This window comes from Danio rerio, chromosome 7 (genome assembly GCF_052040795.2).
Source record: "Danio rerio strain M-AB ecotype USA chromosome 7, GRCz13ab, whole genome shotgun sequence".
In the NCBI taxonomy this organism is placed as follows: Eukaryota; Metazoa; Chordata; class Actinopteri; order Cypriniformes; family Danionidae; genus Danio; species Danio rerio.
The window spans coordinates 46,072,723-46,215,000 of record NC_141027.1 but is presented as its reverse complement, the minus strand read 5'-3'; the positions used below and the strand labels follow the sequence as shown (position 1 = coordinate 46,215,000).

The window sequence follows — 142,278 nt, the reverse complement described above, 5'->3', positions numbered from 1 at the left end:
GACTGCTAGGTTGTGGTTAGCGTTAGTTGTTGTAAGTTGACATGTACTTGCAAAGTCAGTTAAATGTCTGTTGAAGGAGCAGTATCAATAGATATTAAGCAGACAGTCTACTCAAATGGACCATCAAAACAAAGTGTTATATATATAAATAAATATAAATGAATAAATAAATAATCATTCAATTAATAATACAATTCAGTGTATTAGTGATGTTTATGTGTGGTTGCTTTACATTGACACTCTTTAAGACATTATTGCTATCACGCATCAGAAGCCCTGCTCTTATCTACCTCGGTAGCTATCTACTGTATATCAATGAGGCCTATAATATCCTCAGAGAGCTGTCCATTAGCATTCACATCTCAAGAGCAGTGCCTTAACTGAACCATCAATGTAAGCAAATAATGAATGTTAAATACTAGGGGTGTGTTGAGGCGCTTACTCCACGAGACAAGATGAGACACAGGATTAGGTTTACGAGAACGAGATGAGTCAAGATTTTTACAGTATTTTTAAGAAATCTTCAATGATGAAATACATGAATGGAAAATGTTTTATTCAACAGAAAAAAAAAATCTAATTGCAAAACTATTTAGGTGCTTTTTTAAAATAAACTTGTAATGAATGTTATTTAACATTTATTTTAATGAATTGTGCCATATAGGACATGCAAAGAGTGCTAAATATTAAGCTATAAAAAATCTATAATCTACCAACTAGCTTCTTCCTTGTACAATTTCACATGGAAATCGGAATCCTTTACGTGTGTTCAGTCATAATGATAATGCAACAACAGGTGTACAGGTCTCCAGAAGTTCACTGTGTGTGCCCGCACACTCTCGGAGGAGATGTGTGTCAAACAGCTGAGTGTGTTTAGCTTATTTTGTTACAAAATGGAGCTAAAAGTCCTACACAAGGTAATAGTTTGATTACCGCAATTACATGTCTGTACTGCACTTCAATAATGTGAAATGGGAATACTCCACGACTTAATTCGATTAGTGTTTATGACTATTATGACTTAAAGCATACCTAAAGTGCTAATCCATCGTATGTTATGAGCCATGGTTAATGCATGTGGCTGCAGTTGTAGCAGCCTCGGCTTTTGGAAACTCCGGTGAAGAAAAACAATTGGTTATGTCACACTCCCCTGCCCCAAATGAGTGACAAGGAACTCCGAGGCCAGCCTGTCAGGTGTGTGCAAAGCACTTGATGTGCGGTTTTAATCCAATCATGTTTCCAATCTTCAGTGCTAAATTCACCCTCATGCATCATAACATCTCAACTCATGAGACAACTTTTCACCTCGACGAGAAATCTCATGGCAATTTAGTATCTTGAGGCCTTTGGCCCCGAGACCATGTCACATCGCTATTAAATACTAAGTGACTAAGCCATGAACTGAAAAGTCATGCTGCTTGTCTGAAGAATTTGTTTAACATACAGTATGCTTTACTAGAGCCCATGTCAATGGTAACAGATGGAAAAACAGTCCAATTAATGTTATCAAAAGCTTTCCAAAAATGTTATTCTTTGGTAAATCGTCTGCAATGAATATAAAGCAATATCACCATTACATTATCTGTCAGAGTGCAAACCTGTAAAACCTCAATTTTGTATTCAAGAAGACACATCTTGAAGCTAAAAAAAAAAATAAATAAAAATTATACAAAGTATTAAATGGATTTCAGCAGTTTCTCTTAGTGAAATCCCATTGTAATTACAGAACTAATGTTTTTTTTGTTATTTTCATTATTATTATTGTGTATGTTTTGATTGTTTGGGTTTTTACCAAAAATCTGTGTTAATTTCATGTCAGCAGCTCTTTTATAACTATTTTTACCAGGTGTTCAATGTTTTCTTCGCTGTGTATATGAAGAGTTCAGATGCAAATATCTCTAAGTGCCATGTAAATTCGGTCATCTAAAATAAGCATTTTTATCCTATGCACAATATGAATAATTTATTACATTTTTAATGTTTATGTTCAGTTATATTTATAAAAAAAATGAAAAATACAAATTTATCTGCATAAAAGCGAAATGAAAGAAAACAGGAAAGAAAAGCTAATTTTGTTTTAAAAATTCAGATGGCATGCACTATCATGCAGCAGACTTAAACGGTCTCATACAGCATGTCGTATGAAAATAAAGTGTGATAAATCAAACTGTTAAACATAATATTATAACAGAACATCCAACTTTTACATTATTTTCCACCACAGTAAAGTTTCTGTCAGCTCACCTTTTGCAATAAGTGCTATATTATTGTAGGCTATACTTCAGATGCATTTTCATTTCTCAGCTCCAAACATTAATTTGAGCTATCAGCTAGCTCACCCCTGCAATCCTGAAGCATTAATGGCTAAACAACGTCTGCTAATGGCAATATATGAAAGCTTTATGTGTGATAAAATCAGCAGAACAAGTCTGCTGATCCTTATAAAATTAGTATTGATTGAACAGGGAAAGTTGTTGAAGTTTATCTTCAGTAGAAAATGGAAGATTCCCAGCAAAAAAAAAAAAAAAAAAAAAAAATTTATATATATATATATATATATATATATATATATATATATATATATATATATATATATATATATATACATATATATATATATATATATATATATATATACATATATATATATATATATATATATATATATATATATATATATATATATATATATATATATACATATATACATATATATATATATATATATATATATATATATATATATATATATATATATATATATATATATATATATATATATATATATATATATATATATATATATATATATATATATATATATATAAATATATATATATATATATATATATATATATATATATATATATATATATATATATATATATATATATATATATATATATATATTTAATTGTGGGATGATAACAGCTATCTTTTCCATGTGTTTTTCCAAACCATCCATGATGGTAAAAGATTTATTTTTGTTTCATTTATATTCCTGCAATGTTGCTGCTGAATAAAATAAACTACAATGACAGATATCACCTCAGTTGCTGATTTTGTGCTTTCACTGTTAATTGTTTCCAGTGTGAGCTTGAATACCATTTTAATTGACATTTATAGTCATACTGAACATTTACCTCAGATCTTGCAAATACAATGACTAGCAACCATTGATCATGGATATTAGAAATGTGACTCAGCGGAAAACTCTCACTCTGCATGCACTTTAATGTTAATGAGGTTTAATTTTTACTAATTATATTAAACCTGCCTATTATTTAGGAGTGCTGTGTAGTATTCTGCATTTCTGAATGTCTGGTATTTAAATGTTTCTGCCGTGCCTGTCTGGTGCAGACAGACATATTTCTTATTGCTGGAATCTTGTTGCATCATGTGTTGTTAGGACACAGTGTCAGAATTGGCCAAAACTAAACTAGTCATTAAATACTATGTATATCATTGGGCTATCTCTTAGATTTTTCACAGACAGTTCAAATGTATACTTCTTTTAGCCAAGCCGACTATGTTTAAGACATCTATTAAACACAAAATTGTTTGTCATATACTCTTATACAGCAATTTCCAGGTTTTGCGTCAGTACAAAACGAAGCAAAGACACATGAAGAACATGGAGGCTGTGTAAAAGGCTGTCAAAAGGCTTTTACTCTAGTGCTCCAGTCGTTAAGGATGAACCAGACTAGGAATTTGACATGTCTTCAAACTGCGCTCAGACTGGACAATGTATCTTTCTTTGTGTCTGTGTAGTAGCTTGCCATGTGCTTTATAACACACCTTGATGAATCAGGTCTTGCCTCTCTTAAATCAGGGAGACATCTGCTGAAGCTTGGACAGGCCTGAGGCCAATGATGCCTAATCATAAATAATAAAACTCTGTGTACGTCTACAGCTTATTTACTGCACCATCTCGTAATGAATTCAATCTTCTCTGAACCAAAATGTTAGTGTGTTAGTGCTATATCATTAAATTGAATTGAATTTTATTTGACAGATTTTAGACAAACTGTACAAAAAGTATTCCATACACTTTGTTAAAAAAAACTGTTGAGGATAAAAACACAATAAAGCCCTGGGCTTATTTCCATTGTGGTCCTCTGTTAAATAAAAACAATGTATGGCTTCAAAATACTAATGAAGAATAAAACAAACAGTCGCCACAGCGGTACGAACAGTCAACTCATCCAGCACATGTTCTACACAGCTAATGGCCTTCCAGCCGCAAACCTATTCACACTCAAGTAACATACAAATTAAAACATCCTCGTCCACCATGCAAACTAATTATCCCCATCAAACAACCATCTTTTGATAGCTTTTTTGAACAACCTTAAATATTTTATTTCCTTGATTGATTTTGGTAGTTTGTTCCACATGATTGCACTTGTATATAAAAACACATTTTTCCCACTAAACTTCTAAATTTAAATAAACAAATATTAAAATCCCAACTCCTAGTACTGTATGAATGCTGTTGCCTCACCATTTGAAAATAGTTAATCAAATAGCTAGGAACCACATTATTAAACATTTTACGTACCATTCCCAGTTTTAAAAAACATACTCTATTACTAACAGTTAACATACCTAATTTATTAAAAGACTCTTTGTGCAAATGTGCTTTAGGATGCATTTTTAAAATTATTCGTACTAATTTATTTTGTGCCTTTTGCAATTTCTCCTTCAAATTCTGTGAGCAGCTACTGTACCAAAATGACGTAGCATAATCAAAATGGGGTTGAATTAAAGCTCCTGCCAACAATTGTAAAGAATGAACATCCAACAGATCAGATTGTCTTGCTAAAAACCTAATTTTTCCACAAATCTTCGTAAAAACTTGTTTTGCCATAGCATCTCCTGATAATTTATTATCTATTAAACAACCCAAATAATTTACCACATTTTTTGACTGAATTTTCCAATCATTAATCTTAACTACAAAATTATCATCTTTTTTAAATTTTATTCTTGAAGCAAATAAAATAGCCTCTGTTTTACCCATGTGTAAAGAAAGTTTGTTGTCTAAAAAAATCTTAAATAGTAGTGTGGCAGGACCTCTTGACATTTTTTTCATTGTCATTGTCGTGGAGTATTACAATGAAAATTTATCATTTTCATTGTAGACTTATTTTGGTCAACCAGTGGAAACGGTTTTATGTGATGCCACATTTCAATCAATTAATCAATCAATCAATCAATCAATCAATCAATCAATCAATCAATCAATCAATAGTTTTTATGGTAAATAAATTAGTGTTTCAATGAATCTGTTAATTGTTCAATTCCTGCATAAATCTGTATTTGCAATTCAATTTGTGGAATGATTGATTTAATGATTAATTTCATCAGTATAAAACATAATTATTTTTCACATATTAACATTATCACCTTTTCAAATAATTGCTGATTCAACGGAGTGAATATTCTTTTTAACACATTTTAAGTATGCTCACTTTTAATATCTAATTTCTAATAGCCAACTTATTTTGGACTTTTGCCACCTTTTGCCATGGTGCCAGAACATAATGTTTTACTGGTTATTTTGCAAGAGACTGGTATTTGACTTTAAGCACGATTTAAAGGCTTAACAAGGCAAGTTAAGTTCATTAAACAAGTCATTGAACAAGAGTGGTTTGTTCTTGAAAAAAAAAAATCTTAAGGACCTATGATACTGATCTTAAAAATGATATTTAATAACAGCAATAACAATTTAATTTCGTCATTCAAACCAAATAATTTACTCAAACTATTGATGCAATCCAAGACCTGTGAAGAAATGTTGCTAAGATTTCCATAATCCTGGACCAGGCCATATTCTGAGCAGATGTTGTGGTGGTGGTCATGGAAGAGTGAAGAGCATGAAACTAATTCCTGAAAGACCACAGTGACAGATGAGGTTTCTCATTGATGCCGTGGGCCAGCCTGAACACCCGTCAGTGACCTACTCACACCTGCAGTTCTCCATGATGGATGTCCAGCGTTCTCCAGTGTCCCGCGCCTAGACAGCAGCTCTGCACAGGAAGTTTTGCCAGAGGATAAATGGTCGTGCCCAACTGAGCCTGGCTTCTCTCAAGGTTTTTCCCCTTTGCTTTCATCAATTGGTAAAGTTTTGTTCCTTGCCTCTGTCGCCACTGGCTGGCTTAGTTTGGAACTTGTTAAGCGGCACATCGATGGATCGCTCTTCAGTGTTTGGACTTTCAACAGTTAAATTTAAACCACACTGAATTGAACTAAACTGAACTCTAAAAAACTGGATTGACACTGTTTCAATCCACTAGAACTTCTATGTTAAGTTGCTTTGACACAATTTATACTGTCATAGCGCTATATACATAAACATTAATTAATTTGAGTTGAACTGAGTCTAAAGAACAATTATATGATCTATTTTACACCTCTCAATGTGAACTGAAAATTGCTCCTGCAAGTAAGACATGCATGAGTCTCGCAGCAAAAGGGCATCAGTTAGATGAAGAACAAGCAATGCCACTAAACGCCAGAATCATGGCTCCCCCAAGAGACTGAATTGCCTCTGTCCTCTCTCTCTCTCTCTTTCTGTCCTGAGCCTCTGCTGGTGATTGGGGTGAGCGTCTGGTCATCATCAGCAAACATTCCAGCCATCTTAAAGAGCACATCACACGCTCAAAACACAGATCAAAATGACTCAATTCAAACTTTCTCTCAGATCAACAGAGAGAGCAAAGATTCAGTCTGATTCTTGTTGCATGTCAGAGCCCTCATATTTTCACATCTTTTAAGTCTGCGGAAAAGCATTTATATTTTATTCTGGTGATTTGTGATAAATCTCTCTGCATGAAAAAAATTGATGGGAATGAAAAGGAATTGAAACACAAAGGACAAAACCCTACTGGTATTGGTTTTGAAGTTGAGTGACAATCTCGTTTTTTTGTTTGTTTGCATGGTGTTAATGAAGAGGTCTAGCTTATTTCCTCTAGGTGAGATTGACAGACACCCTTTGCGCATGATGAAGCTATAGCATTTGCAGAAATGTTGGGTTTGTATGGCTTGTTATTTATCACTCACTGTCATTCTGAATGATGCTTTATTTTTTCCGATAATAACACTGTGATTTCAGCATTCTGGCGTGTGATTAATCTAACCTTTTTGGGTATTTGAATGACAATTGTGGTACTGAGGGTTGATCACACACTCAGAAGAGCATTGAAACCTGCCTTTTGTGGTTCAAGCTGACAATAGGCTGTAGCGTGGAAACTCAGTATTATAAACAGGATGACAAATATGCCATGTAATGAAGCTGCTGTATGAATGGTGGAGAGAGGGCTGCAGTTGTAGCATTGTTTGTCATCTGGATTAAATTATTACTGGATAGAAGTGAGAGCACTTATGAATATAGATGAGTGTTGTTCAAAATATCAGTGCTTAAAGGTGCAGTATAAGTTTGACACCCAGTGGTTAACATAGGTATTGCATTTCTGGATCAAAACAAACGCAAGGGCAGGTTGCCAGATTGAGGACCAACAGAAGATTTTCATGTTGATTTAAGTCATGTTCTAAATAAAAGCAACGGCAAGCGATAGAAGGAATATTTTCCATATCAAAAGGAGTTTTGTTCTAACCAACACCTCAGATTGATATATTTCAAATGGCCACAATTGCTTGCAGCTAAACAACAGAAAACTGACAATGATCACCTCAGGTACACCTCATGTGCTTTATTCAGTGTTAATTGTGAGTTTGAATGTGATTTTACATGACAGTTATTGTCATACTACTAAAAGCAGCAGCAGATAGTTCACCTCAGATCTTGAAAATAAAAAAAAAATTAAAAAATTCTTTGAAACTGAATTTTATAACTGATTTAAAACCACCACATACCAGTAATTTGACTTTGGTTGCCCCAAATTATGCAGACTTACAGTCCTATAGAGGATTTGGATTTCAAAAGCATTTGTGTTTTATGTGTATGCTATGCAAAGACATGCATTTTTAATCTAGTTTTAAACTGACAGAGTGTGTCTGCTTCCCGAACTGTGCTAGGAAGGCTGTTTAGGTGCAAAATATGAGAAAGATCTACTGCCTAGTTGATTTAAATTTTCTGGGAATAATCAACTGTCCAGAACTAATTGAGCGTGTAGAGGAAGTAAGGGGCTACAATACACCAGGAGCTCCCTTATATACTGGGGAGCTAAGCCATTCAGGGCTTTTTAGATAGTCAATATATAATTTTATAAGTTTATATATATTTTTTTTTTAATTTATATGATATTTATAGGGAGCCAATGCAATAGTGGGGTAATACGATCATATTTCTTTGTTCTAGAAAGCATTGTAGCAGCTGCATTTTGAACTAGCTGAAGTTTGTTAATTAAAAGCTAGGATTGTGTTTATTTTCTTCTATTCAAGTTGAAAAATAAGCAGATCTGGCAGACTTTAAAGCTTTTCTACAATTTAGGTATACTTTCTTTCCAGGCCAGATGAAAAACATTTAGTTGCATTTTGGTCAAGAGTACATGCTTGGAGAGTCTTTCTGACTGAATGAATGAAATATGCTGTTTTCCACCTAGGCCACCAACATTTTATTTTGGGACACATTTATTTTTTTAGTAGATCAAATAAAAGTCAAGGTGTTTGTTTTTTATAAGAATTTACTTTTGTATTATTTTATTAATTAATTAATTCATCTTATTTTTAGCTTATTTTTCTTTTATTAATCTGGGGTCGCCAATAGTGGAATGAACTGCAAAAACTTATCCAGCATATGTTTTACGCAACGGATGCCCTTCCAGCTACAACTCATCACTGGGAAACACCCATACACTCCCATTCACACACAGTTTAACATACCTAACTCAACTATAGCACGTGTCTTTGGACACCCGGATCAAGCCCACATGAACAAACAGAACATGCAAACTCCACACAGAAATGCCAACTGGCCCGACCGAGCAGCGACCTTTTTGCCGTGAGGCAACACAGCACTACCCACTGTGCCATCTTGTCGCCAGTATTATTTTAATGTATAGCAAATGAAGACCAACTCTTTTTTTTTTCTTTTTTAACTCATTCATTAATGAGTTCATAATCATACCAGTGAACACACACACGACTCAATCTGGGTTTGTAAGCAGAAAATCACTGATCACAGACTTTAAATACCTTATTTTTATTACACTGACAAAATGTATATACCTCAATCATTTCAGTTTTATTTTACAAGGTTACTATGAGCACCTTAGTGATTAGTTCTCTTTTGTTGTTGCTCGAACCATGTCATTCAGCAACACAACCCACCTTCTTCCCATGTAAGATGTCTAAAAGCAGACAAGAGGCAGTTCCAGATACAAGCAGCCGCAGCTATATAGTGGGCTAAATCAGCCACCTCTCCAAATGACCCTAAACAAGTGTCCTTCTATTGATTTTCTCCCTGAAAAGATTTAATCAGATAGTCGGTGAGATTGGAAGGGGACAAAAACCCCTGTTTAACCCCATTGTTGTATCCTTCAGTTATCATTCAATCTCCTTTATCTCCACAGAACTTTCACTTGCTCTAATCAAGAGGAAATGCAAGAGCTATATTAGGGATGTACAAGATGGCTATGTTTTCTGCATTACGCATTTATGATATTTAATGTATAGTTTATTATTTCTTTTTTTAGATTTATTTAGCTCTTCTTGTGGTATTTAATTTACAATAAGCAACTATTTATTCAGGACTGTTTTATTCCGAACAGAATATCTACTCAATAAAATAAACACTTTATTTATAATAATCAGAACAATTCTGCAATGGCCACAAGACAAATCTTTTTAAGTTAAATGTCAGGCTTTGATTAAATACAGAGATGGCAAAAGTACACACATCCTTTACTTAAGTAGAAGTACAGATACGTATGTTTAAAACGACTCTACTTATTTTATTCAATGATTAAACATTAATTATATTACAGTTTGTTGTAAAATATTTATTAAAATTGATTAATTGAAGACAACAGTTTAGGCCAACAGGTATATGTAAAGTCATAGCCAATAAAACATCAATTAAAAAAATCTGCATAGTCATCCTTGCCTTTTTCATAGTAATCTTCATAATGTAGCCCACATACAGTGTGCGATAGCCTTGAAAAGGCTGTGCAGTGCAGCATGTAATGAGGAAAAATAGATTGATTGATATGATTGAATCATATTGCGCAATGACAAGAAATAATATAGATCAGGCCACCAAACACATGAAAACGAAAGTAACGAGGATGGTTTAAAAAATGTAAGGAGTAAAAAGTACAGATAATTGTGTAAAAATGTAAAAAGTAAAAAGTTGTTAGAAAAATAAGTAGTGGAGTAAAGTACTGATACCAGTAAAATCAGTACAGTAACAAAGTATTTGTACTTAGTTACTTCTCATCTCTGATTAAATAACACAACATAAACAATACAGTGTAATATAAATCATTCACAATAATCAGATCATTTCTGTTTACATACGGAAACACCTCATTAGTGAAGTCATCCAGAGGAGCAAAGATACTCTTTTCTGTGCAATAACCATTATTATAATATAATACATGTGGAGCAGCAGGTCAGGATAGTAATCAGCATATAAAATCAGCCAATTATACCAAGCTGCTTTAATTTGTCACATTCATTTAACAGATATATAGAAAGAGAGAGTCGGAGAGAGAGTTTTTTTCATTCTCAAAGAGTTTTGATGAGCATGGCGTATGTGATATATTAATCATCAAAAGCAGTGCTCCTTTATTACATGACATATGGTTACATTTTACAATTTCAAGTATGAAAAACTGAACTGAGACCATCTCTTCTTTCTTCCACTCTTTTCTATGATGCTGTTTCAGAACACAATAAAAAAGGGAGAATTTTCAAGGACAAAACATGTGCTTGTTTTATATTGAAATAAATACACTTCTCCTTTTCCTTTTTTTTTTTTTTTTTTTTTAGTGCTAATGCTTAAGGGACCTTAATTGCTCTTTGATGTCAGCTTGAATTTCATTTAAATTTATGGTCATGTCTCAAAGAGCTGTAGATAAATTGTACAGATAAATGGTGTCTTATGCTGATGAAGCGTAGTTGTAATCAGGCTGAAATACAATCTCGTGGAATCACTACACCCTTTTCTCCTATATTTCAACTCTAATGCATACAAATATTTTCAGACCTGCACACCCTCATTGAGACACTAGAAAAGAGGAAATGAAGAAGCCTCTGGCAAGTTTTTATCATTATAGTGAAAATAGTTTTCTTCTTATCTGCAGGGATGAAGCAATTATCGTACAACAGTTTCTCCATTGGCCACATTATGTTTAAACTGTAACATTAAAAATACACTTCCCTAATCCGCCCCCGTGTTCACATCTTACAAACAACAACTAGCAGACATCATGTCGTACTCGAGTATCAAGGCGCAGCATGACCTCGTGGACTGTTTTCTGGGTGTCTCAGGCCACTTGTTTAATCTGGTATGCAAGAGACATGAGAGGCTGACAATGTGCCCTTGCTTACCCACTCAGGTCCAGAGTTTGCACAGGTGACTAATTGCTGTGGAAATATGGTAATTTAGAGACTGCTGATATCTCCACTGAGCACAGCTGTGTTTGCTGGAAACTTTCTTCATAGACGGGAAAGTGATTTTTTGTTAAATTTTTTATCCTTACATCATCAGAATCACATTCATCAAACAGTTTTTTTTTCTTGTGTTTTTTTATGATATATATTTTAAAGTTTTTTTTTAAATTTTTTTTTTTTTATGCAGAATACACTTTTGTTTTGATTTGAACATAATAGAGCACAGTGATAAGGGTTCCTTTTTGGAAACTAGGATTTATACTGATGGATTCGGATTTCTGTTTTCCAATCTGTCTCAAGCAAGGATCAACGTTTATCCTTTTTTCTTATTACTTTATTAGTAGGATTGCGTCAGTATTTTATCTTGAAATGATTTTGACTAATGAATAAAGTTACCACATTGCTTGAGAATGTTCAGTGCAATTTCACTTCTGACATTACGAACAATTTAAACTGACTCCAATTTTGATTGTTTCAGTTATACCATTGTATATATTTACAAAATTAATTCCTGGAACATGATCTTTATGTGATACTTTAATGTTTGTTGACAAAAGAAAAAAAATTATCCAATTTATTTAGGATTGTCCCACATATGCATGCAACATGCATGCAGTTTTGTGGTCCAGTGTCACATGTGCATAATGAGTTTAATTATACACTAATAATTATAAGGCACCTGGTTTAATTTATTACTAAACTTGTCGAAATAATAATTAACAAGTTAACCCTGCTTATAAATGAAAAGTGTGAAACATTACTTTACCCAGCATTAAACGTAGTGCTAAGAACTAAGATAAAAGGTTTAGAAAAGTGTGTTAAGCACTTCTGTGACTTCTGTCGTATGCAATTTTCAGTTATGCCTTCTCCTTCCACCTTTTTTTTTTAAACACTGTAAATTTAATGTGAATGCGGGAAAATTCCTATTTATTTGTTTTTATACTTATGTTAAATAATTTCTTGAGAAGCAGCATTACAAACTCTGAGTTCATAATCTTTACAGAGCTGAATGTAACAGTAAGTGGCTCAGTAAATGCTGCACATCCAAGATAAAAGAAATAAAAAATCACTTTCTAAGGTTAAAACATATGGAAGCAGTTATATGCACGCTAATATTTGACTGGTATCATCTGGAGTATGTGCATCAGGCATGAAATTCAGTCAAAGTCATTACTGTCATTTTACCACATGCTCCATTAAACTGTAAATCAGAACCTGGAGACTTAACATATCGATGGGAAAACCATAAAGGAAAAATATGGAGGAAATAAAGGGCCTTGAGCTTTTCTTAACTCCTTCATCTCACTCCTAAGCCCTTTACACAGACATACATATTGACAAAGTTGAAGTAAAAGCTCTTAGACCAATTGATAATTGATAAAAAACATTTTGAAAATGCTGTTCCTGCCTCTCATGTTGAAGCACTGTCTCCGTGTGGAAAGTGAAGTGCTGTCTAAAAGGGATTCCTTTCAGTTGAGAAGAGCAGCTTTTGAGACATCTGACATGATGCATCTAACATATTCTGTTGTCTTTTGCATCAGCTTTTTCTCTCTGAACAATGGATGTTTGTCCTTATTGCATTCTGAAGGCTGACGCCAGGTGAAAGAGAAACACAGAAGTGATGCCAACTTTGATAACACCATGGCAGATGGCTCTGAGGGACCACCATGCCAGATTTTTGTGGAACCCAGCATGCAGAAAAATCCTTTTTGTGTTCAAAATGACACAGCATGCTGAACATCTGTTGAGAGCACTACATTTGTAAATAAATTGTGAAAATAAATTGTGTTTGACATCTTAAATTACATTATATTTTCACATACACATACCTAGCGGCCACCTTGATGTAAAAAAATCAAAAATCATGATTTGATGTTTAAATCTTGATGTCCTTTTGACATTCATACATTGATGCCATTTATGATCACCACAATAATGACACAAAACCTCTTATAATATGGAAGAGTCCATTCTGTCAGCACAATGACGGAATCCGATGAATGGTCGAAGGTTAAATGTGTGTAAGCCTTTTTAGTGCTTCTGGAAAAATTGTGTTATTTATTAGAATTTAGTTTTGCTTGTTTTCAATCTGACTTCAATTTTTTATTTTATCATTTATGATTTTAGCTGATCACATGTTAAGTAGTGATGCCATTCAGATTTTGATATTTTCTTGGGTCCGATATTCTTAATTGTGCATTCATTAGGAACCAAACGCCGCTGAGAGTTCCACTCCCTGGGATTGCGTTTCTTTTCAGGGGCATTATCTCGACACTAAAGTTAGTCAGAGGATGTAGGGTTAACTAATAGTCAAGTAGTCTGGTTGCCTCCTGCTCACTCTTACTAAACGAGTAGTGAATTTAGTCATTTCATTACAACTTGCTAACATCAGTGAAAAAAATGTTTACAAGGTCTTCATGCTGCCGCGTCTCCTGCTTTGTACAGTCAAATGCACCTTGGTAATCGATAAAATCATGTCACGGCATAATGGTAGTGCAGACTCCACTTAATCTACTGGATACAATGAAGTCGGGAAACTCCAGAATTAATAAAAAAGGGCAACATTTATTTTTCAGATACAAGTGCATAATGCATAATACAAGTCAGAAGTAAATGCACAACATCAATTACTCAAAGATAAATCTAAGAGTATAGATGAAAATCCAAATTATACATAGTGTTAAGCTTGAGAGCTCTTCACTACGGGCCTATCCGGATACAGACCTGCGACCCAGAGACATTTTGTCCTTCTCTTTAAATACCCTATAAAAACGATGAATGGGTAATGGGTCAGTTATTGGTCAATTATTTTGTTAAAGTTAACCAGTGACTTAAAAATGTATTCTTCTATTGGGTTTTAATCAAAATTTATCAAAGATAGTGAACAAAACGTCATTATCAATCCCACCTGAGTATTTATCAATACCTGAGTGGAAGAAAAGTTCAGGAAAGAGGGCAAAAGGTGAGACTATCAAAGTCTATCCGGGACCTTCAGATTCCAGAGTTTTTGTTGCTTTATTACATGGCACATTTACGTCTGAGAAAAATCCATCCCTACTAATCTAAGAAAGATTTTATTCATCTGAAACTTTAGTTTCAAATTTACACTGGGTTTTGTATTCTTTCAATGCATGCAAACTCCCTTTATGACTAATTTTGACCAATTTACTATTATTTGAGTCAAAAATCAATGTCATTGTTTAATATTAGTGCCAAGAACATGAAAAAATTATTGCAGGACTGTCCTGTTGTTATTAATAAAAATAATAATAATAATAATAATAATAATAATAATAATAATAATAATAATAATAATAATAATAATTATTATTATTATTATTATTATTTAATGCCATTTTGACATCAATGCGCTTGCTGGTCAGTTTAACATTTTTTTTTTCATTTTAGCAAATTCCCTGTCAATACAAAAACCACAACAAAAGAAAACAAAGGGAAACTCAACAATCCATTAAAATCCTTCTGATACAGAAAGACTCTAGCAAAATTTGTTTAATGCCAACTTTAAGCAAACCAACTTCTCTTCGCCACCATTGCTTATGCATGTGCACCGTCTGCCAAGGAAAGGCTGGCTCACTGGTATAAAGGAAGGTCTTGCCGAACAGAAAGCACTTGCTGCCTTTGCTTTATCTTGAGAGCACAGAGGGTTTACTAATTAGAGTGTCTTTTGGAGAGAGACGGTGAGCCGAAACAGAGGATTGCGATATGGCCCTTGACGAACGGCCTCATTGGTATTTTGATGATTACCCAGCTGCCTATTGGTTGCATGTCAGGCAGTATGCGAAATCAAAATGACGTTTAATTTGCAGTTACATGACTGATATTTTAATTATCCTTCCACATCTGTCACGGCTCTCTGGCATCTTTATGCTTCCCTGATAAAACAATAATGCACAGCCATTCCAGAGATGATTGTAATTTGAAGAGGGGCACGCACATCCTTCTGAATTTAGAATAAAGAAAGAAAGAAAGAAAAAAAACTTCCCTTCTTTTATCACCCTTCATCCTCATTAAAATAACATCATAGGGAGTGTATATGCCCTTTGATGGCTTACCAATACAAATCGTTGCTTAAAGAGAAAATCTGCTTTGTTCTAATGCTTCTCTGAACCTAAGGACCATATTTCAGAGCTGGTGGCAGATGGCACAAATTGTGCTGACACTTTATTATGTAACATTTAGCAGTGGAGAGCACAGCAACTGCATCAGAAAACCCATCAAACCCAGTCCAGCCACCTCTATTATTTAAGATGAATTGACATGCATTATTCTTTGAAGATATTTCACATTTGAAATATTTATGTCATCATATTCAACAACAACCTTTTACAATGACCTGGAATGCCAGGAATGTGCTTTGATAAAACACAAGTAGGAGTAAAACAATCATCAAGTGGCTGCCTGTTCAAATGTCTAAAGTTCCCTGTCCTTCAATCATCAAAGATGGAGAACCGGACTTGCTCGTCCTCCATTATCTGCATTCAATTCTTAGGGATTGAAAACAAGTCTACTGACCATCAGAGGGACAAAGAAAAGTAGAGGGAAAGGAAATATATATATATATATATATATATATATATATATATATATATATATATATATATATATATATATATATATATATATATATATATATATATATATATATATAGCGGTGTGAAATAGACTCCACAACAAAGTCCAAAAGACTTCAGGCCTTACTACAAGTCAAGTCGAGCTTTGTTATTCTACTACATGTCTGGACATACAGAGGAACAAAATGTTGTATCTCGCAAGACAACGGTGCTCCATAAATGAATCATAAATACTGATGGGGGAAATTTGTCCCTCTCATCTTTGCAGAACTTCTTTAATTCAGACACATTGGAGGGTTTTCGAGCATGAACTGCCTTTTTAAGTTTACGCCACAGCATTTTAATCTGATTTAGGTTGGGACTATGACTAGACCACTCAAAAGTTTTGTTTTCCTAAACCATTTAGAAGAAGACTTGCTGATGTGCTTTATATCATTGTCCTGCCACAGACCCCAAGTTTGCTTCAGCTTGAGGGATATTTTGGTACATAGCAGAATTCATGGTTTCGTTTATCACAGCAAGTCATCCAGGTCCAGAGGCAACAAAACAGCCCCAAACCATCACGTCACGTTTACTGTTGGTATAATGTTCTCTTTCTGAAATGCAGTATTACTTTTATGCCACACACATTGGGACACACACCTTTCAAAAATTCACTTTTTTTGTGTCATCAGCCAACAGAGTACTTTGCCAAAAGGGTTGGGGATCATCAAGATGTTTTTTGCCTGAAACGCTGCCATGCAAACCTAATTTCCCCAGTCTCTTTTTTATGGTGGAGTCATGAACACTCATCTTAACTGAGGCAATTGAGGCCTGCAGTGTTTTATGTTTTTTGTCGCTGCACTCTTTGAATATGATTGGTCAGTTTTTCCTGGGGTAGGGTTCTCCACTGTTCCATGTCTGTGCCATTTGTGGATAATGGCCCTCACTGCAGTCCCAAAGCTTTAGAAATTGCTTAATAACAGTTTCTAGACTGGTAGATCTCAATTATTTACTGTGCCATTTGTTTTGATTTCTTTGGATCTCGGCATGATGTCTGGCTTTTGAGTAAGTTTCAGTCTACTTTGTCAGGCAGATGCTATTTAAGTGATTTCTTGATTTAGAACATGTGTGACAGAAATAGGCCTGGGCGTGACTAGAGAAATGGAGATAAACCAGAGTTAAGTTAAGATATGGGGGCAAATACCTTTTGTAAAGCAATTTGATGTTTTCTGCATGATGCCAGACACAGAAAGTTGTATTCTGGATTTTAAAAGGATGCATGAGGCTCCGTATTCCCACAAACCCCTGGGCTGAAACAATATACATTCTCCGAGGGCCAAGATGGCTTACTGTACATAATAACATGGCACAGATTTGAAACCTAAGAAGAGGAATTCTTGAAGAGAGAACTTTTTGATAGATGTATGTTGTGTTTAGAGACATCAGTTGTAAGATGGCCTCAAGGACAGCTTGAATTCTTGCCAGACAGAAGGCTATTTCGGGTTTGCTTTCCAAAGACTTATTCCAAGGTCCAGTTAGAGGCCAGGAATATTCTTAAAAAAATAAAATAAAATTGATCCTTGAATACCCGTGAATATAGTTTAATATAGTTATATAGTAAAAAGATGTCCTTGATGGTCCTATTCAATAAATATTTTGATATTTTTGTTACTAAACATACATTTAAAGTACAGCTACATTCATATTCATTGTTATATATAATCCATCTCTAAGCAGCCATTTGATCTTTTCTTTTTATTTATTTCAAGAGTTTACACTCAGCTGATGATTGTTTATAAAGCTTGTTTGGCATGCTGTCCCAGGAGAGAGCACTGAGCTTTTAGGATCCTCGAGCCCAGGGCTCTCTCCTGTTTGCAAGGCGAGAGGAGATTTTGAGCTCAGGTAGATCTCGAAAACTCCCCTGCTGTAGTAGCTACTGAGTAGATAGTGATTGCTCTTAAGAGATAATCATTTACTAGGAGCATGTCTATGATGCCGTTTTGGATTAGTCAATTAACTTAGGAAGCATGTTTTTTTGACAGTGTGAGGAAACCGTAGAACCCGGGGGAAACCTACGTTCCCACTGGGAGAACGTGTAAACTCTGCACAGAAACGTTGGCTGGCTTGGTAAGGACTAGAACCAGTGACGTTCTTGCTGTGAGGCAACAGTGCTAATCACTAGGCCACTGTGTCACCCATCTAGGAAAAGCGGAGAAGTAGGTGTGGAAGGGGAGATTCTTCAAAACGAAGATGGCTGTCATATGGAACTTAAGGCATTTATAGTGGCTTAGGAATGCGGGGCCGGCTGCAAGCACTCATAAGCATGTGATCCTCTCGAAATTAGTTTATAAATGAACTTCACTAAGTATAAAATAATTTATAGTATTGCAATTCCATTTAAACAATTACATTTACACAAACACATTTAAACAAACAAACAACAACAATAGCATAGCTAAGACATTGGACTTTGTCTGTTAAATTTAAATTCATAATTATGAGGCTACACTTTCTTTTTCAAAGACAAAGGTTTAAATAATTGTCAATTGAAAACGAAAAAGACAGACTTAGAAGGATTGTGAAATTTCATAAGACACCTGGGTTAATATAGTGTGACTTGAGTGGGCTCATTTAAACATGTTAGCGGTTGAGGTTGCTTGACTTTGCTGATGACAGAGACAAGCACTCAGATAATTTGCTGCTGTTCTTCAACAGCAGACTGATATGCAGAGACAGGATGCAGGGCGTCTCACTCTCGCACAGAATATGCACATGACAAATGAGGTTTAATAAAGGAGCATTCTTTTTCAAGTGGGTGACAAATGTACTAGAATAATAATCACAATTCAACCGAGAAAGGGGAAGCTTTTATTTACCACCTTTTGGTGGCCTGCTTTTCTTCTTTGGGATCATTAGATTCATCTCAGAAAGAATGAGTATTATTTTCTTGTCCTCCTGGTGCTGCTTCAATATGTTTTAATGGGCCTGGAATAAGGTTATATATATATATATATATATATATATATATATATATATAATTACGGATCAATAAACATGTTTGTTTGCTAAAATGCAAAAAAATAAGAAAAAAATATTTTAAAAAATTAACTGAAACTATTATTACCAAAAAATGAAAAAATGTAAACGATGCAATTAATAATTCTTCTATAGTCCTTCATCAGTTTTACATGTTTTATTTGTGTGGTTTTTGATTCGGTGTCTCTTATGACTATGATTTTACTGTATTACTTAGAGGTTCACATAAGAGTTAATAAAAAGTGTGGTAACTCTGTTAAACTGTATTTACTAAAACTAAAACACTATTTTTAAACCAAATATAAATTTGTTTACAAAATTGAAATTAAAATGAACTAAAACTAACCAAACTATTAATGAATCAACCTAAAACTACACTGAAATTTAAAGCAAATTTTAAAATAGTATCTAAATAAAAACTAATAACTGAAAACCAATCAGCAATCTTCACATGCATTTTTTTTATTTTATTTAAATGTCCAAATGATTCAACAATAACACTTCTACTACTACTACCACTAATAATACTACTAATCAAAATCATTTTATGGACATTTTTGTTAATATAACACAATGCAAAGACGCTCAAATTATTGGTAAAACAACTATCAAGAATTAATACATAGTATTAACTCTTTCAAAATAGTCAAAATAAAAATACTTTGCAAGTGTTGTTTAATAGAGAGAAGCATATTCATTCATTAATTTTCTTTTCAGCTTAGCACCTTTATTAATCTGGGGTAACCACAGTGGAATTAAACGCCAACTTATCCAACATATGTTTTACACAGCGTATGCCCTTCCAGCTGCACTGGGAAACATCCATACAGACTCATTCTCACACATACACGATTTAGCCTACCCACTTTACCTATACCACATATTTTTGGACGTGTGGGGGAAACTGGAGCACCCAGAGGAAACCCATGCAAACACAGAGAAAACATACAAACTCTACACAGAAATGCCAACAGACCCAGACGTGGCTCAAACCATCAATCTTCTTGCTGTGAGGTGATTGCGTCACACACTGCGCCACCATGCTGCCCAGACAGAAGATTATTTTTGACACATTTTTAAACATAATAGTTTTATAATTTAAAACCTAATTATTTACTAAGTTATTATATCTAATTTATAAGAACATTTTGTTTAGTCTTTGGCACTTTGACAGTGTGTAATATTTTCTATTTATTTTTCAAGATACTGTAGTAGAATTCAGCTTAAAGTGCAATGTTTAACTGGGCAAGCTAGGATAATTAGAGAAATCATTGGACCGCAGTGGTTTATTCTGTAGGCAATTGAAACAAACACAAAAAGAAATAAAGGGACCAATAATATTTACCTTGCTTATTTTATTTGTTTTATTTATAAATAACTGTTTTTATTCCAACAAAACTAAATTAAATTAGACTTTCTCCAGAAGAAAGATGTTAGAAGATAGAAAATACTGTGAAAATGTCCTTGCTCTTTAAAACCATCACTTGGGAAATAAACAAAATGAATAAACAATCAAACAAAGAAAACAAGTAAATAAATAAATAACTATAAAATGAGCAAGTAAATAACTAACTAACTAAATAACTAAATAAATAAATAAACATAATTCTCAGGGTGCTAATATAGTTGTCAACATTTAAAGTGGTCCAAAAAAAGTTTCTGAAAATTATCCAAGACTACTAAACAACACCCATTCTCGTTCATCAGTTTATACATTTTAATAAACTTGTTTTGATGCACTACAAATGTTGACTATATATATATATATATATATATATATATATATATATATATATATATATATATATATATATATATATATATATATATATATTCTTTTATTATTATTTACAAGTAATGTATAATTATTTTCTGTGTGCATTTTCCTCTTATCATCACTAGCTCCCAAATTTATTTCACATTTATGATATTGGCCCATAGTAATATAAAACAACCAATTACAAGATCCAAAGTTTGTGGATTTCTTTCTGCGGTTAAGTGAACTGAGCTTCCTGGCTTTATATAAACAAAAAGTTTCTTTCATGGGGAACTGGCAGAAAGAAAGAAATAAAGAAAAAAAAAACTTCTTTTGAGGAAGATGCTGAGAATAGCAGTTTTAAAACTCAGCCTACAAATCCCATATATCTTCTTTATTTTTCTATGTTCTGTGACAGCAAGTCTATAGCAGAGGCATTCTTTATGGAAATATGTAAGCAGAAAATGAGAAAAACTCAACAGATGGATAGATTAATATATGTTAGAGAGTGAAAACGAGGAAGGGTTTTTATTCCACAAATGCAGAATTTCTTGCTCAGTGTACCGTGCTGAGCTTTACAAAACAATGCAGTAAAGCGGAAGCACTGCGAAAGAAACATTTAATTTAGCTTGGACTCATCCTGGAAAGAAAAGCATGCATAGATATTTGTATCTTATTTTTAGTGGAGACAAAAACATAGAATGTTGAAGTTTGGTAAGAGAAGTATGGTGGAATATTGTTCTACAATTAATTCTGATAAAGAATGCTTGGATTCTTGCAAGTTACAACAGCAGATCTAAGCTTCAATAAAAACTTCAATGCAGAACTTTAACTTTCAGTATTGTACTTGTTTATGTAAAAGTCCATTCTATCAGCCCAATGAAGAAATCCAATAAATGGCCAACGGTTAAATGTGTGTAAGCCTTTTCTAGTGCTTCTATAAAGAATTCTGTTATTTATTAAAATTTAGACTGTGTTTCTAATTAGTAACAGACCACATTCGTCAAAAGTTAATACATTTGGATATTGAATATTTCAGATACAATATACTTGCAGTTATTCTTTCATTGGGGACCAATTGTCGTTCTGAGTCCATGTGTGGCCAATTTCACGTGTCTTCCCGATTTGGGCTTCTCTTAGTCAGAGGTTCGCAGACGATTGGTGCCTTCAAAGGCCCCGTTTACACTAATGCGTTTTAGTTTGAAAACGCATAAGATTTGCTACGGTTACGCCATACGTCCACACTACGCCGGAGTTCTCGAGCACCGAAAACGGAGCGTTTCGAAAACGCTGGAGAGGCCGTTTTCATTCTGAAACGCTGCTGCTCCGTCTCAGTGTGGATGATGGAAAACGGAGACATCTGAAAACGGAGGCGGGGCTGCAGACATTCGCCTCTCTGATTGGGACTTTTCCTCAATATTAAGTAGCCAACACACACAGTTCAGTCCTGCATCTTCTCCGTGTAAATTAAGACTTCGCAAGTTTGATCAAGGCTGCAGTCTCTTCTTCTCAGTTTGATATGGAAAACAGACTATACCGAGGACACGGGTAAATCTTCAAAGAAAACAGTGCACTTTGTAACTTCATTCAAATCACCCTGGCTACGTTGTTTCACTTTCTCAACAATAAAATGTAAACATGATATAAGGAACTGCCTATTTTCATTTTAATAATAACAACTAAACAGACAGCAGAAATGTTGAGGCGTCGTGCTGCATTTATGAGCGTCATCTTCACTGTGTGGATATTTATAACAAAACGGAGCCGATAACAACTGTCTCCTTTCAATTTCAGTGAAAATACGAAACATACCCTCTCTTTTGGTGAATATCAGTTTAATAATCGATAAGGGCTATTATAAAAGTATAACATACAATAAGTTTATACATTATAGGAAATAAAGGCAGGCGATCAGTCAATATACAGAATGTACGTGCTTACATTAATCATTAACTTATCTTTGCGCTCAGCCAAAACACGTTACCTAAGAACAAGTAAAAGATTCCAGTGACCAAAGTCAGGGAATATGTCGTTAGATACAGACAGAAAGATAAATGAAATATCTCATTTAATAAATATAGTGAGATTAGATCCAGCGGGAGATGCTTGATGAGAAGTCCGACTAGCACAGCTCTCATCTGGGTAGATTGGTTGCAGCGCTTGCCTGAGAGTGTGTGTGTGGTCACGTGATGTACGTTTTCAGCGTTTTGGTGTGGATGGAGAGCAGTTCAGAAACGCCGGGTAAAACGCGAGTGTGGACGCATATCGTTTTCATTCTAAAACACCGTTTAAAAACTAAAACGCACTAGTGTAAACGGGGCCTAAGTCGGCCAGCTACTGCTTGTTCTGTGACAGAAAAGGTAGTCTACCCAGTCTATTACCATGCAACTTGTCAGATCAAAAGTAGTATTAAGCTAAAGGCCTACAAATAAGTGCTATCTGCTTCTTCATTTGTGATCCTCTAGTTTAATCCACACTGGCCTCGAAACATCAACAGTCAATAAAAGTGTCCCTACAATGTTCGGGTAATAGTGATTTCAGTCGAAGTCAAAATAAATCAAATATAACATTTTATTTGTCAGGCTGAATTTTATTATGCCAATTACATAGTAAAACAACCTGAAAGCCAATTCAGAGATGGTATTGTACATACAGTATACAACATCCATTACTCAAAGATAAATCAAAGAGTTAGAGGTGCATACCTGACCAGAGAAGTATGTTGCAGCATATAAGTCTCAGAAATGCTGCAACAGGGTGTCTTGGCTACAAGATTCCAATGAAATGTTAGCACCTTTCCCTTAAATACTCAACTCAGAATAAAGAACCATAAATTAAAGATAACAAAAGCTTTACCAAGAACTCTGTCTGGTCATATACAGTATCAACCTAAAAACAAATAACCACCAGGGCTAAAAAGTTTATAATCGACAGACAATTTCACACTTCAGTTGACAATAAATAATTATCACAATACAAGTGACTACTGCAAAATTGAGACCATTTACTAATCACACAGAGACATTTAAAATGATACCAAACATGACAAGTTAACTGTGTTATTTGTAAGTTTGTCCTCTGGAATTAATAACAAAAGAATAAAAATAGAGTGGAAGAGTTCAGCTGACACGGTTAACGCAGTAGGGTCTGTACATCGCACTGTGAACAAATTTAAAAATGAATGGTCCGATGTAAAGGTGCAGGTTAAGAGGAGAACAGCGGCGCACGGTCAAAGTGTGGACCGAACAGATGGGGGAACAGAGAATGCTGAACTAACACCCTTTGAGGAGAGAGTTGCCTCAATTGTGGGTGACACTTTACTGTCTGGAGTAGTATCCGTGTCTGTGGGAGACACAGATGTATTAGAGGAACACTTTGTTAGGATGGTAAAGCAGCACCTCTCCATTCTTATCTATTTCAGGTGCCTAATTGCCCACTCTACAGCTGACCGAGTGTGAGAATGAATTCCATGCAGTCACGAGTCCTTTGAATTCCATGCAGTCACCATTATCCACCCCTTCTACATAAATGTGGTTGTCATCTACCGCCCACCAGGTAAATTAGGTCACTTCTTAGATGAACTGGATGTTCTTCTCTCATCTTTTTCTAATATTGACACTCCCTTGTTGGTGCTAGGTGACTTCAACATTTACGTTGACAAACCGCAAGCTGCAGACTTTCAGACTCTGCTTGCCTCTTTTGACCTCAAAAGAGCACCTACCTCTGCTACCCACAAATCAGGTAATCAGCTAGACCTTATTTACACACGACACTGCTTCACTGATCAAACAATAGTAACTCCACTACAAATATCCGATCATTTCCTTCTGTCTCTCAACATCCACATTACTCCTGAGCCGCCACACTCCAACACTGGTTACCTTTCGCAGAAACCTACGATCTCTCTCACCCAATAGACTATCCACCATTGTTTCAGACTCTCTTCCTCCATCTTGCAAACTCTCTGCACTTGATTCGAACGGTGCCACTGATACACTCTGCTCCACACTAGCATCATGTCTAGACCGATTATGTCCTCTTGCATCCAGGCCAGCCCTTGCCAGTCCTTCTGCACCCTGGCTCTCGGATGCTCTCCGTGAGCATCGCTCAAAACTTCGGGCTGCGGAGAGAATTTGGCGGAAAACTAAAAATCCTGCTCAGCTCTTAACATACCAAACTCTTCTGTCCTCTTTCTCAGCTGAGGTTACTTCTGCAAAGCAGACATATTACCGTCTGAAAATCAACAAAGCCACTAATCCTCGCCTACTTTTTAAAACATTTTCCTCCCTCTATCCTCCTCCTCCACCCGCATCCTCCACACTTACTACTGATGACTTTGCTACATTCTTTTGCACCAAAACTGCAAAAATCAGTGCTCAATTTGCTGCACCTACAACAAACACGCAAGGTACACCACCAACACCATACACACTCACCTCTTTTTCTCAGCTCTCTGAGTCTGAGGTGTCCAAACTCGTGCTATCTAGCCATGCAACCACCTGTCCACTCGATCCCATTCCCTCTCATCTCTTGCAAGCCATCTCTCCTGCAGTCATACCAACACTGACTCACATAATTAACACATCTCTTGACTCTGGTTTATTCCCCACTTCATTTAAGCAGGCTAGGGTAACCCCACTGCTAAAGAAACCCAACCTGGACCATACGCTACTTGAAAACTACAGACCAGTATCCCTGCTTCCATTCATGGCCAAGATTCTGGAGAAAGTAGTGTTCAATCAAGTCCTGGACTTTCTTACTCAAAACAATCTCATGGACAACAAGCAATCCGGCTTTAAGAAAGGCCACTCAACTGAGACTGCCCTGCTCTCGGTCGTGGAGGATCTCAGACTGGCTAAAGCAGACTCTAAATCATCAGTCCTCATTTTGCTGGACTTGTCAGCTGCTTTTGACACTGTCAACCACCAGATCCTGCTATCTACGCTTGAGTCACTGGGCGTTGCGGGCACTGTTATACATTGGTTCAGATCTTACCTCACTAACAGGTCATTCAGGGTGTCTTGGAGGGGTGTTGTGTCCAACCTACAGCATCTAAACACTGGGGTACCTCAAGGCTCTGTTCTTGGGCCACTTCTCTTCTCCATCTACACATCATCTCTAGGACCAGTCATCCAGAGACATGGATTCTCCTACCACTGCTATGCTGATGATACCCAGCTATACTGTATCTCTCTTTTCGTCCTGATGATCCCTCGGTTCCAGCTTGCATCTCAGCCTGCCTGTTGGACATTTCACACTGGATGAAAGATCATCATCTTCAGCTGAACCTCGCAAAAACGGAAATGCTTGTAGTTTCTGCCAACTCGACTCTACGCCATAACTTTTCAATCCAGATGGATGGGGCAACCATTACTGCATCCAAAATGGTGAAAAGCCTTGGAGTAACGATTGATGACCAACTAAACTTCTCTGACCACATTTCTAGAACTGCTCGATCGTGCAGATTCGCACTCTATAACATCAGAAAGATCCGACCCTTCTTATCTGAACATGCAGCTCAACTCCTTGTTCAAGCTCTTGTTCTCTCCAAACTGGATTACTGCAACTCTCTACTAGCTGGGCTTCCAGCTAACTCTATCAAGCCTCTTCAACTGCTCCAGAACACAGCAGCACGAGTGGTCTTCAATGAACCTAAACGAGCACATGTCACTCCGCTGCTAGTCCGTTTGCACTGGCTGCCAGTTGCTGCTCGCATCAAATTCAAAGCTCTGATGTTTGCCTACAAAGTGACTTCTGGCCTTGCTCCTTCTTATCTGCTCTCACTTCTGCAGATCTATGTGCCCTCCAGAAACTTGCGTTCTGTGAATGAATGAACGCTCACGCCCAATCTGCCCAGTTGGTGGAATGAACTCCCTAACTGCATCAGAACAGCAGAGTCACTCGCTACTTTCAAGAAACGACTAAAAACTCAACTATTTAGTCTCCACTACACTTCCTAATCTGCAATTGCCTCTCTGAACATCACACTAACTGTACCAAAAAAAAAAAACAAAAAAAAAAACTACTAATACTTCCCTTCTTAGACTTTACAGACCTGAAACTTGCCTATTGCACTTATTCATTGTTGCTCTTAGTTGTGTAAATTGCTTCCTTGTCCTCATTTGTAAGTCGCTTTGGATAAAAGCGTCTGCTAAATGACTAAATGTAAATGTAAAATGAGAATGGACATCATTGTATCTGTTCTCTTGGTCAGTTTGTGAGATGTTAACAGTCACATCCTTAATGAATAACCACAGTCTCCTGATATGCAGTTAAATAATTACGTTTTTAAAAAAAATAATAATAATTAAAAAAAAACTTAGCTTTAATAATATCTTAAAATACATCACTCACCCTGCCACCTTGAAGCCTCCTCGTTGCCTCTTTCCAAATTTGGACCCAACTCAGCACAGAGCTAGAGGATAGCTCTTGAAAATCTGAAACAGCTAATAAGCCAGTCATCATCGTGGGCCAGAAAATCCTTGTGACCCCTAAAAAATGCATTTCCTTCAGATTTGACCATTGACAATGTCAACACTGCCATTTCCATAGACTAAGGGTTGTATACATTTGCAAATGTTTTTATTTGTTCTAAATCACATTACTGGTATAAAAAAAATAAAAAAAAAAGTTGTGTTGAGCCTTTTAAAAAGCTGTCAATCAAAATGTACTTGTCGGGCTCTGGCTGAATTCTGTGGGGCTCGGGCACTAATGGGCCTTACTTTAATGACCCGATTACAGCTCTAACATGAGGCCCCTGAGCTCTGAGGGAAGAAGTGTAGGGGCCGACAGAGATGGGGCATATGATGGGTAACTGCGGCAGTTACTCTCTTGCAGGTCTGCTACTCGGACTAGAAAATTTATTGTTTTATTGCTTGGCAATTCATGTAGTCTTGCCCCATGGAATTCCATAACAGTTCTCCTGGTCTGATTTTATGGAGAGTTTTAGCCATACTTACACTTATTCTCACTGATCAGTGTTTATATGTGTGGAAAAAACAAATCTATTAGATAATTATATGTAATAATTGTTTATTTTCAGAAGAGTAATTTATTTTCTTGGATCAGAACAGAATTCAGAAAGGTTAATTTTATTTCAGTGGAGGGACAGAAATATGTCAGAATTAATTGAAAATACATTTACTGATTTTATGAAGATGAACACATATCTAATTGGTCTGCAAGGACGTAAGGTAAATAAGTAAATGAAGACAGAATCTCTCAGAAACCTACAACTTGTTACAATTTCTCAGAAACAAGTAGTTGAGGTGGCCTGTGGTTGCTAAGTTACTAATACAGTAGTCCACATTTAAAATGGGGGCCATTAAAGTATAGTGTTACAGTTGTGTCTGTGTTCATATTCCAGAGTGCAGATAAATGGCATCATTCTATCTTAGTACACAAAATGAATATCAGAACACCATAGCGTCTCAGAGCTGAACATCTTACTGACAAAACGGGATGGTTTGTTCAAGTGATCATACACACAGAGCAAAGAGCTCCATCTATGCACGGGTAAGGAGACGGCCCCTTTCTGTGATGAATCTGGCCGGTTCCTCAGTGAATCATAAGAAGCAGATTGGCCCTGCCAGCTTCCATGCAGGCAGTGATATTTCAGCCTCATATCATCACTGTAGCACCAGCAGATGTTTGAGCTCCTTCACCCCGTTCATCTGTTTGCCCACGGATACTGCCTTACATTTTTCTCATCTGCAGCCTTGGATGCTCCCTTTACCTCATCCTAAATGCTAAGAGATAAAAGTGTGTAGTGTGCCACATTCAAAAGATTTCAAGGGTATGGTAAAGGTCAGGGCCGTAACAACCTGGGGGGACGGGGGAAGCGTCCTCCTCACTTTTAAGGACAGATCATTTAGAAACAGGTGATTAATAATTTGGAGAATTTGGATCTCATTCAGCTGCCTCCCCCCACTTTTAAAATGTCTGCTACACTCTTGGTAATTTTTTTTTTCAAGATTATTATGAGGACATTTGAAATTGTCTATTCTATTTGTGACATAATGGTGAAAAAAGTGCACACTGACATATGTCAATTGAACTGATCAACTATGCAGTGTTTTTCATTATGTGCAGATGGGGAAATACAAAGCTGTAACTGCACATACATGAAAACTGTGTTTGGTGCAATTAGTCACAAAGTAACCACTGTAATTTAATTTAATGAATAAAATGTACATTGAAAAGTAAAGTAAGGGATTGCTGTTCATTTAAATAAATAATAAATTAATAAATTAAATATTTGTCTGTATTGGGTGACTTCTTTTTAAGGTACAATTTTTACTATTAACAAACAATTCACTATAGTTTTTACTCAATAAACTCCTAATTTGCTGCTTATTAGTTGTTAATAGTAGTTGGATTTAGATATTAGGATTATGTATGCAGAGTAAGATCATACAGAATATGTACTCATTCATTTTTAAACAGCCAATATCTTAATAAAAGGCAGACAATTAGTAACTAACAGTATTGGTTTTTATATGTGTTACCATGTGCTTTGATACAAATATATTTAGCAGAATAATCTAATTTTTTCAACTAAAGGAGGTCAAATGTATCAAGTTGACTGTGTATTTAAGAAACAATAAATTAATCTGTGACCGTAAATTGTATGTTTAAAACGTGTTGTTGCTTTTAAGATTTTGGATACGTTTAACTTTTTAATACTGTTTATTAACTAATAATTATGTTGATTTTTTTTTAATAAAGCCAAAAGGGCATGTTTGACTCAAACTTAAATAATTAAAAGGGTTTTTTTTTCTATAAAGACTTATAGTGATTTAAGTATTTAATCCTTTAATACCACTACTCATCCGACAGTTATAAAAGTAATTTAATCACAGTTACAATTATGTAATTAGTAATTATTTACTGTTTTGTAGTAACGTACCCAACACTGAGCAAATCATTTGAAATCTAAATGGTGTGTTTAGCATAATGTATTAACAACACTGCACAACAAATTCACTTTATTTTGTCTTTGATTGGTTAAACTATAGTAGGTGATGTATCATCACAAGATGTTTTCCGATTCATTCCGATTTACTTTAGATTTATCCCATCAAAAATGTCCTTGTAGTATTATTTTGTTAATATTAAAATTATTATTATTATTTTAAATATCACTTCCTTTAGGATAATTACAAGTGCAAGTAATTACTAACATTTGGCAAACTGTCTGTTGGCAGAATACCCCTCAGTGAATTATGTCACTGAAACAAGCATTTTCTATAAGGCTGCTTTGAAATTATATGTTTTTGAATAGCTCTATAGAAATATAGAATTAAATCTTCACAAGTGCTGATATACAGTTATGAGTTTGGTGTAGAGTAAAGGCGATGTTTGAAATATGTTCTTTTTGAACAGTGTTGAATAACAAAAACAGTATAGCTTTATTAAATGGATAGTTTCAGTCCTTGATCCGGATTGACTCAGCCACCTGAGCCAAGCTGTTGTAAATAATAGTACAAATATGCACCAGCAACCTTATTACTGCGCCACTGCATGTTTGTGTTGCTGCAGTTCCATGTACTGTATTATGTATTTCACCTCAATTAACTGTTTATTATTTATTTCCTGAAGTATGAGTGACCCCCACTGCTGTGTTATGTCTTTGTAATTTACCTTTAATTTTCAAGCCATGACCTCACACTTCAAATAAACTAATATAATAGGGAATAAAAGCTGATGTGTGGGTATGTGTTTGGAAAGTACTTTTTTTCAGGAACATTATTGTATGTTCATGGAACTACAATGTATAATGATGCTTTTTTACAGATAAACTTTGGTCAGGTTTAAACTCTGTAAAAAAATAAAAAATAAAATAAATAAATAAATCGGGCTAAAAAATAACGCCTGTTAAATTACAGACATTTACCATAAAATAAAAAAAATGTACCGTGATTCAATTCAGTCACCACAGTGGAATGAACTGCCATATTTCATATTGTGTTTAAAATATACTCTGTAAACTTTCACAGAGTCTACATTCCTACTGCACTGTACCTTATATATATATATACACAGATTAACTGTAATATGAATCTTTTAACTGTAATATAAATATTTTACTGTATGACTATTATACGATATGTTACTGTATTTTAAAATGGTATTATGAAAATGACTATATTTTACAGTGAAGGTATATAAACAATTATAAAGATATATAGTACAGTAAATGTAAATATTGTGCTTTTGCTGTAACCGCCACCAGTAAGTTACTGTAAATTCTACAGAAAATGTTTAACAGTGTGGTTTGATGCATTTTAATGATTTAAATGAGCTTATTTAAAAATATATGACATATTTTTTCCCTTTAAAATATGCATTGTTTAGAAACCATTTAATAACAACAATAAGTAGAGTTGGGTACCAAAACCTGGTGCCAATATGGCACAGGTATGTAACCGGTGTAACGTACAGTGTCAGGAAACAGAACGGACACAAGTGCAGGTCTCTTTCAGAATTTATTAGTGACAAAAAAATTACCCTATTGGGCTTAAGTACAGGGAGAAAAATTCTAATCAAAAATTTATAAAAATAAAAAGTTCAACAAAAACTGCTCCGAAGAGGATATAAATATTACTGGGATCTTTAAAGGGACTCAGGTAAATAAAATTAACAAAATGAAACGAAAACAAACTTCAAGGTTGCTCAGAAGAAAGAGCTAAAAAACTGTCAACAGAAACCGCTCCGTAGAAGGGACAAAATGTCTCTCAGGGTGTAATTTCAAGTTCACTCGGCAGGGGGCGATACAGCGGTATACTGGATCCGGCGGGCGGCAGAGCCGAGAGGGAGAAGAAGAGTGGAGCAGGTGACGGGAGGGAATATTGATGCCGGGGATCGGAGACAAACGGCCAACCACGGCGGATAAACAAAACAGAAACAGGTCCTGCAGATGACAGAGAGGGGTCAAAAAATGAAGAAATAAAATAAAAGGAATAACCAACCAGAAGACGGGCTCGAGACAACAGGAACTGACTGGACTGGACTAGTGAAACAGTGCACGCTGACCACAACCAAACGACAACGATCTGACAAATGACAACACGAGGAGAGCGCTTTAAATAGAGGGAAAATTACGGGAAGACAGGTGAGTGAAATTGGTTTAATTGAATAATAGGGATGAGTGGGAAGATGGGAGGAGATGTGTCAAAGCAAGTATGTAATGAGAGAGCGATTAAAACACCACACGTGCTGAAATACATGTAAACAAGTGCAAAACACAAACGAACCCAGGTGATCAGACAGAGGACCTGACAGTACCCCCCCCTCCATGGTCGCCACCGGGCGTACCCTGGGGGGGCTCACCTCGTCTCCGACGGAAGTCCGCAATCAGCGTCCGGTCCAGAATGTCCCGGGCTGGGACCCAACTCCTCTCCTCTGGTCCATAGCCCTCCCAGTCCACCAGGTATTGAACGCCCCTACCCCTTCGTCTGACCTCCAGTAACCTCCTGACAGTGTAAACCATCCACTAGACGGGGAGGGGGAGGGGTAGGAATAGAGGGAACAAGGGGGGAGGAAAACACAGGTTTAACCCTAGAGACATGAAAAACTGGGTGTACCCGACCAAGCGTATGAGGTAGCTTGAGCTGAACAGCCACAGGACTCAGCACTTTAGTGATCCGGTATGGCCCAATGAACCTGGGTGCCAGCTTGCGTGAGGCTACCCTGAGAGGCAGGTCCTTGGTGGAAAGCCATACCCGTTGACCACAAACATAGTGGGGAGCTGGAGTCCGATGACGATCAGCCGCTGCTTTGGTCCGTCTCCTAGCCTGGGCCAAGGCTTCCTTAGCTTTCCTCCAGGTGCGACGACACCGTTGAACAAAAGCCAAGGCAGACGGGACCGCAGCTTCGAGTTCCTGTGAGGGGAACAGAGGAGGTTGATAGCCAAGACAGCATTGAAATGGCGACATACCCGTAGCAGAAACTGGTAGAGTATTATGGGCATACTCGACCCAGGATAGTTGTTGGCACCAGGAGCTAGGATTATTGGATGTCAGACAGCGGAGAGTACGTTCCAAATCCTGGTTTGCCCGCTCAGACTGCCCGTTGGTCTGGGGATGGAATCCTGAAGACAGACTCGTAGAGGCCCCGATCTGTCGGCAAAATTCCTTCCAAAACCTGGAGACGAATTGGGGGCCCCTATCGGAGACCACATCTACCGGAAGACCATGAATCCGGAACACGTGATCAACCACCACCTGAGCAGTCTCCTTGGCAGAGGGGAGTTTTGGGAGAGGAATGAAATGAGCCGCTTTAGAGAAGCGGTCCACCACCGTGAGAATGACGGTGTTGCCCTTCGATTCAGGTAGGCCAGTGACAAAGTCAAGGGCTAAGTGTGACCAGGGACGGGAAGGGATGGGTAAGGGGCGGAGCAGACCAACAGGAGGGGAATTGGCACTCTTGTTTTGGGCACAAATAGGGCAGGCAAACACAAACCGCCTGACATCCTTGGCCATGGAGGGCCACCAAAATCTTTGACGGATAGTAGCCAGAGATCTCCTGACTCCTGGGTGACAGGCCAGCCTGGATGAGTGACCCCACTGGATAACTTTGGAGCGCAGTGACTGGGGAACAAATAGTTTGCCCGCTGGAGTCCCTCTAGGTATCTGACACTCTCGTACAGCACCCAGAACCTCTCTCTCGATGTCCCAAGAGAGGGAAGCCACCACCACGCCCCTGGGCAGGATGGTGTCAGTTGAAACCTCCCTCTCCGGGGCACTGAACATGCGAGAGAGAGAATCGGGCTTGGTGTTCTTTGACCCTGGCCTGTACGAGAGTGTAAAGTTGAATCGACTAAAATAAAGGGACCAGCGGGCCTGTCTAGAACTCAGCCTTTTGGCCGTGCTAATATATTCTAAATTCTTGTGGTCTGTCCAGACCACAAAAGGTTGCACTGCACCCTCTAACCAGTGACGCCACTCACCCAGGGCCAGTCTGACTGCCAACAACTCCCGATTACCAATGTCATAATTCCGTTCTGTGGGGCTCAGGCGGTGGGAGAAAAAGGCACAGGGATGCACCTTCTCATCCCGTTGAGATCGTTGTGACAGAACTGCGCCTACTCCGACATCAGAAGCATCCACCTCAACAATAAACTGTCGTTTCGGATCTGGAATAGACAAGACAGGAGCAGAGATAAAACGGGACTTTAAATTATCAAAGGCCTCCTGTGCCTTGCTACCCCAAATGAACGGTACCTTAGGAGAGGTGAGCACTGTTAAGGGTGCAGCAATCTGGCTGAAGTTCCGGATGAATCGCCGATAAAAGTTGGCAAATCCCAGGAACCGCTGCAGTGCCTTACGAGAGTCTGGAGTTGGCCACTCGGCAACAGCTCTTACCTTAGAGGGGTCAGCTTTGATCTCACCCGCCGAAATCACAAACCCCAAGAATGAAACTGACTTAGCATGGAAGACACACTTCTCCGCCTTAACAAACAATTGATTATCCAGTAATCGTTGCAGCACCTGACGAACATGCTGAGTGTGTACCTGCATGGAGGGAGAAAATATCAGGATATCATCAAGGTACACAAAGACAAATTGATTTACCATGTCTCTCAGCACGTCATTAACCAGGGCCTGGAAGACAGCCGGGGCATTTGTCAGACCAAACGGAAGGACCCGATATTCAAAGTGTCCCGTAGGGGTGTTAAAGGCAGTCTTCCACTCATCCCCCTCTCGAATACGGATAAGGTGGTAGGCATTCCGGAGGTCAAGCTTAGTGAAGACCTGGGCTACCTGCAAGAGTTCAAAGGCTGAAGACATGAGAGGTAAGGGATACCTATTCTTTATAGTGATGTCATTCAGCCCTCGATAATCAATACATGGACGAAGGGAGCCGTCCTTCTTCTTAACGAAGAAGAACCCAGCACCTGCAGGAGACGAGGAAGGGCGGATGAGGCCAGTTTTAAGGGATTCATCTATATATTTGTCCATGGCCTCTCTTTCAGGACTAGAAAGGGAATACAAGTGACCCTTAGGCGGAGAAGTGCCTGGGAGGAGTTCTATGGCACAGTCATAGGGTCGGTGAGGAGGCAAGGATGTGGCCCGGGACTTGCTGAACACCAGACCCAGATCGCGGTACTCCGCCGGAACCCCTGTCAGATCCGCTGCATTCACCTGAAAAACAGGACACACAGAAACAGGAAACGGGGCAGGACCAAGACAAGACTCAAGACAAGACTGACTCCAGGACAAAACTGAATTTCCAGACCAATCCACATGAGGACCATGCTGCACCAACCAGGGATGTCCCAAAACTATGGGAGCACTGGGAGAGTCAAGAAGGTACAGTGTGGTAACCTCACGGTGATTTCCAGATATAACAAGACTTACGGAGGGAGTAGCATGGGAGATAGTAGCAATCAGGGTACCATCAAGGGAACGGGCAGGGATAGGATCAGGGAGAGGAAAGGCTGGAATACCCCACTTGCTGGCCACAGAGCTGTCCATGAAGTTTCCTTCTGCTCCCGAGTCGAGGAGAGCAGAACAGGCATTGGTAGAACCTCTATACTGAATCAGTGCGGGTAGCAGAGTACGGGAGGAGGGGGAGTGAAGGGGAATAGCGCCCACCAGGATCCCCCGTTTCACTGGTGGGCTTTGGCTTGTGCTGGGCAGACTGCGGCAAAGTGTCCTGGTTTGCCACAATAAAGGCACAAACCCCGGGCCAGACGTAGTTGTTTCTCTTGGGGTGTTAATCGCAAACGACCCACTTGCATGGGTTCAGGGTCATGTGCAGCAGGAAATGTGGAAGATGAAAGGGTGCCCTCCACCCTGCCAGAAGAGCGGGTCAGCTTACGTTGGTGTCGCCGATTGAGGCGAACCTCGATGCGTAGAGCCAGATTAATAAGATCGTCAAAGTTGTGTGGCAGTTCGTGAGTGGCGAGCTCATCCTGGATGTCCTCCTCAAGGCCTGCACGGAAAATGGATCGACATGCCCCCTCATTCCAGTCACAGGATGCTGCTAGGGTTTTGAACAAGATGGCATACTCCGTGACCGATCGCCCACTCTGATGGAGGCGAGCGAGCTGATCCGCAGCCTCCTGTCCTCTGGCAGACCGGTCAAATAGTCTCATCATCTCAAGTCGGAGATCATTAAAAGAGGCGCAACAGGGGGCTCTTGTTTCCCAAACGGATGTTCCCCATTCACGGGCCTTACCAGTAAGGAGGGTCAACACAAAGGCCACCTTAGTCTCTTCAGCATCATACATGCGTGGTTGAAGGGCAAATACCACCGAACATTGTGCCAAGAAGGCCCGACATGAGTTAGGGTCCCCATCATATGGTGGTGGATTATTACAACGTGGTTCAGGCTCAAGGCGAAAACCTTGCCGTGTGGTTTCATACTGGAGTTCCTGCAAGCGATTGGTAAGTTCAGCCACCTGATTGGAAAGCACTTCCACCTCTCTGCTGGTGTTGCTGAGTCGGGTCTCATGTTGGCCCAAAAGCACCCCCTGCTGGGCAACTGCTGCTCTGACAGGATCTGGACCTGCTGTGTCCATAGTGGTCAGATCGTTCTGTCAGGAAACAGAACGGACACAAGTGCAGGTCTCTTTCAGAATTTATTAGTGACAAAAAAAATACCCTATTGGGCTTAAGTACAGGGAGAAAAATTCTAATCAAAAATTTATAAAAATAAAAAGTTCAACAAAAACTGCTCCGAAGAGGATATAAATATTACTGGGATCTTTAAAGGGACTCAGGTAAATAAAATTAACAAAATGAAACGAAAACAAACTTCAAGGTTGCTCAGAAGAAAGAGCTAAAAAACTGTCAACAGAAACCGCTCCGTAGAAGGGACAAAATGTCTCTCAGGGTGTAATTTCAAGTTCACTCGGCAGGGGGCGATACAGCGGTATACTGGATCCGGCGGGCGGCAGAGCCGAGAGGGAGAAGAAGAGTGGAGCAGGTGACGGGAGGGAATATTGATGCCGGGGATCGGAGACAAACGGCCAACCACGGCGGATAAACAAAACAGAAACAGGTCCTGCAGATGACAGAGAGGGGTCAAAAAATGAAGAAATAAAATAAAAGGAATAACCAACCAGAAGACGGGCTCGAGACAACAGGAACTGACTGGACTGGACTAGTGAAACAGTGCACGCTGACCACAACCAAACGACAACGATCTGACAAATGACAACACGAGGAGAGCGCTTTAAATAGAGGGAAAATTACGGGAAGACAGGTGAGTGAAATTGGTTTAATTGAATAATAGGGATGAGTGGGAAGATGGGAGGAGATGTGTCAAAGCAAGTATGTAATGAGAGAGCGATCAAAACACCACACGTGCTGAAATACATGTAAACAAGTGCAAAACACAAACGAACCCAGGTGATCAGACAGAGGACCTGACAGTACAGTCCAGAGATAAAATTACATATTGATTTTAAAAAGGGGTCTGAGTCTTCTTTTCTGCGTCGGTTTATGACCCGTGATGCCACAAAGTCTGTGCCTCTGTGACACCTCACTTATTTAGAGATGGTTTCCCTAAACTTCAATTGAATTTCGTTATCTGTTGCTTATACACAACCCCACAGTTCATGATCTAGGAGGCATGATCATAATCTATGCGCCTTACATTCTTTAATGCTCTGAGTTAATGTCTCTTCTTATGCTTTCGGGCAGACCCTTATTTTGCATTTTAGCGGTCCAGAGACAAAGAAAATCTCCTGCTCAAAATTTGCCAGGAAACCATTGATCAGTCAGTTGAAGATGGGTGTGACATGCCACCACAGTTAAAACCCAGCTGCGTGCACAGCACAGACAGTCCGAGAGAAACTCTCTAAGAGGTGCCCCTTTTTTGAGGGGGCAAACCGCAATTCTGTACCCGCGTGCCTCGCTTGAGTCCCTGATTTTCTTATTTTTCCGGCAAAGTAACTCACTTTAAAAGTATCGATTAAGCACCAGTATCGAAGTAACCCCAAACAATACCCAGCCCAGAGGCAGTGGCTTACTGTGAATTTAGAACAGCTACAGTAATAATGAATCTTATCTGTTTCAAATTTACTCTAAGCTATCACTTCGTGAGGCTTATCACTTTATTAACAAATAGCAAGAGGTATCTTTTCAATATAAGTGATGATGATTTTACATAAAAAAATAAACAATTAAGCAAAGAACTTACTTAATTTTCACAAAGAAATGCAAGCATTTTTCATTTGAAAATCCCTTCTAATGTAAATAATATTTGAGAAAAAATCATAATTTTACACACACCACAAACCCTCTGCATTTCTAAAAAGCAGCATACAAAAGATTTTTCTTTTTGCATCACACTACACGCTCAAGCAAGGCTTTTGCTGAACACATAAATTGGCCCAATACATCAGTGCTTCATCCTAAAATTATCGCGTGTAAATTCAAGTAGATTATGTCCAAAACTGAAATACATGTACTCGCCCCATTGTTTAAGAGCCTGCGAGTAGAATAAAAAGCACATTCTGTGTTTTTGGTGGAAAGGGAGAGGCAGCTAATTGGATATGCCAACTACCATGAGTTCAAAGAAGTGTTAATTACTCTGATATAAACAAGATTATGAAGTCCTGCTGAGAGCCCCATCCCTATCACTCAAAGCCCGGCTTCTTTCTTTCTCCGAGGACAGATATAAAGGACTAAGGAGCAGGGAGGAGAGATGGAATGAGGGCAGAGAGAGCGAGAGAAAGAGTAAAGTAGCCAATAAAGGAACTTTTTCACACAACGATGTGGATTGAGACTAGACTGCAGCTTGAGTCCAACTTTCTTCAACTTATGCATTCATGAGTTAGCGCTGCTATTGGAACAATCAGCAGTTCTACTGTCAAATTTCTCCTTTATGCAGACAACCTGGTGATTATAGGAAACCAGATATACTTCCATGCTAGGAAATTCAGCCCTATAACAGTCTACTCTGAGTCTCGTTTGTTTAAAAAAATCGTAGCATCTGGATGGGTTTGAATGCAAAGAGACATCCCAGATATGATTTTGTATTTCAATATATGTCGCAATGTTCATTCAAATTGTAGTCTCAGGCAGCCAGATCTTATATTCTCAAATATACTTCACAATTAAACAATCAAAACAGTGGAATTGCAATAGAACTCATAAATCAAAGTTCCCTTGATAAACTGACATATTAAGAGTCATTATACTATAAATAATAACAATTAAAAGGTTAATTGGTTCGATCCAGGCCCATTAAAATGTATTGAAACAGCACAAGGAGAACAAGAAAAGAATACACATTCTTGCAGAGATGCAACTAATGATCCCAAAGAAAGAAATCAGGCCAACTAAAAGGTGTTAAATAAAAGCTTTCCCCTTTCTCAGTTGAATTGTGATCATTTTTCTGGTACATTGTGCTTTTTTATTAAAAGTTTAAGAATTTAATACTTTTGGTATCTGAAAACAGCCAATCTTCCAAAACAACAAGTTGTGGAATGCCACTTTATTACATTATAGTGTGTTTAAACTTTGCCTCCATTGAAGATCATCAACTGCTGCTTATATGTCACTATCTGTTCAGCTCCACCCATGAATATGCTCTATGCAAATAAACAGTGAATCCAACACAGGTCTATATGCAGACACCAAACAATAAAGAAGACTCTGCAGACAAGCCACTGTGCGGTGTTATGTTGAGGAAAAACTCATTGCCTTATCGCCGAATAAAACATTGAGATAAAGATTGAACTTTATATATTAAACATGAAGTTTCAGACTGCATCAGTAAAAGTATTTTGCTCACTACATTTTACTGTAAATTTGTTCACAAACAAAGCACAATTTGACATTGGATTTTCAACACAATCTCACGGCAATTCGTAACTTTTTCATTTAGTGGCTAATTCGTACAAATTTGTACGATCTAATTCGTACATTTTAGTACGATTTGCGTATCCCCCAATGACGGTTGGGTTTAGGGGTGGGGTTAGGTGCCACGCCTCCTTTTTAAATTCGTACATTTTCTTACGACTGAACTCGTACGAATTTGTACGAATTAGCCACTAAACTGCCAAAACGTAAAATACTTACGTTTTCTCGGTAGATCAGGCTGGGATTTTCAATAAGACTACAAGATAGAAAGCAATGATGTGCCAAGTATATTGAATAAAACAGTAATGCTGAACATGTGCATGAGTGTGAGTAAAAGTTGAAATGTTTGATAACATCTGCAAATGTATTTCCAAGTTGTTGTTGTGCACGACCAATAATTTGCTGCTCACCATTTATTGAGTGAATCTCATTACAAGGGTTTGCGATTTGTGTGTGTATAGCTCCTTTAAATCCATAATCACGAACAAAATTGACAGAAAGGATGACCAGGATTTCTGTCTCTCTCTACACACAAAGGTATAAAGTAGAGAGGTGATTTAAACTCCAAGATCACAAAGATCAAAGTAGAAAAAGGCAGAAACAAACAAAATGGCTTTAGAAAAAAAAGCCTGTCCTCTTTGTGACACTGTTTAGGTTCAGACAGTTGCCTGATTTAACCTCCACTTTAAGAAGTTTAGGAATATAGGTTTAGGGAAAAAATACAATAAATAAATGAATACATAAAAAGGCTCAACCAACATTTCTCGAACTGTCAGAAAAGATCAAATGTAAGTGTAATTGGGGGAGGACATTCAAATATCAAGTGCAGAGTGGAATAACTAGTCACTGCTTTGATCATCACCTTCAAGAAATGTCTCTCTGTCTGTGTGTGTGTGTATATATGTGTGTGTGTGTGTGGTTCTTAAATCTGGTTGGCTGATAGCCATGCAATATTTTGCAATATCAGAATTCATACAGGCTTCTCACCCATTTGTATTACTCTGCCCATATAGAGTGGCAGCAGATCAATAATCTCACTACTGTTAAACAAATATCAAATATTGCTGCTGTTGGACAACATATTATACTTTTGGGCCGTTATAGTCAATAATATATTTTTTTTTTAGATTGCAACTATGCAGTTTATTTATAAGGATAGTGACTATTTTAATTTAAATATTTATAATTCCCGGGAGACAGCACATCGGCATACATCAGCCTGTCATTGAGCAGAACAAAGATGATCAACGGTGTGCCACAAGATGGAGTTTTTACAACTACTGTATTATATGGAATATGGAATGTCTGTGTAAATAGTAAGAATTTAAAATGTAAAATTTAAAGCGTTGTTTTGTAAACAATCTAAACCATTTAAGAGCACATAGTGTTGTTTAAAACAATTCAATCATCTATTACTAATTATGAAAGTCTCACATTAGCTTGAAGATCAACGTTTATTTAAAACATACATTTAACATTTAAGGTAACGCTTTCTTTTACAACCCGCAAAGTACCGCGTAAGTACAGTGAAATTACAGTGTACTTTTCTGTACGTACTGTGTAAGTATAATGAACGTATGTGTAGGTATGAGGGAACAAACCGTAATGCTTGGGTAAAAAGGGGGTAACAACCAGATGTTCATCACGAAAATGACCGCGTAAGTACAGTGAAATAACGGTGTACTTTTCTGTACCTATAGTGTAAGTATAAATAATGTTTACGTAAGTATAAGGGAACAAACTGTAATGCTCGGGTAATAAGGGGGTAGCATCCAGATATTTAGCATAAAAGGTACCGCGTAAGTACAGTGAAATAACGTTGTACTTTTCTTTAAATTGCAAAAGAACAAACCATAATGTTTGCGTAAAAGGGGAGTAACAATAAGATATCCATCACGCAAAGAAGTATATTAAGTTTACGATGTACATTTCTTCAAGTATTGTATACATATAAAGAATTATGCAAGGATGGTGACAACCTATTGCTATCTGCAAATGTACTGTATATGCACCTGCGTGAGTACATTAGTACTCTTATTCAGTGCTTGGGTTTTATATGGGGTGTTTAATGAATAAAAGGTTTACAACCTGTGAAATTATGAACCCTTATTGTATACTGTATGTATTTTAAATCTGCAATTCAATATAAAATATATTTCCATACACTACTTACCTTATGTTTACTCGTCGATCTCACCAAAGCCATCAATGTCTCCATAACTCACTATCAACAAATAACTTTGCATGACATAGGCCTACCGTCAGGGTTCAATGCAGATTAAAACAGGCTCGCATCTTTACTGCTGTTGCACAGGGGGGCTAACTGTTGCATTTCAGTAAATGTATAGCTGATGCTTTATAGAAAAATCTAGTAATTTGGTCTTCAATCAATAAAAACTGCTGCTGTAGTTTACTCTGTTCTTAGTGTTCAAGTATACACTAGTATGTTAAAGTTCAGCTTCTTCCCTCTTTGTTCCCTGTAGTTAAAGGGTAAATACAGTATTTGTTCCCTCCTTGTTCCCTGTACTTACAGGGTAAATACCACATTTGAGGGTTGTAAATTAAAGTGAAGCTTTGTTCCTCTCTTGTTACCTCCTTGTTACCTGTACTTACAGGGTAAATACCACATTTGAGGGTTGTAAATTAAAGTGAAGCTTTGTTCCTCTCTTGTTACCTCCTTGTTCCCTGTACTTACAGGGTAAATACCACATTTGAGGGTTGTAAATTAAAGTGAAGCTTTGTTCCTCTCTTGTTACCTGTAGTTAAATGGTAAATACAACATTTGTTTCCCCCTTGTTCCCTTTAGTTTACAATGTAAAATCTTGAAGGCAGTGAAATAAATATACAAACACACAATATATTTCTTCTTTACTTTGTAACCTTTATTTTAATAAATAAGCATTTTAAAAGACTTTATATTAATCAAACATTGTCTTGTCTATCATTGCCTATACTCATTCATTTTCTCTTCGGCTTTGTCCTTTTGTTAATCTGGGGTCGCCACAGTGGAATAAACCACCATCTTATCCAGCATATGTTTTACGCAGTGGATGCCCTTCCAGCTGCAACCCATCTCTGGGAAACATCCATACACACCCATTCACACGCATTCACTACGGACAATTTAGTCTACCCAATTCACCTGTACCGCATGTCTTTGGACTGTGAGGGAAACCGGAGCACCCGGAGGAAACCTACGCGAACGCAGGGAGAACTCCATGCAGAAACCTTCTTGATGTGAGGAAACAGCACTACCTACTGTGCCACCGTGTTGCCACCCAGCTGCAACCCATCACTGGGAAACATCCATACATACTCATTCACACACATACACTACGGACAATTTTACCCTACCCAATGTCACCACATATTTTTGGACTTGTGGGAGCACCCGGAGGAAACCCACGCTAACATGGGGAGAACATGCAAACTCCACACAGAAATGCCAACTGACCCAGCCGAGGCTCGAACCAGCGACCTTCTTGCTGTGAGGCGATTGTGCTACCCACTGCGCCTGCCTATACTCAAACAGCAAAATAACACATTATTTCCTTCCCCCTTTTTTTCTGGCATCTCTTGCTTGGCTTCCTCTTCTGCTCTTCTCAGCTTCCACTGAGGACTCTGATGGTGAGTGGCTGATGAAATCCCATGGGTCTTGCTGCTCTGCATTTATATAAAATATATAAACAGACAGAAAGGCTTTTAGTAAGCTATAGACATGTTTATTTTCCTGTTTAATGTGTGTGTAGTGGTTATCCAACAATTTCACACACTAAACATTTACAGATACCATACAGACACTATACATTACTATCAAACAAAAGTACTATCATCAGATCATATGGGAGATTGTGATCATTTATAGTGATAATAATTAAAGCGCAGAGGGGAAAAGGCTTAAATATATGTGCAGGCAGTATAGACTTTGAAGTAAAGATTATTTGCAGTTCAGTGTACATATTTAAATTCTGTGTCACTCATTAAATGGTAAGTAAATGTAACGTTTGGGTTAAGTACCCCTAAGGTTAGTTTTTGATTAAAGTACATGTCTTAACCCATCATTAGTCCTAAATAAAGTGAAAGATAACATAATATGGTTGATGTACTGTTATGGACCCTTTTTACATTTCAGCACAGTGAATGGGAAAGTACAACACATTTTTCTTACAATCTTCTTTGCTCAAATAAAATGAAAACTTTACGATGGTGTTGTCTCGACAATTAGAAAAATAAAAATATAGTGTGAAACTGATAACGCCAGCAAGAAGAGAGAATAACTTCTAATTTACTCATGACCATAGACACTGTTTGAAACACCTCGCACATGTAATCATATTATATAATGCATACGTAGATACAAATAAATGTTATTTTATTAAAAAAATCATATAAAAAACTCAAGGATTTTAGATCCTGATGATCGTTAAACGCGTCATAACAGTGTTGTGAAAAGGGTGTAATTGTTAAAAATAGGTACAAACATCAGATATAAACAAAAACCTAAACAAACACTTCTATGTACATAACGTCATAAAAATACTTGTTTTATTTACCTCGCGGTGCCGTCCTTGTACTGCCGTGAACAGGAAATTCTGGGAATGGAGGACGGAGAGTTGAATCGATTCTTTTTTTTTTTTTTTTTTTTTTTTTTTTTTTTTTTTTTCAAACAAACTTTTATTTAGAAAAGAAGAAATTTACAATATAACTCAGGAAGTAATTTGTACAAGACTGGAATACAAGAATATACAATTACAAAGTTATAAGAATAATAACTAAAAAGAAAGGAGTAATAGAAAGAGAATAAAAAAAAGAGAACGAAATGAGGAAGGGGCAGGTACAAAATTAAATAAAAAATAGATAAATAAAAAAAATAAAAAATAGAAATAATTACAGAAAGCATTAATTATTTACACACTGGAAGCATGACATTTTCCAACACGTTCTCACTCCCAACTCGTCATATACTGACGCTTGGTCAGGAACCCTCGGCGTCAGTTATTGACGCACAGGGTACCCCTTTAGCGTCATATTTAGACGTGCAGGGATTCCCTATAGAATCTGTGCCTGAGCCTGAGGCGTCATAGGGAGACGCTGGAGGCTCGTATAATTACCAATAGATGTCAACAAACTTTTTAAAACCTGATTTACGCCTATTATCACAGTTTTCTTATTTTAAAAATATGTAATTTTTATTTTGTTTATGAAAAGCGTCTGTAAACGGGGTCGAAACTACTGTATGAATAAACTTCGGCCCACGTGACATCCCTTCACGGTGAGTTTAACGCCGCTCTGCTATTGGTCAAACTGCATCAGCGGTGAGTTCTCAGATGAGTTCAACTGTCAACATTAAATATTACGTTAATGCTGCATAATATATTTTTTATTGGAGATTAGTTGGTGTTTATAAATATGTTATCATTTACTTTATATTTAATGAGTGAAAATATATTCGGTTGTCCAGTTTAGGGTAACTATGCCTAATAAAACTTTGATTCATTCATATTATTTATTATTTTTTTACTTTAAAAAAAATATTAAATTTCAAGTACTAAGTTTAAAAATGTTTTCGGCTGATATTTTTCATTTTAAATTATTTATTAAAGTTGGAGTCATTGTATGTGGCGATCTATTTTTTACAGTCTATGCTCGCTATCCCAAGGTTCATTGCGATCCCAAGGTTCACTGCGGTTTTCCACAAGGTAAGTAAAAAGTAAACAAATAAACACGATTTGTTGATAAAGCATGTACTGTGAACTAGCAACGTTATCTAATTACATCAAGTTCATTTATTAAAAACATATTTTTCTCACATATAACGTTGGTCATGCATTAGAACAATATAAGTTATACATTTTAAGATAAGGAACAGTGTAACCAGATTGTTGTTTTCCACAATAGAATTCGTGCAAAATCTATATATAATATGCAATATGCAACTCTAATAATACAAATGTATTCGTAATTGTTTCAATATTAAAGAACATCAAGTGTTTCCAAAGGTTTATTGTAAAAACAATTATTTTCCATGCCTTTAAAGGAAAAAGGCAGAAATTTTGCCCGTCTGAGCACATTTTATTCATTGTACAACACAAAACTATACAAAAAAATAGCTTAATCTACCACACACACACACACACACACACACACATATATATATACAGGTGTAAATTATAAGGTGTTCACTGTTCAGATATGAATATTTTTTCTTTGCTCTTTTCAGGTTCTTTAGATTTCTTTAAAAATCCAATTTTGTTTTCTAATAAGCAAAAAGTAAAATCACTTTACCCATGTTTATATGTTAAATTGCACTTGTCTCTCTCTCTATCTCTGTTAACACATTTATATTTGTTTGATTAATTCTTGTGTCTTTCAGCCTGTTTCTGCCTATCACCATGAGTGATTCCTCAATACTCAGATTTATCATCAAGATCTCAATTATAAGCTCAAGTTTTGATGACAACTTGGTGATCTGCAGAAAGCCCCACCATGTAAGGAAGGCCAAGACCACTCTGGAATCAGTCAAGGGTTAGTGAAGTTTTTCATTCCATGTATATTAAATATCTACATTGTTTAGGCATATGTGATTGTATGAGATAAAATGCATTTATTCTTTCACTACTATTGTAATAACAGAAAGAAACGCATTAGTTTTACTATTACTATTGTTTATGACAAACATTAAAAAACTACAGCATAAGCTCACAAAATATTGTGGCCTAACTGTTTAAAACTAATTGTTCTGGGTGTTGATAGTGGCCAACCATTTTTTTTCTTTTTCAGAAAGTATTTTGTTTTGTCTGATTTTATGACACCTTATAGGCCATCAACTGCCCACATTGGGGTTTAGGAAATTAGAACTGCTTATGCTGCTTGTCTACTAGTCTTAGGATAAGTTAGAAATGTTATAAATGTACATTTTTTTTGTTGTTTTTATCTGGTACAGCTCATAGGAACTCCAATCTTCCCAACTGTGAGAGGGCCTTGCTCCAGTGACTGTCAGTGTGTACTTCATTGTTTCCATTAGTTCCTGTATCTGTAGACCTAGGTGACAGTGGGCTAGAGTAAAATTTTGGTTTTATTTAAACTAAGGCATACTGATGGCCTTTTTATCTCAGATTTGGTCATGCAAGTATTAATATATCCTAAAGTATTTTTATATTCTTTCCATTGGTGGAAAATATGTTGGTATAATTATTTTTAATGGACTGCTAAGATCTCAGCAGACATTTTTCTGAGATATTCTTGAGTGGGAGTCTGTGCAATACAAGGTGGATAGTATTTGCAAGGAAGAGCCCTTCATCTGTTCTGCTTTCACACTAGATATACTGCCAATTTAAGTAGATATGAACCATAAGCATAACCATTTCAAGAATGCACGAGGTACTTTAAACTGTATGTGTTGAAACTAAATTAACAAGAAAACAGCTCTGTGATGTTCACCTAAGAAAATTAGATTAGAAGATATAAACTGTTATGCACTTGTTCTGTACTGTTTCATTCCTTTTTCAAACACTGGCATTTTTGAAGGTTTATTTACAGCTAAGGATTAAGAATTGACAGGAAGATTTGTGGACTACATCAACTAATGACACTACCTCCAAAGAGTTGCAAAAAGCTGTCCAAAGTTTCAGCACCATCTTTAAGCCCATGATTTTAGTGTGTTTCATGCCTAATCACATGAGTTTATATCTGAGATAGATGAACTATGTGATTGTCTTAAACTGATCTACAAGTAAATGCCAAAACTTATTGGTTTACTTATTTATTTATTTGTTTGTTTGTTTGTTTGTTTGTTTGTTTGTTTGTTTGTTTGTTTGTATATGTTAACCAGGTGAAATGGAGTGAGGCATACCAGGATATGCCTGGTTTTACTTTTGGGAAGGAGGTTGAACAGTGCAATATTTCTTCTATAGGATTGCAGTGACCAGACATGCTACTGTAACTCTCATGGTCATGTGCTGGAATTAGCAGATATTCAACAATTTGGCCATCTCGCTGACCTGTTGATATCAGAAGGTAACAATATCCAGTTGAATTTGTTTTAGTTGTTCAGTAACCTATTTGAATAGTATTGTGATTTTTTGATTGCTTATCACTGTAGACCGCAACAGCTCTACAAAGCAAGTTGCAAAACAGAATCCATGAAACTGGCAGTGACTGGAAACCAATTGGAAGACTTTGGTCTGTGATGTAGAGGAGTGGGCAGAGGGTGAGGAAATTCTTATTAATATTACATGTAGTCATGAAAAATTGTGTTACTATTACTGTCATTTTTTTTTCAGTAGCAGAAGCAAAGACAACAAAAAACAGAAGTGATATGGATGTCTTTGTCATATTGCATGGTATGGACACTAGACTTCTGTCAGTGTTGATTCTTTAAAAGTTGACGTATAATCCTTGTTATACAACTTTCTTTTCATAAATATATTTCAGACTCTGCTGACCCAGCAACAAAGAGGAGGGTGTTCAACATCATCCTGCTGGTCAGGATTCTTCAGGAGAAGCAGTGGATTCTTGTGGCAGAGATGTTCAACCACTATAAATACCTTTCAACTCATCCTGGTTCTTTCAAAGAACTTTCTTGCTTGTTTGCTACTGAAATGTACTGGTATGTATTTGTATTTTTTGGCACAGACATAAGCATAAGGTTACCCAGTCCAAAGAATATTAATATATTTTTATGTTGTTGTGTTCTTTTTTTAAGATTCGACATGTGCCCTTAACGAAGAGGGGTTAAAAGGTCTATGGATCATCATTCTCAAAAAGCAACAAAATAACTGAGAAATAAACAACAATACGATGGTGCAATCTAGAGACCTGCAAGGTACCTGCAAGTTTTGGCTGGAGCAGAGAACATAGATTTTTTTTTAAATAAAGCTCCAGCTGATGAGTATGACATTGACTGTGGATGTTCTTTTACTGTAATCCAGAAGAGGATGACCTCAACCCTGAATCTAAAGCATGTAATAAAATCTGTAAAAAATTAAATAAAATTGTCATCTATAACCAAATTGTCTTTTTTTTTAAATACATAGATATGTACAGTATGTAAGCATTCCTCTAAAATCAATCAGTGGTGTAAATTAAGAGCATTATTGTATGCCTAACTGCTTACAACATATAACGATTTAAGGAACTCTATATTAAAATAAAATTATTACATTAAGTGACATTAAGAGCTTTTAAAATATTAATTTTATGATACATTTTTATGATAAATTTAATTTTTGCATATACTTGGGCAAAAAATGTACATTATTATGGTCAACTGCTCAGATACCTCCAGTCAATATGTGGCTGAGTCAGGCAACCACACTTCTACCTCTGGAAAAATTAACCTATGATTTACATCAAAGATCTGATGGATCCATTTGGTCCTCATGGATTTTTCTAAAAAAAAAAAAAAAATTAATCTCCTTTTATTTTTGTCCTTACTTTGAAACATTTGTATTAATTTGTTAGAATGTCTAACAAAAAACTGCTGCACTTGTTGTGAGATAACAGTGCGACGGTTGTTATTCTGAAAATAAAAATTAACTTTGTATAATGTTTTATTGAATGCAAGATAAAAAATAAAATATTTTCCAAGAGATGGATTGCGGCTGGAAGAGCATCTGCTGCATAAAAACATGCTGGAAAAGTTGGCGGTTCATAGCACTGTGGCGACCCCTGGTTAATAAAGGTACTAAGCCAAAAAGAAAATGAATGAATGAAAATAAAATATGTATTGAAATATGTATTTTTGGTAGACATAGAACTACACAGTAACTTATAAATACAGCACAGAACTATTTTACTTCTAGTTTAGATAATTTAAATGTTTGCATTTTTATTTTGTTGGTTAATGGCTATGTATTTTTAATCATTTGGAGGTTTGAACTATTCGCAGCATTTGAAAGGATATCTTTTCATCATTGTTACCTCATTTCTCAATATTTTCATGATTCTTACAATGCAGCAAATCTTACAATCATTTGATCATAAAAAAAATAATTAACAAATTAACCCACATGCAGGACAAAGACATTATGTGGAATCATTATTAAACACAAGTTCATCCATTGTCATCAAATCATACTGTTACACAAACAGTTGAAGATTTAGTAAGTAAAAATAATCAGATAAAGAGTGGTTTTTAAACAAATACATGTCTTTAAAAAGGTTTTATTTATAAACATTTACATATTTTAAAAGAGCTTTTATCCATATTTCAAATAAAGTGAAAACAATTAAACATCACATGATGACCATTAATGAAACACACTTACAGAATTACATCCACACATATTATTCTGAACTCATAATATTTGTGATGAACATAGATCACTATTGCTAATAACTTGTGATTAAAGAGGATACTAATGTTTAGCTTATTTTTACAACTTTTTTTTTTTTTACCACAACTGTACATGTGACAATACAATTTCTTGTCCATGTTGAAGATAATACATCTACATAGGTTAACTGCCCTTTTACTCAAAGGGGATGAGTAGAGCCCCGTAGAAAAGGAAAAAGTATTCACATTCATTTCAAACGAGAAATGAGTGAGAGAATATCAGCAAGACTATTACCTATGCTATGTTCAATAAATAATGTTGGATATAATAGTCTGATATATACTGATCAAGTCAATAAAAGCTGTTTAAAAAATACTCATTGTAAAATAACAAATTTATGCCTGGCTTTCATATATGTCATAAATATATGCACAATTACCTTATTCAGATAGTCTTTAGTTCATTAAAATTTGTATCTGTTCCATTTTATTACAAAAAGGCTTTTAACTACATTACCCACAATCCTTTGTCGCTGTATAGATGGGAGGGGAAAGACATGGCGCTACAAATTGTAGTTCCTTGAAAGGTGTAGTTAGGGTTAAGTTTAGGGTTACGATCTTGGTTAATCGTTAACTATTTAAAACACAGCGATAACTCATTGATAAAGGACACTGTTAGTAAAGTGGCAAAGTTAGCAAAACATAGTTAGCAACACGAAGGATCTTTTAATTTGGCTTTGAAGTTATAGTCCAATCACAACGTCGCAATCTACGTCACACTTTGTCTCTATTTGGTAATCTTCCGGCTGAAGGTTGATTATAACCTTATAATATAACTTAAATATCAAAATGTGTATTAATATTACATGTTATTTATTGTCTTATTAAAAATACAAATGTATATTTACCGTGAGATTACTTTGTGGGGGTAACCTGATGTGCAAAATGATCATAGTAAAACCAGATCATAGGCAGTATACTTAATTTGAAACGAATAATAAAATAATAAAAAAGCTTAATGTTTGAAAACATTTCAAGCATTTGCTGTAACTAAACCCTGCATCATGTAGGTATACAAATATAAATATATGTCAAACTTAAATGACAAATATAGTGCCCATTAAATAGTATAAATAGTAGTTCATTGTAAATGAGTATGCAAATAAACACAATACATTTTTAATGAAACATTTATAATTTATTTATAATGCCACAAATAAAAATAAATAATAAAAATCACACAAAAATGCAAAAATATATATTTTAACCAAAAATATATATTTTATAAGTTTTTAATGCAATAATATATTACCATACATATATAAATGATTAAAAACAATTATAATTGAAGGAAATGTATATTTTGTATTATTATTATTATTATATTTATTTTGTGATATTTATTCATGTCATACATCTGGTATGTCAAGCTCAAGTAAAACTGCACTGCAAAAAATCTTTTCAAATGATGCCTTTGGAAATGCCATCATAATAAACAGCTTTCACAACAACAAGAAGTCAAGTTCATGACAAATGCAAATTATGTTTATAATAACAACTTTCTGAACTTAAACATCAAAAGTAGAATAAGTTCAAAACATATTCAAGTATTTACTGAAGAATAGCAAAAACTATTTTTACAAAACACTGAGAACCAAAGTGTGCTTGGTGAGTCCAGGTGTTTATGCTGACTAGACTGTCATATTGCAATCCGGTTAGCATGAGGAGACTTGGGCGTAAAGTGTCAGGAATTCCTGGAGGGCTCCCATGTGTTATTCCAGGTTTTGCCACTGTAAAGTATTAGAAGTGCACAACATCATTACTGAACAAAGAATGAGTGTTAGGTTTCATTTAGAAAGTTCAGTGATATTTATTTATATATGTAAAGTGTCATTAAACCTGGCACTCTTGAATTAACTGTATAATAGGTTAAACATTTCCAGCATGTTTCCATTTATTCCAAGCAGATCTGTCAGTTCTACAAACTCAGAGATCAGGATAGTGACTGCACTTCTCATTATGAACACCCTTATCCTTCTCATACATTTTTATCACCACTGATGTCCACTGTTGTAGTTTTCATTGAAGGGAATGCTGACACAAATTCCAGCATGATTTTTTAAATAGCAGAATATGGGTATTATTGGGCCAAAACCTTAAAAAATATAAGATGCAAGATTTGAATCTTGATGAACATATTGTTAATTCACGTCTTGCAATTTAAAACACATCTCATGTTTGACTCATCAATTATATGAAAACTACAACAGCATACTGTGCTCCACCCTAAAAATATTTCTAAATTATAACAAGCTTATTGCTTTACATGGCTAAACATTTATTTTATGCCTGCATGATTCACTGCTATTACTGTAACCCATTACACTCTTAACCCAAACTAGTTGACTTTATTAGAAAACTGCATCGAAACATGTTGCCTTAAATCCTTTATGTTTTTACACAAGGTGAAACTAAACAGCCCACTTTAAATTAACCTAGAACCTTTACAATCTTCTTGAACTTACAGTAATATTTTAATTCAAGTATGGCTGTTAAGTTGTACCTTGTATAAAATGTAAGGGGTTTAAGCCACTGGGTTTCTATACAATTTTCTAGTAAAGTCAACTAGATTGGGTTAAAGGAATAGTTCACTATTTACTCTCCTTTAAGTGGTTGTAAACCTTTTTTAAAAACTTCCAAGTTACTTTGTGTTGAACATGAAGGAAGTTTTTTGAAGAAAGCTGGAAAGCTGAAAACATTGACATACATAGTAGGAAAAAACAAATACTATGGAAGTTAATGTTTGCAGGTTTTCATCTTTCTTTAAAATATAATTTTTTTGTGTTTAACTGAAGTAAGCAAGTCAGACATATTTGGAACAAGTGAAGGATGAGTCAATAATGACAGAATCTTCATTTTTGGGTGAATCTCTTTAAGAGTATACTGAAAGAAATGTCCTACTCAATGAAGCTAACTTCAGCTGCATGTGTAGCCCCATGAGTACTTATCTAGAAATCAAAACAATGATCACATCAGTCCCATTTTAGGCCCTTTATATCATATTGGCCACAGAATGGACTACTTAGTGTTGCAATAAAATAAAAAAATTAATAAAACTATGACTTACCACACAATACAAGACAAACAGTGAATTTTCAGCTCTGCCTTTGCTGTACACAAGATGAGGTTCCAGCTTCAACACTGATCTGAGTGGGGCAGTTGTGCAGCTCTGTGAGGTTGTGACTGTTTAGCTGCAGTGCTGTGAAGAGTTCTTTATTAAAAGAAAGTACATTCTTTTAAAATCTGTACATAATAACAAAGAAAATACAATGATTTTAAATAATGATTAATTCTGAACAAAAACATTACCCTTAGTCAAGATGAATTCATATGTCAAAAGTTTCTGCATCTGAAATGAATAAAAACAGATGTGACATTAGTTAAACCCACTAAACTACTAGATACATCAGTACTGCATTAAGCAGTTGTAAAGTAATGTTAATGTAGTCCAAAATGAGCCTTAATCTGTTTAAGATAATGATTTAAAAAAACGTTGCTTGTGTTAAAAACAATCCAGCCACTTGTAATACATTTGATCAATGGTAAATTTCTGAGAAGGTGCAAGGTAATCCTTGAATTTTACCATTACCATCCTGACTGACATAATATTTGAAAAGAAGACAGCTTGTTGTGCCTCTTTACCACAATTTAGAGATGATAGATTCTTTCTTTTATTAAATAAATTGGTAAAGGCCAAATTGTACTGGTAATAGTGTATGATATTCATTGTGTGACACATCAGCTTAAGTTATACTTGAGCTTTTGTTATGCTATATAATAATAATATATAATAATATGCTATATATGTGTGTGTGTGTGTGTGTGTGTGTGTGTGTTTTAAGGCATGGAAAATAATTGTTTTTACAATAAGCCTTTGGAAACACTTGATGTTCTTTAATATTGAAACAATTACGAATACATTTGTATTATTAGAGTTGCATATTGCATATTATATATAGATTTTGCACGAATTCTATTGTGGAAAACAACAATCTGGTTACACTGTTCCTTATCTTAAAATGTATTGTTCTAATGCATGACCAACGTTATATGTGAGAAAAATATGTTTTTAATAAATGAACTTGATGTAATTAGACAACGTCGCTAGTTCACAGTACATGCTTTATCAACAAATCGTGTTTATTTGTTTACTTTTTACTTACCTTGTGGAAAACCGCAGTGAACCTTGGGATCGCAATGAACCTTGGGATAGCGAGCATAGACTGTAAAAAATAGATCGCCACATACAATGACTCCAACTTTAATAAATAATTTAAAATGAAAAATATCAGCCGAAAACATTTTTAAACTTAGTACTTGAAATTTAATATTTTTTTAAAGTAAAAAATTAAAAAATAATATGAATGAATCAAAGTTTTATTAGGCATAGTTACCCTAAACTGGACAACCGAATATATTTTCACTCATTAAATATAAAGTAAATGATAACATATTTATAAACACCAACTAATCTCCAATAAAAATATATTATGCAGCATTAACGTAATATTTAATGTTGACAGTTGAACTCATCTGAGAACTCACCGCTGATGCAGTTTGACCAATAGCAGAGCGGCGTTAAACTCACCGTGAAGGGATGTCACGTGGGCCGAAGTTTATTCATACAGTAGTTTCGACCCCGTTTACAGACGCTTTTCATGAACAAAATAAAAATTACATATTTTTAAAATAAGAAAACTAAGATAATAGGCGTAAATCAGGTTTTAAAAATTGCGTTGACATCTATTGGTAATTATACGAGCCTCCAGCGTCTCCATATGACGCCTCAGGCTCATGCACAGATTCTATAGGGAATCCCTGCACGTCTAAATATGACGCTAAAGGGGTACCCTGTGCGTCAATAACTGACGCCGAGGGTTCCTGACCAAGCGTCAGTATATGACGAGTTAGGAGTGAGAATGTGTTGCATTTTCATAAGTTTCTATTAACTTGCAGAATTTCTTGTTGTTAGATAGACGAATAGCTTTAAGTATGGAATCAATTTCAATTAAAAAATGGGCAAACGAGGGAGAGGATTTCAGAAATTTTTGTTTGTGGATGAAGAATTTAGCATATAATATGAAGAAGTTATATATATATTCTTCATTTTTGTTCTTGGGATTAGAGTAATAACATATAATTTCTTTCAGTTTAAAAGTTTGTTTTGTTGCTTGGGATTTATTCAAATAATTATATAAATCAGACCAAAACTTTTGTGAAGTTTTACAAGAAAAAAACATGTGAGTCAGAGTTTCCTCATTTTCCTGACAAAAGGAACAAGTATCTGCAATATCAGTAAATTTTGAGACTAATGCATTGACCGGGTATATTTTGTGTAGAATTTTAAAATGTATTTCCTTTGCTTTGTTTGGGATTACATATTTATATGGGAGAAGCCATGTTCTTTTCCAATTAATGTCCTCTATTAATGCTGACCAATATGATTTCCCTCTTGGAGCAATTTGATTTTTTTGTTGGAGAATTCGAAGGATAAGTTTGTTGTTGCACTTCTTATCATATACACTAATACCTTCTAATAATAAGGAGGGTTCTATGGTTTTTTTATTTATATACAAAATATGATTTTTTGTTAGATGTATTAATTCTTTTGGGATAGCATTTACAATTATGTTAAATTTCTTGAATGGTATTGGAAATTGATGAATTTTCATAAACTGCTCATAAGTTAACAAGTTCCCAAAGTCATCAAATAAGGAAAATACATGTAATATATCTCTGTCATACCAATTGGAATAAAATAAAGATTTACTCTTAACTGTAATATCAGTGTTGTTCCATAAAAATGTTTTATGCGGAGAAAAGTTATGAGAGTAGCATATTTTCCAAGCCAGTAATGCTTGCTGGTAAAAATTTGTTAATTTTATAGGAAGTTTATTTGGAGCAAAATTACATTTCAAAATAAATGGGAGACCGCCAATTTTATTAAACCAATAATTGGGAATAAAGAACCATATTGAATTTGAACTAGTTAAACATCTTTTAATCCAACTGACTCTGAAAGAATTTATAGAATTATTTATATCAATTGCTTCTAATCCTCCTTTGTCTTTGTTAAGTGAAATTAATGCCTTTTTTAATTTATGAGACTTATTTTTCCAAATAAAATCAAAAAATAATTTATTTATATCTTTTTTAATTTTATCATTAACAGTTAAGGATAATAAAGGATATACTAGGCGGGAGAGACCTTCAGCTTTTGATATAAGAACTCTACCGTAAATGGATAGATCCCTTTGTAGCCATAGATTGAGGATATTCTGAGTTTTTTTTATTCTAGAAGAAAAATTTAGTTTTTGTCTCTCTAAGTTATTTTTATTAATATATATACCTAAATATTTAACCGTTTTTTTTACTGGTATACCATTTAATATCAAGTCATTGCAATCATACAGAGTTAAGATTTCACATTTATCTAAGTTTAAATGAAGACCCGAAGCATCCGAAAATGTTTTTATTGATTTTATGGCATCGTTAATTTGATAACTGTCTTTTAAAAATAAAGTGGTGTTGTCCGCCAGTTGAGAAATTTTTATTTCTCTTTCAAAAATATTTATGCCTTTTAAGTCTTGGTTATTAATAAGAGATATAGAGAGTAATTCTGTAACTAAAATAAATAAAAAAGGGGAAATAGGACAGCCCTGGCGGACGCCTCTTTCTAATGTAAATCTTTGAGATGTAAACATGTTAATAATAATAGAACTGGATTTATCTTTATAAAACATCTCTATTACATTAATGAATGTTGAGCCAAAGCCAAATTTTTTGAGAGAGTGTAAAAGAAATTTATGTTCTATTGTATCAAACGCTTTGTAGAAATCAAGAAAAAAAATTATAGCTTTAGAATTAATAAAATCTGCATAATCAATTAGATCCAAGACCAATCTTATATTGTTACTAATATGTCTACCATTTAAGAAGCCTGATTGAGATTCTGTAATCATAAGATTTAATTTAGTTTTTAATCTGTTAGAAAATACCAATGCTAATATCTTATAATCTACTGTTAATAATGTAATGGGTCTCCAATTGTCGATTAAAAGTGAATCCTTTTCTGGTTTTGGTATTAACGATATGATTCCTTGTTTCATAGTAGTTGACATTTCTTTTTCAGCAATACATTCATTATACAGCATTAATAATATGTCTTGTATTAAGTACCAGAAGTGCGTATAAAATTCTACAGAGAACCCATCAATACCTGGGGATTTATTTTTTTTCATAGAGAATAGAGCAGTCTGTATTTCTTTTTTAGTTAAATCATCATCACAAAAGTTGGCAAAATCTTCATCAATCATGGGTATGTGTGTATCAATTGTGTGAAAAAATTCTTCACATTTATAAGCATCAAACTTCGATGAGTAAAGATTTTTATAAAACGCGGCCACGAAAGATGAGATTTTACAAGGATTTGTACAGGTTGAGCCCTCAATATTAAGAGCAGTAAGCGAATTTCTTTTATAATTTCTTTTCTCTAGTGCAAAAAAATAACTTGAGTTAGTTTCACCCTCTTCAAGCCATTTAGCTCTTGATCTGATATAGAAACCTTTAGCTAGGTCTAAAAAAGCATTGTCTAATTGAGCGTTTAAACTTTTTAAGAGCAAATCTTCATTAGGGGTCAACTTTTTTTGCAATAGTGAATTTATTTTGTCTAAAAGGTTTTGAATGTTTTTATTTTTGTTTTTTTTAAGTTCTTTACTTCTTTTAATTGCTATTTGTCTAGCTTTATATTTGAAATATTCCCATTTACTTTTACAATTAATAATAGGTAATTCAGAAAAATTATCTGCAAAAAGCTCTTTTATTTTGTCATTGAACAACTTATCTTTAAGTAATGAGTTATTAAATTTCCAATAACCTCTCAGTTTAGAGTTGTTACCTGTATTACATAGCAATTGTAATTTAACCAATTTATGATCAGTTAAAGGAGCAATTATATGTAATGACTCATTTACAATTGGTAGGGCAGAAGTAGAAATTAGAAAAAAATCTATCCTAGATTGCAATGACCTGTTTTTATTAGACCATGTAAATTCTGTTTTGTTTGGATTAAAGAAACGCCATGAATCGGTTAAATTAAATTTAGAACACAAAAAAGCAATATTACTATTAAGCAATTGGTATTCTGTTGCTTTAGAGGGAAATCTATCCACTGCATCGTTAACACACTCATTAAAGTCACCACCTAAAATTATTAAAGAATCTGGATATTTAGAGATTATTTTTTTAAGATCTATGGATAATTTATTAAACATTTTACTATTATCGGTTTTATTATTATGTCCATATATATTACAAAGAATAAATGTGGAATTGTCCTTTTTAACTACTAAAATAATCCATCTGCCCTCTTCTGCCATTTTAGATTCCAATATATTGCCATTGAATTTGTGTAATAATATCATAACTCCTGCTGAGTGGTTGGTGCCGTGGCTACAGAAGATAGAATTACCCCACTGAAATTTCCAGAACTTCACATCAGTTTCACAAGAGTGTGTTTCCTGCAAAAAAATAAATTCTGCTTCACTACTTTTACAAAATAAAAAAATTGCTTTCCTTTTTATAGTTTCTCTTAAACCCCTTGTATTTAAAGATGACACAGAAAATGAATTAAACTTGTATTCCATAACTAGAACGAACACTACAGCTAAACCTACTAAACAGAAATTAGAGTAAATAGGAATAGGAACAATGTGCAACTAGCAACGTATAATAACATTAAAACAAGAATTTACACCTTAAAATATCAAAGTATGTATGCATACAAATTTAAGGATGGGCTATGTATAGTTAAATTATTGGTCCATTGGAACATTATGGCTACATAAACTATTCAGCAACAGGGTTTTTTTTTTTTTTCCCACAAAATAGAGACATGTTATTTGCGAGCACCCGAAAACTGACATTCCTTGGTGCAAGAGAGTTATTCTACTTCAGAATAGTTGTATTTTTGGCCATCAATTAACACATAAGAGCTTCTGTAAGAAGCTTTCTTTCCCTTATCTCTAGCTTGTTTGATCAGAGGCCATAGTTTCTCTCTGGCGAGACGATCTTCTGGGGATAGCGCTTCTGTCAGGCGGAGTTGGTTGCTGTTTAAAAATTTGCATCCTTTGGCTGCTTGCCAGATGATGTCTCTGAAACGACGAAGTGCAAAGAGAATGATGATAGATCTGGGTTTCCCATCCATCCTTTTTGGACCAACTCGATGTGCGATGTCGATAACTCTTTCTAAATCATCACTCATTCCAGGAACAACATTGCTGAGAATATCAACTGTCACTCCTCGGGTGTTCTCTGCCTCTTTCTCCTTGACACCATGTAATTTCAGGGTCCATTTCCAGCTGTATCTTTTGCATTCCTCGAGTTCTAGTTTCATGGATTTGGTCGTCTTTTTGATTGCTTGAATCTCGGTGGATATAGCAGATAAGGATTCTTTATGTACAGCAACGTCCATTACAAGTTGCGTCACGGTCGAAGATAAAGTTTCCATCTGTTTCGCTGTTGCTCCGGTAGATAATTCAATGGCAGATATTTTTTGGAGCATTTTGTCATATTTCCCGGAGAGTTCGTGGATCGCTGACAGAATCTCTGACGAGCTGTCATGGTGGTCTAACAGATCTCTTTTCGTCTTTTTTGAAGCCGGCTGTTTTAACGGGGTGTCCGGTAAGGGTGTCATGAGTAGATCACTTACTTCTGGATTTGAATCAAACCAGTTGCTGTCATCCAACTTATCTGACGTCTCCGTGTCCTGGAGTTGTGTGTTGTTAGCATTGTCGTTAGCTTTATCTTCTGAAGCCATCGTATTAACACGTGCGGTTTTTCCACGGACCTGTTTCGTTTTCTTTTTGCCCATAAATAGACCAAGGCAGTTAAAAGTGCAAGTTAGGTTCTCATTTGCCACAAAAAAAAAATCGGAATTACAGTTACATTATTGTCCTATTCCAAAGTTCCTGAAGACACCACTAACACGCGACTACATCGTACGCAGCCATCTTGGCCCTCCCGAGTTGAATCGATTCGTCTTCAACAAACCGATCAGTGTGACATCAAAACATCGCGAGAACAACAGACAGCTCCGTGTGCATTTGAATCCATCTCGCGATATTGTATCACTTCAGGTACGCGCCTACTGATTCGTTGATTCAAACGAGTTGTGAATCAAGAAGCCTCTAAAGATCCGAATCAAACTGCAGCAGCACGCCACGAGGTTTTGCTCAGACTTTTGGGACGTTTGGAATTGCTCCGTCTTGTCACCATGTAACACATGTGAGTAAATCGTTGTCAGTAAATAAGGCTATTGTTACGATTAGAAATTGTGCATTAACCAGATTATATTTATTTTGTTTCATTTGTTTTTAGCGTAACATTAACGTTAGTTCATGGCCGAATCTAAACGGCCAGCAGCGAATATTTACCAATGTTTACTGTCGTTTACTTTGCACATCTTAGAAATGTTGCCAAAGTTCCTATGGATTTAGTTTCTTCATGTCATTCCAGAAAGACTGGATGATGAGCAGGTCAGATCTCTGTGGCTGTTGTCATACTGACTGTGCAGACGATTTTCTCCCTTTATAACGTTACGTTAATTACAGCAAAGTTAATGACAAAATTAATGTTTGGAAATAACGTTTGCCTAGGACTTTAGCACAGTAGCCTACTATTTAAGCCTTTTCCCCTCTGCGCTTTAATTATTATCACTATAAATGATCACAATCTCCCATATGATCTGATGATAGTACTTTTGTTTGATAGTAATGTATAGTGTCTGTATGGTATCTGTAAATGTTTAGTGTGTGAAATTGTTGGACAACCACTACACACACATTAAACAGGAAAATAAACATGTCTATAGCTTACTAAAAGCCTTTCTGTCTGTTTATATATTTTATATAAATGCAGAGCAGCAAGACCCATGGGATTTCATCAGCCACTCACCATCAGAGTCCTCAGTGGAAGCTGAGAAGAGCAGAAGAGGAAGCCAAGCAAGAGATGCCAGAAAAAAAGGGGGAAGGAAATAATGTGTTATTTTGCTGTTTGAGTATAGGCAGGCGCAGTGGGTAGCACAATCGCCTCACAGCAAGAAGGTCGCTGGTTCGAGCCTCGGCTGGGTCAGTTGGCATTTCTGTGTGGAGTTTGCATGTTCTCCCCATGTTAGCGTGGGTTTCCTCCGGGTGCTCCCACAAGTCCAAAAATATGTGGTGACATTGGGTAGGGTAAAATTGTCCGTAGTGTATGTGTGTGAATGAGTATGTATGGATGTTTCCCAGTGATGGGTTGCAGCTGGGTGGCAACACGGTGGCACAGTAGGTAGTGCTGTTTCCTCACATCAAGAAGGTTTCTGCATGGAGTTCTCCCTGCGTTCGCGTAGGTTTCCTCCGGGTGCTCCGGTTTCCCTCACAGTCCAAAGACATGCGGTACAGGTGAATTGGGTAGACTAAATTGTCCGTAGTGAATGCGTGTGAATGGGTGTGTATGGATGTTTCCCAGAGATGGGTTGCAGCTGGAAGGGCATCCACTGCGTAAAACATATGCTGGATAAGATGGTGGTTTATTCCACTGTGGCGACCCCAGATTAACAAAAGGACAAAGCCGAAGAGAAAATGAATGAGTATAGGCAATGATAGACAAGACAATGTTTGATTAATATAAAGTCTTTTAAAATGCTTATTTATTAAAATAAAGGTTACAAAGTAAAGAAGAAATATATTGTGTGTTTGTATATTTATTTCACTGCCTTCAAGATTTTACATTGTAAACTAAAGGGAACAAGGGGGAAACAAATGTTGTATTTACCCTTTAACTACAGGTAACAAGAGAGGAACAAAGCTTCACTTTAATTTACAACCCTCAAATGTGGTATTTACCCTGTAAGTACAGGGAACAAGGAGGTAACAAGAGAGGAACAAAGCTTCACTTTAATTTACAACCCTCAAATGTGGTATTTACCCTGTAAGTACAGGTAACAAGGAGGTAACAAGAGAGGAACAAAGCTTCACTTTAATTTACAACCCTCAAATGTGGTATTTACCCTGTAAGTACAGGTAACAAGGAGGTAACAAGAGAGGAACAAAGCTTCACTTTAATTTACAACCCTCAAATGTGGTATTTACCCTGTAAGTACAGGGAACAAGGAGGGAACAAATACTGTATTTACCCTTTAACTACAGGGAACAAAGAGGGAAGAAGCTGAACTTTAACATACTAGTGTATACTTGAACACTAAGAACAGAGTAAACTACAGCAGCAGTTTTTATTGATTGAAGACCAAATTACTAGATTTTTCTATAAAGCATCAGCTATACATTTACTGAAATGCAACAGTTAGCCCCCCTGTGCAACAGCAGTAAAGATGCGAGCCTGTTTTAATCTGCATTGAACCCTGACGGTAGGCCTATGTCATGCAAAGTTATTTGTTGATAGTGAGTTATGGAGACATTGATGGCTTTGGTGAGATCGACGAGTAAACATAAGGTAAGTAGTGTATGGAAATATATTTTATATTGAATTGCAGATTTAAAATACATACAGTATACAATAAGGGTTCATAATTTCACAGGTTGTAAACCTTTTATTCATTAAACACCCCATATAAAACCCAAGCACTGAATAAGAGTACTAATGTACTCACGCAGGTGCATATACAGTACATTTGCAGATAGCAATAGGTTGTCACCATCCTTGCATAATTCTTTATATGTATACAATACTTGAAGAAATGTACATCGTAAACTTAATATACTTCTTTGCGTGATGGATATCTTATTGTTACTCCCCTTTTACGCAAACATTATGGTTTGTTCTTTTGCAATTTAAAGAAAAGTACAACGTTATTTCACTGTACTTACGCGGTACCTTTTATGCTAAATATCTGGATGCTACCCCCTTATTACCCGAGCATTACAGTTTGTTCCCTTATACTTACGTAAACGTTATTTATACTTACACTATAGGTACAGAAAAGTACACCGTTATTTCACTGTACTTACGCGGTCATTTTCGTGATGAACATCTGGTTGTTACCCCCTTTTTACCCAAGCATTACGGTTTGTTCCCTTATACCCAGCTAACATAAGACCAGCGGGCCACTGGCGGCCCGCCGGCGGCAAAGTCGGCGGTCCACTGGCGGGCGCCGCCCGCGGTCCACCGTCAATTTGCTCATCGTTATTCCAGCGGCCCACCATCGGCTCCCGCCGCTTTTCCGACGGTGGTCCGCCATCGGACCGCTGGTTTTAAATAAGTGTCTGCTGGCGGCCCGCGGTCGGTCCACATGTCATTTTTAAATATTATATTAGCCTTTACAATTGTATTCAATATAAATATGTCCAATAATGAAGTCAAGTACAAAATACTTAATCATTATAACATTTATTTATAATACTGCATAACGAACATACATTAAACACTTAATGAAATGTTTCAAAAACACATACGTTAACAAATATAACAAAATAAATATAAAATACATATAAAATACATACAAATATAATATAACAACATACATACAACAGTTACATTTTACAGTAGTTTTATAAGTAATGTTCATGGTTTAAATATGAACTAATATGAACAATACCTGTACAGCATAATTTATGTACAGCATTTACTAATGCATTAATAAAATCAGTCATGCTTGTTAACATTAGTTAATACATTGCGAGTTAACATGAATAAACAATTAACAACTTTTTACCATTTACCAACATTAGCAAAGATGAATAAATACTGTAATAAATGTATTGTTTATTATGTTAGTAAATACATTAAATAATACATACAATCTTATTGTAAAGTGGTAGCCATTCAACAATGAGTTTTCTATAATAAAGACAAACTTTGAGACTTCTCATTATAAAAATAAACTATTAAAAAAATTGTATTATTTATATTTTAACATTATTATAATTATTTATTATAATATTATATTAAATTATAACATTCTTATGACATTTAACGTTATTATAAATAACACAAAAATAAATTACATTGCGAATAAATATTAACATATTACAATAAATCTAAACGTGCATTATTATTACAAAATCAAACTGTAAAACATCTGGAGGTTATTAATAACTACACTGGGGCAGCACAGTGGCTCAGACTGTCACCTCACAGCAAAAAGGTTGCTGGTATGAGTCCCGGCTGGGTCCGCTGGCATTTCTGTGTGGAGTTTGCATGTTCTCCCTGTTTTGGTGAGGGTTTCCACCACAGTCCAAACACTTGTGCTATAGGTGAATTTGAACATAGTGTAGAAGTGTCTGTGAATACGAGAGTGTATGGGTGTTTCACAGTGCTGGGTTGCAGCTGGAAGGCTGTGTAAAACATATGCCAAAGTAATATCCAGTTCCTTACGCTGTGGCGACCTCTGATATTAAGCTGAAGGAAAATGCAGGTTCTTTTGTCTGCCCCCTCATGATTAGCAGATCCTAATAAAAATGTCTTGGAGGCTCCCTTCCGCTGTCTCTCTTGTAGCAGGCTTCTTTCTTATCCTGAAATAACAGAATCATCAGTCATTATTTTTGTCCATCATCAGTAACTAGGTCATTATGGACATTAATGTTTGTATTTTTTATTGTCTTTTTATTGGACATCAAGACTGCATTGATTTGATCGATAACATTAATTTACAGTTTAAAAGTAACACTGAAATATTTTTACAGTTTAAAATAATGATTTTTAATTTCAATACATTGTAAATGGTCCATTTGAGTATTGATAGACTGTCTGCTTAATATCTGTTGATTCTGCTCCTTCAACAGACATTAACTGACCCTAACCCTAACCCTTAATTTACCAAGTACATGTCAACTTACACCAACCCTAACCGCAACCCTAACAGTCTACTTATAATCTAATGAGAATTAGATGGCATGTAGATGCAATGCAGCTTAAATTCAACAAACAGACCATCAAAATAAATGTGACCATATATTTTATTAATGTGAGGTCAAAGCTGATTTGTTAGCATCATTACTTTAGTGTCAGATGATCCTTCAGAAATCATTATAATAGGCTAATTTGTTTGATGCAGTTGATATTAATATTAACATTAATAAAAGTAATCATTGGGAACACTTTTAAGTGACACTATAATATTACTTACCTTGAATGAAGTCTGGCAAGGAAAAACAAAGTGGTAGAGTGAGTAGAGGACGATCCAAAATCTAGAAAGAAGTAATAAAAAATATATATATTACTAACACATTTTAAGAAATGGATACTTGTATTAAACAAGGGTGCATAAAACAGATCAGAAGAGAGTTAAGATTTCTGATTCAAATACTTTTCAATTTAAACTTTCTATTCAACAATGAATCCTGAAATAACAAAACATAATAAAAATAAGAAATCTTGCTTGATCAGCAGCAAATTATGAATACAATATTACATTTTGGACTGGAGCACTGACGCTGTAAATTCAGCTTTGAGAAAAGCAATGTAAAAAATTGTTTAAAACCACTCACTTATGTTTGGATGTCAAAACTAAAATAACTGCAATCAAGACATGTATCAGATGCAAGATAATGTAGGGATTTCTTATAAAAATGCACATGAATCTATTTAACAGTTAATTATAGTCTTACCTGTGTTTCCTCCAGCTCTGTGATTAGCTCCCTTCATCTTGGCTCTTTTCTTCTGTTGTAGGGGTAATTTTGTCACTCCTGAAACCACAGACCACTTTTTAAAATTAATATTAGTTTACATTACTGTGAAATATCAAAGTAACACATATGTACTAACTTTAACATTTTAATTCGCTCTTGTCGACAGTACAGTGCTTATTTTAGGCTTAATAAAGTAGATACCTCTAATAAAACATTGTCAAACCTCTCATCTACACATAAAATGTAATTAAAAGCCAACACTTTTATAAACAATAGCTAGCCTAATGCTAACGTTACCTCTGCTAAAACTCTAACGGACTTTTTCCAAAGACACAACAGTCTCTATAAAAAACATGTTCAACAGAAATATGTCAATTACCAGTAAGAAAAGTGTCAGAAACAGTTATATGTAACATTTGCGTGATTTTAGCGACTAAACTTACCTGAAATTAGTGAAAACTGCCGCATGAGAGAAGTGCTGTTGACGGTCAGGTGTCGTGTCGTTGCTCCGTTTCCATGACAACGCTCTCTGCTGCAGTGCTTGAATGGGGCTCGGACACTTTAATGGACACTTTAAAGTCACGCAGCATTTACATAAACATTTAAACAATTCATAAACATATTAAATAATGACATTTAATATTAAATCTTGATTTTTAAACTTAATTTTGTTTTGTTTTAATAATAACCTGTTATATTTAAAACCTCTTGTAGTTTTATTTACTAAACTTTGCTTTTTATTAATAACTATATTTTTATTTAGTGCCTCATTCGTTTAAAATGTAAAAAGTGTTAAACAAAAGTACTTATATCAGGTACAGAACAGCCAACAACATTAAAAACATCACCGGGTGGGCCATCGGTTAGCCACTGGTGTCCAGACGGCGGTCCACCCACGGTAATCCGCTGGTGGCGTGCCACCCAAAAAAACGCCGGTGGGCCGACATAACTTTTAGAATGGGCGGCTTGCCGCTGGTAAGCCGACGGCGGTCCGCCCATATCAAGCCGCTGAATTTGTGCCGACCAAAAAACGCCGACGGTCCGCCAACTCATTGTTTGCTGGGTACCTACACATACGTTCATTATACTTACACAGTACGTACAGAAAAGTACACTGTAATTTCACTGTACTTACGCGGTACTTTGCGGGTTGTAAAAGAAAGCGTTACCACATTTAACAGTCTCAAGTGAGTCCATGGAGGTGTACAACAAATTAGCTCCTGGTACTCCTCGATCACTGGATGCTCCATAAGAATTCCTAGAAACAAAGAGAAAAAACATATTAGATAAAATACAACACAATAAACAGACAGAGAGATGACAAATACTGACAGATGGATAGATGACATACAAACAGAGAGGGAGAGATGTCAGATACAGACGGATGGAGAGATGACAGATACAGACAGATAGAAGACAGATACAGACAGACAGAGAAATGACAGATACAGACAGACAGACAGACAGACAGAGATATGACAGATACAGACAGATGGAGAGATGACAGATACAGACAGATTGAAAAATGACAGATACAGACACAGACAGACAGACAGACAGATAGATGACAGATACAGACAGAGAGAGAGAGATGACAGGCCTGCATATATGTCAAATTATCTCCCACATATATGCAGGAGCCATTTTACGCACTTCTTTAAAAACATAAAAATTGCATTTTATCTAGAAATCCACATTTTGTATATTATGTTGTCATATTAGTTACTGTTGAGATGGTGCCCATGACATTCTGTTGACTATAAGTAACTACATGTCAACGCCACTAGTGTCAGTAGTCTCTCTGCTTAAAATATGCTAACACTTTGTTGATGCTTCCCCAAAGAACATTCAGGAAACTGACTATTAAAAAAGTAAACAATAGTAACTGACTACTGCAAGTCTATCACTGAATTAGCAACGTTTCATTGCCGTATACAGAATGTCCAAAGAAAGCCATACTAAAAAAAAGAGTATGTGTTATATTTCACTTTTTATTTTTTGCATTAGTCCGTCTTAAGAGAAGCTACCGGAGAGTCACTGAGATGCACAGATGCAAGAAAAATGGCAGGTAGCAAATAGCAAAATGCAGCAAATCTTATAGTGAGGATAAAGTGGTAGCAGGGGTGGTCTGCTCGAAACATAAAATGTTTAATAGAGATTTTTTGAAGAACAACAAGCACCTAAAATTGAAGTAATCGAACAGAGTGATTTTGCATTCACTAGGGGAGTGGCCTGGAGGGTGACCCGGGGCGCTGTTTTCCATCTTTTTACTTTTTTTTTGCCCAGAGGATGACTCAGCTGCCGTTTGCTGTTGACTGACAGGATTAATGAAGCTCTTCACAGCCCAGCCTGTAGATCAGCGCCTGCTTGTGAGAGCACAAAAGCTCCTGGCACACAAGGAGGAAGAAAAGAGAGACTTTCATTAGAGTTTATTATTCTCTAGTCCCCCACGTCAACCTCGCTCCCGAGTGAAGAGTCATTTAGGCTCCATTCTTGGCACTCGGTGCACATGTGGATACGGCGCGTGGTGCCACATGTGGAGGGTGCTTTAGAGGGGGCTTGTAAAGCTCCAGCTGCAGGCAACATTGCAGCATAGTATGAAAGCAGAGATCAATTTCCCCTAATGATACGACGATTTCTATGTGATGTCTCATTTCCACCTATTCACTCTCACGCACACAGAAAGAGGGGAGGGGGAGGACAATAGCACGTCTTTCTGAATTTTTTTAAAGCTCTCTATTAGAGTGCACAGCTAGATTTACAGTGAATGTGAAGGTTTAAAAGATACTCCAGATAAGTAAAATGCATTTGTCTTTTTAATATTTAAATCTAATAAGTCTACTTTCTGTGATCATTTTATTTTGAGGAATCTGCTATATGTTATGAATGCAGAGTTCTCATTTATGTCAGCTTTATTAAATTCAAAATTCCTTTCCCAAGGCTGTGAAGGTAATTTCAGACGCTTTTGACTGAAATCAGAGGGTTATGCATGTCAAGAAATTTGATGTACTGTATGAATCAGTTATTGCTACGGTTGGTTTCACGGTTGTCAGCAATAACAAAGACGTGCATGTAAAATGATTGGTATAAGCCCTATGGGTTAATATGAAAACCATTTAAAAAAATGTAAAATATATATATATAAAAAAATGTAACAAATACACAGACATATATATATATATATATAAGTATAAGTAATGACAGTGATAAGTATGGGCTATATGCATGGCGGAGCGTGATTACTTTCGGTTAAATATGAGGTCACTGGCTTAGTTCCGCCTATTGTACAGTACTGTGCTACAACAGGATCACTGCTAAAGCATCTAAAGTTGCGGATAGCTGTTAGTGCTTTATGTCATTATAGCTCACTTGTATAGTTTATCTGGAAAGTATTCATAGTGCTTTACTTTTTCCACATTTTTTTTTACAGCCTTATTCCAAAATGGATTAAATCCATTTATTTCCTCAAAGTTCTACGCACAATACTCCATAATGACAATGCGAAAAATCATTTTTTGAAATTGTTGCAAATTTATTAAAAATAAAAAACCTGAAAATTCACATGTGCATAAGTATTCACAGCCTGCCATGCAACTATGGCAGCAATTACAGCCTCAAGTCTATGATGCCATAAGCTTGGCACACCTGTCTTTGGGAATTTTTGCCCATTCCTCTTTGCAGTACCTCTCAAGCTCTATCAGGTTGGATGGGAAGGGAAGGTGTACAGCCATTTTCAGATCTCTACAGAGATGTTCAATAGGATTTAGCTCTGGGCTCTGGTTGGGCCACTCAAGGACATTCACCGAGTTGTTGTAAAGCCACTCCATTGATATTTTGGCGGTGTGCTTTGGGTCATTTTTCTTGTGGAAGATGAACCGTCGCCCCAGTCTTAGATCAAGAGCACTCTGAGACCGGTTTCAGGATGATTCTGTACATTGCTGCATTAATTTTGTCCTCTATCCTTACTAGTCTTCTATTTCCTGCTGCTGAAAAATGGTATTTGCTTGATGATGAGCAGTACCTGGGGTATTGTGTGTAGAATTTTGAAAAAATAAATTAATTTAATCCATTTTGAAATAAGGCTGTAACATAAAGAATTTGGAAAAAGTGATGCACGATGAATACTTTCCGGATGCACTGTAAAACTAACCTTACCTCAATCAGGAAGAGTAGCAGGCATGAAATGGTGTGACTGTCATCTGTGCCCACAATGACATGGTTGTGCAACGCATTTACAGAGACATTTCTGTGTTCTGTGTTTCTGAGTTCCATAAAACAGTTTTTTTTTTTTTCAAATTATATATAGTAAATAATATTTTGAATTATGTACATTGAATAATATAAAGGGCTTATTCTGAACTAAACACATATATAGAATAGCTAAAAAAATGTCTTATTTTATGTTTATGTTCAGTATTTTCACTTTAAAGCCAATGTTCTAGGTCTGTGTTTGGTGGCTTTATCCTCTCCCAAACTCCAGGTCAGCGGCTGAACCAGTAAAGTTCTTCCATTGAAGCAGCACAGAGACAGTAGAGCTTCTTTTCCCAAAGTCTATGTCTGATTGAAGCTCAAGGCTCAATCAGATCGCTGCTGGAAATGTCGGCAACACACCCTTGTCTTTTCTGTAATTGTAAAATTATAAAGTTGAATATAAACAACTTACCTGTTCTACATGTCTTTGCCTTTTGGAAACGTATGGAAACTGAGGTAGGAGTTGATGCTGATGTTGCACATTGCTGAACACAGCAGCGGTAGCCAGAAGTACTGTCCTCACGTCTTTGAAACAATCCTTTCAAACCCCTTGATGAATCGACTGATCTTCATGGATTTAAAACGCTCCAGTGTCTGCGTATCTGTTTTAGCAATCTGTAAAAAGCGGTGACCTTCACAGCCAATCACAGTCATTTCTGTTGAGCACTGGTATTTACCATGGCAAATAAGTGATGTTTAAGAATGCGCTCAGCGCCGCTTAAATGTTAGCGGAAAATGTATGTTTTTAAAACTTGGTACTGGGACAACACTATTACAGGCAACACGAGGGTGTGCTGCAGAGGAATGCATTGTTTATAGCTCACCGGGTTACATATAGGCTGAAGCAGAGAAGCGTCTTTATGGTGCTTACCTGGTGTCATGAACAGAAGTCTAGGAAGACACTTATACATGTTACTCTCAAAGAGATTACGATTTTGTTTGATGACTAATATGCTTTTAACTGTTTAAATTAAACTTAACTAAAATATATTAAAGTGATGTTTACACAATTTCGGCATTTTGAAATTGTAGCAACAGCTGGAGGTTTGTTGTCCACAGCATGTTGTTGCAATGTTTACAGTACTGATCCTATACTTCTGGGTTTCTTCCCACCGCAGCCTCGCTTTCGTTCTTTAAAATGACGGCCGCGTGAAATTAACGTATTAAGGCTCAGACATTTTTGTTTTCCTCCATGAGCCGTAATATTTTAAGAGCTAAATGACTTTAAAATGTGCATGGAAATTTGAGGTCTGTCATGGGATAAAGATGGATTTGTTAGCATTACAGTAATTCTCAAATAAGATTTAAATTATGTATTACTCGTGATTATACCATTTTTGGTTCACTAAAAAATAAAAGCACGCTGTCATGAAGATGGAACAGATTAATAAACAGACTGAATGATATTAGAGGAAAAGATGCAGCCATTAGCAGCCATTCTTAATAAAGAAAAGAAAACTCATTACTATGTTAAGTTATGCAAAACAAGTTCAAATGAACTACAGGGAGCCTAATAAATCTTTCATCGTAATCTGATCACCCCTGAGACAAATGGAGGATTATAACATTAATGTGACACATCAGATAATAGGATAGCAAATCAGAGAGAATTTTAAGATAATTGTCTTGGTTTTCTTGTTCCACCCTCACAGTCACACACTCTCTTCATAGATAACGGATTCAGCATCTGAACCATCACACGCTTCCTCTACAGGCTTTGTAGCGATCAATTCAAACTATGGAAAGAAATGAAAAAAATCAACAAAGCAGCAGCATAGTGATATGAGTGCAGAATGCCATATTGTGGCCATCGTCCGGCATTTTAGCACTTTCATTCTGTTGCATCAGAAAACAAATAAAGCATTTTAATCAACTAGCCTTTGTTACCACACTAAGAATTAAATCAAGTTATTTGTCAAAACAAAACAGAATCGCCCGCATCCCCCATTGGGCTGATTTGTATTGTCCCCACTGGGAGGTTGTGCATTATGCAGAGCAATTGTACAAGCAGATGTGCATCTTAAACTAGTAGAATTCAAAGGAGACAAGTGAAATTAGTGACTGAATAAACAGTGTTGCAAGACTCTAAGGTTATTAACACAACATTTGCTACTTGTTTTTTTTTTTTTTTTATGTGGTCATAAACAATACAGTACCCTTATTTTTACACTGTAAAATAAAATATGACTAATTAGTCGTGACAGCATGTTTTAGTTCATTGTAACATATTAAACGAAGTTAATCATATTCTAACTTAATTTTTTAAGTTATTCAAGCTTTTATTGTGGTCTTTTATTTATTTTATTTTTGTCTGTTTTTACTGTTCTGCATTGTTTGCCTCGTTTGCCTATTAGCGCTTTGGTACTGAGAAAAGCACATTATAAATAAAATGTATTATTATTATTATTAAGCTGTTTTAAGCCCGTTTATAATATAAGTGAAGTTTCACAAACTAATTTCGAGAGGAGCACATGATGTGATTGACTGCAGCTGGCCACTCATCTACACGCATTAGCTAACCAACCAGATTGATCCAAACTCATTATAAGTACCCTAGTTAGAACTACTCCCTTAATTTCGTTAACCAAAGAAACCCCCCCATCCACCCCTTCTCCTCCTAAACCACAGGAAGCTCCCGAGGACCACCTGATCTCGTACTCCCCTCACATGCTCTATGGACCAGGCGGGAGCCCTGGGCTCAACTACCTCCGAGCTCAGGGGCAGCACGCCAAACCTGCTAACTTGCTCACAGTTGTCAAACATTATCTGTGTGAACTCTTGAAGTTCAATGGACTCATGAGGTTAATTTGATTCCGTTTAAAGATTAAGGCAACAGGATTATTCTTTTTTTTTACAGTGTACTTTTTGCCACTAATTTGTAAATAACATTTATATTGTTAACTTTTTCTCACAAATTCAAATCCCCTTCTGTCTTGTGTAATGTATTTATGCACCATAAGCTCATGTAATTTAATTTATCTTGAATTGTACATACCATGTACAGCTCATTCTAATTCTTTTTGTTTTGCATTTTAATATTAGCCTTTATTTTGAAAGGCTACTGTTAAATGTACTGTAAATTTCAGTTTATTTTGTTTGTTTCATTGATATACTAGTTTGTTGTAGTTTGTAGATATATTGTTTTGTTAGTTTTAGTTTAGTTAAGGTAAGGGTTATTTACTTTTAGTTTTAACAAAGATAAAAGAACAAATTCAGTGTCGACCAAAGCAAAGTTTAGTATTTGCACAACTTACATTAACTCTTGTTCAAGTAATAAAGGTAAAATAATAGTGGTCCAAAACCACACAAATGCAAATTTCATCCACTCCTGGCTGATTTTGAGTCCTAATTTGGCCATAATAGTTTCTGAGTTTCAGCAAGTAGAATGGTTTTTGATGACAAATCTTATTCTGATGCACATTTTGGGAAAATACTTAAATAAATAAATCAATACACTCTGGGCAAATTTACTACATCTTGTTATACTCCGGATGAAAACGTTTATATATAAAAATATATATTTTTTTGCCATAAATCTGTTAAGCATTTTCAGTCTTGATCAAAACTACAAAATTGTTTAAAAAAATTACAGAATTTTAACTCTTTAATTGACAAATTCATTAATGATGTAAATGATTCTCAACATCAAAAGGGAGCCATGAATAAATACCAGTCTTTATTTTGTTTACTACATGTAGTTCTGAGAGATGAGATGGATGGTTTGATTTCCTCAGATGCATCAAATACACAAAGGTCACTGTCACACTCTCAGACACACATACACACTTTAATTTGCTGTTATACTTCATAAAACTCCACATAAAAATCATCCCACTAAACTTTTTTTTTTTTTTTCACAAACCTATCTAAAAGTTTAATGGTGCCAACCGATGCTAAACAGTAAACATTACAAAATTGTATCTTTTCCCAACAGGAAAAACCAGCAACAATTAAAATGTTGATTATATGCATTTTGTGATGGTTTAGTTTTCATGGTTTTGCAAATGCGAAATGTGGTTATAATGGAAGCTAATGGGCAAAAATAGTCACCAACAGTATAATAGGGAGAAAAAATTAAATTAAATGCTGCAAAAAAACTAACAATACATCAAAGGCAATGCCGTTACTAATCTTTTACATGTCCAAGAAACATGTGAAACTTAAAGTCCACAATTTCTTTTATATTAAAAATGTCATTTTTCATGTTATGTGTTTTTTTCCCAACAAATCAGTGACATAATTTGTAAACTTGGCAATGAAAGAGTTAAAATCCTGTATTTAAAAACAAACAAAAAAACATTTAGTAGTCTTGATCAGGACTGAGGTTGATTAACAGATAATTAATAATAGATAATAATCTAATGCATTTTTTGTTTAATTTAGTGGATGTTTGAACAGAGCAAGGGTTAAACTAATAAAAGAAAGTAAAATGTGAAAAATATTTCCTTCCGACTGACTTTTTGCCCAGAAATTAGTCCAATAAAGTGATTGCTGTTGGATACTAAATAAGTATGTTGGAGCCAGGGATCTCCGTGATTTTCCGCTGATACACAATGGTACCCTGACAACCCCCGGGACCTCGTGATTTTATCAGTCAGGCCTGAATGTCGGCCAAGCTGCTGGCAGCAAGACCTGGCATGAGCTGAGGACTCCAGGACGACTGAGCAGGTTGCATGTCATAAGTAGTGGATGCTCAGAGGAAGGCAGAGAAAACGGCAATCAAGTGAATTAAATATATTAAAATACCCAGAGCTTGCAAGAAAATGAAATCAGTGAATGTTCAGGCGATACCTAGATGCATTCAGTGAAAAAGATGTTTAAAAAAAAAAAAAAAAAAAAAAAAAAAAAAGACAAGCTAATAGAAGTAATAGAAGTGGCACAATCATAAAAAGGCAAACCTGAATTGTTAGGTTACACAAAATGTTCCAGATGAAGCGTATGCTTTGTGCCCGAGTCAAGTGGCATCAATATGCTGGTATGAATTAACGGTTTCACCTCGAAGGTCTACTGAAGCTCTGTGCAGCCCAGCAAAGGAGCATATCAACTCTATTAACCCGCAGACATGTCCGACGCATTTCTCAGACATTCAAACACAAATGCACCCACGGAGAAAAGCTACTCTATATGATAATATGGCCCTGAAACGTCTATTCAAATAATATCTGGATGAGAGGAACGCTACTGTTTACCTGTCTTTGTGTCGCCTCACAAGAGCACATTACAAGTATATAGCAATTGACTTCATGTGGAAACTCTGGGTTTCTGAAAAAATAAATAAAAAAATGGCAGAATAGTAAACGCATGCAATTCATATTGAGATTCCAATTCAAATGTACAAGATGCATTAGCTTCTTAGCTTTAAGTATTTCATGTTTAATTGATGCCACTTCAATCACGTGAAATCAAAAGAACGACTTTCATTCAAGACAAACTGTCCTGTTTTGCTTTACATATTGAGATTATTAGAATCAATTTTAACCATTGTGCATCCTTATAAACATGTATTTTATTTGTATGTTAAATAAGGATTCTCCATATTTCTAGTCAGAACAAAATAGTATACTAGAATACTTGTTGCGATATTTCAAAATATGTCCCAAATTGAAAATTACAACCCAGTAGCATTTAAACAAAGTTCTTACATTATTTAACAAAAGGCTTCTGTTTTGTTGGCAAGGCCTCAAAATGTTGAATGATAAATTAGTGTAAAATCTGTAGTCCACTTTTTCAGAATGGCCTGTGAGCTTTTTGTTTTCTACTTTTAAACACTAAAAGCTAATTGAGGAAGAGGGAAGAGAAAAAGGGCTAACGCCAATAAAATCAATTAATGTTTTGTGGCTACCTGGACTAGTGCTGTGGGAGTAATCAATGACGGTAGAAGCATAAAAATAAATAAATAAAACATTGTTTGCTTTTTTTCCTTTGTAAACATGTAGCTTTAAACTGATGCACACTCATTAAATAAAACTGTTCCTGAATTTGAAATGGCTGCAGATATCAAGTCAGTATGGCCCGTAGAGCAAATAAAACATCTTGTTCTTGTTCAGTCTTTGCTTTTTAATGCGTTTAAAATCAATCATGATTACCACAATCATCATATTCTCACATGCATCATAGATTTGGTTTTATCTTTTTTATGTCTTAAAATAGATTTTTAAGAAATGTAAAAGACAGCATGAACCTGGTGAATATTTTTTTCAGCTTTACTAAAGTGGTTTACCCACAGACAATCAGGAACAGAACATTCAACGTGTCCATATTTCACTCTTTTTAATGGTTTCATCTGAAACCTAGCCTCAAACAGTTATTACATTTACCAATGACAAAATATTGGTGCAAAAGCTATTTCATTGATTATGTATGGTAAACTGCACTTTGTTTTCCACCTACTCCCTGCACACATCACCCACCTGACTTTGTTGTTTTTGCCAACATCACTTTAACAATTATATCCTACAGATCTAATTTGTTCCTTATCTGAAAAACCTGCAATGCATAAAATTAGACAACCCAAGTGACTCCGTTAAACAATTTGTATATCGAGTCTGAATAAATAGAGCTGAGTGAAGATTCCATCAGATAAAATACATTTTATTACTTACAATTAACCTTTGTTACCCATCGAGTCAATGCAGATAGTGTGTCTGAAACAAGATGAACAAAAATCAAACACGCAAAGCACACGGTCTGTGTGGATCATAGTTAATGTAGTACAGTCCTTTATCCTACAACCACTGTGTCGTCATCTGGGAACTCATAGTAGGGCACCTCCAGATTGAGCGGAGCAGGGCCTTTCCTGATGCGACCAGATGCATCATAATGAGAGCCGTGGCACGGGCAGTAATAACCGCCGAATTCACCGGCATTAGCAATAGGCACACAGCCCAGATGGGTGCAGACACCAATGACGATAACCCAGGACGGGTTCACAACACGGTCTTTGTCGTGCTGAGGGTCCCGAAGCTCAGCGAGATTGACGCCAGCCTCAGTCTCGATCTCCTTCTCTGTTCTGTGGCGGACAAACAGGGGCTTCCCTCTCCATTTGAAGGTCATGTTCTTACCCTCAGGGATGTCTGCCAGCTTGATTTCAATCTTGGACAAAGCCAAAACGTCAGCTGAGGCACTCATAGAGGACACAAACTGTGTAACGACTGTCTTGGCTGTATAGACTCCAACCACAAGGGTAGACCCCGTCATCAGATAGGAGAAGGCCCGCCGGGCATCACCACTCTCTTGCGACTGCTTATTTGGGTTCAAAACTTCTGGCCGGCGGTAGTCAGAGAAATCAGGGATCTTGATGTCTGTGTGAGCGAAGCGTACTGAAGAGCGAGCTACAAAATGGAAAAACAAACAATAATAACAGAACTAAATAAACAGATTAGAAATACTAAAAAATGTGCATTGAATGGCACATGAAATAGTAGCAGAACAATAAACCGACATACGGCCCTATGAGTTCCACGATGCAAATAATAATAAAGCAGATCCCATATAAAACAGAGGTAAAGTTGGTTTTATATTAACACATTTATTCAGTGACAACTCCCTTTATTGTTTACTATAGCACTTAAAATATTCGGTCTAAAATAACCTGCAAGTGTGATTTGAAAACAACATTAACACTGTTTATTTGACTGTGAACAATGTTGTACTTTTATAGTCATTGGCTGCTAATATGATTTCACTATACAGATTTTGCAAATAATACTTTTATGAAATTATATTATTAAGGAGAAAGTCAGAATGTGCGGATATAAAACCAATTTTACCTCTATGTATAATATACATGTTTGTGTGTGTGTGTATATATTGTTTATCATCATTATTTTATATAATATAAATAAACATAGTAAATATAGTGTGGCACATAAATCTTTTCTGAATATCAAACTACAACTTGACAAATCTCTGAACGAATAAATTGCAGACACCTGTGATGCTCATGGTGATTTCAGTGTCACTACAATGACAACATGAACACATGCATATCTCAAGGCCTGATTTAAAAAGCCACCTTATGTTTTATATATATATATATATATATATATATATATATATATATATATATATATATATATACACACACATACATACATATACAAGTTTAAAGGAAGGGAGGTCACTGTGGCTGTGAATGTCGAAAACTTGACAAATGTCCAGTATATTCAGCTTAATATTCAACTCCGACGTTGATGAAACATAACATCTAAATATCTATTTGCAACAGAAATCCACATCAAAAATTTGTAACAAGAGGCCTGACGTTGTGTCATATAATAAACCCAATAACGTTACCTAACGTTATATTTAACCCAAAACCATAAATGAAATGAACCGAATTCTAAAACGTACTTAATTATTTTATTATAACATTCGTAATTCGTACAAAGTGAGGCTAAATGACAATTATTTTTTTCCCCCCCAAAAGACAGACATTGATTTACTTCTAGTCTTAGCTGCTGCAAGGACATTAGCAATGAAGCTAACGGATGTAGCACGTGAGCTACTGCTACTGCCGTTTTGTTATATACGTTGGTATTAAATAAACTTTGCAATAATAATACTTCGGCATTAGTAACGTACAACACTACAAAATTCTTGAGACACTTGACGAAGCACATCAACGTTAATCATGAGAGTTCACTGTGCCCTTGAGTGCGCGCTAGCTGCACGGCCTCCTCTTGCTACAGAGACCGGGAATCTCGAATTGACTGAGGCCCGCTATTAAACTCACCGTTCAGGCTGGAGGACACGGCGAGGCCGCTCTTCGCGCTCTGACCGGACAAGGACTCCCGGCACAGGAACGGTTTCTTCGTGTCCACGAACAGATTATCACTCTTCACGACGACGCCGGCTATGAGAGGCTTTAGTGGACCTGCCACGGCATAATTTGTAGCTTGCAGGTACGGGGAAAAAGTCCCCGAACGGGCAGCAATGGACATCATGTTTGTCGGCTAGCAGCGCTCCGTCGACCTTCCCGGTGTATTCTAGTGACACAACTGACGCATGCGCAGTCCTGATTTCAACGGTCACAGTCACGGGGTGTTGACACGTAAGAAGTTTTCTTCCTCAAACTTTTACTTGCATCTAGCTTCAAAAATCTAATTAAAGAGGTTGTTCACCAAGTTACTTCTATATATGGAGTATAAATGTTTAGATTATTATTTTTATACTATAACGGTAATTCGATATACCAGAGAATTACTAACTTTTTTATTTTGTATGGAAAATATTTTAGTCACGAACAAAAATTTTCGCATTCACAGCCTTCTTTTTTTTCCACATTTTATAATAAAAATGTATATTTTCATTAAATCTCTTAGATTGGTTAAAAACAAAAAAGTGATTCTTGGATTATTATGATAATTATTTTGGAAATATCACAGATAAGTCCTTCTTTCCTTTTGCTGTATTTGTGTTATGTATGTGTGGCTATTTAGTTTTTAATTTTTGTTCCTGTTTTTAATGTTTACTGTTTGATCTGTTAACCTATTACAATTGCTACTATTATTGACTTGTTTGTGTAAGGTCAAAGTTTGTGTTTGTTATTGAAGTCAATAAAATAAAATAACTTAATAAATAAATAAGAAATTACCCCTCAAACTTTTTTCCTGCATTTAAATCAAATTAAAAATTTGCTCACCTGGTTGTTCCTATATATTACCATGGTAGTTACTTTGAGTTTGGATAAATGTTTGCTTAATCATTACTTAACAGATCAGAAGTAAAAAAAAGTTGTATAGTGAAGCATCTGACATGTCAAAATAAAATAAAATGAATAAATAAATAATTATACATTAAAAAAAAGCATTAGGAAATTGAACATATGTTTGTAAAAACAATATAAAAATGTGCCTTTACAAAAACACATTATTAAAAAACAACGATATAAAAACAATGATTGTTCTGAATATTTATTCATTTATTTTCATTTCGACTTTCCTTTATTAATCTGTGGTCGCCACAGCTGAATGAAACACCAACTTATCCAGCTTATGTTTTATGCAGCAGATGCCCTTCCAGCTGCAACCCATTACTGAGAAATGTTCTGAATATAATAATAATAATAATAATGATAACATTAATGATAATAATGATAATAATAATAGTTTTTTTGTTAATAATATGTTTTTTATTTATTAATTTTATAAGGAAGTCATTCATTCATTCATTCATTCATTCATTCATTCATTCATTCATTCATTCATTCATTCATTCATTCATTCATTATTTTAATCATTCATTCATTCCTTTATTTATTTAAGGACAACTCAACTTAAAAAAGTGAGCAGCTTTGTGTTGGTCAATGTGGCACTTTTGCATTTTCAACTTAAACCTATTGCAAAATATTTTGCACTAATTATATGTGTTTCTTATGAAATTGCTGGATTTTACAAGTGAAAATTCAGTCAAAAATTTCTGCGGTCAATAGTGTGGCAATCGCTCTCAAACTAAGCAGCTCTATGATAGTCAACTTGTAAAATTGGTTACCAACCTGAAAACAAACCATGTGGGGAACTCTTTTTTGCCCTCACATTAAACTCTACATCGAAAGGATTCCCACTGAGTGACTGGATTTTGCCCATGAATTTTTGCCATGGAGCTGTGAATGTGACCACAAGGCAGATTTTCCTCCAAGGTTCCTTCTTTCATTTAGTCTTTCACTCCCTACCATGGCAGTACCCAAACATTTACGAACTGGATTTGCATACTGCTGGATATTACAAAAGACTATTTCCATGAACATTTCCTGAAGCAATCCCATTTGTATGTTCCTGTTTATCTACACTGACTGGGTTACAGCTTGTCAAGTTCTCGCAGCCCATTTTAATAAATCCAGTAAGTATGTCTGATTTTACTGCCTGCTGTTGCCACGGCATCAGCTTTGATCAATGTGATGCGGTTTGCTTGCAATTGAGTCCCAGCTATTTGAGGCCACAATTCCTTCTCTGTCAACTGAAAATAAACTCTATTGACACTTTTAATCTATGAGTATGCAGTTTGGCTCGGGCGCTCTCCATACTGTATACGCTGTATCACTCTTGACATTTGCTGTTTCTACATGCCTGCTTATTACGTTTATTAGAAAAGGACATCTAGTTCCAACTAGAGCTCTAATTCTTCACAGAGACAGAAGTAAATTAAAATGCATGTGAATGATTTCAGAAAACAGGCCCAGAAAAGTTATCCACATACATTCAGATGCCTTATATGCAGTTTTGAAATACTTCATAAAAACTATAATCAGGCATGAAGCATATACACACCAAGGTTATTAGTGTGTTGCAATGTTATAGCACTGATAATAATAACAATAAAATAAAAAATAAGTTCACTGCTATAATAAAAAAAAATCCACAATACATGAAAAATTATAACTAGCTAAAATAAGGCACAAAAAATTAAATCAAATGATAATTAGCAAAATAATTGTGTTTATAATTACACCAGCAAGCAATTATTCTGTGCTGTGGTAAAAAATTTGAAATGCATCTGTTTAGAGAAGTACCTGTAGATGGCGTTTTTACTTTTATTCATTTTCTTTTTGGCTCAGTCCTTTTATTAACCAGGAATCGCCACATCGGAATGCACCACCAACTTATCCAGCATATGTTTTACACAGAGGATGCCCTTCCAGGTACAACCCAACATTGGGAAACACCCATACATCATCTCATTCTTACACATACTCAATGGCCAATTTAGCTTATTCAATTCACCCGTACCACACAGAAATGCCAACTGATTCAACCGGGTTCGAACCAGTGACCTTCTTGATGTGAGGCAATCGTTTCACCCTTTGCATCACCGTGACGCCCGGCACTTTTACAGACAAACAGAAAAAAAATACATAAATAGTAATTTGCCAAAAAAAAGTATGTTTATTTACATACATGATCTTTAATATGAAAAATTCCGAATTATTCTTTTTTTTACATTTATTTGTTTAACTATTAATAGTTTTTGATTCAGTGTTTGTGTATACAATTATTTTATTTTGATATCACTTTGTCCAAATTGCACATTTTAATGACTATGTAATATTGAAACTACATATCAATTAATTATTTTAGAGTATCAGTAGACTGTTTGCTTAAACTCTACTGAAACCACTCCACCATTAGACATTTTCCAGGCTATAAGAAAAATTGTAACATATCAACATTTTGGCCCAATCCCAATTCTATTATTGTATTATTTTTGTCCTTCATATTCCCCTTGCCCCTTGAGTGTGAAGGGGAAGGGGTTCAAAATGTACCCCCCAAGACATGGAACAGCACTACAACATCTGCACACATCATCATATGTCATCGCAATCTCTTGCTTTATATGAGATCAGACGATCATGACTGCTGTAGTTATTCTAGTTGTGTTGCTTTTGGGCATTTATCTTCCGAAAATCACTAAAGGCATATATCATGTCATCATACTATATAATGTGGCTATAAACTTGTATCTGTACTGTGCACTTACACCGTGGCCATATCCATCTATGTAAACAAATAAAAACAACATTAACATTACACCAGACACTATAAAAAGCTCATTCCCAGCCATTAGACTTATCAGACAGGGTATTCGAGTGTCATTGAGTGACAGAATGTTGTGGGGCTAAATTTTGCAGTTTTTATTTTAGCTGAGTTTTTTAAGCATGATGGTGAAATACAAGCGCTATTAAGAATCCATTACCAGCCAAGCTACCATTGTAGATGGTGTATTCTGGGAAAATTTCTTACCTTTTGGTTAAGGTCCTGAAAAATCTCTGTTTGAAGGCTATCTAGCTCCTCTCCTTAGCCCTAACCTTCAAGCTAAATATAATTGGGTAAGGGGAAGGGCTAAGGGGTATAATCGGGATTGGGCCTTAACCTAACCCTAACCCTAACCCCAGCCTTGCGATCTAATAAAACTCTAATACACTAGGGGTGTGTTTCTGAAAACCATCGTTAGCCAACTAAGGTTACAAATTCTGTTGTTACAAACATTCGAACATTCGTTACGAACATTCACAAACGTCGCAAACTTGTGCACTTGTACAAAAATACAAATGCGTTCACAAAATAAAAAACTAGACTAAAAGTAACACCATATGTACAATTGTATTGAAATAAAATCTTATACAAAACTGCTAAAATATAAAAACCTTGATAAACACAACTGCAGCTTGTATCTCTTCAAACCCAGGCCTCGCAGATGTGGGTCTGTGCATTTTCCTTACCCAAGGCCAAGCTGAACTTCCTGTCCTTTAGTTGTGACATAAAGAGAGTTTATCTCTGAAAGAAGCAATATCCCAGAGGGGAAGATGGGAGAACCACATTCAGAGCACAGGCCAGTTTAACAGAGACATATTAAGTCCCTTGTATCCTGCCGATGCTCCTGCACTGCTAACAGCACATTAAAAGCTGACAGACGACCCCTGACCCCTCGCTTCAGACCCCGCACTCTGCTGGCGTATTCTTTCACGCACAGCTGGATACCGGCTCTTTGAGAAGGGGGATTATATCACAGCCTTTTTGACGACAAGTGCCATATCAGCTGGTGTCTACACGCACATTCATAGTCGTGTATACCCACGCCCAGCCAACCAACCAACGATAGCATCACTGCCAAAGCAATTAATCCGCCTGTCTCTTTAGATTCCAAGTGATGTGAGGATTTCCAGTGCTGAACTTCCACTTCAAAGGCATTTTACAATACCCGAATGAGAACACTGAGAGGGATGTGCCTTTCTCCATAGAATTCGAGGATGAAAACGAATGACCCTTGGTTCCCCGTGCTCTGGCACTTCAGAGAAAAATGAGAGTGAGAATCAGGTCAATGCTGCTTTAAATATGCAATGAGTATCTTAAGCCTCCTCCATGCGACTCATCGATTTTCTCATTCCATCATCCTCGGACCTAATGAAGGCCTTTCATTTTTTGATTGTGTAACCTTTCCTTCTAAAATATGATGAATCATATATCTCAGAGGACTAAATACATTTTAATCAATCGACTTTTTCGCTATTGATTAGGAGCCGGGGAAGAAAGTTATTGCATTTGGTCGTGAAAAGAGGGGACAGATATGACATCGTTTTTGATTGGTTTATACAATCAAAGAGGGAGTTAGTGGGTAGAGATGATATCCTCCTGGACCACTGTGATCAATTCATAAAACCTGTAGGGAGTTATTCGTTAACATTCTCATTAATCTTTATGGCAAGAGCATAGCATAAAACCTTAGTATGGCAATTTTCTGTGTATGCATCATATACCACCATACAAAAGTATTGGGTCAGAATGTTTTTTTTTCTTTATTTTATTTTAATATTTTTATTTAGTTTTAATATAGTAATTTTTTTTGAACGATCATGTGATACCAAATACAGTATTTTTTATTTTATCTTTTTAAATGTGTATTGTGCTGTTAGCTGAGCCTATTTTAAAATAAAAATAATAATAAAATGACACAACATCTGCTATAATATTATTGTGTTTTTTTTACAATGTACACTACCTAACAAAAGTCTTGTCGCCTATTCAAGTTTTAGGAACAACAAATAATAACTTAACTTCTAGTTGATCATTTAGTATCAGAAGAGGCTTAAATGAAAGGCAAAGGCCCCTATATTATCCTTATTTTACCAAAATAAAATATGATCATGCCTTGGTTTTGAATTATTAATTCGGACAGTAAGGTCTGACTTTTCTTAGACAAAAATATTGTCACATAACAGAAATAATGTATTGCATATAATATAAAGTCACGGTGCACTAAAAAAAAAAAAAAAATTGTGTATGACTTGGAGGACTGCATCCATACGCCTCTGCAATGACTCAAATAACTTATTAATAAAGTCATCTGGAATGGCAAAGAAAGCATTCTTGCAGGACTCTTAGTTCATCAAGATTCTTTTGAATCATCTACAATGCAAGTGGTGCAGTTGATAGTGCTGTCGCCTCACAGCAAGAAGGTAACTGGGTCACTGGTTCGAACCTCGGCTCAGTTGGTGTTTCTGTGTGGAGTTTGCATGTTCTCCCCCACAGTCCAAAGACATGCGGTACAGGTGAATTGGGTAGGCTAAATTGTCCGTAGTGTATGAGTATGTGTGAATGTGTGTGTGGATGTTTCCCAGAGATGGGTTGCGGCTGGAAGGGCATCCGCTGCGTAAAAACTTGCTGGATTAGTTGGCGGTTCATTCCGCTGTGGCGACCCCGGAATAATAAAGGGACTAAACCGACAAGAAAATGAATGAATGAACAATGCCTTCTACTTCATCCTACCCCAAACATGCTCAATAATGTTCATATCTGAAGACTGGGCTGGCCAATCCTGTAGCACCTTGACCTTCTTTGCTTTCAGGAACTTTGATACAGAAGCTGAACTATGGGAGTGCTATCCTGTTGAAGAGTTTGCCCTCTCCTGTGGTTTGTAATGTTAAGGGCAGCACAAAAGTATTGATACCTCAGCCTGTTGATGTTGCCCCCGACTCTGCAGATCTCTCCAATGCCCCATACAGAATCTGCCTTCTGCCACTTTTCCAAATGATCAGCTAGAAGTCAAGTTATTATTGTTTGCTCTTAAATGGGATTGACGACAAGACGGATTCAGGTCAGCTGATTCAAATTTTATCACTCGATTGAATGGGAATTATTTGTGGTTATCAGCTGATAAATATGGGTATATGATAGCTATATGATATATATGATAGCTGTAGATCTCATACAGCTGCAGCCGGAAGTTAACGAGTATTATTTATAATATTTATTAAATTTCCTATTAATTGTATTTTATTAACGTCTACCCCTACCCTAACCAGTAATATCTGGATGCAACCATTATGATACAAGCTGAGATTCCATCACTCAGCGATGCAATGTCAGACACAATGCACTCAATGGAGTGAGTGACGTCACTGTGACGGGTAGGGTTAGGGGTGGGGTTAGGTGAGAGCATTAAAAAGCATTGGATGCAGCTCAGATTGCACTGCACCAGGTCTGCATCCAGACCCCTCTCATCCCAACCCCAAACCCAACTGTCACAGTAATGTGAAAACAGATCGGGATCTGGAATTTCCTCTATTAGTATTGCTGAATAACCATGTGAATGGATGATAGCATCCTTCTGAGACTACCAGTAGGCGCAGAAGGCCTCTACTGGCCTATATCTATCTGCTGATAACCACTGATAATGCCAATTCAAATTGAGTGATAACATTCAAACCGGGTGGTTAGGTGGTGTACATGTTTCTTGGACACCAGTGGAAAAAGATAATTTTGCCCATGCCTTGTTGTCCTTCCAATATCTAGTGTACCAGTTGGGGCGAACTGCCAAACCATTTCTCATGTACACCATTCAACTTTATCTGCTGCCTTTGCCCTTGAGCAAGCAAATAAATCCTGAAAAGTTTCATGGACAGTGGTCTTTTGTTCACATGTTTCTAAAAAATGAGAAATTCCATCCCACTCATCCAACTCACATTGTACAAATTATAAAAAAAAAAGCAAATTAATTTTCTATGCCTTGAAGTTACAATTATGACTTGTACTGAGTTGTGTTATCATAAAAAAGTAATCTTGTCTCTGTCTACTTCAATTTACAGTACACAGATGAAGAGATTTTACTCCCTTGATAAGGATAAGGGTGTTCGTCTTGTACAACATGAATAAAGTAGTCACATCACAATGCATTGTGCTGTTAATATTATAAAAAAAAATATGAAATATGCAAGTTTTAGAACACAAATGCTTTCCACACTCAAACAAACACAAAATATGTATAATTATATAGGCTGTAATTCATCAACAACAATAACACTGGCCCCAAAAAACATGCTGACACATACAAAGAAAAAAGTGCACAGTGCTACTTTTAAATAATCTCCTCTCATCTGCTTATATTAAGATGCAGATCTTGTCTTGCTCCCAAATTGTGCTCAAGGGCAATAATGTCCATCTCTCTATTCAATACCACATCACCCACAGACCCAATAATGCATTAACATCCTATTAACTGTGACTTAAAAGTGGCTTTGTAATTGATAAGGAGGTTGGACGGGAGGGCTAAGAGTGACAGAAGGCGTGGCGGCAACCAGATGGGCTGCAATTATCTAAATGAAAATCTGAAGTGTCAGACTGTGTCTAGTTTTCTGTGCTTTTTAGAACAAAGCGACAAAGTGGCAGGAATAAAACAGTTGAGTTATGGTCAAACTAATTGGGATGCTTTTGATCTGAATTTAAATTACACACTTCCACAGCAGCTCTATTAGTCTGATTAATTGGCATATATGATTTGAGTGACTATACTGGTGCATAAAAGAAATATGCATTACATTCATCCAGAAATATGGCTTTTATTCTGAATGTAATCAAACTTTCATAATCTGTAGATTTGAAAAGCTAGAGTTGCTCAAGAGCAATGCTGTTTTATGAATGATACTTTTAATGTGTATGTTTGCCATAATATATATATATATATATATAAATATGTTAATTATGTTAAATATAATGTTTGCAGTTATTTAAGGCACATGCTAAGTAAACATTGTTTTTAATCCGAAAAAAAAAATTAAAATAAAAAAACTTTGGTAACACTTTATGTTGATGGTCTTTTTGCGTATTATCTGCCTAATATCTGTTGATACTGCTCCTTCAACAGACATTTAACTGACTATAAGAAAAACTTTGCAAGTACATGTAAACTTACACTAACCCTAGCCCCAACCTAATTCTACTTATAATCTAATAAGAATTAGTTGGCATGTAGATAGTGTGACCAAAAAAGCATGCTATTTATTTATTCTACTTTTTAAAAAGTGTGTTGAAATATGTTTTGGCCTGTGTAACCCATCCACTTCCACTTTAACCAATTATATTTCAGCACCTTGGCTTGGTAAAAAGCAGTGTTTCCTTTCATCCATGTTCAACAGATAAATAGTATAAAATGAGATGTTTTTAATCTATAAATAATGCAAATACTACAAACTAAAACATTAGACCACATTATGCAACCTGTGAAAGAGGAGGGACCACATTAAAAAAAGGTTTAAATATAGACTGCAATACCTGCCAATCATACATACTGCACCTTTAAATCCCAATAAACATTCTACTGACAAATGAGCAACTGTTTAACATTATCATCAATGTACTACCAAAGACTATTGAATAAACAAGACATGTCACTCATACTTTTGAATGAGAAAAAGTGTAACAGTCAATATGGCGACTTAAGCCCCGCCTTTTAGTACAGGAGCCAATCAGCGATCGCTATATATCATATTTCATCATAAGCTTGGCACGCAGTTTTAGAGGATTTTATATTTTCCCATTCAAACAGAATGCCCAGGTATACTGCCCGAGAGGTGCTTCAAAGATAACCGCCGAGTGAAATGACTTTCCTTAAAAGGATTTTGATACTATGCGAATAGACTAATGAGTTTGTCGACCTAGGCTCATTCTGAAAATGTACCTCTATATACATTTCTGGAGACCATCAAATACATCCTAAGATTTACTTTTTTTTTTTCTTTTTTTTGCAGCTTTTGTTTTCGCAAATCCACGAGAAGCCATGGTTACACTTTTTGAGGCCTTAAATTTCTCTCGCTAGTGTCATGCGCGCCTGCTATTCTCTTGTTATTTTACCAGATGCCGCTGTCGACTGACTGTTTGACTGACTGATTTATCCACCCTCCCCTTCCCTAAACCCAACCAATAGTGTTAAAAAAAACACAGACTGACCGACTCACCCACTTCCCTAAACCCAACTGACAAATTTAAAAAGAAATTTAGAAAAAGAAAAGCCCTCACCTGATTTTTTCCACATTTTCACTCTTGTTTACTTTTATTTACTTTTTTAGTTTAACTTTCGTTTTCTGTTTTTGTTTTACAAACTTTCTGGAACCGTTCTTCACCAGACTGAAACCCCCTCACCATGGTCAACTCCTCTCTGCAACTCAAGTCCACCGACATACATGGTGAGCTAACTGGACAAACTGGTAACACCAGAGAAGACGACCATATGGGGGTAATTGATCACCTGGTAAGTGCGAAAAGGTACGGCGTCACACCACCCCGTACCATTCATTTTAAAGACAAAATGCAGCGATATGTACTTCTGCCAACATAATTCACGATCTCCAGAAAGGTATATGGGGCTACGCTTTCAGAATGACCTTACAATATGTTGGAGTTTGTTCAACTGCTTGTTAATACACATAAAGACATACATAAAATTCATAAATTCATAAAATACATATTCATAAAAAAATTCATAAAAAAATAATAAAATATATAAATTTCAAAATGAGGATAAGAAAGGGAAAGAAATGTGGCTTTAAAAGTGGCATGGTTGTTGTTGCCAGACAATTTGGTCTAAGCATTTCAGAAATTGCTGACATAGAGTGTTTTCATGACATGTCATCAATCGGCCATATTGGAAAGAAGAATGTAAACAATGCCACTGAACTTGGTAACTGACCAAATCTTGACACAAACCCTCTATATTCTGGGATTTTCATATACAACTATTCCTTGGGTTTACAAAGAATCTGCATCATGAGTCTTGACTTCTGCTGCAAAATTCAGGTGATATGGTGAGAATTGGTGTAACAGCCAAAGGAGTGAAATCATACTATCAATGCTTCAGGGTTATTAGTAGCACACTTCGGTCTCCTTTGTACCAATTAAGCATCATAAATCACCACAGACAGCCTGAGTTATGTTGCTGACCATATTCTGTACATACATTTTATTACCACTGTGTGGTCTTCTGGTGGTTATTTTCTGCAGGATAATGTACTATGTAACGAAGCTAAAATTATCTGAAATTGTTTTATTGAACATGTCAGTGCCGAGATGAACGCTGCACACTGCTAGAAAAAAAAAAAAAAAGATTATAAAGTGATTTGGGTGTGCGACTATACACAGTAAAAGCATTTATTCAATGCAGCACTGTACTCTAATGTCTATCACAGTTACCTGATCTCCAATAGAGCACAAGCATGACATATTGGAACAGGATCCTCAAATCATAGACATGGAGCCAACGAATCAGCAGGAACTGGGAGATACTTTCATGTCAATGTTGTTCATAATCCCTGAATAAATAAATAAATAAATAAATAAATAAATAAATAAATAAATAAATAAAATTTTCCAGCATGGGACAGCACAGTAGCTGAGTGGTTAGCACTGGGTCAGTGGAGTTTGCATGTTCTCCCGTGTTTGCATGGGTTTCCTCTGGGTGCTTCGGTTACCCCCACAAGTCCAAAGACATCTGGTACAAGTGAATTGAATGAGCTATATTGGCCATAGTGCATGTGTGTGTATGAGTGTGTATGGGTGTTTCACAGTACTGGGTTGCAGCTGAAAGGGCATCCGCTGTGTAAAACGTTTGCTGGATAAGTTGGCGGTTTATTCCATTGTGGCGACCCCTGATAAATAAAGGGACTAAGCTCAAGGAAAATTAATGAATGAATGTTTTCAGCATCTTCACAAAAGTGATATCAAATCAGTTCTGAAAACAAGCATGGGTTCGAACATGTACTATCACAGTGCACCCAGCATCCGCTAAATGTAGAAGTTCCTCAAAGTTACTTACATTACCAAAATACCATCATCATTACAAGATTTACCTAAAGACATTTTACTCTGATTGTTAGGTTGTGGCTTTAAAGAACCCCAATGTAATGCAATGCTGCCTTTTTCCTGTGCTCCTGTGCTGCTGATTGGTCACCTGTGCTGACAATGCCATCAGATGCTCCAGGCAAAGGGAAGGCATGTGGAAACCTAGATAATGTCATCCCTGGCATTCGACAATTTCGTGCTGAGCGTGGTTCAGATGTCACAGCCCGATAAGCTGTCAACGATGCCAGTTCTCCTAACTCTTAACCAGATGCTTGGCTGCTCCCTACAGTCCCTCTACAGTGAACCGGTGATGTCTCAAGCAGCACAGTGATGGGACGAGTCAGACCTGCCTGTGGGACTGTTTGTGCTGATGGCCTTATCTCAGGACAAAGGGCTCTGTCTTCAAGCCAAGGTAGGGAACTTTGCACACTCTGTCAGGGGAATGCAGGAGAGTTTGGCGAAGGAGAAAGAATAAACCACACATGAATAGCTGCATGGACAATGCATTTGTGTCCTTGATAGACAATGTTATTTCGGGCCTATCAAAAGACCTTGAATGCACCATATGTTTTATTAAAATATCCCAAACACATTACAACAGTGTTAAGTATTTTGCTGACGTATATATATATATATATATACTTATCCAACATTTTTTTTTTTTATAAAATGTTTACATCTAGAGACTTAAGCAACTTTAAGTACTGACATGGACTGTCACCATGCTACAGACCATTCAGTTAGATTTTATGGAAACCAGGGGAAAAAAAAACTAAAGATGCTTTAATATGTTTAACATTTTATTAGACTGCACTGAGCAGCATTATAACAGAATCTTAAAATGGTTTTAGTTCGATGGAGCAGCATTGCTTCTTACCCATGTACTCATGACCAAAAGAACAGAAAAGGGCCAACTGTGTTGACATAATAAAACCCAGGCTCATTCTGAAAACGTACCTTTACATACATTTCTGGAGAGCGCCAAATATGTCCCTGGAGCTTTGTGTTTTGCGGTTTTTGTTTTGCTGTGTATGATTTTTCGGATCTGAATTTTCTCTTGCGAGTTTGTGCCTGCTGTTCTCGCATGAATCCACCAGAGGCTGCTGTCATCTGACTGTTTGACTGAATGACTGACAGATTGACTGATCGACTGACCCACTCCTCTCCTTTCCTAAAAATAACCAACTGTGTGCGCTTTTTCGCATCTCAATTGCTTCTAACAAATGTCATTCGAGCCCGTGCTAGACCTACTGAATGACTGAATGATTGACTGGGCGACCAGCAATTGACCCGCCCACCCGCTTACTTCCCTATACCCAGCCGACGGTTTACAAAAGCTGTCCAGAAAATGAACAGCCCTGATCTGATTTTTACCACTATTTTGGATTTTACCACATTCTCACCCTGCTGTTCACTCATTCATTTCATTTTTTGTATTCTGTTTTTGTCCTACCTGACTTCTGAAACAAATCTTCCCTGGACTCACACCCGGTCGTTGTCATGGTCAACTCCTCTCTGTGTCTCAAGTCCACCGATGTACACGACAAGCTATCTGGACAAACAGATTGCGTTGGGAAAGCCCTACACACGAAGGTAAGCGGTCAACCGGTAAGAGCCAAAAGGAATGGCGTCATACTGCCCCGTAGCGCTCGCATAAAAAATTAAATGCAGCCATACATACCTCCGGCTACGTAATTTGCGGTCTCCAGAAAAATACGCGAGACTACGTTTTCAGAATGAACCTGTGTTGAATAAAAGCATCGTTCCATATTGTGCTCATCTCTTATCAGCAATTGCTAAAGATGCATTGTTTTGCTTCAATAGCTTTAGGCCTTACTTTGCTTTATACTACAGCAATAATAGGTTTATAATACTTTGGCTCATCCATGAACATGATTACTGCTTGACTTCCCATGATTCCACACTCAGGGCCCTATCATACATCTTGCGCAATTTGGTGTAGGACAGTGTATGCCGCGATTTGTTGTTATTTTCAGACCAGGTGTTTAAATAGTTTAGATTTGTCCACCTGCCAGGTTTTTAGACATCTGCATCACTAAATGGGGCATAAGAATAGGATGTGTGTTTGGATATAACTTTTTTATTTTTTGACCACAATGTTATTATTGTTCATTTATTGGTTTGCTGGATATTAGAAATGAATTTAATAATAGTTTTGAAACAAGCATTTGTGATCAACAAACTAAATTAAATATGTAGGTTAATCGATGTCTTCAGTGGAGTGAGTTTCCTTATTCATCAAAGTAAAGGAGTAATGAGGAAAAGTAAAGTAAACAGAAAGTAAATAGGCTGAATGGAGGAGGCTTGTTCTTTATCTTCATGCTGCAGATGCTCTGTTTAATTGTTTTCTCGCTAGTGCAGCGGTCAGTTTGTCCATTCAGTTTTTTTCATTTACAAGTCCACCATGTAAATAGCAAACACGCCATGGTGTGATGCAACTGACTCTTAAAGGGTATGAGAGATGAAACTGATTGGTTAAATGCATGTTAGCCTATATTTAAAATACACCCATAACTCATTAATAGAATAAGCTCAACCCTGTTAGACCTTGTGCCACAGCATAAACCTTATTTTTCCTTCCTTAAAATTGCAAAAGTGGATTTGGACATGCTCATAATGCTTTTGCGCCATGCGCTTCAGACTTTGCAAACAGACCATTAAAATAGAGCTCTAAATCACATCTTTATCAAACTACACCTTTGTTTGTTGTGAATATGCAACATATAGTGGCAAAATTGACATGCTGTGCTTTTAAACCCATGCAAAAATACCTATTGGTCATATATTTACTTTTGTTTTAGACTGTGATTACCTGCCATCATACATTTTGAATTTGTTACAAGGACATGCTTTAATGGTTAGCAAAGTAGATTAATCACACTGTAATATTGTAAAACTTGAAAGTAGCAGTAATGAAGAATCATCAAACCATATTAGTCAACCACATGTCACATTATTGGATTAAGAATCGGTCAGTAAATTCATCTAAATGCAAGAGCTAATCTGAGACAGATCCCTTTCTTCACAGGTAGCGCTTAAAACCAGAGGATGTCTTTTAACTCCCTGTTATTATTCGTATACAGAGAGATAATTAATTATGCCTGTTTATTAAGCACTCGGGGTAGAAGGTTTGTGTGTTTGATCAAGCTGACACTAATGCGATGATGGCTCATTGGTATTTGAAGTCACGTTGCCCTATACAAAGTGTGCCTGCAAGGTTATTTTGCTTACATTAATTTGATTCTGCGCACACAAATCACGTAAATCTATGCTAATGTTAAGATCTGTGTTTGGAAAATGAGAAGCTTGACTGTAAAAATGCTAATTAAGAAATCAGAGGATCCCGGGACCGTGGATGTTGTGTCAGAGCTTGTGATTCATTGTGTTTGATCTAGTGACTTGTCAAGGGGCCGGCAGAAAGTCGGAGGCCAGCAATGCCTTCTCCACGCTGATTATCCAAGCTGTTATGTACCATACGGCTAATGCTAATACTGTAATTTCTTCCTCCCTGTCCGGTCGTTCATCTTACTTCTGCTCAGCCTGTTTATAGCTCCTCGCCTGCATATTCTGCCTGCTAATTGAACAAAAATATACAGCAATTACTGTTTGATTACTGGATATCACCTCTCCAGAGCAGCTATGTAAATCAAGCGGAATTGTTTTGTTGCATTTGTGTTCCAGATGTAAATTTTCCAGGGCTTGTTCCTCGGTGAGATTAATGGAATGTTGTGCACACTCATCTCTACCAGGGATGCTTGAGAGGGACTGAGGGACTGCCTCATGCATGTATACAAAGTAAGCACTGTGATTTCAGTACCCTTAAGATTACTATTACTGAATATGTTATTGTTATTACAAAGTAAACTAACTTAAAACTAGACGATTTTAGCTGAAATAAACAGTTTCATTTCATTTACTTTTCTTTTATTGTCTTTTTTAATTGGTAACACTTTACAATAAGGTCTGATATCATTAATCGATACACACAATAACATTAACAAACAATGAATAACACATTTGTTGAAATATTAATTTGTTATGATTTGATAAAATGTCCAGGGAGAAAAAACATAACATTTCGAAAATTATATTATTATCACTGACTAGAATTGGTGAATGCAAGCAAGGACAAACAACTCTGACATTTAATTTGTTTATTTGCATGTAAGGGAATACAAGAAAGCCAATAAAAGAGAGCCATGTATGAGCTATGTACACTACCTGACAAAAGTCTTCAAAACAACAAAGAATAACTTGACTTCTAGTTGATCATTTGGTATCAGAAGTGGCTTATATGAAAGGCAAAGGCCTCTAGATTATGCTTATTTTACCAAAATAAAATATGATCATGCCTTAATTTTTAATTATTTAATTAGGACAATAAGGTCTGACTTTGTTTAGAAAAAAAGTCTTGTCACTCAACAGAAATAATGCCCAGCATAGAATGGAAAAAATAATGAATGTTGTGTATGACTCCCATAAGCTTGGTAGACTGCATCCAAACATCTCTGCAATGATTCAAATAACTTATTAATAAAGTCATCTGAAATGGCAAAGAAAGCATTCTTGCAGGACTCCCAGAGTTCATCAAGATTCTTTGCATTCATCTTCAATGCCTTCTTCTTCATCTTACCCTAGACATGCTCAATAATGTTCAAGTCTGGTGACTAGGCTGGCCAATCCTGGAGCACCTTGACGTTCTTTGCTTTTAGGAACTTTTATGTACAGGCTATTGCAACCGTATAGGGATTGCAAGTTTTTTTTTGTTTTTTGTATCAGTTCAGAGATTACACAACATATAATAATTCTTATTTTATCTGAGTTTCATGAAATAGTAATTGATATATATATATATATATATATATATATATATATATATATATATATATATATATATATATATATATATATATATATATATATATATATATTGATATAAATATATATATATATATATATATATATATATATATATATATATATATATATATATATATATATATATATATATATATATATTTATATCAATATATATATATATATATATATATATAATTTTTTTTTATTTCACAGATGTTAAATTTCTATCACACTTTATTTAAAGGTAAAATTCATGTCATTAACAAACCATTGGCTAAGACTTTTAGCTCAGTTAACTATTAAATAACTGTTTATTAATATTTATTAAGATAGTAGTTATTATCTGTTTAATATCTTAAAACGGTTATTATCTTAGAAATGTCTAGGTAATAAGCCAGTATTAAATGGTTGGCAATTGTTACTTAAACTGAAATGTCTTTTTTTTTTTTAGAATAAGAGGAGTAATAATTTAAGTGCATATTGGGAATACTCAATATAGACAATATAATTTATTGCATACACAAATGAAAATTAATACAATTAACGTATGTATTTTCACTTTATTGTCCACTGGTATATGAATGCAATGTTAAATATCTTCTAATAATATAATATACTTGGTTTCCTAAAGATGGGTTGCAGCTGGAAGGGCATCTGCTGCATAAAACATACGCTGGATATGTTGGTGGTTCATTCTGCTGTGGTAACCCTATAATAATAAAAGGACTACGCTGAAAAGAAATTGAATGAATGAATAATGTACATGGGGCGACACAGTGAAATGGTTAGCACTTTCGCCATACAGCAAGAAGGTTATTGGTTGTAGTCTCTGCTAGGTCAGTTGGGATTTCTGTGTGGAGTTTGCATGTTCTCCTCGGGTTCATGTGGGTTTCCCACGGGTGCTCCAGTTTCCGTCACAGTCCAAAGACATGCGGTATAGATGATTTGAATAAACTAATTTTTTCTATTTTTCTATTTTTTTTCTATTTTTCTAATTTTCTATATTTATGTGTGTGAATGAGTGTGTATGGATGTTTCCCAGTGATGGGTTGCAGCTGGAAGGGCTTCAGCTGCTTAAAACATTTGCTGGATAAGTTGGCAGTTCATTCCGCTTTGGCAACTCCTGATGAATAAAGGGACTAAGTAGAAGGAAAATGAATGAATGAATGAATGAATGAACGAACATGCATATTAGCATTATTGGAGACAATGTCATTCCTTCATGTGCATAATTATATCATCTTCAACTGTTTAAGACTTGCACTTTACCAAAAAGCACATCATAAAGTCTAAATCACCATGCAGTCTAATCAGCACTTTCTAACTTGCAACTTCTTCACTTTCATTTTATGGCCATTTCTAAGCATGAAGGATTCTTAAAGGAGAATTCTTATCTCATATCCTCACAAATGTGGCTTGCCTTTGTTTTTGCATTTTTTTTTTAATTAATTATTTATAAATGGTAAGAATTACGATTTACGTACCTCGCTGCACCTAGAAATGTCTGTTGAGTTAAAAAAAAGTATTGCAGTGCTTTGCTGATGAAAACATAGCTTCATCATCCAAAATAGATTTAGTTTCATGAGTCATTATGCTGTTGTGTGTTTATGTGAAAGGACAATATAGGTTCAATATAGAATATCCCTTTGTGAACTTTAAAACCATAAAATGAGTTTAAAATAGGAAATGAGAGGGCAGCAAAGGGATGTTTACTGTGGAAAAACAACAACAACTGCTGCATTATGTAACTAAATTCAAGACCATCAAAGGTTTTTCATAGATTTCCCCCTAAATAACCTCAAAAAGAGAACGTGTGTGTTCTGAGCCTGCAAAGCCCATAACAGTTGGATTTGTCCGCAGGTGCTAAGTCCTGGGTTTATGCGTAGGCTTTCTATGTATTCATGAATAATATAATATAATATAATATAATATAATATAATATAATATAATATAATATAATATAATATAATATAATATAATATAATAATATATAACAGAAATAAAAGGAAGGAAATAATAAATTAAATAAATTTGCCTGAATAATTGCCTGAAATGCCTAATAAATTAAAATACCTAATGCCGTATAAATAAATTCCTGAAAAATAACAAGGAATAAAAAAAATTATTGTTTTTTTCTTTAAAATATATATATTTTAAATTATTAAAACAAATGTAATATATATATATATATATATATATATATATATATATATATATATATATATATATATATATATATTTAATATATATATATATATATATATTTTTTTTTTTATGGTAGCCAGTCCATATTAATGTTTGCATCTGATAAACACAAACACACAAACATAAACAAATACTCTTGTCATGCTTTATGGGGACTTATATTGCCAATTATTTTGTACAGATTGTATATTTTGTCCTCTTCACTCTGAACCCAACCATCACTGAAAACACTCTGGAGACTTACATTTTCAAAATACTTCATTCCGTATATGACACACACACACGCACGCACAACCACACGCACACACACAGTGTGAGATTAACAAATCCAACTACACCCAAGACAGTGCTTCGTTATCGGTTATTATTACCATAATGCGCTGACTGTGATTATTTAAATTAAATTATACAAAAACATAAATAAATAAAGCATGAGATTAAAATTCCACTCAGCTTCTTGTTTCTCGTGATACAGTGTTGTTGCAAATAAAGTACAAAGTGTGTAAGAGAGATAAAGTTTGAACCACAGTGAAACAGAGCGAATACGAGAGAGAGGAAGAGATTGGAGGGACGCACGCAGGGATAAACACAAATCCTCTTTCTGTACCTGTGCCAGGACTCCACGCCTCTGTGTTTCCACTGTCTGAACGCTGTCAGAACAGAGTCCAACACACTCCTGTCTCCGGTACGTGAAGAATTCAATTACGTGTTCATGTGCAACTTCCCTCTCTGTGTGTGTGTGCGTGGAGCGAGTGTCTGCAGTGAATGCCAATGCTGTTCTCTCCAGCAGGGAAGTGAACAGAAAGCAACAAGAGCAGGAATGGAGATAGAGCTATACATAGTGGGCATCTGTTAAATATCAAATAAATGAAATGACCGCTGGAGTTGGCTGGGAGGTCTGATTTATGCATGTATAAATAATAAATCTGTGATTCATTTCTTTATTTTTATTAAAGTGAAGAACAATTAAATTTCAAGCACATTTCAAGCATTTAAGTGATAAAAATAATTATAAACATTCTAACAGCAGCAACACAATAAAATAAACGCAGAAGCAGAAAATATAGTAAACAAACAAAATAATAATAATAAATAAAAAATATGTAGACATATAATAGTTTTAATGACTCATTTATAATAACTAATTTGTTTTATCTTTGCCATGATATTTAATTATTTATGAAAAAATAATCAATAAATATAATACTATTTGACTTGATATTTTTCAAGACACTTCTATCCAGCTTAAAATGACATTTGAAGGCTTAACTGGGTTAACTAGGTTAACTAGGCAGGTTAGGGTAATTAGGCAAGTTATTGTATAGTGATGGTTTGTTCTGTAGACTATCGAAAAGAATATATAGCTTAAAGGGGCTAATGATTTTTGACCTTAAAATGGATTGAAAAAAAAATTAAAAACTGCTTTTCGTTTTAGAATTTACATGTGCAAAGTTACCTTAGAATTGCAAGTTGTTTGTCCTTTATTGATGTCGAGATTCAAATTTATTCACAGTGCCGCACATGAGAAGTGGTCAAATGTCCATTTAATGTTAACCATAGGTTCCCTTCTACTGTTTTATGGTAACATTCAGCACCATGGACAGCTCCTCCACTTCCAAACCAGTTTCTGTGAGCTTACCCATGCCTACTGAATACATGCATACAACTATACTGGATTAATAATTATTTATAAGCAGCACATTATGAGTTTATTGAGGCAATGTCATAATTAAAAAAAAGTATTTTTAATAGCGAGAATTGTACCTTAAAAACATGTGTGACCAAACATTCATGTGTTTAAAATCAAGCTCTGCATATACAACCTATGTGTATTTAAACATAACTAGTGTTGTTTCTAAAACCATGTAGAGAAGTAAAAGAAAACATTGTAATTTAACAAGACTATATACTGTACATATGTCATACTTGACTGATTAAATCACTCATTCAGTCCTTTAAAGGTGAAATTTCTATATTTGCTGTGCTAAATGTATCAGGCTAAGTCAAGCTGCATGTTGCATCAGTGAAAAAATGACATCATATAAGTAACATTGAGTACCAATTATCATTATTATCACATTGCCTGTCTATTAAGATATAGTCTATTAGTACTTACTGTATATAAAGGACATTTTCTGCTTTTCTACATTCCTAAATCTATCTACTATACAAACTTAACAACTCCCTCGATAACTATTATTAAGCAGTGGGTTATTGGTGATATAGTTAATTTGTGGATTAGGTCATAGCAAAAGCCATTGCTGCTGGAATATTACTAGTAAGAATGTACCTTAAAATAAAATTTGACCAAATCTCTTTGCCACATTGTTTTGTTTAATTTTATTTCTTGGGTCTTAGACTTTCTCTCTCTTTGACGTTGTATATGGAATTATTTACAATATTGTAGAAATGTTATGATCAACTTTGCCATTTAAACCTGAACAGATAATACTTTTAATATTTTTGATTATAAATTGTATATTAGGAAACGGTCACTAAGATTTAATAGAGATTTAATAAGATTTTAAGCTCTAACAGGCATGCACTTTTTAAGCCCTTAGCATTATTGCATACATTTGAACTCTTTTAAGAATATGCTTACAAAACTAGTTGATAAAAATTACTTGACATTGATTAAACAGAATGAATGAAGAAAGAAAAAAAAGAAGGAAAATAAGAAAGGTAGAAAAAAGAAAGACAGACAAATGGATGTGTAATTTATGTAAATATGTTCAGTATCATGGACAGTTTCCACATGCTTTGTATTAAATATGTTGCTTATCTAATGGGCAATTATCTGGTGTTTCAGTAAAACATTGAGTTTTCCCCCCTCTGTGTTCAAGACATGTCTCCAGCTAGCCAGTAATGATTTCAATGGGATAGCTTTCCTTGGTGAATCAATATCCATCTAAGACATTTGCTGCATACAAATGCTCTCATTGAAACCAGTACATGGGATTTTGATAAAGCATGAGGGGGTTAAAATCCGTGTTGTAAAGTTTAGAAAACATAATTTCTCATGTGTTTAAATAGATCCTGATACTTTTGGTCTCAGAACTCGAATTTATCTTCAGCACAGGGACACTTTGCTGCCCATATTCACTTTTATCCTTGAGCTCTACTATCTTATTTTCCTGCTCCCCCTCTCTCTCTCTCGTGGTTTTAACCTGACCTGGGACAGCTTTAGAGTCTTCACTGAACTCATTCTTACACCTAGAACTTAATTTAGCTTATGATAATATTTGGTGGTGTGGTGGCACAGTGGGTAGCGATGTCACCTCTCAGAAAGAAGGTTGCTAGTTTAAGACTTGGCTGGGTCAGCATTTCTGTTTGGAGTTTGCATGTTTTCCCTAAGTTTGCGTGGGATTCCTCCAGGTGCTTCAGTTTCCTCCTTAGTTCAAAGACATGTGCTCTGGGTGAATTGGGTTGCTAAATTGACTGTAGTGTATGTGTATGAATGAGAGTGTATGGGTGTTTCCCAGTAATGGGTTGCAGCTTGGAAGGGTATTCACTGTGTAAAAAAAAAAAAAAATGATGGATAAGTTAGCGGACAATGGTACAATGTAGAAACACTTGAAGATGACTGCTGGGCAAATCAAGACTTCACACGGAAACATTGAATGAGTGAGGCTTATATGCAGGAGTCCTGATAGAAACCACCTGCCCCCGCAATCAGTCCCAAGCAGAAGGGTTTATGGGAAGTTGAGTTCATTAAAATGCCAGTTAGATTTTAGGTGTTTACTCCCTCTTGTAGTGCACAAGAGAAGCGTCTGAAGATTCACTTACAACAACGGGCCAATGCCATCACCACATCAAAATGGTCTATAATTACTAAAGCTACAAAAATAACCTTTAGAAGCTTAAGAGAAATTGTTGCACAAAGTGATTTTGGGTTTGATTTTTTTAGTTGGAGCAAACTGAGTGTTCAAGCTCCGTGAGGTGGGTTGGTTTTGATTGGGTTTCATTGCCATGGTAAATTACACAACATGGCTTACAGGCTTTATTTTGGGTTAGTTATTGCAAAGTCAAACTGAACCAATCAACTGTGAGTAAAGTGAGTCAGCATAAAATTATTTTTCCAATTAAAGCCTAAGCTTTAGGCTAACATTACTCATGTTGTTTTTTTTTTTTTTTTTCCTGATAATAAGTCATTATAACTATAACTAATATTATATATTCAAATAATTACGAATTGTCAAAAAAATTAAACAAATTGAAATTAAAGAATATATATTTATATATATATATATATATATATATATATATATATATATATATATATATATATATATATATATATATATATATGATTTGCATTGACACAATAACTTTTTATTTTAAATTACTTCCTCAAACATTTGCTGCATCACTAGTGTTAATCTTCAAAAGAGAAGTAATATTAATCTGAGTTTAAAAGAAATTTTTCTAGTTAAAAGAAATTAATCAAATGTACTTTTTTATGGCTGTTTGTGTCACACTTTTAGGTGTGTGTGGTCCATAGGTGATCACAAACTTTAGATTAAACTTAAATTCTGAGCTAACAGGGAATGCTTGTATTGATCATTGTGAAACTGCTGAACCAGAATTAAGCAAGGTTTTGTTTTTGTTAATTCTAAACCTACTCTGCAATTTAGAGTTTGTTCAGCTTCATGCAACATGTTGCTAGTTAATTTCCAATTGCAGCATAGTGGATAATCCTCCCCAAAACACATATTAATTAAATAAAATGATTTTTTTTTTTTTAATTTATGTTTTAACAAATCAGATCACATCAATAACTAAATGAATAAGCACTATATGGAACCAGAGATATTCAGTTGCATAACATTTTAAGCTAATACAAACACATGGATATAAATGATCTTATTTAAGTATTGATTTATGCAATATTCAAATCCCCAAAGCATTGATTTGTAGTCTATTTGTGATTATAAATAGTTACAGCTGGCGGTGGTTTTTCTGTTTACCCACATCAGTGCTCAAGCAGAAAACACAGCAGAAGCTGGGCTTAAGAGGCTTGGTGTGGTTTGTTGCTGTACAGCTGAAGAGATCTTGATGTTTAGAAGGAGCATCTCTGTGGAATTTAGAGGAACTGTATATCAAACAACAACTGATCTGTTTGATACATTTTAAAAAGCCCAGTTTTGTTATTTTGTTACTTTCATGGGAATCTCTGTCCTGAATTGTTTATACATACAGCCACATTTAAAATATGACTGAAAAAAAAAAAAAAAAAAACAGACATTAAAGATATTTGCAGGTTTAAACCAAGTACCTTTAAAGCAAGTAATTTCAATTGGGAGCCATCTTTGAAATGCCTCTTATGCAAGTGCAGCTCCTATCTCTTTAAATGGGGAAAAGTCAAATTCTCCAAAACTAGAAGAAGACAGGCCTTCCTCCACCAGAATTTCCATATTAAACATTTAATTTGTTACATCCCTGGTCTAGGGTCAAAGACTTGGAGTCAGGTCCATTTATTTGTGTTTTTTTGTCTTTTATTATTATTATTATTTTAAACGTGAAGCCAGATACCTCAAAGAGGACCCACAGAAAAAAACTCCTCCAACCTCCCTGACTATATCAGCACTGGTGGGAGGCGTGCCACCAGTGTTGATATACAGCCATATAGCTACAAGTGTGATATTGCGTTTATACAATAGTTCGACGGCACGATCTTGTATATAAAAAAGAAAATCAAACACGGAGGGCCCTTTCATACACCCGGCGCAATGTGGCGCTAGGCGCGGCGCAATAGTCTTTTGCTAGTTTCAGCTTGGTGCAAGAGTCGTTTTGAGGCATTGCGCTACGCTGTTTAAATAGCAAATGCATTAGCGCTCATTTGTGTGCCCATAGGCGTTCTGGTCTAAAAAGGAAGGCGTTCTGAGGCTGACCGCTGGCGCGTTGCTATTTTGAGAAACTAGAATAGATTTTTCATTTGATCAAAACAAACCCGGTCTAAACTCTGGCGCAGAGTTGCACCTCGCTTACACACTGCTTAATACGCACAAGAGAGCAATAGGCAAATATCTTTACATATGAAAACATTTAAATATTAAGGATATATATAGGATATAATAAGAATAGATATGGGATATAAATATAAAGTATTAAAATATTACAAAACATATTATTTTCTAGCCTAAATAAATATGAAAAATTACTGCTTTTATGTCTTCTTTATCTCGGGAGGGTTTTTTTAGTTCATTCATAACAATTTGCTTTTGTATAATGTTATTAGCAGTATTATTTATTATATCCATATTTATATTTGTTTTATTAAAAACAAGCTTAGATTTGCCCACCTGCAGGTTTTAGACCATATGGGGCACAGTATATGTTTTAGGATATAACTCAGGTTTTTAAGCACACTTCGTTATATTGTTCATTTATTCGTTTGCTGGAAATTAGAACTGAATTTAGAAATAGTTTTGAAACGAATATGTGCGCTTAACAAACAGAATTAATTATTTATAGACTAATTGATGTCCATGCGTAAATGTTTCCCTATCCAAAAAAAGTTAGTCATTTTTTTTATCGATTGACAGCACTATATATATATATATATATATATATATATATATATATATATATATATATATATATATATATATGTGTGTGTATATATATATATATATATATATTCATTTTCTTGTCGGCAACCCGCAACCCATCTCTGGGAAACATCCACACACATACTTATACTCTACGGACAATTTAGCCTACCAAATTCACCTGTACCGCATGTCTTTGGACTGTGGGGGAAACCGTAGCACCCAGAGGAAACCCACACAAAGGGAGGGAGAACATGCAAACTCCACACAGAAACACCAACTGAGCCGAGGTTCGTACCAGCGACCCAGCAACCTTCTTGCTGTGAGGCGACAGCACTACCCACTGCGCCACTGCCTCGCCTATATATATACTGCTACTGCTTCTCATGTGTATATATACAGAGTACAATATTCACAATTACAACAAACAAATCCAAATCAAAGTAACAAGGGGGAAAACATGGATGAATAAACAACAAACAAAATAAAGATTTACACACAACTCATTAATCTCTTATGGGCTAAACAACTGTATTTTCTTCTCCATGACATTGCCACTGCTTCAGTCTGTATCCTATTGCAGCTCACATATCCTCAAGTGCTTCTGTTAAGCCTGATACACCAACATACATAGAGGTTATTATTGAGCTTTAATGTAACTCACCTGACTCTCAGAGGTCGAGCCGGGGCCAGATCTCTATTAGACCCGTACACTTCCCAGAGTCCCTGCGCTGTCGATTCATCCTGTAAATTGAAATGAAAATAGATGTGTTGCAAAGGCTCAGCACTAACTTCACAGCAGAGCCTCAAGGTATGACATATCATGAAATCTCACTTGTGTCAATTCATCAAAGTAACGGAATGATGACAGAATGACGAAAAGGCCAGGAGACGTGAGGGCTTTTGGAGAAAAGGAGGGATTTTTGGTTGTTATTTGGAGGTAAAGGGGTTTTGAGGAACGCAGGTGGCAAGTGATATGACTGCTTTTCAGTGCCAATTACATCTCTGTCTCGCTTTGACCCGAGTGCACAATGTCCTGATTTTAGACATCATAGTTGCTTAGAAGGAGAGGAAAAACACGTAAACAAGCTTCTAAAATTGAAACTGTTGTGTCAATAATAGCACTATTTGTATTCACAGAATATTTTTAAAATTAAGACTTAATGCAGAGCAACTTTTATCTAAATTTGTACATGATAAGATGATCTTTGTGAGAGAAAATACACCAGAATCATGATTATTCAAAAGTTTGGGGTCAGTATGCTATGAAGGTCTACAATGATCAAAAAGGCTGCATTTATTACATCAAAACATGGAAAAAATCTCTAAAATCATGAAATAGCTAGCTATTGTTATATGCTAGCTGAAGCATGCAAACCAAACCAAATTAAATGAAAGATGCAAAAAGATATATTTATTTAAAGGTTACAAAAAAAAAAAGAAAGAAAAGAAACATATAAGGCAAAGGGGTACCAAGGTAACCCCTATGTAAACTAAATGTCTAACATATAACATAACATTTAACAATCAAAACCACAACAGATAACATATGAACAAATTCCAAAACAAACAAAAAATAATAAAAGCAGAGTGTAAGCCAAAGGAAGTCAAATGGAAACAATCCTCCAAAGCATGCTCTTGACTGCATCTTTGCAGCTCCTTAAATAAGCTGTAAAATTATCTGTACCTGCTCATAATGATTCATCTATTAAGAAAAAGAAGGCAAAAGCAAGAAAACAGAACGAACCAATCTCTAACCCATAACACTGTATTGCTTCTGTATATATATATATATATATATATATATATATATATATATATATATATATATATATAGTGCTGCCAAAATTAGTGTGTTAACGCATGCAATTAATTAAAAATATTTAAATCGTTCAAAAAAATATACGTAATTAAAATAGTTTTTTTTTTCTTATTGTGGTCCACGTTTGTTCAACATGCAAAGAAATATTGATAAGCACTTTTAGAAAGAAAGTTTCAGTATAAAACAATTAATGTCACATTACCAGGCTATCCAGCGTTTCCTCCAGAGTTTTATCTAATTTCGTATGTTTAATTTTTAATCTTTCGTTTGATACCACATGCCGAATGAAAAAAACAAACAAACAAAAAAAAAAAACTCTGCATTTCGTGACTTGGTGGTCCTTTAGTTTAATCAAAAATTGCTGTTTACATGGTAGACTCTTTAAAAGAGTATTATCTTAATTATATTAAAATCTGAGTATTGTTGTCCATGAAATGAACTGTGAAAGTGCCAAATGATGTTGCAAGTTGTCAAAGACAGTGAATTCCTCAGCCTTTAAGTGGATTCAATGCGCCCTCAAATGTTTCGTTAAGTTTGACATGTTTCTTCCTTACACGCAAGTTTGTAAAGCATCTGCTTCATGTTGCTGTGTCAGAATCCTTGTGAAATATAGGCATACTTAAGAACGCTTAGTTTAAGCTAATTTGATGAATTGATGAAAGCTAATTTGCGTGTTAAATCTGAAGGGAGTTACTCCGGCTGCGCTGTCCTGCGTATGTTGTGTGTGTGTCTGTGTGTGCGCGTAGACATTTCCTAGCAACAAGAACAAATACCTAAACATTGCCGATGTCGCTGTTCGTATCCCTCAAAGTTGTTTAAATGTTTAGAGATGGTGTGACCAAAGTCCATGTAAGAATTAGTCTTTGGTGTGAACAAGAAAAAGTGAAAGGAAATAAGGATTATATACATTGCTGTTGATGTAAAGCCTTATTTTTTTACAGTGTATGTTACTAAAATAAACAAACAATAGACAATACATTTATTGGTAACACTTTAGTTTAGGTCACATATCATAATTTTCACAAACCATTAACAAATATGACAAATATGCTTAATAAACTACTTTTAATAGTTTGAAAGGTAGAGTTTGGGTTAAGGTTTTGGGTAGGATTGGGGATGCACAATAAGATCATACTTTATAACTACTGATAACCAATTAGGATCTTAATAATAGGCATGTATTAAGCCAGTAGTTAAATGCATGAATTGTGACCTAAAGTGTTACCCATTCATTACATTATTTATTAATATTTATTAACGTTAGTAAACAGAATTAAAGTTGTTCAAAGTTTGTTCATGTTAATTCACAATGCACTGACTAATGTTATCAAGCTTGAATTTTGATTTAAATACTGTATTAGTAAATGTTGAACTATGATTAATAAAGGCTGTACAAGCATTGTTCATTATTATGCTAGTAAATACATTAACTAACAATACCTAATGCAAGATTACTGTATTGTAAGTGTAACCAATAAAATAAATAATAATAGCTTATTTAACAATCATAAAACAGTTTTGCTTCCATAATGCTATAATGCTCCACATTTAATTAGCATAACAGATTATAAACAACAGACCAAACACACAAAACCAAAACAACGCAGTCCTAACAGAGTTGCACATAAGCAAATAAAGACATGTTATTACTCAGTATGTTTTAATTTGCAGCAGTATCGTCACGCAAGGCACTTATTTATTATTAGGTAGTTAAATTGCGAGAAACTATTTTACTGGTAAGTGTCTTAACTTGCTGGCTAATATCATATACAGTTATTATTTAAACTGCAGTGAATATTGTGAATACACTATAGCAGTCATTATCTGTAGAGTTCTGTAATTCTAAAGGAATAATTATAAATTGGTACAGCGATACCAGACTTCTAATTTTAACTGCTCACACCAACACTGGCTTTGTTCAGATGGAAATAGACGTACTGGAGAGATTCAGAGAACACAGCTCATGATGATCTTTTATTCTACTTAAAAAGGTTCAATCAGTTCTCTTCTATGCGCTGTGAGGTGCTAACATATAAACTAACCCTGCTGTTTCTTAGGAAGTGAATTAATGTTTGTCTTGTGTTTTGTTTATCTATTCATACAGTGCATTACCTTGGAATTATAAGGTTCTACCTGCGTTCTGAAGGATTTTGAGATATTGAGCTTCAAAGTATTTGCATTGCATATAGCAAACAGTACGTGTGTAACATTTGTTTTTTAAATAAAAAGTGTTAAAATGTAAACAACTTATAAAAAAACCCCATAATGTAAATAGGATGTAATTTAATAAGAAAATGTAAATAACTCAATTTTGACAAAAAATGTCCGAATGAACCTTATAATTCTAAGATGAGGAGTGTCATAAGACAAAATTACTTAAAATAGCACATGTATAGCACACATATGAAAATAGTTTCAGTGTTTTACAGTATGTTTACTTAATTTGCAATTACAATGTATTTACAAAAGACAATAAATTGACTTGTTAAGAAAATACTGACAAGGTAACTACATGCTTTGGGGGTAGCTTTTAGGCACAGTACCACATATTAAACAGTTCATGTAATGTTTATATGAGTACAAAAACGTACTCTACATGTAAAAAATGTACATTGCATTATCAAATAAATACCCATAACAAAAAATAAAATAAATAAATAAAACACTGGAGCTTGTAGTCCATATAATGGCAGATTTGTAGTTCTATGTGATCTGTGTGTTTACCAGAGATCTGCACAGGCTGTCTAGCTGGTGACTGTGACATATAGTAAGCATTTCCTTTTTTGTGATCATGAACTAACATTGAATGACACCTCAAAAGATTAGATTTTTTTTTTCAAAAGTATTTTTTACCATGAACAAAATTATAGATACACAATGTATAATTATGATAATAAAATAAGAACTGTTCACTGAGTTCATATTAGTGCTAACACACTGGTTGTGTCACCAGTATTATTTAATGTATTTATTACAGACATTTACTGTAAAATAACGAACTTTACATTACAGAAATTTTCTTAAATTTATATCTCCAGTAAATTTCTGTAATTTACCATCTGTTATTTTTTTTGGTGAATGTCTATAATTTAACATTTAGTTGCCTGAGAAAAAAACAACAACAACGTGAAATTGTGGAAAGGATTTTTTTTTTTTTTTACAGTGTATGTAAAACAATTTAATTAACCTGCCAGCTACATCTCAATTTGATTTACCTGCTAAACTTCCAGCATGTTCTGCACTGTCCCGGTTTGTCACTGCTTTCCACTCAGCGGCACCCTGACACGGGTTAAGTTGCTCACAGGCACATCTGTTTCTCAGTCCAGCCGGAGCGTCCTTCATGACAGGCTCACCCACAGTGAACTCATGCTCACAACGTTGGCTGATGCTATTGATGTATGACCAGCTACAACAATGGCCTTTGATTGTGCATTGTAGGTGACAGAAAGGGCAGGAGCTCTGATACAAGCCTCTGCTCTCACTGTAATGATGCCCTTTATGTGAGCATGGCATCTAAAATCAATAGCCAGCATTATGTGAATATTAGTCATATATTCAGACCTATACATATATATATATTTTAATATTATTTGACTGACTGACTGACTATTGTTTGGTTGGTTGGTTAACTGGTTGGTTGGTTAATTGGTTGTTTGATTGATTGATTAAATGATTCATTCATTAGTGTCACTGGTTTACAAATACAAAGGTTTTGGGGTTTCATGTTTACTATCAGCATATTTGATTCAGCACTATTTTGTATTTTAAAGAAATAACTGTACATTTATTTCCATGTGATTTTTGTCCCTGACAGTGTGGGGCAGCTTTCATAGTAACTGTCAACAAGTGAAGCTGCCATCATACATTTTTTCTCACTCAAAAACATGTTTGGTCCTTTCACAGGCCCTGAAGGACTTACTGCAGTTTCTCACTTCTACAAAGAGTGAATGTATGCACTGAAGTAGATCCTTTTATGTAAACACACACACCAATGCACATACGCGCGCACACACACACACACACAACCCATGCTTTTTAAAAAAAGTTTTGTGAAGCAATCCTAATCTGCTCCTTTTTATAGTGGGTTTTTATACTCTTTTTCTATTTTCATAAAAGTCTATTTTTCATAAAAATCTTACGTTTAGGCCTTTTTGCCCTGCTGTCTTCCAGTCAGAGTCAGAATCAGGTAAACTACGCAGTAGTGCAAATGTTGGTGACCGGAAAGGCGGAGACAAAAGTGACAGAGACGAAAGCTTCTTGTCGACCTTTAATGGCGTAGTAACTTCTATCTTTACACTACCTGCCTCCGACGGATCAGGCAGTATTCACTGTGAAACTAATATAAATTCATTCATTAATTTTCTTTTCGGCTCAGTCCCGGCTACAGTAGACTGAACCGTCAACTTATCCAGTTTTACACAGGGGATGCCCTTCCAGCTGCAACCCATCACTGGGAAACATCCATACACAGTCCCTATAGATGGATGGACAAGCCCCCAATTTATGTTACAATCCTGATCTAGGGTCAGGCACATAAAATAAATCAAATACGCGACAAACAAAAAATAACTTTTATGAACCCTAGTGTCGGGTCCATTTATTTGTTTATTTATTTATTTTATTATTATTATTATTTTTTAACATACAAAATGTTTAGCTCATACATCGGAGAGGACACATAAAAAAAAAAAAAAAAAAAATATATATATATATATATATATATATATATATATATATATATATATATATATATATATATATATATATATATATATATATATATAATAATAATAAAAATAAACAAAAAAACACACTACCTAAACACTTACAATAAAACTACCCAAACCTTACAAAGAAACACTTACAATAAAACTACCCAAGTTTTTTCACCCACTGGTGTTTTCCAGTGATTTGTTGCAGCTGGAAGGGCACCCGCTGTGTAAAACCTGTGCTGAATAAGTTGGCAGTTCATTCCGCTGTGGTGACCCTACATTAATAAAGGGACTTAGTTGAAAAGAAAATGAATGAATGAATGAATGAATGAATTGAACTGGGTGAGAGAGAAGGAGAGAGGAGGCACTAGTAAGAACCAGATCAAGAGCCACAAAAGAGGCAGAGCAGAAAAGAACCAAAGAGAAAAGAGCCAGAGCAAAAGCTACAATAGTTTTGTTTCTTCCTTGACCATGTGACCAATATATGTTTTTATTAACATGTATAGATGAATAAAGAATATAAATATTATTTCATAAAAAAAACACCCACAATACTAAAAAATAAGAGATACATTAAGCATTGATCTCTCTTCCTTCCCTCACTCCTTTATCCACGGTCCTGTAAGCTGTGCAACAGTAAATCATTTAATTAATTTCTCTCGAGATGCTATGAACCATTCTAGGCCTGACTGTAAAGACCATAAGTTAGAATGTGTGTGTGTATGTGTGTGTGTGTGTGTGTAAAAATAATATGAGACCCGACTGTGAAATAAGCATTTAGCAATAATCTAACGTGACCTGGATTGAACCAGAGAACAAATTGTCCCAAAGCTTATCAGCTTGACTCATGAATATGAATTACATGATGTTTGCCCTGAAGTCCAACCTAATTTACTGGAAGAAGCCAACAAATAGGTACTAGTTACAGCGAGATTGCAACGTCGCATGTTGTTGATGCAACTACTTCATATACATATTAATTTTTTTTCTTTCTTTTTTAAAAGCTAAATTAAATTACTGCAGTACATATACAGTTATGTACTAAAACAAGGAAAGCGTGACCAAATAGAACTGAATGGTTCTACAAAATCTTTAAAAAAATGCTAATATTTCTTAATCACAGACCTAGCATTCACTGATCAAGAATGACTGTCAAAATAATTAATAATAAAATATTGCAGTTGTTTGCAGAAGTGAAAGTGATAAATGTGGCCATATTCACTGACATTATGCACAAGGAAATTGATTTGTTGCTGAATTGGTTTGCAAAAAAACAAAAAACAAAAAAAACCCCCGCAAAAATAAGAGAGATTTTTATATTATTATTATTATTATTATTATTATTATTATTATTATTATTAGATTGTTCATTATTCATGTATTGAACAATGCTTTGGCAAGTTTAAAGATTATTTGTAATTTAGATTAATAATTCTACTAGGTAACAGACCCACTACATATATAGAAGCTCATTATATGTATAAAGGCAACAAACTAAGAAGAAAAAACTGAGCACATCTGCATTATGTTGTTTTAATTTAAATACATGTGCTGGCCACTTTATTAGGTACACATTGCTAGTACACCTTGGACCCCCTTTTGCTTTCAATCGTCTTAATCCTTTATAGCATAGATTTAACAAGGTACTGGAAATATTCCTCAGAGATTTTGGTCCATATTGACATGATAGCATCACGAAGTTGCTGCAGATTTGTTGGCTGCACATCCATGATGTGAATTTCCTGTTCCACCACATCCCAAAGGTGCTCTATTGGATTTAGTCTGGTGACTTTGGAGGCCATTTGAGTACAGTGAACATAATGACATGTTCAAGAAACCTGCCTGAGATGATTTGTGCTTTATGACATGGTGCGTTATCCTGCTGGAAGTAGCCATCAGAAGATGAGTACATTGTGGTCATAAAGGGATGGACCTGGTCAGCAATAATACTCAAGTAGGCCCATCTGCCTCAAGGTTTGGTGTGTTGTGTGTTCAGAGATACTCTTTTGCATACCTCGAGTGTAAGAGTGATTATTTGAATTACTGTTGCCTTTTGATCAGCTGGAACCAGTCTGACCATTCTCCTCTGACCTCTGGCATTTAAAAGGCATTTGCGCCCACAGAACTGCCACTCATTGGATATTTTCTGTTTGATTGACCAGTCTCTGTAATCCCTAGAGATGGATGTGTGTAAAAAATCCCAATAGATTAGCAGTTTCTGAAATACCCAGACAAGCCTGTCTGGCACCAACAACCATGACAAGTTCAAAGTCACTTAAATCACCTTTTTTTCAGATGTTCTGTTTGAACTGCAGCAGATCGTCTTGACCATGTCTGTATGCCTAAATCCATTGAGTTGCTGCCATGTGATTGGCCGATTAGAAATTTGCGCCAACGAGCAGTTGGATAGGTGTACCTAATAAAGTATATGTATGTATTTATATGTTTATATGAAGAGTGCATATATTTCATTCTATTGTATTATATATTATTACTATTTTTTTGTATGGACTTTTTTGCCCCCCTCCCATGTACACTTTGACAATAGCAAGTATGTCATGTCAATAAAGTGAACTGAATTGTTTAGAGAAATGCATCATACTGGCACAAAACACAACTACATCACCTTGAAAGTTGCTATCAAAACACATTAGAAAAGTAATTATAGAACAGCAGAATACTTGAGCTGTGTCAAAGAAGCTAAACTAAGACACATCGTGAGCTAATACAGAGTAATAGAGAGTGCTCATCGTCTGGAGGTCAAGAGAAGCAGCCACAGACAGACATGAAGAGTAAGAGAAAGCAGAGATTGCGCACATTGTGCTCTCAGAGAATGGTAGGAATTGAAGAGCATTTCCTGCTGCACTGTGAACATTACAACAACATTAAATCCACATCCTTCTCCAATATCCAGATAGTTACACCAAATTATATATCTGTATAACACATACAGAAAAAAAAGGTATATCCTGGGGGAGAACAAAGTTTATTATCAACGACAGCAAAACATGTATATGCCTGTTACAAACAAAAGTCATAAAACAAAAAGTCATCCAGTGGACAAAACTAGTCAGGAACATTATTACAAATCATCTGAATAAATTGTACATTTTATTTGAATTTATATGCATTGTTATTATAAATTTTTGCTTTTTTCAATATCTTTTTAATACCCATATTCATTTTTTCTTAATTGTGTATGCATTTATCAAATGTAATTTTTTTTTCTAAATAATTTTTATAAAATTAATGTGTATTATACGCTACCTGACAAAAATCTGTTCATCGATCCCAGTTGTAAGAGCAACAAATAATAACTTGACTTCAAGTTGATCATTTAGAAAAGTGGCAATAGGTAAATTTTTCAGATGAATCATCTGTTGAACTGCATCCCAGTCACCACAAATACTGCAGAAGACCTATTAGAACCAGCATGGACCCAAAATTCTCACAGAAATCAGTCAAGTTTGGTGAAAAAAAAAATCAAGGTTTGGGGTTAAATTTAGTGTAGGGGTGTGCGAGAGATCTGCAGAGTGGATGGCAACATCAACAGCCTGATGACTTTATATATATATATATATATATATAAGTTGTTTGAGTCATTGCAAAGATGTATAGATGCAGTGCTCCAAGTCCAAGCTCATGGGAGTCATACACAATATTAATTCTTTATCCACTGCACCATCACTTTATATTCTATACTGTACATTATTTCTGTTAAGTGTCAAGACTTTTGTCTGAGCAAAGTCACACCCTACTGTCCTGATTAAAAATCGGCTTAGTCCCTATATTAATCCGGGGTCGCCACAGCAGAATGAACAGCCAACTTATCCAGCAAGTTTTTACGCAGCGGATGCCCTTCCAGCCGCAACCCATCTCTGGGAAATTAGTGTATAATCATTATACTAATTATTTAGTTGTGTACAGTATGCAATGTTTTGGCTGTAATTCACAAGTCGTGCCAACAAATCTCATTTGAATTGAAAAGAAAGAAAGAAAGAAAGAAAGAAAGAATCAAATGACACACATAGCTACTGTGTACACTTTATATAGCTTGTACATGCGTTATCCCCATAGCAACACATCTCAGCTTGAGAGAAGAAAACAATCTGACAGTGTTTCCTTTTTCCATTTTGTTTGGACACAATCTCTGAGATCTGATTTCACAGGACAAGAGAAACAAACAATCTCCTCTCGTTCACTTCACAATGAATGCAAAAAAAGAAGAGAAGAGCACACAGAATAAAGCCACTGGAGTGCTTTCTGTCCTCAATGAGTAAATATTTCCTATTGTACATGTTCTGCCGTCACTGGAGAGCTAGGGAACATCCTCCTATCCATGTTTAATCATGTAATGCTCTCGAATTCCTAGAAGCCAAGTGTATCTTGATAACAATAGCAGTTTCTTAGAACTGATCTGCTTGACTTTTGTTGAAGATGCATAGTCTGACAAAGTTGGAAAAGCCAAAGCTTTCCACAAACATTTTATTGCATTGTCTGTGAGGTGGCTGACCTAACAATGGAAGTATGCAAAGAAAGAAAACTATCCCTATCTCTAGGACTTATCCTCAACCAATACAACAGTCCATTAATCAAAACAATGGCATCGCTCCAAATTGGATAAGAAGGCCCACTAAACACAACCAAAATTACAATTAGTGTACACTAACACATCATACATTAAAAACTAAACAATCACCTGAGGACTTTTAAACAGTGGGAAAAACGCATAAGACTATTTGTTATAGTTGTTATATTGTAGTTATTTAGTATTTTGATTACTGATTTTGATTAGGGAATTCTAAACACAACAACACAGAGAAACATGTGCCTAGAAGAGCAATATGATTCAATTGAAATTTCAATTCAATTCAAATAACAATATTCCAGTGAAACATCAGCAAATATAATGTGTAATTTGGCTACAGTAGGTGACACTTTAAAATGAGCAGGAGTAAGAACATTTTTAGGTATGTGCAGTGCAGTTTGTGACTATGGCGCCAGGGAGCACAAAAAGATGGGATGCGAGCGGACAGAAACTGACTATACTTATGGCCCGTTTCCACAGAGTGGTACGGTTCAATATGGTTTGCTTTGGTACGCTTTTATGGCCATTTCCACTGTCAAAAGGCATACCAAACCGAACCATACCACTTTTTGGCACCCTTTTGAAAGAGTATCAAAAACGAGAAAGGGTACCAAAAGGAGAAGCTACGCGCAGCTGAACACTATTGGTTTACAGAGATATGTAATTTGCTTATGCAACAAGCCAGAATGAAAACAAAAAACCAGCCATGTTTAAAATACACAGAGAGATTACAGCGGTTTTACATATACATATAATAACGAGCCATGGTCGACCTGGGCTCAAACAAACCTTGTTGTCGTGTTGAGGAACAGCCACAAACCCAAGAAGAAGAGCAGATTTACCCTGTGCCCCGTAGTTTTTTAAGAGTAAGTCTGAAGCACGAGCGGTTTCGCTTTCTTGCTTGTGCTCGCTGCGCGTCTATATGTGAAATAACAAACTTCTTGAGCTGATGATAATAACGTGCGCTTGATTATTGACGTGCTTTTAAAACCCGATCCTGTTAGAAGCTGACAAACGCAAGAGTGACCTGCGAAAAAACAAGAAGAAGCCGAAAAAAAGGAGCACATTATTTTTTCAGCAAACGTGAACAAACTGCCATGTTTACTATTTTTTATTATCACCTTTTGGACTAACATGAATTCAGAATGATGGAATGACTCTCTAACAGAGACACAGATGAGAGGTTTACACTGACTGTAGGCTATATTCTGTGTTGTTTTTGAACCTAAATAAGAACTAAATGTATTCTGTGTGTAGTTCTATTGTAATTGGTAACATTTCAAGAACAAGAATGTAAGGGTCTGTCTGTGTTCATATATGTTAATTTATTTATTTACTTTACATAATTACAGACAGTACAGTAGGCTATTTTGCACTGTCATTGATCTGAAGTTAAAATCAACTCATGTTCACAGAAAAGTTAGAAATAAAGATTTATACAGAAGTATGTATGTGTATGAAGCATCTGTTTTGTGAGAAGTGCTTCTCATATGACATGTAAACAACCTGTACAGATTTTCTGTAGACATTTTTTTGAGCGAAAATGACGTTGACTGAAACTTTCTGCCATACAACACCCACCAAAAGGGTACCCTTGGTAGTGAAAACGCAAGCCTGATAACCGTACTGACCAGAACCGTACTGTACTGTACCAGTCAATGTAAACAAGCCATTTTTCTGCTACTTGTTAATGACAATGAAACAAATCATTAGAATTCCTTAAATTAATCATTAAAAACTTGTTAACAAGTTTTTTTTTATCATTGTTAACTTAAAATGAGGATTCATTTTGGAAAGTAAAATTAAAAAAAAAAAAGACAGCTAAAATGAAAGTACAAACATAAATACAAATAAGTAGGCATAAATAAATAAATAAATAAATAAATAAATAAATAAATAAATAAAGCGAGCAGTGTTTAGCCTAAATATAGAGCGATGTACAGTGTTATTTTAAGGTGATAGGACAAAAACAGTCAATAAATAAGCATTTTCATTTATGTTTTCTTTTACAGTTTTCATTTTCAATTCCGTTGTTGATTTTATTTTACTATCTAATTGTATATCTCAATTACTGTACAGAAATATTAAATTAATGATAAAGTGCAAAGTGTGCTATATTATTTTAATTCTAGGTGCCTTTCGGTATCTACTGTCGACATGCTGTCAAAAAACCATGCTGATTTGAGAAGTGTACTCCTGCCATAAGTAGTGATGTAACAGATAAGCCTCCCAATGGTAATTACAATTATACTATCTCATTATTTATGTTTTTAAAAAAAATAGTGTTCTCTTGTATCATGTCTATAAAGAATAGGAAATTTTGCTCTTGCTGCTTAGACACATAGTTTGGCTGGAAATAGCAGGAAGCTGAAAGTCAGTTTTCACAGCAAGCAAGACATGTTGACCACATGCCGTGCAAAATGGACCATGTGAAACTGCAAATCACCAGTTTGAAAAGACAAAGGCAATCTGAAAAGAGTAGAATCTACACTCAGAAAAAGAATGCAACTGAATCCATAATACATGTAATAAAGGTGAGAAGAAACTTGAAAGAACTGAAAACCAATCCTGATACTGTATGCTGCTTTTTACTCAAAAGGTAATATTTTTGTATACTCAATCAGCCATGTAGCTTTCTAACAGTAGCATGCGTTTGTTATTTAGTGTAAGCTGGTAAAGGTGATGTCGTGGGTTGCTGTAATGCTTTGCTGCACCGCTGATGAAAGCTGTGGTCACACTGGGCTTTTCCTCCCATAGACTTCCATTCAAACGTACGCGAATGCGTCAGACCGGAAATGCAGGGTCATGCGTCAAGTTTCGCAGGTTGCTGCGGTGCAAAGTTCAAGCTTGTTGAACTCTGACCTGCAAAATCGCATCACTTGACTGCATGAGAACAATCGAGAATCAAAACATGACATCTCTGGACAGAAATTTAAAACATAGAGCAATTGCTCACTTTTAAAAATGTTTAGTAAGCTTGTTAAATCCCGCCCCTTTTTGCAGCGCCCCACGACAGAATATTGCATGCTCAAACTCTAATGTGACCGCAGCTTAATGAACAAATACATGCAATTAATTTAAATACAAAACAAATGGTAGTCATTGAATAATTAACTAACCTTTTTAATTCAATATTGACAACATTGCTTAAAAATGAGCCTAGATTCTGTAAATTAGAAATTTTTGATAACCTTTTAACCCTTGAACTTTGAACTTATCATTCATTCTATTAATAATTTTTTGATTTTATATTTGATTTTATATGTTTCTTATTAATTGCACTGCTTTTAGTGCAGACAGCTCCTATGTTGATAGTTTTAATGCAGTTAAATACTGGTTAACAGGTTTGTGTATTGGAAACTTTGCTGACTTGTTGTCCAGATAACTGGAAAACTGACATTTTCTGACAAGATCTGGCGTCTGGGGCTGGATCTTACTTATCTGTCGTGGAGAGTGTAATCTAATGATTCTAAAAACATATTTTATATCAATAAACTAATATTAGATTTGATTCTTAGATTAGATTCAACTTTATTGTCATTACACATGTACATGTACAATGCTATAAAACGCAGTTTAGGTCTAACTAGCAGTGCAATATCAGCAAGTGCAGGATACAGGTATAAGTTATAAAGTGCAGTTATAGAAAAACTATGGTGGTATTAACAGATGGATGTACTATCAACATTATATACAGGTTGTATTAGCTATGAACAGAGATTTACAATAAATGCATATATGTACAGGTTGCTATTTATAATCAGAAGTGTGCAGATAGATAAACATAATTAAAAATGTATATGTACAATGTGTGTATACATAATTATAAATGTTCATGTGCAGTGGGTATGTGCAGTTCAAATAAATGAATCATTGCAATGAATATGTGCAATTATTAAATGTGCAAATGTTAAACAGTGCAGTGATTGTGAGGAGTATAAGTTAGAGGAGAGTGGGGGTGTATTTGGGGGGCAAAAGAGTCAGTGACAGAGTTCAGAAGGGAGACAGCTCTGGGGAAAAAGCTGTTCCTCAGTCTGCTGGTTTTTGTTGGGGGAAGCCTGAAGCGCCTACCGAAAGGCAGGAGAGAAAACAGTCTGTGAGCAGGGTGAGGAGAATCCTTAAGAATACTGCGTGCTCGGCGCAGACAGTGTTTCCTCTGGATGTCCTTAATGGGTGGCAGTGTGGTCCCTTTGATGCGTTGGGCAGTTTTTACCACCCGCTGGAGTGACAGAGCAGCTTTCATACCAGACTGTGACACAGTTGGTCAGGATGCTTTCTAATGTGCAGTGGTAAAAGTTCACCAAGACAGGTAATGAAAGCTGGTTCTTCTTAAGTTGCCTTAAGAAGAATAGGCGCTAGTGAGCCTTCTTGACCAGGCTGGAGGTTTTGGTGGTCCAGGAAAGGTCCTTTAAGATGTAGGTCCCCAGGAACTTGAACGATGATACAGGTTCACCGGCCATCCCATTGATCATTGCATAGGATCATGTGATCATGTGAGCCTGTTCATCCCTTCCTGAAGTCCACAATAAGCTTCTTGGTCTTGTCGGTTTTAAGGAGCAGATTATTGTCAGTGTACCAAGTGGCCAGATGCTGTATCTCCTCTCTGCAGGCAGTCTCATCATTATTGCTGATTAGAACAATCACTGTGGTGTCATCTACAAATTTGATGATTCACAGGCCTACAGTCGATGGTAAAAAGGGAGTAGAGTAAGGGGCTCAGCACACAGCCCTGTGGTACACCAGTGTTGTGTGTGACGGTGGTGGAGCAGATGTGGCCTGATCTAACATTCTGAGGTATGTTAGTCAGAAAGTTTGTTAATATAAATGCATAATCCTCCATCTCTGGAATTACCGGAGTCATTCAGCTCAGAATGAGTGGTGCTCAATTAAAGATACAGCATGGTCTGGTATTCCGCTGTTTAGCCATGTTTCTGTGAAAATCATGAGATTACAGTTCCATAATCTTTTGCTGTGGTTGATGAGTCGCCCACTGTGAATCTCATCAATTTTGTTCACCAGTGAACATACATTAGCGAGAAATATGCTGGGTAAAGAGAGCCGTTGTGGTTTTAGCTTTAGCTTAGCTTTTAGCCCGCCGCGCTTCCCCCGTCTTTGTTTGCAGTCTCTACGCCGCCTTTCACCCACTTCCGCCCAGACGGTGTCATACATATTTTAGTTCCAACCACAGTTAAACACACTTGAACCAACTAAACACGCTCTTTCCAGAATCTGACCAGATATACTAGAAACTTCCAGGCACGTGTGTTGAAGCAAGTTGGTGCTAAGCTTTGCAGGAAACTGGCCCTCCAGGATCGAGTTTGGACATCCCTGCTTTAGATGAAACCCGAACTTCATCCTCCATATACAGCTATAGTCCCGAAACATTCTAAATCCATAATTTTTTCCTTTGCTGGACTTTGAATGACTTGTATCTGTTGTTGTACTGTATATGAAAGAAGAAAGAGCTTTAAGATGTAACATAAGATATCTTAATTTGTGTTCATTTTTGAGTCAACTAACCAACAGGCTCATTCTGAAAACATAGCCCTATATACATTTCTGGAAATCACGAATTATATAGCCAAAAGTATGTATGGCTGCATTTTGTTTTTAAAACAAACACTATGGGGCGGTATGACGCCATTCCTTTTCTCACTTACCAGCTGACTACTTACCTCTGTACGGCTTTCCTGCTGTTATCAGTTTGTCCAGTTAATTCACCATGTATGTCGGCGAACTTGAGACGCAGAGAGAAGTTGATCTCAACGATGTGGTTTGAGTCTGGTGAAGAACGGTTCCAGAAACTAGGTAAGACAAAACCAAAAGTCAAAAAATAAAATAAAAAAGTAAATAACGGGGTGAGAATGTGGTAAAATCCAAAAACGTAGTAAAATCAGGTGAGGGCTTTTCTTTTTCTGGATTGCTTTTTAAAACTGCCAGCTCAATTTAGGGAAGTGGTCGGCGGGTCAATCTGTGCTTTTGAAAACACTATTGGTTGGATTAAGGGAAAAAGGAGAGTGGGTTAGTTGATTGGTCAGTCAGTCAGTCAGTCAGTCAGTCTAAATATTTATTTATTTATTTATTTATTTATTTATTTTGCTTTTCTTTAATCTGAAATTTAATTTAAATGATAAATATTTCAAGCACACTAATTGCATAATTAAAGTTTGAAAACATTATTATTTATTAAACTTTGTCCTCAGTTTTTCAGTAAATTACAATTTGAAAGCTATTTAGTGAGAAAGCAAAGAAAAAAAAAACAAAAGATAAACATTTTTAAATTTTTTAGTTAATGCAAGACTTGCAACCAAGAAAAATACATTCCAGCAAATCTCTATGGAGCACTTTTTGAAAACAAAAATACACAGCAAGCCTTCTAATCAATCTGATCTTCAAATAAATACCTCTTGTTAGACAGTTATTAGTAAATAAAAAAATAAAATTGAAAAACATAATTGCAACAGGAGCTGTTCAACTCCCAAACAAATTACTCAAATGAGCCAGTCCGTCTCTGTGAATTAAACATATCCAGCATCCATCCAACGCACACAAAACAAACAATAATCCCTGGGTTTAGGAGCAGGGGATCTTGCGGTTTTGAAGAATAAACACCCACTGCAGAGCACATCATTGTCCAAACACCCACCTCTCCTTCCCTATCACTGCCTCCCACACTCTCCTGCCTCTCTCTGTGCTCTTTTCATTTTCCCTCAGTGCTCTCATGAGCCTCGGAGCCTTTTCTGTTCTCTGCCTTGCTGTGTCTCCTGCTCTCTCTCTCTCCATTTCTGCTTTATTCTCTATAGGTAACTCTCTCAATCGTTGTCTCTCTCCCTGTATATTCCTTTGTCTTTCTCTGTCTTGTAGCAGCAGAGGAGCCTCTGTCTGGCTTGTCAGTAGTCTGTGTCTGCTGGCTGCTTTGGTGACACAAAAGTCACAACAACAGCACATCCTGTTACCAGCAGGTGACAACAGAACAGAGGAAGGTGATAGTGAGAATCTCAAACACAGAGCATAAACAGAGTAATTTATGCACTGAACATCACATAAGTTCACAAAGACACAGACACATAATTCCTACAGTATATATTCCAACTTTAGTTTTAAAGTCACCATAGATTAAAAATGGATAATTGTTATTCACTTTGAATATAGCATAGTTCATCAAAATAACTTTGTTTGACTATTCCAGTGGCTTGTCTTCTCTGATGATATGTTTACTGGCGTGAAGGCGAGTTGAGCGAGCTGACACTCATATGAGATCACAGCTATCGGAATGGCAAGGATACATCTAGTTCTGTGGTGGTCAAAACCAAATCTTGTTTTCTTATTTGAGAAGCCTTGCCACTTGGAAATACGCCATGACTGACAATAAGCCTTCAAAAAGTTTAGTTTAAGTTAAATAAATAGTTTGAGAAATGCTGACCTATAAATAGTTTACAGTAGGACTCTATCTTAAAAGCTTAAAAAAGTATTATTCATATTATTAATCTTTCTAATCTTATTAATACACTTTTATTATTATTATTATTATTATTATTATTATTATTATTATTATTATTAATCACACTTATTTTCTTCCAATAATTTATGCAAGTCATGGTTTCTATAAATATTTTAAATTTATAAAATTCAATTATTGTAATTTCAAACAGAAAATGTTAAACTGTGTAAAGTTGAAAATTAACTAGGAAGGTCCTAAAAAAAAAAAAAAAAAAAAGCTGAAGTCAGAAATATTAGCCAAACCTCCCCAACCCCCCTCCAAAATTATTGTTTCATTATTAGAACACTTGTTTATTTTTTCCCCAATTTCTGTTTAACGGAGAGCAGATTTTTTTTTTTCAACACATTTCTAATAGTTTTAATAACTCATTTTTAATAACTGATTTATTTTATCTTTGCCATGATGACAGTAAACAATATTAGACTATATATATTTTCAAGACACTTCTATACAGCTTAAAGTGACATTTAAAGGCTTAACTAGGTTAATTAGGCTAACTAGGCAGGTTAGTGTAATTAGGCAAGTTATTGTATAATGATGGTTTGTTCTGTAGATTTTCGAAAGAAAATATAGCTTAAAGGGGAAAATAATTTTGTTCCTAATTTTATTTTATTTTTTTTTATTAAAAACAACTTTTATTGTAGCCGACATAAAACATATAACACTTTCTCCAGAAGAAAAAATATTATCAGACATACTGTGAAAATTTCCTGAATCTGTTAAACATCACTTGGAAAATATTTTAAAAAGAAGAAAAAAAATTCAAAGGGGGCTAATAATTCTGACATCATCTGACATTCTGACATCATCATTAATATATATATATATATATATATATATATATATATATATTAATTCATTAATTTATTAATCCGGGCTCGCCACGGAATTAACCACCATATATTTACAGTGGAAGTCAGAATTATTAGCCCTCCAAATTATTAGACCGCTTGTTTAATTTATCCCCAATTTCTGTTTACCGGAGAGAAGCATGTTTCAACACATTTCTAAACATAATAATTTTAATAACTCATTTCTAATAACTGACTGATTTTATCTTTACCATGATGACAGTAAGTAATATTTTACTAGATATTTTTCAAGACACTTCTATACAGCTTAAAGTGACATTTAAAGGCTTAACTAGGTTAATTAGGTTACCTAGGCAGGTTAGGGGAATTAGGCAAGTTATTGTATAACAGTGGTTTGTTCTGTAGATTATCGAGAAAAAACATAGCTTTAAGGGGCTAATGATTTTGTCCCTAAAAGGGTTCATAAAAAAATTAAAAACTGCTTTTATTCTAGCCGAAATAAAACAAATAAGACTTTCTCCTGAAGAAAAAAAATATTATCAGACATGTGAAAATGACCTTGTTCTGTTAAACATAATTTGGAAAATATTTAAAAAAGAAGAAAAAAAATCGAAGGGAGCTATATATATATATATATATATATATATATATATATATATATATATATATATATATATATATATATATATATATATATATATATATATATATATATATATATATATATATATATATATATATATATATATATATATATATATATATATATATAAATATCTAAAATAAAAATTAATATTTCATCTTCTGGCATTTTTATAACTGTAAAGTAAAGCCCTGTTTACACTAATATATTTAGTTTTAAAACGCATGAGTTTTGCTACAGTTACGCCATTTTCATTTTCAGAGAAATTCAATTTCAGAGGCCGTTTTCATTCTAAAATGCTGCTCCTCCATGTCAGTGTGCATGGGTTAGGCGTGGCTGTAGATGTCTCCTCTCATCTCTTTTTTCTCAATATTACCATGTCATCACACAGTTCACTCTTACATCCTCTCCTTAGTTCAGACTTCGCAAGTTTGATATTGAAAACAAACTCCCGAGTACCCTACTTGAGCTATGCCCATTTTAGTTTATGTTACATTTAATGTTAATAAATTATCTCATTTATTAACTTTAATTTTATGTGTGTTGCTATGGTGGTGTTTAGTAGCTGTATGAATGACAATAAGCACATTCTATGTGTTATGCTTCTCCTTTGACTGTGGGAAAAGTTGTTTGTGATGAACTTAGGTTCATCACATGACTTTTTCACATCACCACCTGATTATGGTTGTGCAGATGTTAGTACTTCAAAATACTGAAAAAAGGGTAATTTATCATTTAAAATTTAGAAATTATTTCATGTTCTTAGCATATTTTTAACAGTTAAAATCCAGCAACCACAGCTGTTTTTTTACCCTTGTTTATATTTATATTTATTTATTACAGTGCAGGTTCAGGGTTTATTTATACTATTTTAGCACTACACTGCAAAAATTTTTTGGTCTTGTTTCTAGTCCAAATATCTAACACTTCTTTAATCAAGAAGCATTTTCTAGGTAAGCAAAACATAATGTCTTGTTTTGAGAAATAATGAGTCAAAAGTAAGTGAGTTTTTTCTTAAAACAAGCTAAATAATCTGCTAATGGGGTAAGCAAAATAATCTTACGTCAAAGAGAAAAACAAGATTATTTTTATACCCCATTGGCAGATTATTTAGCTTGTTTTAAGGAAAAACTCACTTAATATTGGCATTTTATTTCTCAAAACAAGACAATATGTTTTTCTTGCCTCGAAATTGCCTCTTAATGTAAGAATTTTTAGGTATTTGGACTATAAACAAGACAAAAAATCAAAGTAAGAAAAGCATTTTTTTGCAGTGTATTAGGGCAAGTTTGAATTTATATATCTGATAGATTAATCTTTCATAATAGATTTCACCTACTTTAATAGATTTCACCTACTTTAAATAAACCTATTACTTGTGATTGACAAATAAAATCAAGACATTCTTTATATAAGCCTGCATTTTCATTTTGGGTTCTGTGAGAATCTTAATTGTGAGACTCCTTAAGCCAATTATTCGCTTTTAATTTAGGATGGTGTGCCCACTCATGTCTAAATAGGTGCTGACTATAGTGAACTGAAATAATAAGCTCTGTGCGACAGAAACGTCCTTGACAGATTTGTCTGCTGTGAGGCCAGGATGAGCCGCATTATGGACAGACACCTGTGTCTCCACTGGATATGCAGCTGCAATAGAAACAACAACACTACAGCCCACCTGTCATCCCTAACAGACAGAGACAAACAAAGTATGTTCTAGTGACTGAGAGAGAGAGAGAGAGAGAGAGAGAGAGAGAGAGAAAGGGGGAAAGGGAGGACGTATGATGAGGCCATTTCTTTATCTTTCATATCAAAAGCAGGCAGTGGCTCCACTAATTATGTTGATTCATGTGGTGTGTTCTCATATCGTTCCTGTTGACAGCAAACATGCAAATGCTCCCCCTTGTTTCAGACATCAGACCTTATTGATGGAAACCCCCTGGTGGATTTGTCCACTTATGAAAGCTGCAGGGAGAAGCTCCCACATGCTCCACTTGTCTTTACTGCTAGGGGAAAAGTGCAGTACAATGCTTGATTTTTAAAATGCTTTTATTTCTAAGACCATATGTTGAAACTTCCCTGGACTTTGTTTATAATATTAAAATTCCAACAGATAAAAACATACATTAATGTACTTGTGAAATGGGAAAAAAGGCAAATACATTACAACTGTTATAAATTGAGAAGGACATTGTAAAACCATTTATAAATACCCTAGGCCCTAAATGAATATTTTAGTAAATAGAGATTTTTCCATGCATATATTTTTAAAAACATCGGAACTAGATACATTTTGTCTCTGAAAACCATGTCCTCCTGTGTGACATTATATGCACATTTTAAATCTCCAATTGTACATACATTTTTAAATAGTTGAATAATCATATTCAAGATAAGGAGAATGAAGTCTTATGAAGCCCATGATGTGGACTTGACAATTCTTTTTGTCTCAGAATTTTCACATGCCTGTATTTAGCATTTTTGGAACTGCTAAAAAATGCTAGCTAACATTATTTTAATGGTCCATTAGAGTATTAGTAAACTGTATGCTTAATATCTGTTGACACTGCTCCTTCAACAGACATTTAACTGAATATAAGAAACTTTGTCAGTACATTTCCACTTACACTAACCCTAAACCAACCTAAACCCTAACCCAACAGTCTACTTATAATCCAATGAGAATTAGTTGGCATGTAGTTGGAATGTAGCTTAAATTTAACAAATGGACCATCAAAATAAAGTGTGACCTTGTTTTTCTCATTCTAAAGGGTGCAGCCCATTCCTAGAGGCCAGATTGTTTTACAACAGGTGAGTTTTTATTACAGATCTCTTCTTTGTATGTTTACAGTAGACCATTATTCAAATATTTAAATATTATTTAAATATAAAACTGTGGAGAGGTGAGCGTGATCAAACACCCAATAAGGGGGGAGAGCATGCTCGGAGCCCGGCAGCTAATCAGCAGGTCAATCAAAAATTATAATAACACCTGTCTTTCTAGTGATTGGACTGGAGAGACTCCCTTCTTAAGCTGCGGTCACACTAAAGTTTGTGTGTGAGAAATTCTGTTGTACGGCGCTGCGAAAAGGGGTGGGATTAAACAAGATTGTTAGACTTAAAAAAGTGAGCGATTGCTCCGTTTTAAATTTCTGTCTAGAGATGTCATGTTTTGATCCTCGATTGGTCTCACGAAGTCAAGTGATGCAATTTCGCTTCTACTTGCTTACCTAATATTGCTGACCCTGTCTTCTTCTTCCCACACAACAATGAACTTTACAACAAAAACTATTAAATTATTTAACAATATAAAAAATATATATTTAAACTTAAAAATAATTACAAAAAATTAAATGAATGCCATTTTCTCAATCTAAAGGTTGAAGAGATATTTCCAGAGAAATTCTGACTTACAACAGCTGAGATTTTACCAAATATATATTGTCATACATGCATAATAAATATTTAAGCAACAACAGACACTAAAAGCTGAAGCATCGCTATGTAAAGGCTTTGTAAAGGCAAAAATATGTTGCAAAGACAATTACTATACATTGTAAGTCACACTATGTGTAATTGCTAAACTGGGAGTAAAGACCTTTAATAAAACATATGATATATTTCGTTGTCTGTTTCTAATTGAGAAACTCTACTAGATTAAGATAATTGAAATAAAAAAAGTGAGTTAATGTATTTAGACTAAACTTGGCAAGTTCTGCTAACTTGATCATGTAAGTAAACCTATTAAAACTAAACTTTGCAACTACAGTTAAAATAAGTAGTAAGGTCAATTATTTACCTGTGAACTAAACATTTTAAGTTAAGAAAACTTGGAGAATTAGGTCAATACAACTTAAATGAGTCAATGCAACAAGATGACTTAACTAAGTTAAGTTGAGTGAACAACTTTTCAGTGTAGATGGTGTAGTGCAAGTTAATATTTTTTATGATAAGAGTTCAATAATTTTTTGCTTTGATAAGAAATTTGATCTATACGTTTATCTGCCGTTTGGAGAATTCTCAGTATAGCATTTTAATATTGTTGATAAATACTACACTGTAAAACCCAACAGTCAAATGAACTGAGTGTAGTTGACAAAGTTAATTCTACTCATTTGAAAAGAGTTTTGAACTCAGTGTTAAAGGTAATGAGTTAATTAAATGTGTCATTACTTAAATGGATTAAGTTCATAGTACTTGTTAGGATTAGTTTTTTAACTTAAATGGTTTGTTGAACTCGGTTTCCTCAGACGGTTTAGGTTAACTTAACTTTTTGGGTTTTACAGTGTAGGCTTACTGGGGTGCGTTATCAGTCACCTTTAATGAAATCTGGCAAAACTCATTAAATTCATTCATTTTCTTTTTGGCTTAGTCCCTTTATCAATCCGGGGTCACCACAGCGGAATACATCGGCAACTTATCCAGCACATTTTACGTAGCAGATGCCCTTCCAGCCACAACCCATTTCTGGGAAACATCAACACACACTCATTTAAACACACACACACTCATACACTACGGACAGTTTAGCCTACCCAATTCACCTGTACCGCAGGACTGTGGGGGAAACCAGAGCACCCGGAGGAAACCCATGCAAACGCAGGAAGAACATGCAAACGCCACACAGAAACACCGAGGCTCGAACCAGCGACCCAGCGACCTTCTTGCTGTGAGGCGACAGCATAACCTACAGTGCCACTGCATCGCCCATTGGCATAATTAGGCTGGCTTGTGTAGCAAGCCAGACTACTGTTATCCTATTAAACTTATTAGGCTGGCTTGTGTAGCAAGCCAGACTATTGTTATCCTATTTTTCTTCTGAGACTAAAAATTAAACTCTATCTCCTCCTAGAGCTTTCAAGCTATGACCACCAAACTCACACCAGACCTCCAAACTGGTCTGACTCGGGTTGCTATATCTTTTCCGACTGATCCGACTTTCGGTTTTCCGAAAAACGTCCCGGGACTGTCCGAAAAATCCCATTGACTTAACCTTGGACCAATCTTTGTGACCTCATAACTCTGCATCAGATTGTCCTACAGACTTCTAACTGGGCTCATTTAACTCAGACTACCTAACTGCCAATAACTGATGAGCTTTTAACTTTCTGGCCACACCCTAGCAACCACTTTTGGGACCCTAGAAACTGTCCCATAGACTTCCACTGCAAAAGACTCTCATTGACTTTACATTGGGTCAAACTTTGTGAGCTCATAACTCTACATGAAACTGTCGCACAGACTTTTAACTGGGCTCAATTAACTCAGACTACCAAACTACCAATAACTGATGAGCTTTTAACTTTCTAGCCACACCCCTAACAACCAGATACGGCACCCTAGCGACGATCCCATAGACTGATATCGTCATGCTGCAGTGTGATAGAGACATGTGTTGCTTTTAACTGTTCATACTGGCAAGAAGCTTTGATACATCATCAGTCTAAACTGTCAATCAACTCCATAGCAACAAAACAGACTAACCTAGCAACGATTTAACAGCAGCTATATCTTAGAGCAGCGGGGGTATCTATCTATCTATCTATCTATCTATCTATCTATCTATCTATCTATCTATCTATCTATCTATCTATCTATCTATCTATCTATCTATCTATCTATCTATCTATCTATCTATCATGCTAGTAACATGCTAATTCATGCTAGAATCATGCTAGTAACATGGTTATCTATCTATCTATCTATCTATCTATCTATCTATCTATCTATCTATCTATCTATCTATCTATCTATCTATCTATCTATCTATCTATCTATCTATCTATCATGCTAGTAACATGCTAATTCATGCTAGAATCATGCTAGTAACATGCTAATTCATGCTAGAATCATGCTAGTAACATGGTTATCTATCTATCTATCTATCTATCTATCTATCTATCTATCTATCTATCTATCTATCTATCTATCTATCTATCTATCTATCTATCTATCTATCTATCTATCTATCTATCTATCTATCTATCATCTTTTCATACTTTTTAAAACTGTTTAAACTAAATAAACTATTACCATCAGGCTTTCACAAGCCTGCCTCAAAGTTTGTCCTCAAACTTTAAGAATCTAGTTATTATTTTTCTATATTATTCTTCTTCTGAGACTAAAAATTAAACTCTATCTCCTCCTAGGCCATTCAAGCTATGACCATCAAACTTGGGTCAGACCTCCGAACTATTCTGACTCGAGTTGCTATATCCTTTCCGACTGATCCGACTTTCGGTTTCCCGAAAAACGTCCCGGGACCGTCGGAAAAATCCCATAGACGTAACATTGGATCAAACTTTGTGACCTCATAACTCCACATCAGAATGTCACACAGACTTCTAACTGGGCTCATTTAACTCAGACTATCAAACTGCCAATGACTGATCACCTTTAAACTTTCTGGCCACGCCCTAGCAACCACTTTTGGACCCTAGAAACCGTCCCATAGACTTCCATTGCAAAATACTCTCATTGACTTTACATGGGATCAAACTTTGTGAGCTCATAACTCTGCATCAAACTGTCCTACAGACTAATGGCTGAGCTCATTTAACTCAGTCTAGCCAGCAGCCAATTACTGATGGCCTTTTTACTTTCTAGCCACACCCTAACAACCAGATACTGCACCCTAGCAACTGTCCCATAGACTGCCATTAAAGAGGTTCAGACTGATATTGTCATGCTGCAGTGTGATAGAGACATGGGGGTTGTTTTTAACTGTTCATACTGGCAAGAAGCTTTGATACATCATCAGTCTAAGCTGTCAATCAACTCCATAGCAACAAAACAGACTAACCTAGCAACGATATGGCACCAGCTATATCTTAGCATCAGAACATCGTAGAGAGGCGGGGGTTGGCTTGTTTGACTCATGCTCTTACACCATCTATCTATCTATCTATCTATCTATCTATCTATCTATCGATCTATCGATCTATCTATCTATCTATCTATCTATCTATCTATCTATCTATCTATCTATCTATCTATCTATCTATCCATCCATCATGCTAACAACATGCTAATTCATGCTAGAATCATGCTAACAACGTGCTAATTCATGCTAGAATCATGCTAATTTATGCTAAAATCATGCTAGTAACATGCTAATCCATGCTAGAATCATGCTAACAACATCCTAATTCATGCTAGATTCATGCTAGTAACATGCTAATTCATGCTAGAATCATGCTAGTATCATGCTAATTCATGCTAGCATCGTGCTAACAACATGCTAATTCATACTAGAATCATGCTAGTAACATGCTAATTCATGCTAGAATCATGCTAGTAACATGCTAATTCATGCTAGAATCATGCTAACAACATGCTAATTCATGCTAGAATCATGCTAACAACATGCTAATTCATGCTAGAATCATGCTAACAACATGCTAATGCATGCTAGAATCATGCTAACAACATGCTAATTCGTGCTAGAATCATGCTAGTAACATGCTAATTCATGCTAGAATCATGCTAACAACATGCTAATTCATGCTAGAATCATGCTAGTAACATGCTAATTCATGCTAGAATCATGCTAACAACATGCTAATTCATGCTAATTCATGTTAACAACATGCTAATTCATGCTAGAATCATGCTAACAACATGCTAATTCATGCTAGAATCATGCTAGTAACATGCTAATTCATGTTAGAATCATGCTAACAACATGCTAATTCATGCTAGAATCATGCTAGTAACATGCTAATTCATGCTAGAAGCATGCTAACAACATGCTAATTTATGCTAGAATCATGCTAGTAGCATGCTAATTCATGCTAGAATCTTGCTAGTAACATGCTAAATCATGCTAGAATCATGCTAACAACATGCTAATTCATGCTAGAATCATGCTAGTAACATGCTAATTCATGCTAGAATTGTGCTAATTCATGCTAAAATCATGCTAGTAACATGCTAATTCATGCTAGAATCATGCTAGTAACATGCCAATTCATGCTAGAATGGTGCTAACAACATGTTAATTCATGTTAAAATCATGCTAACAACATGCTAATTCATGCTAAAATCATGCTAGTAACATGCTAATTCATGCTAAAATCATGCTAACAACATGCTAATTCATGCTAAAATCATGCTAGTAACATGCTAATTCATGCTAGAATCATGCTAACAACATGCTATTTCACGTTAAAATCATGGTAATAACATGCTAATCTATCTATCTATCTATCTATCTATCTATCTATCTATCTATCTATCTATCTATCTATCTATCTATCTATCTATCTATCTATCTATCTATCTATCTATCTTTTCATACTTTTTAAAACTGTTTAAACTAAATAAACTATTACCGTCAGGCTTTCACAAGCCAGCCTCAAAGTTTGTTCTCAAACTTTAAGAATCTAGTTGTCTTTTTTAATGCATGTGTGATTTGTATTGTTTTGTCTGTCCAGTGGTGTCTGGAGTAAAGAGTATTTTAAATGGACAACTTGTTATGCTATTATTATTATTATTATGACTTTTTTTGTCAAGTATAAAATCCATGCTAATTGTTGGTAAACATACCAGATGAATGCAGCAAACATTTCAAGGATATTTTCCTGGAACAGAAAGAGGCTCTTGTGCTCTTCTCCCTGTTGCTACGGCAGCACCAAGTGCTCTCCACTCCCTCTTCGTGCCTAACGACTTGTGCACCCAATTTGAGAGACAGTTTACGCAAACTACCTCCACCCCGCCTCGTCGAGGGGAAACGCCAAACAACACTTTGCTAAAAGGTGCTAATTTTGCCCATGTCACACACAGCAGGGGGCAAGCCAGTGTCCTCGCTTGGACTCAAGGGTATGTATTTATGACTGCGTATACCATTTAAAAGCTCCTTGTATATTCACATAGAACCAGCATGGGGCTTGTCACCTGCATTCATTGGCTGTCAACAGGAAGTGGAGTGACACTAGTAACTGTGTCTTCAGCTCTTGGTTTAAGAAGCCTTGTCATACACGTCATGCTAACAACACCCTACCAGAGATTTAATGGTGTTCCAGATTGTATAACCTCTCTGGAAGTTCACATTGTACCTCTCTGTCACCTCTGGCCTCAATAATGTACATGTGTCGCTCACTCTGGTGCTGACATGTTAGAGCATGGCCACAGTTCACACAGTGTGGAGGAAAGCATGAAATGAAGCTCATCCTTCAACCTTTAGGAGAACCTGTCATCCAATCACTGCAGGTGTAAACAGCCTCCAGCCTCATGTCAGGTAAGTTTGTATACCTCCACCTCAAACATCCACCAACACCACCTGTTAGACTTCAGTAGCTTTCTCATGAATTTCAGTTCTATTTGTGTCAAGCTTAAAATAAGGCTTTGATTAAAAAAAAATAATAATCCTTAGTTTTTTTTTCTTTTTTATCAAACATACTTAATAGACAAGTACAATAAAATAAAAATACATTCTGTAGAGTTATATATAATAATAATAATAATAATAATAATAGTATAATAATAATAATAATAAGAATAGAATAGAATAGAATAGAATAGAATAGAATAGAATAGAATAGAATAGAATAAAGACAATGTTTCTCCTCTATGTGCAGGGTGCACTTACAATTTTCTTATCTATAAAACAGCAAAAGTGGATTTGGACATGTAGTTTGTTTGCTCTTTAAATCACATGCTTAGATCATTAAAAATTAGTCATTTGTATCTACATTTGTATCTAGCTATTATGCATAACTGATAAAAAAAAAAGAAAGCAAACAAAAAAATTAAAATAAACATAACGTGTGATGCCAAAAAAAATGCAATGCCAAACATATATACAGTATAACTTGCTATTAACCAGGTAAAATTTTCAATATATATATATATATATACGCAACAGTTCTGTCTGGTTCTCGAATCTGATTGGCTGATGGTCGTGATATTAAAGTAATATCAGCACCTGTACAGCCTCTTTACCCTTTGTGTATTACTCCGCCCACAAAGCAGCCAGCAAAAAGCAGACAATACAATCTAAAGTTTAAAAGATCCTTGCTCAGTTGTTTAACTGTCATCTTATGATTTAAAACCCAGAAGAAAGTCGTTCCTCATAAAGAAGTTTTTTTTCTCCATGTTTGATTGTGTTTTTATATACACACTTATGCCGTCAAGCTGTTGTATAAAAGCAATATCACACTCATAGCAGTGCGATATGGCTGTATATCGGCACTGTTGGGGGCACTTAGGCACTAAGACAACGCACGCCTCCCACCAGTGCCGATATACAGCCATATCGCACTGCTATGAGTGTGATATTGCTCATATATATATATATATATATATATATATATATATATATATATATATATATATATATATATATATATGTGTGTGTATGTGTGTGTGTGTGTGTGTGTGTGTGTGTGTGTGTGTGTGTGTGTTTACCATATAAATCACTGTCATTTTACAGTCTTTTGCAATGTTTACATCCTATAGTTTTATGGAAATTATTTCAATTGAGAATATCTGTTTTGATTTATATGTTAAGTGGTGTGATTGAAACGGCTCATTGATTGCAAATGTCTATGCTTGAAAGTAAACACAACACATTTTTTTCTAGTAGATGCTGTCAGCTTAACCTGTAGATGTCTGTGTCTAAGAAAACCACTACAAATGTATGTGACCTTCCTCATAAAGACTCTGGTGGCCACTTTATGACAAAAACAAAATACACTCAATCAATAAAGAGCGAGCAAGAGAAGATTGTCAAGTGAGTTCAGTCTAGTAAACACAGCTTTTGTCAAGGTGATGCCTTACAATGTATAAATAATAATAGTAATATATAATAATATTTTCATGTAAATATACAGCACATATAATGAAATGGTCTACATTATTTAAAAAACAAAATAATAATTCCAGTCTTAGGAAGTATACAATCATCAGAATGGTTGCATTCAGCAGACAAAACCAGAAAAGTCGAGCTGCTTCAGCCCTGCTTCTCTATCGCTGATGCTTTGTCTGCCAGTGAACTGCTTGGAGTCATGTCTGAAGGCTTTTGACCTATCAGTCTAAGATCTCATTGAACTTCTGCAGCCGAAAATAAGATTGTAGGGCAGACCAGACCACATGAGGATTGCAGTATAGCAAACCAGTTAAGACTAAAGTTGCTGGATAAGATTCAGTTGGATACACATGGGATGAATGTTCCTCTGGGAGACAGATGTGATAGATGTGTAAAAAACAAAATGAAAAAAAAAAAAAACACTTTCAGTCACAGTCCTTTCAAACATGCAACCGTTGTCAAAAGGATCCTGTGAAAAAAAAAAAAAACATAAGTACAGCAACATTGGGAGTCAAATGCTACTGTATAAAGTTATGCGTAAATAAGGTTCATTAGTTAATGCATTTACTAACATGAACTAATCATGAACAACACTTGTACAGCATTTATTAATCATAATTAAACATTTACTAATGTATTATTAACATTCAAGTCCATGCTTGCTAACATTAGTTATTTAATTACCATGAGGTAACATGAACTAACGATAAACAACTGTATTTTCATTAACTAACGTTTATTAACATGAATATATACTGTAGTAAATGTATTGTTCATGTTACTAAATGCATTACTTAACATTAACTAATGAACCTTATTGTAAAGTGTGACCAAGTAATTTATGCTGTAAATAATAAATTTCAAAATTTATGCACATCGTGGCGTTTCCATCAATTGTTTTTTTATGCGCAAAACACGCATAAAAATAGGTGGATGGAAACTTAGCTAGTGACAACCTTTTCATAAAACACCAGCAAAGAAATTTGCTTTTTGGACAATAAATACATAAACAAACAAACAAACAAACAAACAAACAATTAAATAATAAATAAATAAATAAATAAATAAATAAATAAATAAATAAATAACACTGCTTGCACTGTCAATGAAAAAAAAAGTTTACTTTTCAAATTTCTGAGAATCTCACAGGCAGCATATTATATTTAAAAAATGAATGGCAACCTATTTTGCTATTTCACTATTTAGTCAATTTCATTATTATTGACTGGCTGTCAGCATCTTTCTTCATGGAACAGTGTATTTTTAAGGTGCTGTGTCGACAAGTTCAGAGAGCAGGCAGCCAGTTCCAGCAGTTTTAGGGCACTCAGTTAGTGACACTTCTGCTTATTCACAGTTTGTGTGGCAGCTTGCTCTTTATATTGGGTTAACTGCTCCATATGTTTTATGTTGTACACTATATATATATATATATATATATATATATATATATATATATATATATATATATATATATATATATATATATATATATATATATAAAACATGAAACATGAACTATTGAGGGGGAAAAAGTACAAAATATGCATTACAATATGACACACATTTTATTTATATTTTATTTATCTCATGCAGAGGTCGATATGTTGCTGTATTTTTGTTAACTGCAAATTATAGATAAGCATCTAGAGTGCCAATGAGATCCATAGAGATCATTGGCCTGGCGTGAGGATCTCTGGAAACAACCTTAAACAAATTTCAGTCATTATTGCTCTGAGACTTGTTAAACATCTGGATGTGTGTTTATAAGATTTTAATCTCAGAACTGCAAATGTTCTCCATCCTGAACTTGGGTTATTCTGGATTGTTTGGTTCATTAAAGTTCAACTCAAAGCCAGCAGTCAGCTTAAGCATGCTTTCTTTTCTACCGTGTTGTTTTGTTCTTTATGTAAGCGACATTTTAGATGGTGTTAATCAACATCTGTTTCAGCAGCATCTGTGCACAGTCACAATCCTTATAGTCAGTACTAGTATAATAATATTCTTTTGAATAGGCTGACATGAAACAATTGGTTCTCACATCAGATCAGATTGTCTGAAAGGTCTTTCTAACCATGCAATGTTCAACCTGTATCATCAGAAGAACTGTTTTACAGTTTTTATCAAACTGCCTGCATTCTTCCTAACAGCTAATGGCATAGTAATGGATCAAACTCACTAGAAAAAAGCTGTGCATGTGTGCTCAGACACATTCATTACGCATTCAATTGATCCATTATTACAGTTTCTGCCATGTCATTAATCAATAAATCAATACAAAAGTCACTAAGTGTAATTTGAAATTGCCAAATTTGCTTAACTTAAGCCTTAACTAGGTTAATTAAGATAGTTAGGCAAGTTAAATTAAATCATTACATTTTGGTTTAAACATACTTCTATAACCAAAGAAAAAAAAATCCTAAGGGTGCTAATAATATTGACCCTCACTCACCATCTATCCTTAAGCTTAGTCTCTGATTTGTCTGGGGTCACCACAGTGGAATGAACTTCCAATTACTCTGGCATATGTTTCATGTGGTGGATGTCCTTCCAACCGCAACCTAGTGTTGGAAAACACCCATACACTCTCTCATCTACACACATTCATTCACCAAGGTCAATTTTAGTTTATCCAGTTTACCAATAATCCATGTGTTTGGACTGTGGGGGAAACCCAACCCGGGGTCATTGTGGAAACGTAGCCCCGCGGACGTTTCTGCGGACCGCGATTTACGTCACGGGAGGTACGTATTCGAGCGTTTTTTTGTTTTCACGGATCCACGAGAGGGTGCAGTGCGCGCTTTTTCGCGTCTCGGCGAAAAGCCGCCGGATCGGGAAAAAAAAAAAAGCAAAAGCCCTCGTCTTCGATTTCGACCGCGTTTTCAGATCCCGCCGCATTCTCGCCCTCATTTTTCGGATTCTGTTTTCCGTCTAACCTGATTTCCGGAACCTGCTGTTCCCCGGACTCGATCCCAGTCGTCGTCCACCGCGGCCGGCTTCGGCTCCTCCTCTTCCTCGTCCGGGGCCTCCACTCCGCCGACGCAATGCTGTGAGCTAGGTGGACAAACTGATTGTGTCGGGAAAGCCCTCCATTCGGAGGCGAGCCGTCAGCCGGCGAGTGCGAAGAGGAGGGGCGGAGCGGCGCCACACCGCCCCGCATCGTTCGCTCGAAAAAAACCAAACGCGGCCTTTACGTACCTCCGGCCACGTAAATCGCGGTCTCCAGAAACGTCCGTGGGGCTACGTTTCCAGAATGAGCTTGGGTTGCAACATTGACTATAAAATATATATATATATATATATATATATATATATATATATATATATATATATATATATATAAAATAAGTTAATTAAAAATGTTATGAATCCAGCTAAACTAAAAGGAATCTGACATGCTCTAGAACAGGGGTGTCAAACTCAATTCCTGGAGGGCCGAAGCCCTGCACAGTTTAGTTCCAACACTACTCCAACACACTTTCAAACAACCCTGAAAGACTCAATTAGTTTGAACAGGTGTGTTTAATTAGGGTTGGAACTAAACTGTGTAGAGCTGCGTCTCTTTTGGAACTGAGTTTGACACCTTTGTTCTAGAAAAAAAAAGAAGAATAAAAAACAGAAAAACAAGAAGTGGAATGAAAATGTTCTTGCTCTGTTAAACATTCATTCATTCAATCATTTTACTTTGTCTTAGTCCCTTATTTATCGGGGGTCGCCATAGCAGAATGAACTATTCCGGCATATGTTTTACACAGCAGATGCCCTTCCAGCTGCAACTCAGTACTGGGAAACACCCATACACTCACTCATTACCACACTCACTCATACATCACGGTCAATTAAGTTCATCCAATTCACCTATATTAGATATCTTTGGACTGTGGGGGAAAACGGAGCACCCAGAGAAAACCTACATTTTGTTGGAATTACAAAAACCCGATAGTTTAAAATACAAAATAATTATGTCAAACACAATCAACTTTCTTCTCCATTCTGATGCCCGGTTTGAACTGCAGATCCTCTTGACCATGTATACATGCCTAAATGCCTTGAGTTACTGTCATGTGATTGACTGATTTGAAATTTGCGTTAACAAGCAGTTAGACTGGTGTACTTAATAAAGTGACCAGTGAGTGTATATTAATGCCTTATTAACTATAATACCACTGTTCACCTTGTCACCATTAACCTGTCACATATCTGACAATCACAAAGCATAGTTATGATTATTTCTCCCTTTAATGCTTCTTTGTGACAGATTGCTAATTACAGAGGGATTCAATTAACTTATCAAAAGTTGACCATTGAGTAAAGACTGACATTAGTCACCACTGTTAAGTTCCTTTATGATGCCATTTTATTTGCAATAAAGTGGAAATTCAAAGCCTGGTGATTTAATTACACATACACTTACATAATATATATTTTTTCCAAGGATGTGGCAATCATATGTGCCACAGCTTTATCAGTTGTCTAGACCAGCAATTTTTTCTTCTTCTAAGAAACCGACAACAGAACACATTGCTGAATATAATCCAACAACTGACACAGCAATGTCATGGTTCAAAGGAGCTCAGATTGAAAGACAGGGTGCTTTCTGGTTCTTGCATGATTAAACAAGCTAACATAAATAATCCTGTTAGCATCTCTGTTTCTCTCTGTGTGTATCTGATATGGGACTCTGCTTCCATTCAGTCTCACGCTCACTTTCTTTCTCACTTTCTGCCAGCCTAAGGCCTCTGTTGGCTCTTGATGTATGCCCAGCATTAGTGTGAATTACTCCTGCTGTTATCTGTTGTGTGTGCCAGGCTCCTGCTTCTGTGAACACAATCATACTACCTCACAGATGCCCACCTCCACCGTATCAATTCATTTGTTTTCGATGAATCATCTTTATCTTGAGTGCATAGCTTATTAAATGGAGACTCACAGGACGAGAGCCGTTTTCGTTGATGTATAGCTCTCTCATACAACTCAGCCAGAAAAACAACAACAGCTCTTTAGCACAGTCCTAGATTCTGGTTATTGCAAGGGAATGGTCCAAAAAAACAGAGGATATGTTTACAAAATTATTGGGATGGGGCAGTTGTACTTTTATTTATTTATTTATTTATATTGTGCAAAGAAATAATTTGTTTTTGTTTGTGATAAGCAACAATAGCAGTGAACAGTATACATTTTCATGTTCTTCATCATTTCAGTTGTGTGTCCTGCTGTTTATTTTGAACTATTCTAACATTACAAATACATATATTCATTCATTATGAATTCATTTATTACCCATTATCTTTAGTGGCAGTCTAGTAGTTTTAATGATGTAATAAATAGTTATAATATATATCAAGCATTCAAAGTCATCAACAGAATATTTGAATGTAAAATATGACATGGTGTAAATGACATTCAGTATTGTTACAAAATGAGCTCAATTTATGAGTATTATCAATTAATATTAACAATAAAAAAATAATTAGGGATATTCAGAATTAACTTACAGTTAATTTAACAAAATAAATATAACAAAGACTTCGTCCACTCATCTGAGCACACTTTTTAATTGTTTATTTATATGGAAAAGAACTTATGTTTCTTGTGAAGTAGATGAATAGTTTAGAGTTTTATTAAACTCTAATAAGCTGGTAGAAAGGTATCTTTTGTCATTAAAGAGACAGTTTCTGTGAGGCAAAACAAAGACAATCCAACTTGGTTATAAAATGATTTAATGACTAGCCTAAACATAACAAACAAACGTACAAAACATAAAATAAAACAGCAAGAAAAATAGAGAATTTATATAAAAGAATGACAAATCTCACTCAGTGTCACATGACTACTAAGAACCACCAAGTATCATTAAACACCTTATAAGGGGCACAGCCTAAAAAGGCATATAAAGAAATACTTGCATCACTCTTTCTTTTGTGTTGTGCGATTTTCTCTGATGCTTGGAAGATGGAGTCTCATAAGTAGTCATTTTGTTGTTTGTGTGGAGTTTGCAGCGCAGATCGGAGGATACGCGAGGTGCGGTGTTTAACTGAGCTTATACTTGTCGGAAAATCCGAAACGTAGACTGTCACACGAGTACAGAAACGCCTTCTTCCCTGGGGGTATTACGATGAAGACAATCTGCGTGGATTTTGGGGGGTAGATGGATTTTAACTATTGGTCAAGTCACACCTATTTTCTACAGGCTGACCAATAGCATGAGAGAAAAAGCCACGCGGGAAATTTTATTTGACTCTGGGCTCTAATTTGCATAATGAGGATCCACCATGAAGGGACAGATAAACTTTTACTTGCAGTATCAAAGAATGTAAGCCACATAAGTTATTATGGTCACACTTTACAATAAGGTTCATTAGTTAATAATAATTTATGCATTTACCAACATAAACAAACAATAAACAATACATTTAGTACGGTATTTGTTTATGCTAGTTAACGTTGGTTAAGGAAAATACAGTTGTTCATTGTTAGTTCATGTTAACTCATGGTGCATTGACTGATGTTAACAGGCATGGACTTGGATGTTAATAATGCATTAGTAAATGTTCAATTATGATTAATAAATGCTGTACTTGTGTTGTTTATGATTAGTTCATGTTAGTAAATGCATTAACTAATGAACCTTATTGTAAAGTGTTACTGTTATTATCATGCATTCTGCATCATGTGTTAAATAAAAAGTACAACGAATCTGGCCAGCATCTTAGTATGTCACAGAGTGACTTTACACTTTTACATTTTGGCACAGATAACAATAAAAGCATTTGAACAAATGCACTCCAATGTATTTTAGCTAAGGAGGTGAAATCAAAGAATTGCATACAACCTTAAGGCTACATTATTAATGGTCATGATTAGGTACATATGGCCATTCCTATGGTTATAGGACTTTGGTAGTTCTAGTGTTATATCTGAACTGAGTGTGAACTCAAAATCAGGATTTAACATGAGATGAAAACTAGGTTTCGAAATCACTACTATATATTTCGAGGTGTTCTCTGAAAATGCAACAGCATGCATAACTAAACAGAATGCAGAACAATTTCTCAGCCTCTGTACTGAAATTATCTGCAATCTGTCACGAGATGATAAGTCTCTGGGTTAAAAGGATACATATGCATGTTGACATAAAAACATAGCCACTTTTTCACATCAACAAAACGGGATGCCTGTAAG

The 142,278-nt window shown here is 35.5% G+C and overlaps 2 protein-coding genes, 2 long non-coding RNA genes and 1 other non-coding gene across 10 annotated transcripts; 2 read left to right on the top strand and 3 right to left on the bottom strand.

Moving 5' to 3' along the window:
• Positions 1-43,652: 43,652 nt before the first annotated feature.
• On the top strand, positions 43,653-61,820 carry LOC147843158 (uncharacterized). Its single transcript, XR_015496117.1, has 3 exons — positions 43,653-44,342; positions 60,126-60,384; positions 61,018-61,820. It is a non-coding gene; the product is annotated as an uncharacterized LOC147843158 (long non-coding RNA).
• LOC147836126 (uncharacterized) lies at positions 45,428-48,775 on the top strand. Of its 5 annotated transcripts, none has more exons than XR_015496088.1 (8): positions 45,428-45,463; positions 46,138-46,289; positions 46,708-46,759; positions 47,678-47,780; positions 47,866-47,973; positions 48,050-48,106; positions 48,198-48,372; positions 48,469-48,775. It is a non-coding gene; the product is annotated as an uncharacterized LOC147836126 (transcript). The 5 variants fall into 5 exon arrangements; XR_015496087.1 differs by having other exon boundaries at positions 47,596-47,780; XR_015496086.1 differs by having other exon boundaries at positions 47,596-47,780; positions 48,047-48,106.
• LOC137496223 (uncharacterized) lies at positions 51,411-54,811 on the bottom strand. Of its 2 annotated transcripts, XR_015496084.1 has the most exons (5): positions 54,689-54,811; positions 54,264-54,323; positions 53,410-53,449; positions 53,168-53,311; positions 51,411-51,830 (listed from the first exon to the last, which is right to left on the bottom strand). It is a non-coding gene; the product is annotated as an uncharacterized LOC137496223 (long non-coding RNA). The 2 variants fall into 2 exon arrangements; XR_015496083.1 differs by lacking the exon at positions 54,689-54,811 and having other exon boundaries at positions 54,264-54,325.
• Positions 61,821-63,467: 1,647 nt separating the features above from the next.
• On the bottom strand, positions 63,468-68,309 carry LOC147843157 (uncharacterized). The gene is made up of 6 exons (XM_087260116.1): positions 68,243-68,309; positions 66,903-66,981; positions 66,167-66,282; positions 65,703-65,780; positions 65,222-65,282; positions 63,468-64,607 (listed from the first exon to the last, which is right to left on the bottom strand). Exons 1-6 carry the CDS (start codon positions 68,307-68,309, stop codon positions 64,535-64,537), a joined length of 474 nt encoding a protein of 157 aa, XP_087116242.1. The 3' UTR covers positions 63,468-64,534.
• A 7,854-nt stretch (positions 68,310-76,163) lies between these two features.
• Positions 76,164-78,958, bottom strand: uqcrfs1 (ubiquinol-cytochrome c reductase, Rieske iron-sulfur polypeptide 1). Its single transcript, NM_001103194.1, is given in 2 exon segments — positions 76,164-77,305; positions 78,709-78,958. Coding segments are annotated over 2 exon segments (822 nt in total). The 5' UTR covers positions 78,920-78,958; the 3' UTR covers positions 76,164-76,694.
• Positions 78,959-142,278: the final 63,320 nt, after the last annotated feature.

Excerpts from the sequence above, each read along its gene's own strand:
- LOC147843157 (XM_087260116.1), bottom strand. The coding sequence starts at position 68,309 with ATGTTGCCTGCAGCTGGAGCTTTACAAGCCCCCTCTAAAGCACCCTCC. Across the intron at positions 66,982-68,242 it reads CACATGTGGCACCACGCGCC|GAATTCTTATGGAGCATCCA; the intron begins GTATCCACATGT and ends CTTTGTTTCTAG. Across the intron at positions 65,283-65,702 it reads CAGAGCTGGAGGAAACACAG|ATTTTGGATCGTCCTCTACT; the intron begins GTAAGACTATAA and ends ACTTCTTTCTAG.